This window comes from Oncorhynchus kisutch, linkage group LG17 (assembly GCF_002021735.2).
Source record: "Oncorhynchus kisutch isolate 150728-3 linkage group LG17, Okis_V2, whole genome shotgun sequence".
In the NCBI taxonomy this organism is placed as follows: Eukaryota; Metazoa; Chordata; class Actinopteri; order Salmoniformes; family Salmonidae; genus Oncorhynchus; species Oncorhynchus kisutch.
In genome coordinates this window covers 11,965,424-12,098,429 of record NC_034190.2, presented here as the reverse complement: position 1 = coordinate 12,098,429, position 133,006 = coordinate 11,965,424, and the positions used below count along the sequence as shown (strand labels likewise).

General features: G+C 43.7%; 3 protein-coding genes across 6 annotated transcripts; 1 reads left to right on the top strand and 2 right to left on the bottom strand.

Moving 5' to 3' along the window:
* Positions 1 to 44,966: 44,966 nt before the first annotated feature.
* On the bottom strand, positions 44,967 to 76,590 carry zgc:63863 (TBC domain-containing protein). 3 transcript variants are annotated; one of them, XM_020504988.2, is made up of 9 exons: positions 76,330 to 76,579; positions 75,480 to 75,665; positions 75,009 to 75,089; positions 73,466 to 73,652; positions 72,725 to 72,826; positions 64,979 to 65,120; positions 62,594 to 62,778; positions 49,779 to 50,098; positions 45,168 to 45,261 (listed from the first exon to the last, which is right to left on the bottom strand). In XM_020504988.2, exons 1-8 carry the CDS (start codon positions 76,403 to 76,405, stop codon positions 49,822 to 49,824), a joined length of 1,236 nt encoding a protein of 411 aa, XP_020360577.1. In that variant the 5' UTR covers positions 76,406 to 76,579; the 3' UTR covers positions 45,168 to 45,261; positions 49,779 to 49,821. The 3 variants fall into 3 exon arrangements, with proteins under 3 accessions (XP_020360578.1, XP_020360577.1, XP_031650980.1); XM_020504989.2 differs by lacking the exon at positions 49,779 to 50,098 and having other exon boundaries at positions 44,967 to 45,261; XM_031795120.1 differs by lacking the exon at positions 45,168 to 45,261 and having other exon boundaries at positions 45,938 to 50,098; positions 76,330 to 76,590.
* A 325-nt stretch (positions 76,591 to 76,915) lies between these two features.
* LOC109907174 (diacylglycerol O-acyltransferase 1-like) lies at positions 76,916 to 99,976 on the top strand. The gene is made up of 17 exons (XM_020504985.2): positions 76,916 to 77,385; positions 77,823 to 77,910; positions 89,730 to 89,770; positions 90,004 to 90,089; positions 90,356 to 90,408; positions 90,911 to 91,016; positions 91,194 to 91,322; positions 94,278 to 94,352; positions 94,532 to 94,635; positions 95,088 to 95,126; positions 95,311 to 95,352; positions 95,454 to 95,498; positions 96,717 to 96,829; positions 97,071 to 97,136; positions 97,344 to 97,431; positions 97,547 to 97,609; positions 97,744 to 99,976. The coding sequence occupies exons 1-17, from the start codon at positions 77,132 to 77,134 to the stop codon at positions 97,888 to 97,890; spliced, it is 1,539 nt and encodes a 512-aa protein (XP_020360574.1). The 5' UTR covers positions 76,916 to 77,131; the 3' UTR covers positions 97,891 to 99,976.
* On the bottom strand, positions 98,416 to 105,201 carry cfap20 (cilia and flagella associated protein 20). Of its 2 annotated transcripts, none has more exons than XM_020504987.2 (6): positions 104,723 to 105,201; positions 104,163 to 104,242; positions 103,971 to 104,082; positions 103,470 to 103,658; positions 101,137 to 101,247; positions 98,416 to 100,218 (listed from the first exon to the last, which is right to left on the bottom strand). In XM_020504987.2, exons 1-6 carry the CDS (start codon positions 104,804 to 104,806, stop codon positions 100,216 to 100,218), a joined length of 579 nt encoding a protein of 192 aa, XP_020360576.1. In that variant the 5' UTR covers positions 104,807 to 105,201; the 3' UTR covers positions 98,416 to 100,215. The 2 variants fall into 2 exon arrangements, with proteins under 2 accessions (XP_020360576.1, XP_020360575.1); XM_020504986.2 differs by having other exon boundaries at positions 100,072 to 100,221; positions 104,723 to 105,199.
* Between the last annotated feature and the right edge of the window lie 27,805 nt (positions 105,202 to 133,006).

The following is a 133,006-nucleotide window of genomic DNA, read 5'->3' as shown; positions in this document are numbered from 1 at the left end:
TGGTACTATAGTTATTGTGAGTAACCTCATTTATGTTCCTTTAACTCTTCTAGTGAGTTTATACAAACTGTCATCTCCTACCATTCTGATAGATTGGGGACTGTCAGAAAATGTGGTTGTCACAATCATTTGATTGTTATTGCATTGGTTACCACGAGCGGCCCACACTCATTGAATATGGCACTTTTAAATGTTAATGCAGTCAGTTGTAAAACCTTTCTCGTTAATGACCTCATTACTGAGTGCAGTTGATTGCATGTTACTCAATGAAACATGGCTGTCTTCAGACTGTAGTGCCGCTCTTAGTCTTTCAAACGACTTTGGGTCTTTTGAGCATCATGCTATATACTGTGTAAATGTCAGCCACCAGTGTTGGCTATAACCCTGTATAGACCAGTAAAGCACTGCCTCACTTTCTTTACTGATTGATCTGAGCTATCGTCTATTGTCCTTGAGAACTATGATACAATCATTGTGTTGTGAAGTTTTAATATTCATGTTGACATCAAGGCAAAGGGTGGCTACTTTGAAGAATCTCAAATATAAAATATATTTTGATTTGTACAACTCTTTTTTTTTGGTTACTACATGATTCCATATGTGTTAGTTTTGATGTCTTCACTACTAGTTTTGATGTCTTCACTACTAGTTTTCAATATTATTCTACAATATAGAAAATATTTCAAAAATAAAGAAAAACCCTTGAATGAGTAGGTGTGTCCAAACGTTTGACTGGTACTGTGTAACAAGCCAGACAGGCTCATTTTTCTAACTTAATCACTAATAATCAGAATAAGTTGAGAGTGCTCATCTCGGCCATTGATGGCCTGATAAATCCTATCCCCGCAAAACCTACGAGAACGTTCGTGCACATCTAAATGTGATGAGTTTACGGCATATTTCAGAGATAAGATAAACAGGTTAACATCCCTAACACCCAGACAGATGTCAAGAAGTTGGGAACCTCCCAGCCACCAGGAATATCATCTTGTTCTTGGAGTTTATTCACAAGGTCAGATAGAGATAGATCCACACATGTTATTCTATATCATGCAGAATCGTAGCTAAGCTTATAACTTGGGAAGCTCATTCAATAATACAGACATGGGTGATTTCTGTCCCAGGGGATTAATTAAAACCGTGCAAGTTTTTTGCTCAATGTAGACCACAATTAGTTGAAACCTGTACACTCATTGTGTAAAGAAGCTATGGCTGTCATGACTTCAATTGACTAAATACAGTTACCATTTTCTTTTGTTAATCTATGCAGGTTTGTCATGTGATTTCCAGGCACTTGGTGGAGATGAATACAACGATGATCCAAGGCAGGACATTTCCCTGCATTCAGGTGGAGCCCTGCTTCCATAAAGGAACATGGAGCACTCCGTGTCAGTAAGTCATGCCTTTTTCACAAAAGTATGTATAGCTAATGCGCCACTCATATGAGGAGTGGAGAAGCCCTGTGCACCATAAACCTGTCTACTCCTGGAGTAACTCCCTGTCAGAGATACTGGGATTAGAGGGTTTTGCAGGAGGCCCTGGGCCAATCGGTGGTCAGGGGTGAAGATACAACTTGAACCTCAGAGTAAGGCTACCTCCAAACCAAAATGCATGAAATGCATGTCCACCAAGGCTGTTTGGTGGGGGGATAAACACTGTTTTACATGTTTTAATTGGTTGATGGATAGTCTTTGCAACTTTTCTGTCGGACAGCACAACACAAGCCTAGACCACCTTCCCTCCACTGAAAACCATTGAGTTGCTGCGTCTTTTACACATCCATTTGTCTAATTGGACCCTTATAGTCCTCCATCAACAATGTAAATGTTAACTCTTGCTTTCTCTTTCAAGATCATTTAGTACCTTTATCCATCTCTCTACAGGTGCTACAGAGACAGAATATTCAAATGACCTCCAGAGCCCTCAGACGAACTACCTGAGATCTCTTCAGGGCACAGAGAAGTAAGCTATGTACAGAGAAGTACACTATGTAAACCTCCTTCACTATGGCGGTCTGTGTGATGACATATAGCACATTATAAACTGGGTGGTTCAAGCACTGAATACCGATTGGCTGACACCCGTGGTATATCAGACCATATACCACGGATATGACAAAACACTTATTTTTACTGCTCTAATTACGTTGGTAACCAGTTTATTATAGCAATACGGTACTTCGGGTTTGTGGTATACGGCTAGTATGCCACGGCTGAGGGCTGTTCTTACGCAAGACACAACACGTAGTGCCTGGATATATACCACACCCCCTTGGGACTTATTGCTTAATTATCCAGGGCCACTGGTTGGATTGGATTTACTGTACTCACTGAAACTCAGGCACTCTCCTCCCTAAATCACTCAGACTTTTATAAAAATGGACGTGTCCATCCTTCTATTCCCAGGTGAGTCTGCTGAGTCATGGAACTCTAGAGCAGCTCATCAAAACACCTGCCACCCTGTTGTCAGCTATCAGCAGACAGTTGACAACAGGGTGGATGGATGCAACTATCAAGGCTTTAAAATGGTGAAATGTGGGGGATGACCATCAAATGCAATAACGTTTGGTAGAACCTACTCATGTTCATTGTTTTGTAGGTTACAACACAAAACTTTATTAGTCTGTTCTTATTTCTTAGTTCTTATTTTTAATAACTACTCTGGTAACTTATACATCTGACAACATGCAGACTTTTTCCATCATGACAACACTTGTGATTTCTTTTGTAATTAATCGATGAAAGTATCATATCCAGGGTGAATACTGTACTTTTGTATTCAGGTATATAAGATATCACACAGCCAACTAAAATATATATCCCAGACAAGACTGAAGAATAGGACAAATAGGTTGCATTTGGACAAGCAGCCCAAGTCTGATCTTTTTTTTCCCTAATTGGTCTTTTGACCAATCAGATCAGCTCTGAAAAACCAATGTGATTGGTCTAAAGACCAATTAGTGGAAAAAATATCAGAATGGTGCTGCGAGTCTAAACATAGCCAGAGATAAGTGAATATGAGTCAGGTGTTGTGTTCATAGCAGTTTCTATGAATGTGAGTTATTACATGCACTACATGTTAAATGGCTATGAGACAGAGATAAGGAGACTCTTGCTGTAATCAAAGGGAAGGTACCATTGAAGGCCCCAGTATTCAGGCAGGCAGCTTGAAGCAGATGTGTCACCATCCAGGCCCTTGTCACAGAACGCAGTGGCCTGATAGAGAGATGACACATTTATTATGTACCTTTCATCACTAAAGCCCTGTTAACATTTACAGCACACATTTCTGAACAATCCAACCATTTTGTTGGTATTATTGATCTAAAATGGGCAATTCAATATCCAATTCATAAGCATTGACTAATACCTCTAGGGTCCTGTGGTGGTCTGGTAGCATGCTGCTTTCTAGTGATCTTACTTCCTCTCTACCATAACAAAAACATGAATAACAATACGCCTAGTCAGTCAGTAACTTGGCTAACTAGGCTAATTAAACACAACAAATAAATGTGTACATGAACCAAATTATAACCAACCAGTACAGCCTAGTTTTATTTGCAGTGAAATTGAGGAGGGCATTTTTCTTGCAAAATTCTTCAGCCACCAAGTAATACACAAGTAATTTGACCTCAAAAAATCAAGTCATTAACAAGTTTTTTAAATATATCTAGTAAATATAGCTATAGGTTTAATAGTTTTTACTTTCTATAAACCAAGCTAAAATGAGCTACACTGCAGTGATGATGGTGGGAGTTAGCTAACTACCTTTCCCCCAGCAGTTTCAATTAGCTATTTTGCTAGCTAATTACATTTATATCAACTTTATCAATCAGATGTTAACTAGCAAATATATGTGTTTTCTCCTCGCATCTAAAGTTAGCTACCATTATATTTCACATGATAATGACATACAACCCCCCATAGACTGTTCATAGACTGTTCTTTCTGCTATCTCACGGCAAGTCTAGGTTCAAACTACTTCCAAGCAAACCCAAGACCAGAAGGAGAGCACACATTACACCGGTTTTAAGGTATCTGCACTGGCTGCCTGTGAGTTTTAGAATGAATTATAAGATTCTTCTGTTGGTTTTTAAATCCATCCACGATTGTACACCCCAATACATTTCAGAGTTGCTTTTAAGTTCTTTACCCAGTAGGTCCCTCAGGTCCTCTGGCACTGGCCTTTAACTATCCCAAAGCCTTGGACCAAGAGGCATGGAGAGGCAGCCTTTTAACTATCCCAAAGCATAGGACCAAGAGGCATGGAGAGGCAGCCTTTTAACTATCCCAAAGCCTTGGACCAAGAGGCATGGAGAGGCAGCCTTTTAACTATCCCAAAGCCTTGGACCAAGAGGCATGGAGAGGCAGCCTTTTAACTATCCCAAAGCCTTGGACCAAGAGGCATGGAGAGGCAGCCTTTTAACTATCCCAAAGCCTAGGACCAAGAGGCATGGAGAGACAGCCTTTTAACTATCCCAAAGCCTAGGACCAAGAGGCATGGAGAGACAGCCTTTTAACTATCCCAAAGCCTTGGACCAAGAGGCATGGAGAGGCAGCCTTTTAACTATCCCAAAGCCTTGGACCAAGAGGCATGGAGAGGCAGCCTTTTAACTATCCCAAAGCCTTGGACCAAGAGGCATGGAGAGGCAGCCTTTTAACTATCCCAAAGCCTTGGACGAAGAGGCATGGAGAGGCAGCCTTTAGTTACTATGCCCCCAGCCTCTGGAATAGCCTGCCAGAGAACCTGAGGGGGGCCGAAACAGAACATATTTTAAAAAGATCTTAAAACACACCTTTTTAACATTGCTTTTCCTTAGGGTGCTTTTTAATCATTCAGTTTGTATTATTATTATTATTTAGTTTTTTATCCTCTTATGTTTGTGTAGTAAATATTTCCGTTTTTATGTTCATTATTTGTATTGGTTTTATTCCTGTGAAGCACATTGCGTTGCACTCCATGTCTGAAATGGGCTGTACAAATAAAGCTTGATTTCATATAGATATACTGTATCATTCACATAAGATATGTGGAAATGGGTAAATGTAAATAGATATATCCTCTTTAATAAATTTAATCTCAAACAAGGACATTTTCCCTCTGCCTAACAACATTCTCACCTACACTAAGCTCATTTAACAGTATTTTCTCAGCTAGGCTATATAACAGTCTACAGTAAAACATTTTTTTTTAAATGTATCCCAATAAACCCCCCCCCCCCCCCCCTACAAATGTGTGTCTAAAATAGCATCCTATTACCTATGTAATGGTTAAAAGTAGTGCACTACATAGGGAATAGGGTTCCATTTGGGATGCGAACAAAGAGAAAATGAAAGAGAACTCCCAGCCGTGCTCTGCTGTAGAGATGAGTAAAATGCCAGGATGTTGAGCATAGAAGGGACAATGGCATAACCGAGCAACGCAATGCCACCTGAATAACAGGGATTACTGGCTAATATGCCTGTTTGTTTAGCAACTTCTAATACAGACGACTGTATAGCAGCAGTTCAGCTGCTCTTCCCCTGAATCACGGTAAACTGTGTGGTACACTGAACAGTCTTTAACAACAGTACCATAAATAGACCAGAAGGGCTGTATTTATGGTTTATTTATTTTATTGAAAAGCCCAATGACACCCGGAGTCTCTTTTTCAAGGGAGACCTGGCCAAGAAGGCAGCAACAATCAATGCATTACATAATTAAAACATACAACACTACAATTCAATTCAACAACATGATCCAGCCTAAAAAAAAGCATTTACACTCCTCTGATCGGGTGCTAAATGTACTGTATTCTACTAAATCTTACTACAGTACAGTTTACTCATCATACTTACACTGCAGACTTCCCTCAGTCATACACAATTAATGGCGCTGAGTAGGTTTGTGTTAATGATGACCAGCGATTATGACACAGCCAGTATAGCATCCAAATGTTTAATAGCTAATAAAGACTTCTAACACAGATCTGCTAGTTTGACTCATCCAGGAATAAACAGTAGGAACAACACCGTGTATGGTGTCCATATTAAGACAGCCTCAATCTCGGCAGGACTTTGGCTCTCCTAATATGGACACCGTAACCATGAACTGAGCCCATGTAAAATAGACATCAACAGTATAAATAAAAAAAAGTACACATGTATTTTTTTCCGGTTTAAGATAATTGATTTACATATGTAACATGTTTGTATTGTGTGTTAATGAAACAGACAGTATGCAGGCTCCCATCACATTCCTGAAGCTGCTTGGCATTTTGTAGAAGAGGAACATAACAAAACACACCACATCACAGAGCAGAGGCTTACAGCCTGTCTAGCAATCTGTTGAAATGATTATTCAATTTATGTCCTTGGAGAATCATTTAGCTCATCCTCTATTCGTACAGTGATATTTTGGGAGTCAAAGGCCCTCATTCTGACAACATGCTATTTGCCCAAAAGAACGAGTGAACTCTCACCATCCATTACCACCCATCCCTTTCTCCTCCCTTTCTCCTCCCTTTCTCCTCCCTCTCTCCTCCCTTCCACCCTGGCTACGTCTGAGATCATCACAGGGCTGTCATATCAGACAGCCCCAGTCAACAGATGCATATCGTACTGAATAGAACTCATTAACACTTACAACCACACCAGATGTCACACAAAACCTATTTTTATATAAATGCCAGCTAATTAATTCGCAAAACCCTGCTATTTCTTAAAGGGATGGAAAGAAAGAAAAATCACATCATGATTTGTACTTCAAATTAAAACCCCATCGCTTCTTAAAGACGAGCGGGAGCATTGATAATCTGGTTGGTTGGGTTTAGTAAATCTCCATCACAATGAGGTGTTGGTGAGGACTTTTTTTCCAGAGACTTGTGAAATATTAAACAAAGCATGGAGAATAAGGACGGGGAGCTTCGACTTGAAAGACAACAGACATAGAGGACGTATTTCATCTGAAAATAAATAGTTTCTCATTATTGTTTTTGAGGCCGGTGGGTATGTTGTGTTAAGGCATAAGTGTAGATTGAGGTGCATGTGGTGTAAGTGATATCACTAGCAGTGGGGGAGATCTCCATGGAAATGTGGGTGGGTGTGAGCTTCAGATGATCATTTTATTGCAGGGCAGTTCTAACTAAATGTACGGTTACTGGTATGCAGGGGAATCATCCTGGGAACATGCAGAGACCGTGTTAAATCGGAGAAAATGCTGAATAGATTTACCAATATCAAATTAAATGCAATGTTCAACAACAATTAATTGACTTTTTCTTCACGTTCAGAGAAACAGAGTACATGGGGAATATCAATCCAACCGTGCTTGTTCTGCTGAATGTATTATTGAAAGACATTTTCAAATCTTTTAGGTTTTTGTTTGCATTAAAGGACTCACTAGTTAGTTGACTCAGTAGTTGGAAAGGAAACAGCAGCATCCCTGTAGTCATTGGTTCTCAATCTTGGTCCTGGGGACCAAAAATCAAATCAAATCGAATTTTAAATCAAATCAAATCAAATGTTATTAGTCAGATGCGTCAAATATAACAGGTGTAGACCTTATCGGGAAATGCTTACTTACGAGCCCTTTTATTTTTTTACATTTATTCATTTCACCTTTATGTAACCAGGTAGGCTAGTTGAGAACAAGTTCTCATTTGCAACTGCGACCTGGCCAATATAAAGCGTAGCAATTCGACACATACAACAACACAGAGTTACACATGGAATAAACAAAACATACAGTCAATAATACAGTAGAAGAAAGAAAACAAAAGGTCTATATACAGTGAGTGCAAATGAGGTAAGTTAAGGAAATAAATAGGCCATGGTGGCGAAGTAATTACAATATAGCAATTAAACACCGGAAATGTAGATCGGCAGAAGATGAATATGCAGGTAGAGATACTGGGGTGCAAAGGAGAAAAATAAATAAATACCAGTATGGGGATGAGGTAGGTAGATGGGCTGTTTACAGATGGGCTATGTACAGGTGCAGTGATTTGTAAGCTGCTCTGACAGCTGGTGCTTAAAGCTAGTGAGGGAGATGTGAGTCTCCAGCTTCAGAGATTTTTGCAATTCGTTCCAGTCATGGGCAGCAGAGAACTGGAAGGAAAGACGACCAAAGGAGGAATTGGCTTTGGGGGTGACCAGAGAGATATACCCGCTGGAGCGCGTGCTACGAGTGGGTGCTGCTATGGTGACCAGTGAGCTGAGATAAGGCGGGGCTTTACCTAGCAGAGACTTGAGGATAACCTGTAGCCAGTGGGTTTGGCAACGAGTATGAAGCGAGGGCCAGCCAACGAGAGCGTACAGGTCGCAATGGTGGGTAGTGTATGGGGCTTTGGTGACAAAACGGATGGCACTGTGATAGACTGCATCCAGTTTGTTGAGTAGAGTGTTGGAGGCTATTTTATAGATGACATCACCGAAGTCGAGGATCGGTAGGATGGTCAGTTTTACGAGGGTATGTTTGGCAGCATGAGTGAAGGATGCTTTGTTGCGATATAGGAAGCCGATTCTAGATAACATTTTTGATTGGAGATGCTTAATGTGAGTCTGGAAGGAGAGTTTACAGTCTAACCAGACACCCAGGTATTTGTAGCTGTCCACGTATTCTAAGTCAGAGCCGTCCAGAGTAGTGATGCTGGACGGGCTAGCAGGAGCGGGCAGTGATCGAGCCATGACCAGCCTTTCAAAGCACTTCATGGCTACAGACGTGGGTCGGTAGTCATTTAGGCAGGTTACCTTAGTGTTCTTGGGCACAGACACTATGGTGGTCTGCTTAAAACATTTTGGTATTACAGACTCGGACAGAGAGAGGTTAAAAATGTCAGTAAAGACACTTGCCATTTTGTCAGCGCAAGCTCGCAGTACAAATCCTGGTAATCCATCTGGCGCTGCGGCCTTGCTAAATGTTGACCTGTTTAAAGTTCTTACTCACAACGGCTGCGGAGAGCGTGATCACACAGTCTTCCAGAACAGCTGGTGTTCTCATGCATGTTTCAGTGTTATTTGCCTCGAAGCGAGCATAGAAGTAGTTTAGCTCATCTGGTAGGCTCGTGTCACTGGGATGCTCTCGGCTGTGCTTCCCTTTATAGTCTGTAATGGTTTGCAGGCCCTGCCACATCCGACAAGTGTCAGAGCTGGTGTAGTACGACTCGATCTTCATCCTGTATTGACGCTTTGTCCTTTTGATGGTTCGTCGGAGGGCATAAGCTTCCAGGTTAGAGTCCCGCTCCTTGAGCTGTAGCGTTTAGTTCAGTGCGGATGTTGCCTGTAATCCATGGTTTATGTGGGAATGACGTCATCGATGCACTTATTGATGAAGCCAATGACTGATGTGGTGTACTCCTCAATGCCATCAGAGGAATCCCTGGAAATATCCCAGTCTGTGCTAGCAAAACAGTCCTGTAGTTTAGCATCTGCTTCATCTGACCACTTTTTTATTGATCTCGTCACTGGAGGATAGAATTATGGTCAGATTTGCCAAATGGAGGGCGAGGGAGAGCTTTGTATGCGTATCTGTGTGTGGAGTATAGGTGGTCCAGAGTTTTTTAACACGTTGATAGAAATTTGGTAGAACGGATTTAAGTTTCCCTACAGCAAAGTCCCCGGCTACTAGGAGTGCTGCCTCTGGGTGAATGATTTATTGTTTTCTTATAGCAGAATACAGCTCATTCAATGCTGTGTTGTGCCAGCCTCAGTCTGTGGGGGTATGTAAACAGCTACGAAAAAATACAGATGAAAACTATCTAGGTAGGTAGTGTGGTCTACAGCTTATTATGAGATACTCTACCTCAAGCAAGCAATAGCTCGAGAATTCCTTAGATATTGTGCACCAGCTGTTATTTATAAAGACACAAGTGTCTTACCAGACACATGTGTTCTATCCTGCTGGTGCAGCATATCACCAGGCAGCTGTATGTTGATTCTGTCGTCGTTCAGCCATGTCTCCGAGAAGCATAAGATGTTACAGTTTTGAATATCCCGTTGGTAGTTTAATCTTCCGTGTAGGTCATCTATTTTATTGTCCAAAGATTGCACATTTGCTAGCAGAATGGAAGTAATTGGAGGTTTATTCGATCGCCTGCGAATTCTCAGAAGGCTATCCGCCCTCCGGATCCTTTTTCTCCGCCTCCTCTTCACGGAAATCATGTGGATCTGGGCTTGTTCCCGAGAAAGCAGTATATCGTTCACGTCGGCCTCGTCAGACTCGTTTAAGGAAAAAAAGGATTCTGCCAGTCCGTGGTGAGTAATCGCAGTCCTGATGTTCAGAAGTTATTTTTGTTCATAAGAGACGGTAGCGGCAACATTATGTACAAAATAAGTTTTAAAAAATGAAGTTACAAACAACGCAAATAAACAAATAAACAAATCTGTTGGGGGATAAAATGTCTGCTTTCTTCTCCAATGTCATCTTATAGAAAAAACTATGCACATTTTGGTTTTTGACTACACAGCTTCTTAAAATGATCAAGTCTTCATCAAGCTTTGATGATTTAAATAAAATAAAATCCCATTTTATTGGTCACATACACATATTTAGCAGAAGTTATTGCGGGTGTAGCGAAATGTGTAAAAATGCTAAGATGTGTGGTGCTAAGGCTAAAACTAAAATGTGAACAACTTTGGCACTCATAGCCTACAGAAGACTAGCCTGACTACCCTTCCACAGTGCTCCGGCCAAACGCCACGCCCACTAGCATTTCTTCTCCACCATGTGTCTGGATTTGCTTTCGTCTAACGACCTCTTCTAGTATCCAAACACATTCTGACCATTCTGATTAATCCCAGAAAACCGATGGGTTGGGCCAGAGCCGGCCTACACAAATCATGAATCACATTATTGGCTTTGATACTCTGATTGGTTAGATACTATCCAATCGCTGATTCATTTGTTCTGTTAAATGCCCCTCACCTTTACATCAGCACAAACTACTTCTAGGATGGCAGTTTCAGACTGAATGTCTGGCGCGCACATAGAGCAGCGGGATTTTCAGGATAAGTCGCCAGGCAAACAGTAAACAGCTATAATGAATATTCAGCTCGTTGTCTGTCAAAATTATGTTTCAAATATTGATACGTAATCATTGATGACCTGAAGGAGTTACTCATATCTCTGTAGCTGAACCATGATGTCACAGAAACTGTATTTAACCCAGCATGAGCCACATATGACCCAGCATGAGTACATATGACCCAGTATGAGTACATATGACCCAGTATGAGCACATATGCTCAACCATCTTTGTTCTTGTTTGCAGTACACTAGATCTGTTTGTCTCAGCCTCAGTCCTGCTGAATCCCCAATACGCCAGTGCTAGAGGCAAAATGGGGGCGAATCGATTTAGAAAATAATGAACTACACACTGAGCAATATCAGGAGGCCTTGGCCTCGGTTATATCTGCTTATTTTTCAAATATTATCTGCAGCAGTATGGTGGACAGCCTGAAGAGAGAGAACCTGTTTCACACCTGCCCCTTCTCACCTCGAGGTGATGAAAACACATCATCACCTTTTATTTTCTAGAGCAGTCGATTAAAAACACAGCAATGTATGCATCTGATCACACAATATTTTCCAAAATGAAGAGAATAGACACCAACACAGAGGCTTCAGAGGTTTTTAAGGATGTGTTGCGCAAACACTCACAATGGTGTTTTCGCTTAAAACCAGGAGCCAAGTCCATTTCTATCCGATTAGATTCACAATGGTAAATAACTAGAAATGCAGGTAGCCTAGCTGTTAAGAGAGTTTGGCCAGTAACCGAGTGTGCTGGTTCAAATATCCAAGCTGAATATCTTCCTGGGTGAAACATCTGTTGATGTGTCCTTGAGCAAGGCTCTTAACCCTAGTTGCTTGGGACAAGAGCATCTGCTAAATGACAATATATATACTGTATATGACTGTAGTAATTCAATCTAGAAAATCTTTTTAAGGTCCACTGGAACTCCTAATAATTTTCCAACGAAAATGTAATGAGAAAAAAATCAATGGCCATTGGTGCAGAGGTCATTTTTCTTTATGGTGAATGTAGTGGAAACAGCCATGAGGGTCTCTTGACCATTCGATCTTGTGTCATCTGACACAGCCTGGTTCCAAAGAGCCTTCGCCACATCTGTCATGGACTCTCCCAGAATTCCTGTCGATGAACACACACACACACACACACACACACACACACACACACACACACACACACACACACACACACACACACACACACACACACACACACACACACACACACACACACACACACACACACACACACACACACACACACCTCCCTACTCAACCAACCACAGAGTAGGATTAGACATTAATTTCCATGTTTTATGATTTCTCATTATGTTTCATGATCCCGTAAGCCACTAGATACTGTATGTTACAAGCACAAAGAAACCATAAATTATTAAAGAAATGACAGTTTCACAAGTGGAGATGTCAACAACGTTTCTGCTAGATTTTTTCATGTGGAGATGATCCAGCTTCGAACTACAATCCCATGTGTTATCCACATACCAGCCCCAAAATATGCCATGTTTCTACATATGTACATGTATATGGATATTCCCTCCCATATCCTATATTTTTATTTTATTGTAGAAATCATAGGTCAGATAAGGGTAATAATAAAAACACAGATATTTGTAGTTATCAAGGCACAAGGAGAAACCCAGATGCAGACCCAGGAGGCAGATGGTTGGAGTCTTACAATGTTTATTAATCCATAGGGGTAAGAGAAAGGTCGTGGACAGGCAAAAAGGTCAAAACCAGATCAGAGTCCAATAGGTACCGAAGGACAGGCAGAGTCAAGGTCAGGGAAGGCAGGATGATCAGGCAGGCAGGAAAGTAGTCCAGAGTCAGGCAGGAGTCAGAACCGGGAGGACTATCAAAAATAATAGAAAAGGAGTATGGGGAAAAACACGCTGGTTGACTTGACTAAACATACAAGACGACCTGGCACAGAGAGACAGGAAACACAGGGATAAATACACTGGGGAAAATAAGAGACACCTGGAGGGGGTGGAGACAATCACAGGAACAGGTGAAACAGATCAGGGTGTGACAGTAGTAGAATGTCAATGTACATTGTAAATTAAGAGCTCCATTGCAAAATGCAATATACTGTGCATTCGAAAAGTATTCAGACCACTTGACCTTTCCACATTTTGTTGCTTTTCGGCCTTATTCTAAAATGTCTTAAATAGTTTTTTCCCCCCTCATCAATCTACACATAATACTGCATAATGACAAAGCAAAAACTGTTTTTTAGAAACTGAAATATCCCATTTACATAAATATTCAGACCCTTTACTCAGTACTTTGTTGAAGCACATTTCGCAGCGTTTACAGCATCGAGTCTTCTTGGGTATGACGCTACAAGCTTGGCACACATGTATTTGGAGAGTTTCTCCTATTCTTCTCTCCAGATCCTCTCAAGCTCTATCAGGTTGGGTGGGGAGCGTCGCTGCACAGCTATTTTCAGGTCTCTCCAGAGATGTTTGATCGGGTTCAAGTATGGGCTCTTGCTGGGCCACTCAAGGACATTTAGAGACTTGGCTGTGTGCTTAGGGTCATTGTCCTGTTGGAAGGTGAACCTTTGCCCCAGTCTGAGGTCATGAGCTCTGGAGCAGGATTAAGTCATGGGTCTCTCTGTACTTTGCTCCGTTCATATTTCCCTCGATCCTGACTAGTCTCCCAGTCCCTACCGCTGAAAAACTTCCCCACAGCATGATGCTGCCACCACCATGCTTTACCAAAGAGTTCAATCTTGGTTTCATCAGGCCAGAGAACCTTTTACTGAGATGTGGCTTCCGTCTGGCCACTCTACCATTGAGGCCTTACTGGTGGAGTTCTGCAGAGATGGTTGTCCTTCAGGAAGGTTCTCCCATCTCCACAGATGAACTCTGGAGCTCTGTCAGAGTGACCATCAAGTTCTTGGTCACCTCCCTGACTAAGGCCCCTCGCCCCCGATTGCTCAGTTAGGCCGGGCAGCCAGCTCTAGGAAGAGTCTTGGTGGTTCCAAACTTCTTCCATTAAAGAATGGTGGAGGCCACTTTGTGCTTTTGGGACCTTCAGTGCCGGAGACATTTTTTGGTAACCTTCCCCAGATCTGTGCCTCGACACAATTCTGTCACTGAGCTCTACTGACAATTCTTTCGACCTCATAGCTTGGTTTTTGCTCTGACATGCACTGTCAACTGTGGGACCTTATATAGACAGGTGTGTGCCTTTTGAGGAGCGAAGAAAAATAATTAATCAATTTTAGAATAAGGCTGTACCCTAACAAAATATGGAAAAAGTCAAGGGGTCTGAATACTTTCCAAATGCACTGTATCCATTTTCAGAAATGTTAGCTTTTATTGTTGGGAAAGAGATTGTTTTGTTTTCACTAACTAATTATGGTATGGGGTTGTTCAATGAAAGACGTGTATTTGTATAAAATCGATCATTTGATGGTTTCATTTCAGAGAAACAAAAAATCACGTTAAATATCTGCCACACTCTCAGAGAATTAAGTAGTAATGCTAAATTCTACACAGTCAAATATGAAAAATAACGACTTTTTTTTAATGAAGAACTTTACAAATGATTTTACATGAATGACATCAATACTTTAAAAATTTTTTTAAACTTTTTTCAATACAGTAATATGAGATTGTTATTTGACATTTTAGTCATTTATCAGATGCTCTTATCCAGAGTGACTTACAGTAAGTACCTTCATCTTAAGATCGCTAGGTGAGACAATCACAAATCACAGTCAAATATACACCATATGAATATCTCTTTCCAGTTAACAAAAGATATATAGCTTTTAGCAAAAAAAAACATTTTCATACACATCTAAAATCTATGAATTAAAAGTCTGAAAACACACATATTTTTCAGACACATGAACGTACCCATAAGGAATCATTTCTGATGAAAAAACTGGGTGGATATAGCGTTTTGGAAATAAACTATTAAAATGGTCCATTACATTAGACCTTCCCACCACTCTCTCTCTCTCTCTCTCTCTCTCTCTCTCTCTCTCTCTCTCTCTCTGCAGGTAGAAACATGCAGACGCACCTGCAGCTCATAAAGGCTAAAGGCAAACAGAGAGGATAAGGATAAGCATAAGGATTATATGAGCAGGCTCTCATACGGAATACAGAGAGATATCCATCACTATCTATCGTTTCTCCAGATGCCATTAGCTCTCATAGCTGTAGGCAAACACAGTGTAGCACTGCTTAACACTCATTACCAATCTCACCAGGCAGATAGATACCTAGTGCTGTACTATACTGCAGCCGGGACTGCCTGCAGCCTGGCTGGCTCTGGCTACACAACGCTGGACAACACTGTGTGTGTGTGGGTGTGTGTGTACATGTTTGTGTGTGTGTCTCATTCGGTCTGGCTCACTAAACTTCCAATACCCCCATAGCATAGCGGCCAAGCCAGCATTTAACATCGACACCAACCTTAATGTGCTCTAAGAATGTGCTTAATGTGCTCTAAGAATGCCTTCCTGCCTCCCTTAGCTCCATCACTGCTGCCTTCCTGCATTCCTTAGCTCCATCACTGCTGCCTTCCTGCCTCCCTTAGCTCCATCACTGCTGCCTTCCTGCATTCCTTAGCTCCATCACTGATGCCTTCCTGCATTCCTTAGCTCCATCACTGCTGCCTTCCTGCATTCCTTAGCTCCATCACTGCTGCCTTCCTGCATTCCTTAGCTCCATCACTGATGCCTTCCTGCATTCCTTAGCTCCATCACTGATGCCTTCCTGCATTCCTTAGCTCCATCACTGCTGCCTTCCTGCCTCCCTTAGCTCCATCACTGCTGCCTTCCTGCCTCCCTTAGCTCCATCACTGCTGCCTTCCTGCATTCCTTAGCTCCATCACTGATGCCTTCCTGCATTCCTTAGCTCCATCACTGCTGCCTTCCTGCATTCCTTAGCTCCATCACTGCTGCCTTCCTGCCTTCCTTAGCACCATCACTGATGCCTTCATGCATTCCTTAGCTCCATCACTGCTGCCTTCCTGCCTCCCTTAGCTCCATCACTGCTGCCTTCCTGCCTTCCTTAGCTCCATCACTGTTGCCTTCCTGCCTTCCTTAGCTTTAACACTGCTACCTTCCTGTCTTCCTTAGCTCCATCAATGCTGCCTTCCTTAGCTCCATCACTTCTGTCTTCCTGCCTTCCTTAGCTTTAACACTGCTACCTTCCTGTCTTCCTTAGCTCCATCAATGCTGCCTTCCTTAGCTCCATCACTGCTGCCTTCCTGCCTTCCTTAGCTTTAACACTGCTACCTTCCTGTCTTCCTTAGCTCCATCACTGCTGCCTTCCTTAGCTCCCTCATCGCTGTCTTCCTGCATTCCTTAGCTCCATCACTGCTGCCTTCCTGCCTTCCTTAGCTCCATCATCGCTGTCTTCCTGCCTTCCTTAGCTCCATCACTGCTGCCTTCCTGCCTTCCTTTAGCTCCATCACGGCTGTAGCAGCTAAAGTGAATGGAGATGGAGAAGAGGAATGGAAAAACACATTAAAACTCACCTCTGGCTAATTTGTGTAATTTCTAGCAAATGAGCTCCTTTGCCTCTGGAGCGTCTTTAAGGTGGGATGGATTGTGTTATTATTTAACGCCGCATCTCCCAGCCTCCGGCAGCACCTCGTGGTGTGAGGTAGAGGAAGAACTGTACAAAACAATAAGTTAGCAAGCTGGATCATTAGGCCCATATGGTTTATCTGTATCGGGGCCTAAAGAATGGCAGTGCCGTTAAAACCCAGGCTGGTTGAGTTAGTTAGTAAGCTGGATCAGTGTGGTTTCTGTATTAGGGCCCACAGTATGAATGAGTGGGCTGTCTATTGCTGTGCCTCTCCTCTCCTCTCCGCTGTGCCATGGGGTAATGGTGCTGGACAGGTGGTGGTGGTGGTGGTGAGGCATCTCATGCTGATGAAGTGAAACATTCTCCACCATGGATCTATCTTGCTCTCAGTCTCTCTACCCCCTCCCTCTCTCTCTCTACCACTCCCTCGTTCCATCTCTCTGTTTCTCTCTCTCTCCCCCTCTCTTGCTCCCTCTCCCTCCCTCTCTATCTCGCTCCCCCTCTCTCTCTCCCTTCCCTCTCTCTCTCTTGCTCCATCTCTCCCACCCGCTCTCCTTCTCTCTCTATCTCCCTCCCCCTCCCTCCCTCTCTCCCTCTTTCTTGCTCACTGTCTCTCTCTCCCTCTCTCCTTTGCCCTCTCACTCTCTCTTGCTCCCTCTTTCTCTCTCTCCCTCTTTCATCTGTCACTCTTTGATCTTCTGGGCCCATCTGTCAGTCAGCCTGTATCTGTCAGTTAGACTGAGTACAGTACAGTCCTGTGCTACAACAGCAGCAGCTGACTCTGACCTGGCCTGATAGCTGACCTGGCCTGGCCTGGCCTGATAGTTGACCTGGCTCTGGCCTGGCCTGATAGTTGACCTGGCTCTGACCTTGCCTGATAGCTGATCTGGCCTGATAGTTGACCTGGCTCTGACCTGGCCTGGTAGTTGACCTGGCTCTGACCTTGCCTGATAGTTGACCTTGCTCTGACCTGGCCTGATAGCTGACCTGGCTCTGTCCTGGCTCTGACCTGGCTTGATCGATGACCTGGCCTGATAGCTGACCTGGCTCTGATAGCTGACTTGGCCTGATAGCTGACCTGGCTCTGACCTGGCCTGATAGCTGACCTGGCTCTGACCTGGCCTGATAGTTGACCTGGCTCTGGCCTTGCCTGCTAGCTGACCTGGCCTGATTGTTGACCTGACTCTGACCTGGCCTGATAGCTGACCTGGCTCTGACCTGGCCTGATAGTTGACCTGGCCTGATAACTGTCCTGGCTCTGACCTGGCTTGATAGCTGACCTGGCTCTGACCTGGCTCTGATAGCTGACCTGGCCTGATAGTTGACCTGGCTCTGACCTGGCCTGATAGTTGACCTGGCCCTGACCTGGCCTGATAGTTGACCTGGCTCTGACCTGGCCTGATAGCTGACCTGGCCTGATGGTTGACTTGGCTCTGACCTGGCTTGATAGCTGACCTGGCCTGATAGTTGACCTGGCTCTGACCTGGCCTGATAGTTGACCTGGCTCTGACCTGGCCTGATACCTGACCTGGCCTGATAGCTGACCTGGCCTGATAGCTGACCTAGTTCTGACCTGGTCTGATAGCTGACCTGGTTCTGACCTGGCCTGATAGTTGACCTGGCTGTGACCTGGCCTGATAGCTGACCTAGTTCTGACCTGGCCTGATAGCTGACCTGGTTCTGACCTGGCCTGATAGCTGACCTGGCTCTGATAGCTGACCTGGCTCTGATAGCTGACCTGGCCTGATAGCTGACCTGGCTCTGATAGCTGACCTGGCCTGATAGCTGACCTAGTTCTGACCTGGCCTGATAGCTGACCTGGTTCTGACCTGGCCTGATAGTTGACCTGGCTCTGATAGCTGACCTGGCCTGATAGCTGACCTGGCTCTGATAGCTGACCTGGCCAGATAGTTGACCTGGCCTGATAGCTGACCTGGTTCTGACCTGGCCTGATAGCTGACCTGGCTCTGATAGCTGACCTGGCCTGATAGCTGACCTAGTTCTGACCTGGCCTGATAGCTGACCTGGTTCTGACCTGGCCTGATAGTTGACCTGGCTCTGATAGCTGACCTGGTTCTGACCTGGCCTGATAGCTGACCTGGCTCTGATAGCTGACCTGGCCTGATAGCTGAACTGGCCCTGATAGCTGACCTGGCCTGATAGTTGACCTGGCTGTGACCTGGCCTGATAGCTGACCTGGTTCTGACCTGGCCTGATAGCTGACCTGGTTCTGACCTGGCCTGATAGCTGACCTGGTTCTGACCTGGCCTGATAGCTGACCTGGTTCTGACCTGGCCTGATAGCTGACCTGGCTCTGATAGTTAACCTGGCTCTGACCTGGCCTGTCATTGAAAACCTGACATCCGTTTGTCAATGACAGTATTTTCTTAAATAAATAAAATACCTGACCATACTATGGCCTGACCTCTACTACCATGGCTATGTCTCCCTTTCCACAGGTTAGGATCCATATCGGTAGTCAGTCAAATGTAAAACAAGAACAATATTGATATCAGTTATTACATCATTAATGATTATTTCTCTATTCATTGCATGGTACTGGCACACATAAAAAAACATTGGTAATGCTTTACTTGACGCCAAGTGTCTTAACACGTTATGACATGGTCATAACCATGACATAATATGTCATAACAGCTGACATAACTTGTCATAACCTGCCATAATATGGCCATAACACTGTCATGACGCAAATATTTACACCTATTGTAAAATGTATTGCGTTAATTTATGGCTGGTTATGATACATAAGAGTGTCAAAACATACCACACAAGGCAAAACATTCCATTACACCATAACCTACTTGTCAACAGTATTTGTATATTATATAACGTTTTCTGAAATTGACCATATTAAATGATAATTGTAGTTGCGTACACATTGATGTCAGACATGTACCTACCTCAATGCTCTGTTGCTGATGACTGGGATGAATACAGGAGCATATTTCAGGATCAGGACAAGACACCCTCTTTTTGACTGATGACGATATAAGGGCATGTACATGATAGGTTTATCTGGCTTTTATGATTAGGATGGTCATAATAATTCCTGACAAGTGCCATAAAGTGTATTTTCTTAGTTCAAGTAAAGTGACACAGGATGGTCATAATGCTTCATGAAGTGTCTTTTCTTAGTTCAAGTAAAGTCACACAGGATGGTCATAATGTGTCACGACATGTCAGCTGTTATTAAGACATACTATGATACGGTTATAACCATGTCATAATGTGTTATGACGCTAGGTGTCAAGTAAAGTGTTACCAAAATGGTATGACGCACAGTCATATGCACAGTATACTCCATATCTCTCTCTCTCTCTCTCTCTCTCGTCAAACGGCTATCACCTCCTATCTGGGTTCTGGGTGAAAAACTTTAGAGATTTAACATGACACAAGGTGCCACACTGTCTCTCTACATGACCTTATAAGGAGCTGAGGCAGCACTACTCTGCCCAGTGGAGGTGGACACCCTCTAATAGATCTGACCCGTTCACTGTCATGTAGTGCGACAGATACACAAGAGTTGTGATGTGATATAGGCCATAAAGAGGATCCGGTGTCATTCCTGCTGTCTCTTTAAGCCACTAAGAGACATGTGATGTCCAGGCCTATTAAAGTCCTGAACCATGGACGATGTTATAGCTTTATACGTTAGCCTGGTTAGATGCCCTTAGAGAGGTGATTAATACAAATGACTGCATTGTCTCTATACCATTATTATGTATGATATTTATATTAAAAGGTTAAAATCCGATAAAACTTTGTAAGTATCGGGAAAATCAGTCCCAGGAAATGGATGTTGGATTAATTCCTGTCCGATGACATATGGTATCGTAATAAATGTTTTAAAAAATATATATATGTAATTTAACGCTGCGCTGATAGGACATTCTCTATTACTGGCCCAGAGTGTGAGATTGAATGTGGCGCAATGTGACTTCATAAGGCTTGACGATCAAGGTGCTGATCCTTGGCAAGATAGGGTGCATCAGAAATGGCACCCTATTCCCTATAGATAGTGCACTACATTTACACCAAGATCCATAGCGGTCTGGTCAAAAGTAGTGCACTATATAGGGAATAGGGTGCCATTTCTGAGACGCAGCCTAATGTTGCCCCTCTAGCCATTTCCTAAGGCACGGTGGCAGTATAAGACATCCATTACCTCATTCACCTTCAGTCACACTACATTTACATTTGAGTCCTTTAGAAGACACTCTTATCCACAGGGACTAACAGTTAGTTAGTTCATTCATCTTTAAATAGCTAGGAGGGACAACCACACATCACGGTCATAGTAAATATCAGCAAAGTCAGGAAAAGAGTCAAGTGCCATTGTTAGTTCACAAATGGCTCATTTGTTGTCCTAGCTTCAGGGGAAGCTGGTTCCATTACTGGGGTGCCAGGAAAGAGAAGAGCTTGGAATGGGCTGACCTCCCGTAGGACTACTCGGTTTGGGGTGTAGGGTTTGAGCAGAGCCTGAAGGTGGGGAGGGGCAGTTCCTCTTGTTGCTCCGTTGCAAGCATCATGATCTCGTAGTGGATGTGAGCTTCAACTGGAAGCCAGTGGAGTGTGTGGATGAGCGGTGTGATATGGGAGAATTTGGGAAAGTGAAACACCAGGCAGGATGCAGTGTTCTGGATAAGTAGCAGGGGTTTGATGGCACAAGCGTGGAGCCCATCCAACAGAGAGTTGCAGTAGTGCAGACAGGAGATAACACGGGCCTGGATTAGGAGTTGTCAACCGTAATGGAGAGGTCTTGAAGCGGACAGGCCTAAGACAGAAAGAAGAGCAGCTCCGTTTTGTAGAGGTGGAGGTTGAGGTGGTGGGACGACATCCAAAGTAAAATATCTGCCAGACACGAAAAGATGCACGTCGCCACCTGGGTGTCAGAAGGAGGGAAGGAGAAAAGTAGTTGAGTGTCATCCACATAGCAATGTTAGGAGACACCATGCCAGGATATCATGGAGCCGAGTGACTGGGTGTATAGAGAGAAGAGGGCCTATAACTAAGCCCTGAGGGACACCTTTAGTGAGAGTATGTGGTGCAGACACAGATCCTCTCCAAGTCACCTGGTAGGAACGACTGGTCAGGTAGGATGCATTCCAAGAGCAGAGCCTGAGATGCCCAGCCCTGAGACTACAGTATGTGAAGCTGGACTGTGTCTGGTCAGAGTAGTGAGCATCTCTCTGCTACCTCACTCCCTTTATGCAAGAGCATAAACAAGTATGCACGTGCACACGTCATAACGACTGTTGATGATTAACGACTGTGTTGATGTTGAACGACTGCATTGATGTTTATGAACTGTGCTGATGTTGCACGACTGTGTTGATGATTATCGAATGTGATGTTTATCGACTGTGTTGATGTTTATTGACTGTGTTGATGTTTATTGACTGTGTTGATGTTTAAGGACTGTGTTGATGTTTAAGGACTGTGTTGATGTTTAATGACTGTGTTGATGATTAACCACTGTGTTGATGTTTAATGACTGTGTTGATGTTTAAGGACTGTGTTGATGTTTATTGACTGTGTTGATGTTTAAGGACTGTGTTGATGTTTAAGGACTGTGTTGATGTTTATCGACTGTGTTGATGTTTATCGACTGTGTTGATGATTAACCACTGTGTTGATGTTTATTGACTGTGTTGATGTTTATCGACTGTGTTGATGTTTAAGGACTGTGTTGATGTTTAATGACTGGATTGATGTTTATCGACTGTGTTGATGATTAACCACTGTGTTGATGATTAACCACTGTGTTGATGTTTATTGACTGTGTTGATGTTTATCGACTGTGTTGATGTTTAAGGACTGTGTTGATGTTTAAGGACTGTGTTGATGATTAACCACTGTGTTGATGTTTATTGACTGTGTTGATGTTTATCGACTGTGTTGATGTTTAAGGACTGTGTTGATGTTTAAGGACTGTGTTGATGTTGAACGGCTGTGTTGATGTTTATCGACTGTGTTGATGTTTATCGACTGTGTTGATGTTTATCCACTGTGTTGATGTTTAATGACTGTGTTGATGTTTATTGACTCTGTTGATGTTTAAGGACTGTGTTGATGTTGAACGGCTGTGTTGATGATTAACCACTGTGTTGATGTTTATCGACTGTGTTGATGTTTATCCACTGTGTTGATGTTTAATGACTGTGTTGATGTTTATTGACTCTGTTGATGTTGAACGGCTGTGTTGATGTTTATCGACTGTGTTGATGTTTATCGACTGTGTTGATGTTTATCCACTGTGTTGATGTTTAATGACTGTGTTGATGTTTATTGACTCTGTTGATGTTTAAGGACTGTGTTGATGTTGAACGGCTGTGTTGATGATTAACCACTGTGTTGATGTTTATCGACTGTGTTGATGTTTATCCACTGTGTTGATGTTTAATGACTGTGTTGATGTTTATTGACTCTGTTGATGTTTAAGGACTGTGTTGATGTTTATCCACTGTGTTGATGTTGAACGACTGTGTGATGTTTTAACGTCTGGATTGATATTTAACGACTTTATGGATGTCTATCGACTGCATTGATGTTTAGCGATGGTATTGATGTGTATCGACTGTATTGACATCTTACCATTCACAAAGATGTGTGATTCTTACTGTAGTTCCAAATGTCTGGAGAATAGAACAAACAGAGTGGGCTTCAGAAACATATCCAGTTGAATCTCTCTCCTCAGGAACATTCCATCATCTCAACACCACGTGCCCAGATTGTCAACACTTCCTTCAAACCTTATTGAGCTGTGATGGAATTTATAGTACTCTGCATTATAGCTAAGCTGTCATGATTAAAACATGCAATTCCAGTCCTCTCTACAGTCTACCACTTCCAAAACTTAAATTTTATACGAGAGTGGTGGTCTAAAGCTCTAAAACGCTATGTTTGACTTATGAAGGGCATTAGTAGTAATGCTCTTGGCTTGTTCCTCCACCCTCTTCCTAGAGAGAGCAGCAATGAGCTGTTTTATTGGATTGGTGGAATTCTATGCAGCCAGTGTGCTATCTAGAACCTAAAAGGGTTCTTCGGCTGTCCTCATAGAACCTTTTGAAGAATCCTTTTTGGTTCAAGGTAGAACCCTTTTTGGTTCCAGGTGGAACCAGAATGTAAAACCCTTTCCACAAATCAAATCAAATCAAATGTATTTATATAGCCCTTCGTACATCAGCTGATATCTCAAAGTGCTGTACAGAAACCCAGCCTAAAACCCCAAACAGCAAGCAATGCAGGTGTAGAAGCACGGTGGCTAGGAAAAACTCCCTAGAAAGGCCAATACCTAGGAAGAAACCTAGAGAGGAACCAGGCTATGTGGGGTGGCCAGTCCTCTTCTGGCTGTGCCGGGTGGAGATTATAACAGAACATGGCCAAGATGTTCAAATTCCACAGAGGGTTCTACATTGAACCCAGAAGGGTTGTACCTGGAATCAAAAAGGGTTCTACCTTGAACCAAAAAGGGTTATCCTACGGGGACAGCCGAATAACCCTTATTTAAGAGGGTATAGTGTTATAGCAGCTGCAGGTAGCCTAGTGGTCAGAGTGCTGGGCCAGTAACTGAAAGATTGCTGGTTTGAATACTCGAGCTGACAAGGCTAATTTGATGTGCCCTTGAGCAAGGCACTTAACGTGTAAATTGCTCTGGATAAGAATGTCTGCTAAATGATGTAAAAAAATGTTTTGTTACAGTACGTGTTATGATCCCCATCCCTTTCACGAGTAACCAATCACAAATCTCCTTATTGCAGATATATCTCTACAATGTCCATAAAGGACGTGTTTCAGTCTCATATCAGTCAAAGCTTCAAACATAAATCTAGGGGGATGTAATCTGAGTCAGATTGGATTGTACCCTGTAGAACCCTCCGGCATGCAGGGCAGGTTCAGAGGGTTGAGGTGATGGAGATGATCGCATGGTGGGGTTTGTTCTTACCGTCCTTTTGTTGCAGTGTCGCTTAGCTTATTGACTGACTGGCCTCAGGCTGAACACACACTGGTTACCATGAAGGTGACTTCTCATGTGACATATCATTATAATGTAATGAAACCTTTGGTAGGCTGTCTAATGTAGCGGTTATTGATTTTTGTTGAATGAGCAAGTAGGAGTGTCTGGTGAATATGTGTCGAAATTGTCATGTCTATTTTTACTGATGTTAAATTAAAAAGCATCCCATAATTACCTCTCATGAGACACTCCACCAGTTCTGACAGATCAATCAAAAGTTAAATGAAATAAACAGTCAGCTACATGATCTATGTTATTGGTCGCATACACATATTTTACAGATGTTGTCACAGGTGCAGGGAAATGCTTGTGTTTCTAGCTTCAACGGTGCAGTAATACCTAGCTAAATGCTAGTGTTTCTATCTTCAACAGTGCAGTAATACCTAGCTAAATGCTTGTGTTTCTAGCTTCAACGGTGCAGTAATACCTAGCTAAATGCTTGTGTTTCTAGCTTCCACAGTGCAGTAATACCTTGCTAAATACTTGTGTTTCTAGCTTCAACGGTGCAGTAATACCTAACAATACACACAAATCTCCTCAGAACGAACCACATCAGAGTCCAGAATATAAATATATATGTATATGATGGTGTGTAGACAGTATTGGCAGTATATAAGAATAGAAAAGGTGTGTACAGCAGTAGTTATATAGGATGGGCCTTGACTAGAATACTGTATATACATATGAAGACGATAAAACTGTACATAAACATTATTAAAGTGACCCGTGTTCAATGACAGTCCGTAGGGTGCAGGATAGAGTGCCAGGTGGTAGCTGGCTAGTAACAGTGACTGGGCGGAGGTCGACTTTGCGTCCATGCTTTCTTGATACCTCTGCATCTGCATAGTTAGTCTGGAATGTCACACATGCTGTGAATTAAATTATTTGGATAATTCTGATATTTACCTTTATTTAACTAGGCAAGTCAGTTAAGAACAAATTCTTATTTTCAATGACGGCCTAGGAACAATGGGTTAACTGCCTGTTCAGGGGCAGAACGACAGATTTATACCTTGTCAGCTCAGGGATTTGAACTTGCAACCTTTTCGGTTACTAGTCCAACACTCTAACCACTAGGCTACCCTGCCGCCCCCAAGTAACTACGCTACACCCCTTATTAAAAATCAATCCCAAATGGCACCCTGCTCCATATAGAGTGCACTACGTTTTACCAGATTCCTATGGACCCTAGTCAGAAGTAGTGCACTAGAGGATAGGGTGCCATTTCAGATGCAGCCCTAGTCAGTGATCTTCAGAAAACCGCTGTTCTTTTAGTTCTGATCTGGGAACAGGAAAACCATCGGTATTCCTGCTGCAGACGGATTGTTCACCTCTGGGAGTTACTGACTTCAGATTGCCTTTTCCTCTGCCCCCCAGCCCATTCCTCCCTCCCTCCCTCCATCCGTCTGTCACTATCAGTAAGTCTCTGAGAGTTCCGCTTGATCCTGGTCTCTGTCTCTGCTGCTGTCACTCCATGGACACACACACACACACACACACACACACACACACACACACACACACACACACACACACACACACACACAAATACCCACAGACTCATGCACGCACACACACAAACACACACGTTGCGGTTGGCCACCGATTCCCCTGCTTTGGGCTCCTTGCTCCTTGCTCTGCCTCTGACGCATATGGAAAGCTAGCTGTATGCATCATGATGTTGGAGCATCGTTCTTTCCGCTCCTCTGATCTTTCTTTGCATGACTCCTTTTTTGGGAATCCTGAGGAGAAGACTTCTGCAACAGTTGACATATAGGTTTGAATTCCATAATAGAACCTGACATACAGGTACATAATCAGAGAGCTCATCTAGCTAGCTCACAAACACAACATCTAGTCAATTTTGAGAATAGAATGATCACGTGGACCAAACTGGTTGATATGATGTCAATATGATGTTATCTGAACTAGTTTTGCCTGCTAAGGTAAATTAAGTGAAGTATTGTCCATAACCTTTGTGTAAAAGGTCATCCTGGTTTTGGTTAGAGGGCTTTGAGAGAATTATCTGAATTCAGGACCCCCATATATATATAGCACACAGCCATGCAATCTCCATGGACAAACATTGGCAGTGGAATGGCCTTACTGAAGAGCTCAATGACTTTCAACGTGGCACCGTTGTAGGATGCCACCTTTACAATAAGTCAGTGGTCAAATTTCTGCCCTGTTAGAGCTGCCCCGTTCAACTGTAAGTGTTATTATTATGAAGTGGAAACATCTAAGAGCAACAATGGCTCAGCCACAATTGGTAAGCCACACAAGCTCACAGAACGGGACCGCCGAGTGCTGAACCGCGTAGCACCAAAAAATTATCTGTCCTCGGTTGCAACACTCACTAACCTGCAGGTTCCAACCTGCAGAACCTTTTCTGTTTCAGCATGACAATGCTCCCATGCACAAAGCGAGGTCCATACAGAAATGGTTTGTCAAGATCGGTGTGGAAGTACTTGACATGCCTGCACAGAGCCCTGACCTCAACCCCATTGAACACCTTTGGGATGGTGGTAAAATGAAAAATGAACATTTTTGTTTTATTCTATAAACTAGTGACAACATTTCTCCCAAATTACACATTTATTTGCAGAAAATGACAGATGGTCAAAATAACAAAAAGATGCAGTGTTGTCAGACCTCAAATAATAATAAGAAAATAAGTTCATATTCACAATACTACTTTTTTAACTTAGGAAGAGTTCAGAAATCAATATTTGGTGCAATAACCCTGATTTTCAATCACATCTTTCATGCATCTTGGCCTGCTCTCCACCAGTCTTTCACATTGATGTTGGGTGACTTTATGCCACTCCTGGCACAAACATTCAAGCAGCTATGCTTTGTTTGATGGCTTGTGACTATCCATCTTCCTCTTGATCACATTCCAGAGATTTTCAATGGGGTTCAGGTCTGGAGATTGGGCTGGCTATGACAGAGTCTTGATCTGGTGGTCCTCCATCCACACCTTGATTGACCTGGCTGTGTGGCATGGAGCATTGTCCTGCTGGAAAAACCAATCCTCAGAGTTGGGGAACATTGTCAGAGCAGAAGGAAGCAAGTTATCTTCCAGGACAACCTTGTAAGTGGCTTGATTCATGCGTCCTTCACAAAGACAAATCTGCCCGATTCCAGCCTTGCTGAAGCACCCACAGATCATCACCGATCCCTCTCCAAATTTCACAGTGGGTGCGAGACCTGGAGAGGCCTACAAGCCACAGTGTATCACACCCACTAGCTATACTAGAATAAAAACAACAATTTACATTTTACTCAAACACAGTACAACCAGAGAAACTGATCATTTTGCAGTGGTCTCTTCATTTTTTCCAGAGCTGTGTGTGTGTGTGTGTGTATGTGTGTGTATATATATATATGTATGTATGTCTGTGTGTACGTGTCCATACCTGTGTGTGAAGCCGGAAGACATGGCGTTGTGCCAGAACCTGTGCTAGGCTGGTATTGTGGAAGGTTGCTGTGCTGGGCGAGTGAAATCAAAACGTTGCTTTACCTCCAACCCCAGGAGATAAAGTACGTGTGTGTGTGGCTATGTCCAACAAGCTCTCACAGTCTCACTGCAAAATTTGATGTTTATCCACATTTCTCGAATGGTCAAATTTCAATGTTGTTCCAAACGACACATTTTAAAGGTTCAGATTTTGGATAGGGTTAAAAACATTATGTTTAGGGACTCATTCTGAATGGTTCAGGTTTTGGATAGGGTTAAAAACATTATGTTTAGGGACTCATTCTGAATGGTTCAGGTTTTGGATAGGGTTAAAAACATTATGTTTAGGGACTCATTCTGAATGGTTCAGGTTTTGGATAGGGTTAAAAACATTATGTTTAGGGACTCATTCTGAATGGTTCAGGTTTTGGATAGGGTTAAAAACATTATGTTTAGGGACTCATTCTGAATGGTTCAGGTTTTGGATAGGGTTAAAAACATTATGTTTAGGGACTCATTCTGAATGGTTCAGGTTTTGGATAGGGTTAAAAACATTATGTTTAGGGACTCATTCTGAATGGTTCAGGTTTTGGATAGGGTTAAAAACATTATGTTTAGGGACTCATTCTGAATGGTTCAGGTTTTGGATAGGGTTAAAAACATTATGTTTAGGGACTCATTCTGAATGGTTAAGGTTTTGGATAGGGTTAAAAACATTATGTTTAGGGACTCATTCTGAATGGTTAAGGTTTTGGATAGGGTTAAAACGTAAAAATAAAAACAAAATGTCCACCACTGGGATCAGACACACAACCTTATGATCCATTGTCATGGGATTACACCCCTCCACCACCTCCGGCCTCAACAAAACCCAAGACTACTTGATGGTAATAGCATTCAAATCAAATCAAATTTTATTTGTCACATACACATGGTTAGCAGATGTTAATGCGAGTGTAGCGAAATGCTTGTGCTTCTAGTTCCGACAATGCAGTAATAACCAACGAGTAATCTAACCTAACAATTCCAATCTAACCTAACAATTCCAAAACTACTACATTATACACACAAGTGTAAAGGTACATAAATATGTACATAAAGATATATGAATGAGTGATGTTGCCCCTAGTGGCTGGTTTTTCAGGCATTTCCTGACATCCTCAGGACATGGATAGATGTCCAATTTCGAAATCACTCTTGAGCGATCTGCCTGGCTATGTCAGTGTGCAAGTTCTTATGTGCTGTATATGTGTGAGAGAAGAACCTAACATCAGTAACAGGCAGACCTCTCCTCTCCTCTTAGGGGTTAGCCTACCCCGTGAGTGTCATTAAGTGTCTGGTGGGAGAGCAGAGCTGCTCCATGTTTAAAACAGCAGCCAGGCAGGTGTCTGACTGAGCCAGTCTGTGGTATGTCATTACAGAAACAGCAGTACTCTGAAAGGGCCAGATTTATCAAAGGTCCCCCTCACAGGGGAGCACTTCCACTACAGTCACCCTGCTACGTTAGCCAGTTCAACTTTTTTTGTATTTTACACACCACTGTGTTTTCAGGGAGATATGCCACAGAGAGAAACCAGAAGGACAAGCATGCACGCACATAAACACACACACACACAGATGACATGTTATGGCTCGTTGTATACCAGTGTGGTCCTCGATCCTCATTGTTGCTGATCAGAAGAGTTTAATGATATACTTTTTATAAACTGAAATCGATGTTGATTAAAAAGTGGAAGATGGGATATTGATATTGGAAAATGTTCTGAGGAGTGGTATTACATTTCTATTTGTTGTGGTTTTCAATTGGTGTGAGAGTCGATGACCACGTCGGTGCTAAACTGTAGTGCTTATCTGGTCACAGGTCACAGGGTCGCATTTTCAATTTGTGTTCGTGTTTGATCCAGAAGTTTGTTTGATTTGTGAGTGACTTCTAACTCTTTGAAACAGAGTCTGTAAATGTTATTCGATACAATCTATTTGATCATTACAATTATCTTAGATGCCCGACATAAAATGTTTAACTATCATATCAGACCAATCTTTTATAGGCTACTTTCTTGAAAAACAAACCCCCAGATCCTAAGATCTGCAGAAATGTGGCGGGTGAGTAATTTGTTATATTCTGACATGGCTTGTATCCCAAATGGCACCCTATTCCCTATATATATAAGTATACATATAATAAGAACATAATACACTGCTTTGACCAGAGCCCAATGAGCCTTCTTAATGATATCTGTTTAAGTTACTCTGTGAAGGGAGCCTGAAATCTGAAGGGGGGGGGGGGGGGGGCGACAACATACAGAGTAAAATAAAAATGCCTTAAAATGAACACCCTACAAGTACTTTTGAAGATCATAGACTCTATATATACACACACACACAAGTATGTGGACACCCCTTCAAATGAGTGGATTTGGCTATTTCAGCCACAACGTTGCTGACAAGTGTATAAAATCCGAGTGCACAGCCATGCAATCTCCATAGACAAACATTCACAGTAGAATGGCCTTACTGAAGAGCTCTGCGACTTTTGAAGATCATATTTTAGCCCTTGATGTACAGTACCAGTCAAAAGTTTGGACACAACTACTCAGTCAAGGGTTTTTCTTTATTTTTACTATTTTCAACATTGTAGAATAATAGTGAAGAAATCAAGACTATGAAATAACACAGATGGAATCATGTAGTAACCAAAAAAGTGTTATAAATATCAAAATATATTTTATATTCTTCAAAGTAGCCACCCTTCGCCTTGAAAACAGCTTTGCACATTCTTGGCATTCTTTCAACCAGCTTCATGAGACAGTCACCTGGAATGCATTTCAATTAACAGGTGTGCCTTGTTAGAAGTTATTTTGTGGAATTTATTTCCTTCTTAATGCATTTGAGCCAATCAGTTGTGTTGTGACAAGGTAGGGGGGTATACAGAAGATATCCTATTTGGTAAAAGACCAAGTCCATATTATGGCAACACCAGCTCAAATAAGCAAAGAAAAACGACAGTCCATCATTACTTTAAGACATGAAGGTCAGTCAATCTGGAAAATTCCCAGAATTTTGAAAGTTTCTTTAAGTGCAGGTCGCAAAAACCATCAAGCGCTACGATGAAACTGGCTGTAATGAGGACTGCCACAGGAAAGGAAGACCCAGAGTTACCTCTGCTGCAGAGGATAAGTTCATTAGAGTTACCAGCCTCAGAAATTGCAGACCAAATAAATGCTTCACAGAGTTCAAGTAAAAGACAACTGTTCAGAGATTACATGAATCAGGCCTCCATTGTCGAATTGCTGCAAAGAAACCACAACGAAAGGACACCAATAAGAAGAAGAAACTTGTGTGGGCTAAGAAACACGAGCAATAGACATTAGACTGATGGAAATCTGTCCTTAGGTCTGATGAGTCCATATTTGAGATTTTTGGTTCCACCCGCCGTGTCTTTGAGAGACACAGAGCAGTATGATCGCCGCATGAGTGGTTCCCACCGTGAAGCATGGAGGAGGAGGTGTGATGGTGTGGGGGAGCTTTGATGGTGACATTGTCTGTCATTTATTTAGAATTCAAGGCACACTTAACCAGCATGGCTACAACAACATTCTGCAGCGATATGCCATCCCATCTGGTTCACGCTTAGTGGCACTATCATTTGTTTTTCAACAGGACAATGACCAAACACACCTCCAGGCTGTGTAAGGGCTATTTGACCAAGAAGGAGTGCTGTATCAGATGACCTGGCTTCCACAATCACCCAACCTCAACCTAATTGAGATGGTTTGGGATTAGTCGGACCGCAGAGTGAAGGAAAAGCAGCCAACAAGTGCTCAGCATATGTGGGAACACCTTCAAGAAGGTTGGAAAATAGAATGACGGTCAAAGATAAAGTATAACAAATAAAGTCCAAATAAAACATAATAAAAAGTAAGTTTGAATGACACTGAGGGGCAGTGTTTTTACAACTAATGCCAGTTTGCCTGAGGCTGATGCCGTGCAGGTGTTTGTACACATATGTATATACACACACTCTCATTCAAATACACACACACACACACACACACAAACATATACAGTTGGTCTTGCTGTTATGATTTTAGTTGTCCTTAGTTTTTTTTGCTTTCTGTTTTCTTTTTTCTCATGAGTTCATTTTCTTGGTTGTTGGTGCATGGGGGGGGGGGGTCTTGGGGGTGGGGAATGGTAGGGTCTCGGGTGGTTGAAGGACAGCTATGATGGTAGGGTCTCGGATGGTTGAGGGACAGCTATGGGAAACTGTGGGGAGGATCTTGGAGGGTTTGCGTCGCTGTTTTTTTGGGAGATCCGTCGACGTGCCGTTGACCCTTCGATGCTTCTGTGTGTCGCTCTGAATGGGAGTCTGTTGGATGACCGGTGTGGTGTAGTTGTTGAGCAGCATCACTGCAAGTATATTGTATGATTGGGATATAACAAAAATATATATAATAATAAAAAATAAAAGACTGTTGGAAAAGCATTTCAGGTGAAGCTGGTTGAGAGAATGCCAAGAGTGTGCAAAGCTGTCATCAAGGCAAAGGATGGCTATTTTGATATTTATAACACTTTTGTGGTTACTACATGATTCCGTGTGTTATTTCGTAGGTTTGATGTCTTCCCTATTACTCTACAATGTAGAAAATAGTAAAAATAAAGAAAATCCTTAAATGAGTAGGTGTCCAAACTTTTGACTGGTCCTGTACAGTATATAATGTAATGTAATCAATGGAAAAAGTCATAAAACCATAACTTGATACAAAACCTGCTTGGCTTACAACATGTTTCTCTCTGTACTGTTTCCAAGCCTGCTTCCCTGGAGCCTGCTTCCCCATGCCAAGAATACTTGGCTCATCCTAGCACTAGCTGCCTTCCCAGCAGCCGAGGCCAAGGCTCCACTCGGGAGGTCCGCCCAGAGGAAAGGTGTGATGAATGGACTACAGCTGGACCTGGCCAGGCTGGCCTACATGAAAAAGCAGAGGTCCACATGTGTGTATGTGTGTGTGAGTGATGCATAACACATTGTAAACTCACCAGATAGGACCTATTAGAGGTGAATCTAATGGAACTGTGCTGATTAACAATCTCAGGGAGCAGCTCCACCATATGCCAATCTCCTCTCATACCCGCCACAGAGAGAACACACCAGGAAGAGAGAGCTAGGGCATCCTGGCATCGCGCCCACAGACCGGGAACAAGTATAATCACTACTTCAATGGACAGACGACTCGCTTAGGCAAATACTTATTTTCCACCATCATTTGCAAATAAATTCATAAAAAATCCTACAATGTGATTTTCAGGATTTTTTTTTCTCATTTTGTCTGTCATAGTTGAAGTGTACCTATGATGAAAATTACAGGCCTCTCATCTTTTTAAGTGGGAGAACTTGCACAATTGGTGGCTGACTAAATACTTTTTTGCCCCACTGTAGGACTCGTTTTACTGTGGATATAGTTACTTTTCCTCCAGCATCTTCACAGGGTCCTTTTCTGTTGTTCTGGGATTGATTTGCACTTTTTGCACCAAAGTACGTTCATCTCTAGGAGACAGAACGCATCTCCTTCCTGAGCGGTATGACGGCTGCATGGTCCCATGGTGTTTATACTTGCATACTATTGTTTGTACAGATGAACGTGGTACCTTCTGGTGTTAAGAAATTGAACCAGACTCATGGAGGTCTACAATTTGTTTTCTGAGGTCTTGGCTGATTTCTTTAGATTTTCCCATGATGTCAAGCAGAGACGAAGTTTGAAGGTAGACCTTAAAATACATCCACAGGTACACCTCAAAGTGAAGCAATCTGTCTGTAAACAATTGTTGGAAAAATTACTTGTGTCATGCACAAAGTAGATGTCCGAACCGACTTGCCAAAACTATAGTGTGTTAACAAGAAATTTGTGGAGTGGTTGAAAAACAAGTTTTAATGACTCCAACCTAAGTGCATGTAAACTTCCGACTTAAATTGTACTAAAGGTGCACGTAAAGTCTTACAGTATAACCCTTCTGGAAAACATGCATTTTACCTGATCACATGTGAAGTGTTCCACAAAGTTAATGCGATAACATGTGACACCATGTAAAGCAACATGTGTAAAGCAACATGGGTTTGGCCGGTGTAGGCCATCCATGTAAATCAAATAAAAAGTCTTGCCAAGTTCAATAAAAGGTTCAATAAAAGGTTCAATAAAAAAATGAAATAACAAAACCACACGTGTGAATATGTGATCACATGAAGTGTTCCAAAAACACATGTTTGCTACATGTAAAATCATGTAGATACATATTGTAAGGGAATGTACATACATGTTGAATGTTTCTGAAACATGAAAACAGTCCTATCCACTTTGGCTATAACAGTAAAGTGAAGTGGAATCCTTGCTAGATTGACTCTATCATATTATGCACGCATGCTTACACTCACACACCATCAAAACGCACACGCCATCAAACACACAGCTCACCTAGCCTGAAGTACCCTAGAACCCCCACCCCCTCCACCCCCTCCACCCAGAGAACCCCTGATCCTCCAATCAGATATGGGCCAGATGGCCACACATGTTGGGCCTCACCCCTATCACCCCCACGGTCATGTTGCTGGATCGACCCTGGTTAGAGCAGCACTGGCCTGGCAAAGACACTCTGCTACTGAGCCTGCTGGCTGGCTTCTGTGGCCTGCCTGTCTGGCCTGCCTACGGTCGGCCTAAGGCCCACCCAGGCCTGGCCTGAATGCCAATGAACTGGAAGTAGTGTCGCTGCTGGGCTGAGTGTTCGTGTGGTCTCTCTCCTCTGTATGGAGTAGCTGGAGGAGTGTGTGTGGTCTCTCTCTCTCCTCTGTATGGAGTAGCTGGAGGAGTGTGTGTGGTCTCGCTCTCTCCTTTGTATGGAGTAGCTGGAGGCGTGTGTGTGGTCTCTCTCCACCGTATGGAGTAGCTGGAGGAGTGCGTGGTTTCTCTCTCTCTCCTCTGTATGGAGTAGCTGGAGGAGTGTGTGTGGTCTTTCTCTCCTCTGTACGGAATAGCTGGAGGAGTGTGTGTGTGGTCTCTCCTCTGTATGGAGTAGTTGGAGGAGTGTGTGTGGTCTTTCTCTCTCTCCTCTGTACGGAGTAGCTGGAGAAGTGTGTGGTCTCTCTCTCCTCTGTACGGAGTAGCTGGAGGAGTGTGTGGTCTCTCTCTCCTCTGTACAGAGTAGCTGGAGGAGTGTGTGCGGTCTCTCTCTCTTTCCTCTGTATGGAGTAGCTGGAGGAGTGTGTGGTCTCTCTCCTCTGTACGGAGTAGCTGGAGGAGTGTGTGTGGTCTCTCTCTCTCTCTCTCTTTCCTCTGTAAGGAGTAGCTGGAGGAGTGTGTGGTCTCTCTCCTCTGTAAGGAGTAGCTGGAGGAGTGTGTGGTCTCTCTCTGTATGGAGTAGCTGGAGGAGTGTGTGGTCTTTCCTCTGTATGGAGTAGCTGGAGGAGTGTGTGGTCTTTCTCTCCTCTGTACGGAGTAGCTGGAGGAGTGTGTGGTCTCTCTCTGTACGGAGTAGCTGGAGGAGTGTGTGGTCTCTCTCTGTACGGAGTAGCTGGAGGAGTAGTGAAGGGGAAATATTTTGCTGGGAGCAATAACAATGAGGACTGATTATTAATCAATTACGGCCACTTTGCCCGGGGCTTGGCGTTGGAGAAGTGGGGAAGAGTAATTCTATTATCAGTGATGTCTCGATAATGGATTTGATGTGTGTGTGTGTGTGCATATTATCAGTGATGTCTCGATAATGGATTTGATGTGTGTGTGTGTGCATATTATCAGTGATGTCTCGATAATGGATTTGATGTGTGTGTATGTGTGCATATTATCAGTGATGTCTCGATAATGGATTTGATGTGTGTGTGTGTGCATATTATCAGTGATGTCTCGATAATGGATTTGATGTGTGTGTGTGCATATTATCAGTGATGTCTCGATAATGGATTTGATGTGTGTGTGTGCATATTATCAGTTTTCTTCCCCCTCTCCCTCTGGTTCCTACGACTCTCTCCCTCTGGTTCCTACGACTCTCTCCCTCTGGTTCCTACGACTCTCTCCCTCTGGTTCCTACGACTCTCTCCCTCTGGTTCCTACGACTCTCTCCCTCTGGTTCCTACGACTCTCTCCCTCTGGTTCCTACGACTCTCTCCCTCTGGTTCCTACGACTCTCTCCCTCTGGTTCCTACGACTCTCTCCCTCTGGTTCCTACGACTCTCTCCCTCTGGTTCCTACGACTCTCTCCCTCTGGTTCCTACGACTCTCTCCCTCTGGTTCCTACGACTCTCTCCCTCTGGTTCCTACGACTCTCTCCCTCTGGTTCCTACGACTCTCTCCCTCTGGTTCCTACGACTCTCTCTCTATGGTTCCCACGACTCTCTCTCTCTGGTTCCTACGACTCTCTCTCTCTGGTTCCTACGACTCTCTCTCTGGTTCCTACGACTCTCTCTCTGGTTCCTACGACTCTCTCTCTCTGGTTCCTACGACTCTCTCTCTCTGGTTCCTACGACTCTCTCTCTCTGGTTCCTACGACTCTCTCTCTCTCTGGTTATTGAAAGCTGGGAATATCATCTTCATCAGCCCTGTAGTGTCATTTGGGCAAGGCGGAGAAGGAGGGATGGAGAGGGGGAGAAGAATGCATGGAGGGGGAGGGATGGATGAGAGGGGGATGAGGGATGGAGAGGGCGTTGAGGGATGGAGAGGGGGAGAAGAATGCATGGAGGGGGGAGGGATAGATGAGAGGGGGTGGAGGGATGGAGAGGGGGAGGAGGAGGGATGGAGAGGGGGAGGAGGGAGGGAACATGGGATCAGCCTAAATTTTGCAGTGGTCAGTCTCACTCTCTCTCACACTTCAGGCAGAACATGCAAAATGACTGTGCATGTTCTGTGTCCCATGTCAGGGAGAGAGAGCATGTTCTGTGTCCCATGTCAGGGAGAGAGCATGTTCTGTGTCCCATGTCAGGGAGAGAGCATGTTCTGTGTCCCATGTCAGGGAGAGAGCACATTCTGTGTCCTATGTCAGGGAGAGAGCATGTTCTGTGTTCCATGTCAGGGAGAGAGCATGTTCTGTGTCCCATGTCAGGGAGAGAGCATGTTCTGTGTCCCATGTCAGGGAGAGAGCATGTTTATGACCTTCTGTTTAATTTCCACTCATACATAAATGCATGCGGCGAGATATGGGACACGTGTAAAATGGCACGAGGTGTCTAAGGTTTTTGATTAGATTCATTAGGATCCCCATGACGACAACATGTCTTCATAACGTCCCACATGGCACCCTATTACCTATGCAGTGTGTTACTTTTGCCCAGGGCCTCATAGTTATGCACTATATGTAGGGGACAGGGCGCCATTTGGGACGCAGACAATGAGTGTGTGGTTGGCTGCACTTTTAAAGACATTTATAACGACGTTAAACATGTGCCTAACGCATGCATGCGTCTCTCTCTCTCGACATCACAATGCATCATTCCCTGTGCTGTGCCACATCTACCCAACACTGACAACACAATGCATGGCATGTCGCATCGATCATGTTGCTCACATAAAAAAGGGAAAAGACCTGTTCTCACAATATAACAACAAGCGTTAACACTTAACTTGAACATAAAGACTCCATAACACATTCCATAACACATTCCTAACGATACAAACTGCCTTCCTAAACCAAACATAACACATTCATACTGCCTCCCTAAACCAAACACATACATAACACATACATACTGCCTTCCTAAACCATACATAACACATTCATACTGCCTTCCTAAACCATACATAACACATTCATACTGCCTTCCTAAACCATACATAACACATTCATACTGCCTTCCTAAACCATACATAACACATTCATACTGCCTTCCTAAACCATACATAACACATTCATAACACATACATACTGCCTTCCTAAACCATACATAACACATACATACTGCCTTCCTAAACCATACATACTGCCTTCCTAAACCATACATAACACATACATACTGCCTTCCTAAACCATACATAACACATTCATACTGCCTTCCTAAACCATACATAACACATTCATAACACATACATACTGCCTTCCTAAACCATACATAACACATACATACTGCCTTCCTAAACCATACATAACACATTCATAACACATACATAATGCCTTCCTAAACCATACATAACACATACATACTGCCTTCCTAAACCATACATACTGCCTTCCTAAACCATACATAACACATTCATAACACATACATACTGCCTTCCTAAACCATACATAACACATACATACTGCCTTCCTAAACCATACATAACACATTCATACTGCCTTCCTAAACCATACATAACACATTCATAACACATACATAATGCCTTCCTAAACCATACATAACACATACATACTGCCTTCCTAAACCATTCATACTGCCTTCCTAAACCATACATAACACATTCATAACACATACATACTGCCTTCCTAAACCATACATAACACATACATACTGCCTTCCTAAACCATACATAACACATTCATACTGCCTTCCTAAACCATACATAACACATTCATAACACATACATACTGCCTTCCTAAACCATACATAACACATACATACTGCCTTCCTAAACCATACATAACACATTCATACTGCCTTCCTAAACCATACATAACACATTCATAACACATACATACTGCCTTCCTAAACCATACATAACACATACATACTGCCTTCCTAAACCATACATACTGCCTTCCTAAACCATACATAACACATACATACTGCCTTCCTAAACCATACATAACACATTCATACTGCCTTCCTAAACCATACATAACACATTCATACTGCCTTCCTAAACCATACATAACACATACATACTGCCTTCCTAAACCATACATAACACATTCATAACACATACATACTGCCTTCCTAAACCATACATAACACATACATAATGCCTTCCTAAACCATACATAACACATTCATACTGCCTTCCTAAACCATACATACTGCCTTCCTAAACCATACATAACACATTCATACTGCCTTCCTAAACCATACATAACACATTCATAACACATACATACTGCCTTCCTAAACCATACATAACACATACATACTGCCTTCCTAAACCATACATAACACATTCATACTGCCTTCCTAAACCATACATAACACATTCATAACACATACATACTGCCTTCCTAAACCATACATAACACATACATACTGCCTTCCTAAACCATACATAACACATTCATAACACATACATACTGCCTTCCTAAACCATACATAACACATACATAATGCCTTCCTAAACCATACATAACACATTCATACTGCCTTCCTAAACCATACATACTGCCTTCCTAAACCATACATAACACATACATACTGCCTTCCTAAACCATACATAACACATTCATAACACATACATACTGCCTTCCTAAAGCATACATAACACATACATACTGCCTTCCTAAACCATACATAACACATTCATACTGCCTTCCTAAACCATACATAACACATACATAATGCCTTCCTAAACCATACATAACACATTCATACTGCCTTCCTAAACCATACATAACACATTCATAATGCCTTCCTAAACCATACATACTGCCTTCCTAAACCATACATAACACATTCATAAACAAACATACTGCCTTCCTAAACCATACATAACACATTCATACTGCCTTCCTAAACCATACATAACACATTCATACTGCCTTCCTAAACCATACATAACACATACATAACACATACATACTGCCTTCCTAAACCATACATAACACATACAGTACATAAGCATTTCAGTGCAGTGTTTTAACCTCAAAATCAAAATCAAACGGAATACTTGTTTTCACTCTGGCTTTTCACCGGTTCATTTTCCCAGTTATCATCATTACCATAACTGAGAAACTGTCATCCATCCATGGTCCACTCTGGTGGTGTAGTGAGGGACTGGCTCTGGCCCTGTGACAGTCAGCCAGTCAGCACACACAGAGAAGACCGGGAAAATAAGAAGTTCATTACACAGGTTAAAGATCTCTGGGGCCTAATTAAGAGCAGCTCATTTCCTACCTGCACAAGGAAACACTGGCCCAGTCATTTTCCCTTATTAATACTTTAAACACTGGCTGACCGACAGCCAGCCTTGACGGACGGAATCTCAGGCCCATCAATTAACCCCCGTCCTGGGTTGCTGCTGTGGCAAGATGGTCCACCGGGGGGAGGCTATGGGGGAGGGGTGGGGTGTAGCTCGGACAAATGAATATTAATATCTTCGCCTTTATAATTTTGGGACTGAGGGGGGGGACTGAGAAGGGAATGAAGGGGGAAACGGGACAGAAGGGCCGGTGGCTCTAAGGACAAGCGATGCCCTCTCTTCGTGGTGACCTTTACCATCTCTCTGTGTGTCTCACACTCACTCAACCTCTCTCTCCACATCTCCTTTGGAACCCTGGGAGGAATATGAGGATCTCTGGGATTTTAAACTGTGTTTAGGTCTTTAGGATCTGTGTGTAGTGGAATCATCCATCAAGTCTGTCTTGGAGTGGTTACAGTGTAATGGTTTAACTGGCAAACAGATGAGGAGAGAGCAAGGAGAAAGGTGTAATTGTGAGCTATATCCTTTATCTGCTTTAATATCATCCAATTCTTAAACTGTACTGGGGCCATGCCCGTATCAAGCCTTTTAGAGTAGAAGTGCTGATTTAGGATGAGTTTTTCCTTTTAAATCACAATGAATAAGATTACATGAACAGGAGGGACTGATCCTAGATCAGTACTTCTACTCGGAGACACTTTATACATAAGCTGCAGCTCTGAACATTCTAAGAGATAGATATATATATATATATCCTATAGCCTAAGATCACCATGCGCAATGCCAAGCGTTGCCTGGAGTGGTGCAAAGCTCGCCGCCATTGGACTCTGGAACAGTGGAAACGTGTTCTCTGGCGTGATGAATCATGCTTCACCATCTCGTAGTCCGACGGATGAAACTGAGTTTGGTGGATGCCAGGAGAATGCTACCTGCCTGAATGAATAATGCCAACTGTAAATTTTGTTGGAGCATGACAATGCCCCCTTGCACAAAGCGAGGTGCATACAGAAATGGCTTGTCGAGATCGGTGTGGAAGAACTTCACATGCCTGCACAGAGCCCTGACCAACCCCAGCGAACACCTTTGGGATGAATTGGAACACCGACTGCAAGCCAGGCCTAATTGCCCAACATCAGTGTCCGACCTCACTAATGATCGTGGCTGAATGGAAGCAAGTCCCCGTAGCAGTGTTCTAACATCTAGTGGAAAACCTTCCCAGAAGTGTGGATGGAGGCTGTTATAGCAGCAAAGGGGGGACCAACTCCATATTAATGCCCATGATTTTGGAATGAGACGTTCGACGGGTGTCCACATTCACTACATGATAAAAAGTAACATTGCATTCTGGACATGGAGATATTGATTAATACAGCAAATATTATTTCAGCAAAAGTTGAAGAGTTTCTCATCTAAAAACCGATTTGAGGGAACACAGAAAGCACACTTTAAGTCATGGCACTATGCATAAAACATGACATCAACAGAAAGTATGGAATATTTTTCCTCCATGACTGCTCCTCCTCCTGTAGTGTCCATTTCCTCCTGTCCCTGGGAGTCAGGATGCAGCAACAGAAACTCCGGCTAATCCCAAATGGCTCCCTATTCCCTCTATAGTGCACTACTTTTGACCATGGCCCTGGTCAAGAATGAACTGTAAAGGGAATAGGGTGCCATTTGGGATGCAAAAACAGTGGTCGGACTACCGCTCTCCCTGACTCACCCCCCCTACCGCTTCCACTGAATGATTCCCCTAGTGCCCAATGGGTCCAGTATCTCTGTAATGTATATGAAATAAAACATGGGCAACCATGTTGTGATCTGCACCCTCTGAGGCACCTGCGGTCCAACAGTGACCAATGTACCATGGCGCCGGAGCAGAGGGCAGACATTTTACGTGCCACCAACCGATAGTTTTTTTGTTTGTGTGTTTATCTGCGTTGTTTGGAACTTATTTTTTAACTCTTTTTGAAGATAATGTTGCCGCTACCATATCTTATGACCAAAAATAGACATCAGAACTGCGATTACTCACCACGGACTAGCAGAAACCTTTTTCTTCTTTCGAAACTCTAACGAGCCCGAGGCGGAGGATATATGGCTCCCTCGGGAACAGGCCCCGAGCCCCATGATCTGCGTGAAGAGGAGGCGGAGAAAGAGGGGCCGGAGAGCGGGCTGCCTGCTGAGAAGTCGGAGGCAATCGAATAAACCCCCACTTCTCTCAATTCTGCTAGCAAACATGCAATCTTTGGACAACAAATGGACGAGTTATTGGGAAGACTAAACTGCCAACAGGACATTAAAAACTGGAACATCTTATGCATCACGGAGTCGTGGCTGAAAGACGACAATACCAACATACAGCTGGCTGGTTATATGATGTAGCGGCAGGATAGAACAGTGGCGTCTGGTAAGACAAGGGGCGGAGGTCTATGTATTTTTGTAAACAACAGCTGGTGCACAATATCTAAGGAAGGTAGAGTTTCTCATGATAAGCTGTAGACCACACTACCTACTGAGAGAGTTTTCATCTATATTCGTTGTAGCTGTTTACATACCACCATAGTCAGAGACTGGCACTAAGATAGCATTGAATGAGCTGTATTTGGCCATAAGCAAACAAGAAAACGCTCACCCAGAGGCGGTGCTCATAGTAGCCAGGGACTTTAATGCAGAGTAACTTAAAACAGTTTTACCAAATTTCTATCAGCATGTTAAATGTGCAACCACAGGGAAAATAACTCTGGACCACCTATACTCCACACACAGAGACGCGTACAAAGCTCTCCTTACCCTCCATTTGGCAAACCTGGCCATAATTCCATCCTCCTGATTCCTGTTTACAAGCAAAAATTTAAGCAGGAAGCATCAGTGACTAGATCAATAAGAAAGTGGTCAGATGAAGCAGATTCTAAGCTACAGGACTGTTTTGCTAGCACAGACTGGAATATGTTCCGGGATTCCTCCGATGGCATTGAGGAGTACACCACATCAGTCATTGGCTTCATCAATAAGTGCATCGATGACGTCATCCCCATAGTGACCGAACGTACATACCCCAACCAGAAGCCATGGATTACAGGTAACATCCACACTGAGCTAAAGGCTAGAACTGCCACTTTCAAGGAGCGGGACTCCCGCTATGCCATCCGACGAACCATCAAACAGGCAAAGCGTCAATACAGGACTAAGATCAAGTCATACTACACCGGCTCTGACGCTTGTCGGATGTGGCAGGGCCTGCAAACCATTACAGACTACAAATGGAGGCACAGACGAGAGCTGCCCAGTGACACAAGCCTACCGGACAAGCTAAACTACTTCTATGCTCGAGTGGAGGCAAATAACACTGAAACATGCATGAGAGCACCAACTTTACCGGAAGACTGTGTGATCACCCTCTCCGCATTCGATGTGATTAAGACCTTAGACAGGTCAACATTCACAAGGCCACAGGGCCAGATGGATTACCAGGACGTGTACAGCGAGCATGCGCTGACCAACTAGCAAGTGTCTTCACTGACATTTTCAACCTCTCCCTCCCTCTTCAACCTCTCCCTCTCTGTAATACCAACATGTTTTAAGCAGACCACCATAGTACCTGTGCCCAAGAACACTATGGTAACCTGCCTAAATGACTACCAACCCGTAGCACTCCCGTCTGTAGCCATGAAATGCTTTGAAAGGCTGGTAATGGCGCACGTCAACACCATTATCCCAGAAACCCTACACCCACTCCAATTTGCATACTGCTCCAACAGATCCACAGATGACGCAGTCTCTATTGCACTCCACACTTCCCTTTCCCACCTGGACAAAAGAAACACCTCCACAGCGTTCAACACCATAGTGCCCTCAAAGCTCAACAATAAGCTAAGGACTAAACACCTCCCTCTGCAACTGGATCCTGGACTTCCTGACGGGCCGCCCCCAAGTGGTAAGGGTAGGTAACAACACATCCGCCACGCTGATCCTTAACACAGGACTGTACGGCCAAGGAACGACTCCGACACCATGATTAAATTTGCCGATGACAACAGTGGTAGGCCTGATCACCGACAACAACGAGACAGCCTATAGGGAGGAGGTCAGAGACCTGGCCGTGTGGTGCCAGGACAACAACCTCTCACTCAATGTGATCAAGACAAAGGAGATTGTGGACTATAGGAAAAGAGTACCGAGCACGCCCACATTCTCATCGACGGGGCTGCAGTGGAGCAGGTTGAGAGCTTCAAGTTCCTTGATGTCCACATCACCAACAAACTAACATGGTCCAAACACACCAAGACAGTCATAAAGAGGGCACGGGAAAAACCTGTTCCCCCTCAGGAGACTGAAAAGATTTGGCATGGGTCCTCAGATCCTCAAAAGGTTCTACAGTTGCATCATCCGAGAGCATCCTGACTGATTGCATCACTGCCTGGTACGGCAACTGCTCGGCCTCCAACCTCAAGGCACTGCAGAGGGTAATGCAAACGGCTCAGTACATCACTGGGGCCAAGCTTCCTGCCATCCAGGACCTCTATACCAGGCGGTGTCAGAGGAAGCCCCTACAAATTATCAGACTCCAGCCACCCTAGTCATAGACTCTCTGCAACCACACGGCAAGCAGTCCTGGAGCGCCAAGTCTAGGTCCAAGAGGCTTCCAAACAGCTTCTACCCCCAAGCCATAAGACTCCTGAACATCTAGTCAAATGGTTACCCAGACTATTTGCATTGCCCCCCCCCCCCCCCTCTACCCACTGCCACTCTATCTATGCATAGTCACTTTAATTAACTCTACCTACATGTACATACTACCTCGACTAACCGATGCCCCCGCACATTGACTCCGTACCGGCACCTCACTGTATATGCTATTCTTTTAGTGCTGTATCTCATATAACATATACATTAGAAAAACATTGTTCTTTCCTTGGCGCTCTGTCTGGGGTACCAAGGTAGGTGATGTCTGTGTCCTCTGGGCTACCAAGGTAGATGGGTTGGTGATGTCTGTGTCCTCCTGGTATCTGTGGACTCACGGTCCTCCTGGTCTCTGTGGACTCACGGTAGTGTAGGTTGTGTGGTTCATATCCAGAGAGCGATCTAGACCACCCCCATGAGTCAAAAGGTACAGATGTCATGATGAATCCCTGGGTGTCCCAAATCAAAAAAAATATATAGGACAAAAACACACATCACGACAATAGAGATACCACAACACTACTTTAAGAGAGACCTAAGACAACACAGCATGGCAGCAACACAGCATGGCAGCAACACAGCATGGCAGCAACACATGACAACACAGCATGGCAGCAACACATGACAACACAGCATGGCAGCAACACAGCAACACATGACAACACAGCATGGCAGCAACACATGACAACACAGCATGGCAGCAACACATGACAACACAGCATGGCAGCAACACATGACAACACAGCATGGCAGCAACACATGACAACACAGCATGGCAGCAACACATGACAACACAGCATGGCAGCAACACATGACAACACAGCATGGCAGCAACACATGACAACACAGCATGGCAGCAACACATGACAACACAGCATGGTAGCAACACATGACAACACAGCATGGCAGCAACACATGACAACACAGCATGGCAGCAACACATGACAACACAGCATGGCAGCAAAACAACATGGTTGCAGCACAAAATATGGTCCAAACATTATTGGGCCCAGACAACAGCACAAAGGGCAAGAAGGTAGAGACAACAATACATCACACAAAGCAATGAAAACTAGAATGTTTTTTCCCCCATGTCTTTATTGATGTGGTTTTCCCTACCGAAAGACAAACATTGTTCTCTAACCAAGAATATAATAACAGAATAACAGAATATAATAACACCAGACCTGAATGAAAGAACACGATCAATATTGCCATAGTCATAACAGCATGTGCAAAGACTCTGTAATATGTAGAAATGTCACCTTTAAACTGCATCCTACTATACCGCTAATTAATGTAAACCATTTCACGCGTGTGCACTGTGCATCAAATTCAAACTAAAGAAAATATAAAACATTGGGGTAATCTAGTTGGGCGTTTCCCAACTGGCACCCTTATTCCCTAGATAGTACACTACTTTTGAGTAGGAATAGGGCACCGTTTGAGAAGCATTCCTGTACCATGGCTACTGCCGGATACCCATTCAGAATGGGCTTTCTCTGTGAAGTATAGTCTAATGTACCAAGTTTGGTAAAGTTATTCAGACAATTGCCCATAGTCTCTGGGGGTAAACATGAGTTCAGTGGAAAACTCCAGGATCAAGACAGACAGGGTAAACCAAAAGACCAGTATTCACGCTAACCTGTTTCAACTGGACAGGATTTAGAAGAGCGGGTGCCAACTAGACCGCAGTTAGACACACACACGCACACACAGAGAGACCGAGAGAGAGCGGGAGAGAGACTGAGCCAATAAACTAACTGTCTAGTGTCTCCCATCAAACTAGATAATCTTCCAGAAAGGCCAGTAGCCGGAATCAGAGGTTTTGTTGAACTTCTATCTGTGCCAAGTTCATTTTAAGTAAATATTTATAATGTTACTTTCCTTGTAAAGGATGCAAAAAACACATCTTAAAATCTAGCAAAAGAATAATTAACAAATCAATTAATAAATCATAAGAAATGACTGATAATCATTTCAAAACTATTCATAAGCAGCTTTTTAAAAGGATACTTCAAGATACTTCAAGATACTTCAAGATTTACTTCCTCAGCATCAGATGAACTGGTGGACCCCATGTTTTATGTCTCTGTGTCCAGTATGACTCTGGTTAAATAGATAAAAGGGCCTCATTGCCAAAGTCCAGAAGCATCCCTTTAAAAACAACCTATGACAATTTAAAATATACAAGTGTCATACATGTCAAACATGTTGTCAAATTTGGGCAATTAAAAATGAGGCCAGACCTTGCTTTGTAATTTTCATTAGTTAAATGGATTCCAGTGATACACCAGTGTGAGTGATTGGGCCAAAGCCATGCCAAAAGCCAGGGGCTGAAATTAAACTCACATTAAATACAAAATACGGCCTGTTTCTTTCTGGCTTGGTTAGTAGGGTCTTACTGGGCTCCATGGCACACAAACATACGTTTTTACAGAACCAAACATGTTAACTTCCTGGCAGTCATTAATGTCGTAATGATTGAAAAGCAACAGCTGTCCATTGGTTGCCACATCCATGGTGCACAGATCACCAAAGACAAATTAAAACAATTCAGGGGGTGCACACAGACAGCATTCAATTCAGGGGGTGCACACAGACAGCATTCAATTCAGGGGGTGCACACAGACAGCATTAAATTCAGGGGGTGAACACAGACAGCATTAAATTCAGGGGGTGCACACAGACAGCATTCAATTCAGGGGGTGCACACAGACAGCATTCAATTCAGGGGGTGCACACAGACAGCATCCAATTCAGGGGGTGAACACAAAACATTCATTGTAACATTATCAGCTTTAAGTATGTTTAGTGTTTCAGAGGGTCTCCTTCCATAAATAGTGAGAACGTTGAACTAATAGAATGCAATACCTGCAAACTTGGACGGATACACATTGCCTTCGAGACAGATTCTTGAAAAAAAAAGTAATTTAATATACTTTATAAAAAAGGCAGCACGGCGACTCAGCAGGGTGACACAGCAAGGTGACACAGCAGGGCGACACAGCAAGGTGACACAGCAAGGTGACACAGCAAGGTGACACAGCAAGGTGACACAGCAAGGTGACACAGCAGGGCGACACAGCAAGGCGACACAGCAAGGTGACACAGCAAGGCGACACAGCAAGGCGACACAGCAAGGCGACACAGCAAGGTGACACAGCAAGGTGACACAGCAAGGTGACACAGCAAGGCGACACAGCAGGGCGACACAGCAAGGTGACACAGCAAGGCGACACAGCAAGGCGACACAGCAAGGCGACACAGCAAGGTGACACAGCAAGGCGACACAGCAAGGCGACACAGCAGGGCGACACAGCAAGGTGACACAGCAAGGCGACACAGCAGGGCGACACAGCAAGGTGACACAGCAAGGTGACACAGCAGAGCGACCCAGCAAGGCGACACAGCAAGGTGACACAGCAAGGTGACACAGCAGGGCGACCCAGCAGGGCTACCCAGCAGGGCGACACAGCAGGGCGACACAGCAAGGCGACACAGCAGGGCGACACAGCAGGGCGACACAGCAAGGCGACACAGCAGGGCGACACAGCAAGGCGACACAGCAGGGCGACTCAGCAGGGCGACTCAGCAGGGTGACACAGCAAGGCGACACAGCAGGGCGACACAGCAGGGCGACCCAGCAGGGCGACACAGCAGGGCGACACAGCAGGGCGACCCAGCAGGGCGACACAGCAGGGCGACCCAGCAGGGCTACTCAGCAGGGCGACCCAGCAGGGCGACCCAGCAGGGCGACACAGCTAGTACAGTTGACCGAATAGGTCTTTGGATACTGACAGCAGTACTCTGACAGCAGTACTCTGTGATATATATATATATATATATATATATATATATATATATATATATATATATATATATATATATATATATATATATATATATATATATATATATGTGATATATATATATATATATATATATATAGAGAGAGAGATTATGTATGTAGATTATATATATACACACACACACATATATATACATATATCACACATATATATCTATACACATATGTGTGTGTATAGATATATATATACACACACATATATATGTATACACACACACACACACACACACACACACACACACACACACACACACACACACACATACACATACACATACACATACACATACACATACACATACACATACACATACATACAACTATGTTTTACCAGAGCCCAGCCCTGGTCAAAAGTAGTGCACTAGAAAAGGGAATAGGGAGCCATTTGGGATGCAGCCTCCCTTTTAAAGTGCAGTATCCAACTCCGGGTAGGGTTTGAGTGTTATATGTACTGCATACATCCTCATTCACCATGGACTAAGTGAACCCAGTTACTTTAAAGTGGCATTTTAAAGCTGAAATGTAGTTCTCTGTCTCTCTCTGTAGAGTCGACCTCTCTAAATAACCCCCTAATGAACTGCTCCCGTCGCTCACAACCCAAGGCATTCAGCAGGGAAAAAACGTATTTTTAATAATTTGTGTGCCTGCTGCTGTGAATTAGCTACTGGTGCGTTTTTCTCTCCAGACATACTTGCTGACGGCACACAGGCTGGCACTCAAAAATGCTTATCATTACAAAAACTCATCTACTGGCTACCTTCCATTCCCCAATATTAGCACAAAATACATAAATAAAAACACTACTGAATAAATAAATACTTTTTTTCTCCCCTTTGTTTTAAATGGAACTAATTTTGGCACAAAAGGTTTTTTGAGGTGCCAACCCCTCCTCCGCCCCCCTCGCCCCCTCTCCTCAGCTGGTGGTCTACATATGTGTGTGACACAACCTGTTCGGCACTAGCTCCTCCCTCCCTTCTTTCCCTAGCATAACATTCCCCCTACTCATTAAGCGGAGGAGTTTCGAGTTTCCCCTCTCCCTCCCGCCTACCTCCCTCCCCTCTGCTCCTTAACAGCAGGCTGCAGTACATCCATCAGAAGAGCTGCATGAAGAAATCAGGAGCCCAGTCCAGGGCGGTCTGGGCCACAGCCAGAGCGGCCGCCCCCAAGGTGGCTGAGATGCCCCACACGGCCATCTTGACGAGCTGGTTGGCAGCCTGGTTGGGCTGCGTGTCCCTGGACAGGACCAGCTGGGAGTCTGGGCCTCCGAGGCCTCGGGCCCGGCCCTGGAGGAGCTGCCGACGTAGGACCGAGTCTGGCCGCTGCTGCTGAGTGGCCGCCTGGAAAGCCTTGAAACAGTTGATGGTGATGCTGGAGACAGACAGAAGTAGATACTGTCTGAGAGAAACACTTTCTCATAACAGTTATTCATCTCTGCCGAGTTAGTTATGGCTTACGAGTTAGTTATGGCTTACGAGTTAGTTATGGCTTACGAGTTAGTTATGGCTTACAAGAATAGTGAAAAGGTAGACAAATATACGTCAATAAGAAAGACCAAAGGGAGAGAGACAGATGAAAAAAAGTAAACACCATATGGGAGGGAGGGGGGGGGGGGGGAGAGAAGGGAGGGAGGGAGGGAGGGAGGGGGGGGGGGGGGGGGGGGGGAGGGAACAGTGCCCTATGGCCTTAACAAAGACACTTCATATGGCTACAGCTTTTTCTCAATTACATTAGCAACACAACACCAGAAGCACCAGCTAGTGCTGATGGGTAAGATCACAGCAACACACATTTTCCTCAACAGTTCGAAGAAAAACATCATTAAAAAATCATAAAATATTCACTTCCATTTCATTATCATCCCTCTGGAAGTAATAGTAAACATGGCGCTGCAATACCAAATGCAAATGCCTTTTTTCCTGATTATGAACCTGGCAAAAAAACACAAAAAAACGTGGCGGTTAATGGCAGAAAAGCGCCTCTGGGAAAATGGTACCCTGAGCGTTCACGCCTGGGCTGAGGGGCTCAATGTCTAAGTCTTTCATTCTCCTCTTTTAAAGAGGGCTTTTAGAGTGTCCCTTTCTCCAATCTCTCTCTCTCATTAGTATAATTTGCTACTGCTCCCAGGATGAAAATAGCTGACAGGTAACAGCAGAGCAATTAACTTTTAAACTTTCACTTTAAACAGCTTAACACCCCAGAGGGCCAGGTTGTTCTGATGAACCTCCTGTAGTGTACATACTGTAGTGGTACACCGGTGACTCCTATCACTTACTCCTCTCCTACGGCGTTCCAAATGACACCCTATTCCCTATATAGTGCACCCCTATTGACCAGAGCTCTATGTGCCATGGTCAAAAGTAGTGCACTAAATAGGGAATAGGGTGTCATTTGGAATACACACTCTGTGTGACAGTGACAGTGTACTGTGCAGTCAGTGGCTGGCTTAGCCCATGTTCTCTCCTCTCATTTCTCCTCCTGTTGAAAGGGACTAGGACCTCGTCAATGACCGTGACACTGAGTCTTTGAATACAGCTGACAGGATAGTGAGCTGATGACTGTGATGAAAGCAGCTCATTCTAAACCTTGAGGGAGTTGGGGGAAATATTTTGTCAGGTAGAGGTGGCTTTGCTGGTGTCTTAACTTAGAAATGAAGTATGTTGTCATTTCAGGGATAGAGGGCCATTTCAAAATGAATTTGGCTATTGGCCTTGTGAGCCTTCCATCCTGTGCCCATCTGTCATTCTCTGTGACCGTGGCACACTGTAGCCAGTGTTCCTGTGCCACAATAGTTGTGTATTCATGTTTTAATTCATGTTTAGCTTTACTACACCAGCGATGCGTCCCAAATGGCACCCTATTCCCTAGGCCGAAGTAAAGTAGGGACAGAAGAGAGGTCAGACGGGTGAGTCGGCATGCAGCTGTCCTCGTGACCCAGAAGAAGCAGAGGGTGATCAGTGTGGTTGAGTCGTCACCGACAGGCCCTGTTCTGTTTGTCGTGGTGCCACCGGGAGCTGCTCTTTCAGCCGTGCAGTGTGACGCAACACAATCCCCCTGCTCGCGCTCTCCCTCTTTACTTTTGAGTCCCTCTCTACCGCTTTCCTTTGCCCTCCCCCTATACACATAATAAGTGGGTCAATAGTTCTAACACTTGACCTCACACGTCATGTCATTCACCACTCTACTACTGAGCAAGGGGAGGGGACACAAGGTCATATGTTACTCTACATTGGGTCAAAGTTAAACAAACACAGACATGACCTTCCTTAACGGAGCTAATGCCAATTCTCGAATTGGAGACCCCCACAGCACACTCTCAGTCTGCCGAGCTCTGCTAGGTCAAATTCATTAGACTCTAAAACGGAAGGAAACAGACTGAAACAGGGAGAATTCTACCTGAAATGTCCAATAAGTAATGCTCATTTTCCTTTTCCATTGCAAAACATTGTTTGAATTAATGATTGTGACCCTGTCTTCTAGATGTCGCCTCCTCTCTCTACCCGATGTTACCTGTTGCCTGCCTGCCTGACTGACTGCCTGACCTTACTACAGGAAGGAAGCAACCAGAAACCAGCCATCCAGAGAGCGTGGCACAGGCAGTGTCACTACATTGCTTGTCAGGCAGACATTTGTATCCGGCTGTCACTCAAGGCCTCTTGTCAGCAATGTCATTTACACCCTGAGAGGAATGACTGCAGCGCTGGTGGAAGGATACGGACCGAGGGATGACTGCAGCACTGGTGGAAGGATACGGACCGAGGGATGACTGCAGCACTGGTGGAAGGATACGGAGCGAGGGATGACTGCAGCGCTGGTGGAAGGATACAGACCGAGGGATGACTGCAGCGCTGGTGGAAGGATACAGACCGAGGGATGACTGCAGCGCTGGTGGAAGGATACGGGCCGAGGGTTGACTGCAGCGCTGGTGGAAGGATACAGACCGAGGGATGACTGCAGCGCTGGTGGAAGGATACGGACTGAGGGATGACTGCAGCGCTGGTGGAAGGATACGGACCGAGGGTTGACTGCAGTGCTGGTGGAAGGATATGGAGCGAGGGATGACTGCAGCGCTGGTGGAAGGATACGGACCGAGGGATGACTGCAGCGCTGGTGGAAGGATACGGACCGAGGGATGACTGCAGCGTTGGTGGAAGGATACGGACCGAGGGATGACTGCAGCGCTGGTGGAAGGATACGGACCGAGGGTTGACTGCAGCGTTGGTGGAAGGATACGGACCGAGGGTTGACTGCAGCGCTGGTGGAAGGACATGGACCGAGGGATGACTGCAGCACTGGTGGAAGGATACGGACCGAGGGATGACTGCAGCGTTGGTGGAAGGATACGGACCGAGGGTTGACTGCAGCGCTGGTGGAAGGACATGGACCGAGGGATGACTGCAGCACTGGTGGAAGGATACGGACCGAGGGTTGACTGCAGCGTTGGTGGAAGGATACGGACCGAGGGATAACTGCAGCGCTGGTGGAAGGATACGGACCGAGGGTTGACTGCAGCGCTGGTGGAAGGACATGGACAGAGGGATGACTGCAGCGCTGGTGGAAGGATACGGACCGAGGGTTGACTGCAGCGCTGGTGGAAGGATACGGGCTACGGAGAGGGAAAGTGAGGGAGGGAGGTAGGGGGTATGTAGATGTCACGGTCACCTGTGAATTGGTATGGTAAACACTCACAACCAAACACACAAAAAAAATCAGCACCAAGCATCATATCACACAATGTCATGACCTTCAAGATGTTAACACACAGACTTGTTTACAATCATACGTTGCCTTTGCGTATGAAACCCACATTTTTAGACTGAGTATGAGAGAGAGGAAGGAAAAATGAATGCAGCGGCAACCGTTCGCTTTTCGTTGGAGGGAGCTCTGTCAGAGGTGATTGTGCACAAGGTCTAACTGGCTAATCCGTTTCCAACGCCTCTGTGCTTCCCAGCATGCTCGCTGTCGCTGCGCAGGAACCACTGCCGTGCCAGCCCCCACTCCATCCCCCCCTCAACCCCCCACCGCCTGGCTCAGAGATGTGCCGGAGGTGATATCACTGTCCCCCAGTGCAGCCTCAGTGGAGGCCAAGCCGGCTACATCACAGTCCTGCTGGGCCAGCCGCTTCTCACAGTAAATCCAGAAGGCTGGGAGGGGAGGCCCCTCAACCAAACAGCCAACCAACCAACTGCTGCTGGAGGAGCTGATGCACTGGGTGGGGTACAGCTGGCAGCTTCTGCAGGAAAGAAGTGGTAGGCTAAATTCTGTTGATTTGATTGTGATAAATCACAATGTTTCTTAATCATCAGAAAATTGTCACTGAAAAGGCCTGAAAAAAGCTATTGAGGGAGAACTCTACATCACCACATCCTCCCCATTGCAGCCCATTTTAACCACATCCTCCCCATAGCAGCCACATCCTCCCAATTTCAGCACATTCTAACCACATCCTCCCCCCTTGCAGACCATTCTAACCACATCCTCCCCATCGCAACCACATCCTCCCCATTGCAGCCCATTCTAATTACATCCTCCCCATTGCAACCACATCCTCCCCATTGCAGCCCATTCTAACCACCTCCTCCCCATTGTAGCCCATTCTAATTATATCCTCCCCATTGCAGCCCATTCTAACCACATCCTCCCCATTGCAGCCCAAACTAATCACATCCTCCACATTGCAGCCCATTCTAACCACATCATCCCCCTTGCAGCCCATTCTAAATCACATCCTCCCCATTGCAACCACATCCTCCCCATTGCAGCCAATTCTAACCACCTCCTCCCCATTGTAGCCCATTCTAATTATATCCTCCCCATTGCAGCCCATTCTAACCACATCCTCCCCATTGCAGCCCAATCTAATCACATCCTCCACATTGCAGCCCATTCTAACCACATCATCCCCCTTGCACCCCATTCTAAATCACATCCTCCTCATTCTAACCACATCATCCCGATTGCAACCACATCCTCCCCATTGCAGCCCATTCTAATGTCATCCTCCCCATCGCAGCCCATTCTAACCACATCCTCCCCATCGCAGCCCATTCTAACCACATCCTCCCCATTGCAGCCCATTTTAACCACATCCTCCCCATAGCAGCCACATCCTCCCAATTTCAGCACATTCTAACCACATCCTCCCCCCTTGCAGACCATTCTAACCACATCCTCCCCATCGCAACCACATCCTCCCCATTGCAGCCCATTCTAATTACATCCTCCCCATTGCAACCACATCCTCCCCATTGCAGCCCATTCTAACCACCTCCTCCCCATTGCAGCCCATTCTAACCACATCCTCCCCATTGCAGCCCAATCTAATCACATCCTCCACATTGCAGCCCATTCTAACCACATCCCCATTGCAGCCCATTCTAACCACATCATCCCCCTTGCAGCCCATTCTAAATCACATCCTCCCCATTCTAACCACATCATCCCGATTGCAACCACATCCTCCCCATTGCAGCCCATTCTAACCACATCCTCCCCATCGCAGCCCATTCTAACCACATCCTCCCCATCGCAGCCCATTCTAACCACATCCTCCCCATCGCAGCCCATTCTAACCACATCCTCCCCATTGCAGCCCATTCTAACCACATCCTCCCCATTGCAGCCCATTCTAACCACATCCTCCCCATTGCAGCCCATTCTAACCACATCCTCCCCCTTGCAGCCCATTCTAACCACATCCTCCCCATTGCAGCCCATTCTAACCACATCCTCCCCCTTGCAGCCCATTCTAACCACATCCTCCCCATTGCAGCCCATTCTAACCACATCCTCCCCCTTGCAGCCCATTCTAACCACATCCTCCCCATTGCAGCCCAATCTAATCACATCCTCCACATTGCAGCCCATTCTAACCACATCATCCCCCTTGCAGCCCATTCTAAATCACATCCTCCCCATTGCAACCACATCCTCCCCATTGCAGCCCATTCTAACCACCTCCTCCCCATTGTAGCCCATTCTAATTATATCCTCCCCATTGCAGCCCATTCTAACCACATCCTCCCCATTGCAGCCCAATCTAATCACATCCTCCACATTGCAGCCCATTCTAACCACATCATCCCCCTTGCAGCCCATTCTAAATCACATCCTCCCCATTCTAACCACATCATCCCGATTGCAACCACATCCTCCCCATTGCAGCCCATTCTAACCACATCCTCCCCATCGCAGCCCATTCTAACCACATCCTCCCCATCGCAGCCCATTCTAACCACATCCTCCCCATCGCAGCCCATTCTAACCACATCCTCCCCATTGCAGCCCATTCTAACCACATCCTCCCCATTGCAGCCCATTCTAACCACATCCTCCCCATTGCAGCCCATTCTAACCACATCCTCCCCCTTGCAGCCCATTCTAACCACATCCTCCCCATCGCAACCACATCCTCCCCATTGCAGCCCATTCTAATTACATCCTCCCCATTGCAACCACATCCTCCCCATTGCAGCCCATTCTAACCACCTCCTCCCCATTGCAGCCCATTCTAACCACATCCTCCCCATTGCAGCCCAATCTAATCACATCCTCCACATTGCAGCCCATTCTAACCACATCCCCATTGCAGCCCATTCTAACCACATCATCCCCCTTGCAGCCCATTCTAAATCACATCCTCCCCATTCTAACCACATCATCCCGATTGCAACCACATCCTCCCCATTGCAGCCCATTCTAACCACATCCTCCCCATCGCAGCCCATTCTAACCACATCCTCCCCATCGCAGCCCATTCTAACCACATCCTCCCCATCGCAGCCCATTCTAACCACATCCTCCCCATTGCAGCCCATTCTAACCACATCCTCCCCATTGCAGCCCATTCTAACCACATCCTCCCCATTGCAGCCCATTCTAACCACATCCTCCCCCTTGCAGCCCATTCTAACCACATCCTCCCCATTGCAGCCCATTCTAACCACATCCTCCCCCTTGCAGCCCATTCTAACCACATCCTCCCCATTGCAGCCCATTCTAACCACATCCTCCCCCTTGCAGCCCATTCTAACCACATCCTCCCCATTGCAGCCCAATCTAATCACATCCTCCACATTGCAGCCCATTCTAACCACATCATCCCCCTTGCAGCCCATTCTAAATCACATCCTCCCCATTGCAACCACATCCTCCCCATTGCAGCCCATTCTAACCACCTCCTCCCCATTGTAGCCCATTCTAATTATATCCTCCCCATTGCAGCCCATTCTAACCACATCCTCCCCATTGCAGCCCAATCTAATCACATCCTCCACATTGCAGCCCATTCTAACCACATCATCCCCCTTGCAGCCCATTCTAAATCACATCCTCCCCATTCTAACCACATCATCCCGATTGCAACCACATCCTCCCCATTGCAGCCCATTCTAACCACATCCTCCCCATCGCAGCCCATTCTAACCACATCCTCCCCATCGCAGCCCATTCTAACCACATCCTCCCCATCGCAGCCCATTCTAACCACATCCTCCCCATTGCAGCCCATTCTAACCACATCCTCCCCATTGCAGCCCATTCTAACCACATCCTCCCCATTGCAGCCCATTCTAACCACATCCTCCCCCTTGCAGCCCATTCTAACCACATCCTCCCCATTGCAGCCCATTCTAACCACATCCTCCCCCTTGCAGCCCATTCTAACCACATCCTCCCCATTGCAGCCCAATCTAATCACATCCTCCACATTGCAGCCCATTCTAACCACATCCTCCCCATTGCAGCCCATTCTAACCACATCCTCCCCATTGCAGCCCATTCTAACCACATCCTCCCCATTGCAGCCCATTCTAACCACATCCTCCCCCTTGCAGCCCATCCTAACCACATCCTCCCCATTGCAGCCCATTCTAACCACATCCTCCCCCTTGCAACCACATCCTCCCCATTGTAGCCCATTCTAACCACATCCTCCCCATTGCAGCCCATTCTAACCACATCCTCCCCATTCTAACCACATCCCACTGCAGCCCATTCTAACCACATCCTCCCCATTCTAACCACATCCTCCCCATCGCAGCCCATTCTAACCACATCCTCCCCATCGCAGCCCATTCGAATTACATCCTCCCCATTGCAGCCCATTCTAACCACATCCTCCCCATTGCAGCCCAATCTAATCACATCCTCCACATTGCAGCCCATTCTAACCACATCCTCCCCATTGCAGCCCATTCTAACCACATCCTCCCCATTGCAGCCCATTCTAACCACATCCTCCCCATTGCAGCCCATTCTAACCACATCCTCCCCCTTGCAGCCCATCCTAACCACATCCTCCCCATTGCAGCCCATTCTAATTACATCCTCCCCATTGCAACCACATCCTCCCCATTGCAGCCCATTCTAACCACCTCCTCCCCATTGCAGCCCATTCTAACCACATCCTCCCCATTGCAGCCCAATCTAATCACATCCTCCACATTGCAGCCCATTCTAACCACATCCCCATTGCAGCCCATTCTAACCACATCATCCCCCTTGCAGCCCATTCTAAATCACATCCTCCCCATTCTAACCACATCATCCCGATTGCAACCACATCCTCCCCATTGCAGCCCATTCTAACCACATCCTCCCCATCGCAGCCCATTCTAACCACATCCTCCCCATCGCAGCCCATTCTAACCACATCCTCCCCATCGCAGCCCATTCTAACCACATCCTCCCCATTGCAGCCCATTCTAACCACATCCTCCCCATTGCAGCCCATTCTAACCACATCCTCCCCATTGCAGCCCATTCTAACCACATCCTCCCCCTTGCAGCCCATTCTAACCACATCCTCCCCATTGCAGCCCATTCTAACCACATCCTCCCCCTTGCAGCCCATTCTAACCACATCCTCCCCATTGCAGCCCATTCTAACCACATCCTCCCCCTTGCAGCCCATTCTAACCACATCCTCCCCATTGCAGCCCAATCTAATCACATCCTCCACATTGCAGCCCATTCTAACCACATCATCCCCCTTGCAGCCCATTCTAAATCACATCCTCCCCATTGCAACCACATCCTCCCCATTGCAGCCCATTCTAACCACCTCCTCCCCATTGTAGCCCATTCTAATTATATCCTCCCCATTGCAGCCCATTCTAACCACATCCTCCCCATTGCAGCCCAATCTAATCACATCCTCCACATTGCAGCCCATTCTAACCACATCATCCCCCTTGCAGCCCATTCTAAATCACATCCTCCCCATTCTAACCACATCATCCCGATTGCAACCACATCCTCCCCATTGCAGCCCATTCTAACCACATCCTCCCCATCGCAGCCCATTCTAACCACATCCTCCCCATCGCAGCCCATTCTAACCACATCCTCCCCATCGCAGCCCATTCTAACCACATCCTCCCCATTGCAGCCCATTCTAACCACATCCTCCCCATTGCAGCCCATTCTAACCACATCCTCCCCATTGCAGCCCATTCTAACCACATCCTCCCCCTTGCAGCCCATTCTAACCACATCCTCCCCATTGCAGCCCATTCTAACCACATCCTCCCCCTTGCAGCCCATTCTAACCACATCCTCCCCATTGCAGCCCAATCTAATCACATCCTCCACATTGCAGCCCATTCTAACCACATCCTCCCCATTGCAGCCCATTCTAACCACATCCTCCCCATTGCAGCCCATTCTAACCACATCCTCCCCATTGCAGCCCATTCTAACCACATCCTCCCCCTTGCAGCCCATCCTAACCACATCCTCCCCATTGCAGCCCATTCTAACCACATCCTCCCCCTTGCAACCACATCCTCCCCATTGTAGCCCATTCTAACCACATCCTCCCCATTGCAGCCCATTCTAACCACATCCTCCCCATTCTAACCACATCCCACTGCAGCCCATTCTAACCACATCCTCCCCATTCTAACCACATCCTCCCCATCGCAGCCCATTCTAACCACATCCTCCCCATCGCAGCCCATTCGAATTACATCCTCCCCATTGCAGCCCATTCTAACCACATCCTCCCCATTGCAGCCCAATCTAATCACATCCTCCACATTGCAGCCCATTCTAACCACATCCTCCCCATTGCAGCCCATTCTAACCACATCCTCCCCATTGCAGCCCATTCTAACCACATCCTCCCCATTGCAGCCCATTCTAACCACATCCTCCCCCTTGCAGCCCATCCTAACCACATCCTCCCCATTGCAGCCCATTCTAACCACATCCTCCCCCTTGCAACCACATCCTCCCCATTGTAGCCCATTCTAACCACATCCTCCCCATTGCAGCCCATTCTAACCACATCCTCCCCATTCTAACCACATCCCACTGCAGCCCATTCTAACCACATCCTCCCCATTCTAACCACATCCTCCCCATCGCAGCCCATTCTAACCACATCCTCCCCATCGCAGCCCATTCGAATTACATCCTCCCCATTGCAGCCCATTGCAACCACATCATCCCCACTGCAGCCCATTCTAACCACATCCCATTGTAGCCCATTCTAACCACATCCACCCCATTGCAGCCCATTCTAACCACATCCACCCCATTGCAGCCTATTCTAACCACATCCTCCCCATTGCAGCCCATTCTAACCACATCATCCCAATTGTAGCCCATTCTAACCACATCCTCCCCACTGCAGCCCATTCTAACCACATCATCCCCATTCTAACCACATCATCCCCATTCTAACCACATCCTCCCCATTGAAACCACATCCTCCCCATTGCAGCCTATTCTAACCACATCCTCCCCATTGCAGCCTATTCTAACCACATCCTCCCCATTGCAGCCCATTCTAACCACATCCTCCCCATTGCAGCCCATTCTAACCACATCATCCCAATTGTAGCCCATTCTAACCACATCCTCCCCACTGCAGCCCATTCTAACCACATCATCCCCATTCTAACCACAGCCTCCCCATTGCAACCACAGCCTCCCCATTGCAACCACAGCCTCCCCATTGCAACCACAGCCTCCCCATTGCAACCACAGCCTCCCCATTGCAACCACAGCCTCCCCATTGCAACCACAGCCTCCCCATTGCAACCACAGCCTCCCCATTGCAACCACAGCCTCCCCATTGCAACCACAGCCTCCCCATTGCAACCACAGCCTCCCCATTGCAACCACAGCCTCCCCATTGCAACCACAGCCTCCCCATTGCAACCACAGCCTCCCCATTGCAACCACAGCCTCCCCATTGCAACCACAGCCTCCCCATTGCAACCACAGCCTCCCCATTGCAACCACAGCCTCCCCATTGCAACCACAGCCTCCCCATTGCAGCCCATTCTAACCACAGCCTCCCCATTGCAGCCCATTCTAAAGTCAGTCAGACAAATAGAGCCAGAAACCAGGGGTTGGAGTGCGGTGAAAGCTACTAATTTCATCTCCGCCCCAAGAACAATATTGGGGCATGTACCACACAACGCAGCCTTCCCAAATTACCCACTCCCCCCCCGCCCCTGATGGAGATGGGGGTTTTCATGCTAAATAAGACAGCCCCATAATTACCTAGGGACTAGGCTTATTTATTGGATAGCTGGCATCTGCACAAGCCCCCCCCCCCCCCTTCTCTCTCTGTGGTGTGACGAGTGTGACGTTGAAAAGAGAAGAGAATACATCCCAAACCCAGACAACTAACCCTCCCATCCTTCTCCACAACCTTTTCTGACAAGAGGCAGGTTTTCTCTCTCGCTGCCTGTCAGATCTAAAGTCAACCACATTGCTGTCACTGGATCCAAAACACTGTTTAGAAGACATTTCTGTCCACCAGGGACACATGAATAGAGGGAGAACAACATTGCTCTTGCGGGCATGCTAAAGGTATTCATTAGCTCCCGCTGGTGTTGATACCATCATAAAAGTGAGACTAGCAACCTACCTGTGGGGGGAAAAGGAGAAACGTGCAGGGATCTACAGGCTCAATCTCACAGACTGACACATAGCGTTAGCATACAAAGGACTGGGATGCAGACAGGCAGGACTGAACATCAGCCACATCACAAAAGACACTAAGGAGGAAGAGGATTAGCTCCAGCATCATGAGGAGAATAGTCTGTGGTGTGGGCTGTGCTCAACAACACCACCTGCTGGACATGTGGAAAAACCACAGAGAGCTCTACTCTACTCGCAGTCAAAGTTAGATCTACTGCGAATACTACACAGGGGACTATCTCCCCGCACGTTCCCCATGTTTCAGGCCAGTTCAGACTAAAACCTGATTGTTGGATATGTGAATATTGTAAGTCTAGAGTGTGGTACGTTCAGCCCAACACACTATTGGGAGCACACTGCCTGCCCTTCAGGCCACCTACAACACCAAGTGTCAAAGGAAGGCCAAGAAGATCATCAAGGACCTCAGCCACGGCCTGTTCTCCCATCCCTCAGACGCGGCAGTATAGGAGCATCATGGCTAAAACTGAGACTGGCCAATAGCTTCTACCCCCAGACAACGGAACAGCCACCACTAGTCAGCTTTGAGGTCCAGATCTGAATTTGAGGGGTCTGGAGGATCCACGCCAGGCCTGAACAGTAAAACCCCATCGGTTGCAGCAGACAGACATCCACGAGTCTGCAGGTTGGATGGAATCCCCTGCTGGGTCTACACTGCAGTTCATTTTCCACTGTCTACAAGCTCAATCTGACTGTGCTACATTTGGTTCCAAGTAATGTCTCCTCCGTTACCAAGTGACTGGCAGGATCCACATCTCCATTAATTCCTAAGCCAGATGTAGCAGGAGCCTCTGCTCTGTTCTTTAGATCATAGATCCTGACAACAGTAGTCATAACACTGGACTAGTTGGTTGAAGCAGTCTCATCCCCTGTACTGTAAGTTATAGAGAGAGACCCTGATACACCCACCTATTGCGGGACTGCAGAGCAGCACGCTTGGCCAGCAGGGAGGGCGGGTAGCGGGTAAAGAGGCAGTGGGCCTGGGTGATGAGCTCCTCGTAGGGCAGGTCCTGGGGGATCTTAGACAGGAGTTGGTGCACCATGGCCATGTCACACTCGGTTTGCTTCACCTCCTTCTCCCTGTGCAGGACGATCTACAAAGGAGACAGAATATTAGCATGCTCTGTCCGATTCAACCAATCAGTAGAGAGTGGTGACAATTTGTCTAGCTACATTCTGTTAAAACCCAATTAATAAGTTTCAAATCGACATTCATAGTAGATCAACGTCTACCATGTACATCAGACATATACACCAGACTGTGTTCTGATCCGGAAGATGTGCGGTGAGTAACGATTTTGGGTTTTGGCCGGGCACAGAGTCAAAGGGTTAAGCCCCCCCCCCCGTGCCTAGTAACCTGAGGAGTCAGGACGAACTACTGCGCCTAGTAACCTGAGGAGTCAGGACGAACTACTGCGCCTAGTAACCTGAGGAGTCAGGACGAACTACTGCGCCTAGTAACCTGAGGAGTCAGGACGAACTACTGCGCCTAGTAACCTGAGGAGTCAGGACGAACTACTGCGCCTAGTAACCTGAGGAGTCAGGACGAACTACTGTGCCTAGTAACCTGAGGAGTCAGGACGAACTACTGTGCCTAGTAACCTGAGGAGGCAGGACGAACTACTGTGCCTAGTAACCTGAGGAGGCAGGACGAACTACTGTGCCTAGTAACCTGAGGAGGCAGGACGAACTACTGTGCCTAGTAACATGAGGAGGCAGGACGAACTACTGTGCCTAGTAACCTGAGGAGGCAGGACGAACTACTGTGCCTAGTAACCTGAGGAGGCAGGACGAACTACTGTGCCTAGTAACATGAGGAGGCAGGACGAACAACATTTCCTGACTGCTTTGTATCCCGACTTCAAAAGGCCTCAGGCCCCCTTTGGTTTTCATGCAGCTCCAATATCTAGCAGGGGATAGGCTTATGGAAGGAGAAGAAAGGGGCCATTTAAAGCAATCTAGCACAAACACAGCTAGTCCTCCACACTCCACATTACAGTTGTTTAATTAACTGGTCTAGCTACAACAAAGTGCCCTGGATTCCTGTGCTTGCTTGTGTGAGTGTGTGAGTGTGTGTGTGAGTGTGAGTGTGAGTGTGAGTGTGTGAGTGTGAGTGAGTGAGTGAGTGTGAGTGTGAGTGAGTGTGAGTGAGTGTGAGTGAGTGTGAGTGAGTGTGTGTGAGTGTGTGTGTGTGTGTGTGAGTGTGTGTGAGTGTGTGTGTGTGAGTGTGTGTGTGTGAGTGTGTGTGTGTGAGTGTGTGTGTGTGAGTGTGTGTGTGTGAGTGTGAGTGTGTGAGTGTGAGTGTGTGTGTGTGTGTGTGTGTAAAAAGATAAATCCTTGCCTTTTCTTTTTGAAAAACTTGTTTGCTTTTGCTGCTGACATGTAGTCAAAAAACAACTCCATTTACAAAGCGCAGAGCGAGAAAGACACATTTGAAGTTTGGCGAGATATCACTTCCCCAATACCATCTAATGAGAGCTTAGTGGAATGTGTGGACAATTTTTTGTTTTTTTGTCCTTTAGTGACCACTGTCCTATACACTGACAGGACAAAACATTAAGAACACCTGCACTTTCCATGACAGACTCACCAGGTGAATCCATGTGAAAGAGAGTATCCCTTACTGATGTCACTTGTTAAATCCACTTCAAATCAGTGTAGATGAAGGGGAGGAGACAGGTTAAAGAAGGATTTTTAAGCATTGAGATAATTGAGACATGGATTGTGTATGTGTGCCATTCGGAGGGTGAATGGGCAAGACAAATGACATGCCTTTGAATGGGGTATGGTAGTAGGTTCCAGGCACACCGGTTGGAGTGTGTCAAGAACTGCAAAGCTGTTGGGTTTTTCACACACAACAGTTTCCCATGTGTATCAAAAATGGTCCACCATCCAAACGACATCCAGCCAACTTGACAACTGTGGGAAGCATTGGAGTCAACATGGGCCAGCATCCCTGTGAAACGCTTTCGACACCTAGAGCCCATGCCCTGACGAATTGAGGCTGTTGAGGACAAAAGGGGGTGCAACTCAATGTTTTGTACACTCAGTGGAAATAAGAGTGCATCCCTGAATTCACCTCGGATAGTATTTTGGGCATGGTACAGTCACTTACAGAAAATACATACGGCCCCAAAAATATGTTCAGCAGACAACTTGGAAGCACACAGGTGCAGGTACAGAGTAAGGTAGAAGAAACATGTCCATTCCTCACACAAATGCACAACAACATATCCATTCTATAGTATTCTATTACTATAAAACAGAGGTCACAGTTAAAATGGTGGTTCTTACAACGGCAGCGAAGTAGATGGCCATCAGGGGGTGTGAAGCCAGGAAGAAGTCATAGAGCCTGAGAACGTGACGGAACTCAGACAGGACGTGGCCGTACCATGTGATGAGCCAGCTCAGAGCAAAGATGGTGCCCACCTCGGCCCTGAAAGCAAAACACGAGGCAGTTATACAGTTATACATTTTTTGATAATGTGACAGGCCAGAGGTATGCTATACATACACACAAACATACGTGGACACCCCTACAAATGAGTGGATTTGGCTATTTCAGCCGCACCCATTGCTGACCGGTGTATAAAATCGAGCACCCAGTCATGCAATCTCCATAGACAAACATTGGCAGTAGAATGGCCTTACTGAAGAACTTTCAACGTGGCACCGTCATAGGGTGCCACCTTTCCAACAAGTCAGTTCATCAAATTTCTGCCCTGCTAGAGCTACCCCGGTCAATTGTAAGGGCTGTCATTGTAAAGTGGAACCGTCTAACCGAGTGCTGAAGCGCGTAGCACGTAAAAACCGTCTGTCCTTGGTTGCAACACTCACTACCAAGTTCCAAACTGCCTCTGGAAGCAACGTCAGCACAAGAACTGTTCGTCGGGAGCTTCCTGAAATGGGTTTCCATGGCCGAGCAGCCGCACACAAGCCTAAGATCACCATGCGCAATGCCAAGCGTCGGCTGGAGTGATGTAAAACTCGCCGCCATTGGACTCTGGAGCAGTGGAAACGCGTTCTCTGGAGTGATGAATCATACTTCACCATCTGGCAGTCCGACGGACAAATCTGTGTTTGGCGGATACCAGGAGAACACCATCTGCCCCAATGCATAATGCCAACTGTAAAGTTTGGTGGAGGATGATTATTGGTCTGGGGCTGTTTTTCATGGTTCGGGCTAGGGCCCTTAGTTCTAGTGAAGGGAAATCTTAACACTACAGCATACAATGACATTCTAGACGATTCTGTGCTTCCAGCATTGTGCCAACAGTTTGGGGAAGACCCTTTCCTGTTTCAGCATGACATTGCCCCCTGGAGGCTGTTATAGCAGCAAAAGGAGGGTCCAACTCCACATTAATGCCCATGACTTGGAATTAGATGTTTGACGAGCAGGTGTCCACATAATTTTTTGGTCATGTAGTGTAGTCAAAGGTAGAGGAAAGATGGAGGAGAGAGTGTGCTGAAATAGCAGTGGGCCAGATTCCAACCCATGCTGCAGGGATATTTTCCGGAGGCAGCAGCTTCGAACGCCAGACCAGCCTAGGCCATGTGAACAAGTCAAGCGAATTCAAAGTACATCGTCACAGAGTCTCAATACACTTTACAAGAGGGAATAAACAGCAACAACATCGCTCAACCTCTCATTATGAAAAGCAACATCGGCAGCTAATTTGTACACTGGCTAATTAAAAAACACCAGTTGAAGTCTCACTAGCTGATGTCACAGGAGGTTGGGGATGATGGGTTCGTGGTAAAATGGCTGGAGAGGAATTACTGGAATGGTATTGAATACTTTCCATGTGTTTGATGCCGTCACATATGTTCTGTTCCAGCCATTATTATGAGTTGTCCTCCCCTCAGCAGCCCCCACTGGTTGATGCACAGAAAAATCTAATCTCCTTCTCCTGCTGGGAGGGGGGAAGCCCAGCACTTATCCTGTATTTGCCTCCAAAGTGGGGATGGATGTCTTAGTGAAATGTGTAAATAAAGCAAAGGCTCTGGTCAAAAGTAGCACTATATAGGAAATGGTTTCCATGGAAATAGGGTGCCATTTGAGACGCACTGATGCCAGCTTCTGTGAGTAAGGACGGTCACACACTGATGATGTAATTATAGACTACAGAGAGCCCAGTCCTAAAGGCAAGGCATTAGGCATGGTTCACGACAGAGAGCCCAGTCCTAAAGGCAAGGCATTAGGCATGGTTCACGACAGAGAGCCCAGTCCTAAAGGCAAGGCATTAGGCATGGTTCACGACAGAGAGCCCAGTCCTAAAGGCAAGGCATTAGGCATGGTTCACTACAGAGAGCCCAGTCCTAAAGGCAAGGCATTAGGCATGGTTCACGACAGAGAGCCCAGTCCTAAAGGCAAGGCATTAGGCATGGTTCACGACAGAGAGCCCAGTCCTAAAGGCAAGGCATTAGGCATGGTTCACTACAGAGAGCCCAGTCCTAAAGGCAAGGCATTAGGCATGGTTCACTACAGAGAGCCCAGTCCTAAAGGCAAGGCATTAGGCATGGTTCACTACAGAGAGCCCAGTCCTAAAGGCAAGGCATTAGGCATGGTTCACTACAGAGAGCCCAGTCCTAAAGGCAAGGCATTAGGCATGGTTCACTACAGAGAGCCCAGTCCTAAAGGCAAGGCATTAGGCATGGTTCACTACAGAGAGCCCAGTCCTAAAGGCAAGGCATTAGGCATGGTTCACTACAGAGAGCCCAGTCCTAAAGGCAAGGCATTAGGCATGGTTCACTACAGAGAGCCCAGTCCTAAAGGCAAGGCATTAGGCATGGTTCACTACAGAGAGCCCAGTCCTAAAGGCAAGGCATTAGGCATGGTTCACGACAGAGAGCCCAGTCCTAAAGGCAAGGCATTAGGCATGGTTCACGACAGAGAGCCCAGTCCTAAAGGCAAGGCATTAGGCATGGTTCACGACAGAGAGCCCAGTCCTAAAGGCAAGGCATTAGGCATGGTTCACGACAGAGAGCCCAGTCCTAAAGGCAAGGCATTAGGCATGGTTCACGACAGAGAGCCCAGTCCTAAAGGCAAGGCATTAGGCATGGTTCACGACAGAGAGCCCAGTCCTAAAGGCAAGGCATTAGGCATGGTTCACGACAGAGAGCCCAGTCCTAAAGGCAAGGCATTAGGCATGGTTCACTACAGAGAGCCCAGTCCTAAAGGCAAGGCATTAGGCATGGTTCACTACAGAGAGCCCAGTCCTAAAGGCAAGGCATTAGGCATGGTTCACTACAGAGAGCCCAGTCCTAAAGGCAAGGCATTAGGCATGGTTCACTACAGAGAGCCCAGTCCTAAAGGCAAGGCATTAGGCATGGTTCACTACAGAGAGCCCAGTCCTAAAGGCAAGGCATTAGGCATGGTTCACTACAGAGAGCCCAGTCCTAAAGGCAAGGCATTAGGCATGGTTCACTACAGAGAGCCCAGTCCTAAAGGCAAGGCATTAGGCATGGTTCACGACAGAGAGCCCAGTCCTAAAGGCAAGGCATTAGGCATGGTTCACGACAGAGAGCCCAGTCCTAAAGGCAAGGCATTAGGCATGGTTCACGACAGAGAGCCCAGTCCTAAAGGCAAGGCATTAGGCATGGTTCACTACAGAGAGCCCAGTCCTAAAGGCAAGGCATTAGGCATGGTTCACGACAGAGAGCCCAGTCCTAAAGGCAAGGCATTAGGCATGGTTCACTACAGAGAGCCCAGTCCTAAAGGCAAGGCATTAGGCATGGTTCACGACAGAGAGCCCAGTCCTAAAGGCAAGGCATTAGGCATGGTTCACGACAGAGAGCCCAGTCCTAAAGGCAAGGCATTAGGCATGGTTCACTACAGAGAGCCCAGTCCTAAAGGCAAGGCATTAGGCATGGTTCACTACAGAGAGCCCAGTCCTAAAGGCAAGGCATTAGGCATGGTTCACTACAGAGAGCCCAGTCCTAAAGGCAAGGCATTAGGCATGGTTCACTACAGAGAGCCCAGTCCTAAAGGCAAGGCATTAGGCATGGTTCACTACAGAGAGCCCAGTCCTAAAGGCAAGGCATTAGGCATGGTTCACTACAGAGAGCCCAGTCCTAAAGGCAAGGCATTAGGCATGGTTCACTACAGAGAGCCCAGTCCTAAAGGCAAGGCATTAGGCATGGTTCACTACAGAGAGCCCAGTCCTAAAGGCAAGGCATTAGGCATGGTTCACTACAGAGAGCCCAGTCCTAAAGGCAAGGCATTAGGCATGGTTCACTACAGAGAGCCCAGTCCTAAAGGCAAGGCATTAGGCATGGTTCACTACAGAGAGCCCAGTCCTAAAGGCAAGGCATTAGGCATGGTTCACTACAGAGAGCCCAGTCCTAAAGGCAAGGCATTAGGCATGGTTCACTACAGAGAGCCCAGTCCTAAAGGCAAGGCATTAGACATGGTTCACTACAGAGAGCCCAGTCCTAAAGGCAAGGCATTAGGCATGGTTCACTACAGAGAGCCCAGTCCTAAAGGCAAGGCATTAGGCATGGTTCACTACAGAGAGCCCAGTCCTAAAGGCAAGGCATTAGGCATGGTTCACTACAGAGAGCCCAGTCCTAAAGGCAAGGCATTAGGCATGGTTCACTACAGAGAGCCCAGTCCTAAAGGCAAGGCATTAGGCATGGTTCACTACAGAGAGCCCAGTCCTAAAGGCAAGGCATTAGACATGGTTCACTACAGAGAGCCCAGTCCTAAAGGCAAGGCATTAGACATGGTTCACTACAGAAGCCCTTTGGACTGCACTTCTTAATGCAGCTCTATTTTAGGAGCCAAAAATGGCTCTGGGGTGACTGCACGCCAGCGGGAGCTGAAAAATATTTTGGTATCTCAGATTGTTCTGGCAATTCGCAAATAGGAACTTCATGCTTTTTACTTTTTAATGTCTTAAAATGAACGAATTCACACAAAAAAAGGGTAGATATATTTGTAATGTTGAATAAATGTGTGATATGTTTTATTTCCGAATCTAGACATACTCCATATTGTATGGCACACTATAAGGAGGATAATGACAGCAAGATGTACGGTTCATCATGTACGGTTCACAGATCATAGGGTCTTACATAACACATCTAAAAAAAGGCTTAAAATGTCTGCTTTCATCAGATTTCTCTCAGAAATGGTTGGTGACACAAAATGGAAAAAGCATTTCAAAACATCCTTCCTCTCAATGAAGTTTATTATGTGAAAACTGCCAGAACAAATCGGAGATACCCCCCAAAAACATTCTGCTGGCGCGGAACGATCCTTTTCCAAGTTGTTATTTCTGGGCTTGGCAGGAGAGCAACTCATTGTTGAGTGCGGCTCATTTAAATCCCCTGTGTCTAACATCCATATGCAGCCCTATAGCCAACTTAACATTTAGGATGGAAACCACAACAGCAACAATCATTACGTTGTCAAATGTCTTGCCTCTATAAACCTTTCATTTAGTTAAAATTAAGTAATGCCTACTTATAAAAACTAGGCTAAAGAACTGTTCTAGCATCAAATACTTATTTGGGTAGCCTAAAAGCAGTGGCAGCAGGGCCAGACAGAGCACACCAAACCTAGTGCTAGGGCACTAGCCTACCATACTTTTGACCAGGACCCATAGAGCTCTGGTCAAAAGTAGTACACTATATAGGGAGATAGGGTGCAATCTAGGGTGCAATCTGGGATGCAGCCTTCTGCTCGTGGCCCTACGCTAGGCTACAGTGACCAGAACAGAGACGGTAGGCTAGAAACCTCCCTCCCGCCAGCCCGTGTCCCAAGATGCACCCATATTCAATATTTATCACTAGATCCTCCTATTCTCTACATTTTACAAGGGGCCACTATCAAAAATAACTTTATTTTCTATCAGGGCCTGGGGACGCTCTGCACGCAACAGAGAAAGAGGGAGGGGGGGGAGTGAGTGAGTGAGTGAGTGAGTGAATAACTCAACACTAGAGGTTTATGTGATACAGGTTACCCCATACACACACTGGGGTTTTAAGAGGGTTACAGGCACACTTTGACCAGCATTCAAAAAAAACACAGCTTCAGGTTTTGAGTCAAAACATTGATCCTTGTCTGCCGCCTTTACATTTCCTCTGAGCTGGATGAAAAACATGTCTAGCGTGCGAAAACAGAAGTCCTCAACCATAGCTCATTGCGACTTGCCAGCACAACAATCGTATTGATGCTGAAAAAACCTTAAGATGGTTGACAATCAAAGACGTGACATTGACAGAACACAGTGACAGCACAGTGGAAGGCGGTGGAATCCTTTGACTGGCTGACAGCTAGCTGTGGAGACAGGAAACCAGGGCCCGTTCTTAACTCAGTCTTCCAAATTAAATCCCACCGTGCTACACGTGCTTGTCAGACCATCAATTATACAAACACATCAAATAAATAAGAAATCCAGTCTTTTCTCATTCTCTAGCCCTCTGTTCTGTTCTGTCTCATAATAACTACACACACTGATGGCAAGGCAGGTAGAGACGGATTGATTTTACTCTATCCTATTGATTACTTCTATCTCTCTCAGTTTGACTCGATTGTAATTAATATCCTGGCTGCGACAACCTGCCTTTCCAAGACAAAAATGTACACTCTACTGCCCCCTTCAGGATAGAAGAGTGGGAAGCATGGCCGGTATTCATAAAGCATCTCAGAGTATGAGTGCTGATCTAGGATCGGTTTTGTTTTTTGGATAATAATGAATACAATTACATGTACTTGGAACTGATCCTAGATCAGTATTCTACTTTGAGAGCCTTCATGAATATGGGCGCCGATCATTAGGTCGCAACTGCAAATATAAAAACAAATTTTGATGATAGAAAATATATTTTCACAAGGCAATAAGGTAAAACATCTGAGAGATTGTTCTTTAACACATAATAAAGCAAAATACATTCCACTTGTAGCAACTGAAAAAAAACATCAAAACTTTAGCTCATGAATCCAAGTTTAAAGTTGGGGAAAACTGGTAGAATTACTTCAAAGTGAAGGTGTATTCCTTGCAGCCTTGCCTTGCTTGTCATATTCCATTCAAACCTGCTATCTGATCTTTTCTCAAAAAATCTGGATTTCCAATTTCCCTAAAGGACACAAGTAAACACATACACACATTTTTTAAATAAATAAATAAAAATATATATCCAAAGCTGTCATCCAGGCAAAGGGTGGCTATTTGGGTGGCTATTTGGCAAAGGGTGGCTATTTGGCAAAGTGTGGCTATTTGGCAAAGGGTGGCTATTTGGGTGGCTATTTGGGTGGCTATTTGGCAACGGGTGGCTATTTGGCAAAGGGTGGCTATTTGGGTGGCTATTTGGCAAAGGGTGGCTATTTGGGTGGCTATTTGGCAAAGGGTGGCTATTTGGCAAAGGGTGGCTATTTGGGTGGCTATTTGGCAAAGGGTGGCTATTTGGCAAAGGGTGGCTATTTGAAGAATCTCAAATATAAAATATATTTTGATATGTTTAACACTTTTTTGGTTACTATATGATTCCTTATGTGTTATTTCATAGTTTTGATGTCTTCACCATTATTCTACAATGCAGAAAATAGTAAAAATAAAGAAAAACCCTTGAATGAGTAGGTGTTCTAAAACTTGTGACCGGTATATATATATATATTTTACTGTCACATACACCAGATAGGTTTCACCCAACCTCTGATGTGTGGATATTTATTTATTTGTATTTATTTATTCTTTATTTAACTAGGCAAGTCAGTTATGAACAAATTCTTATTAACAATGACGGCCTACCAACAGGCAAAAGGCCTTCTGCGGGGACGGGAGGTGGGATTAAAAATACAATTCAAAAATGAATTAAATATAAATACAGGACAAAACACACATCACGACAAGAGAGACAACACTACATAAAGAGATACCTAAGACAACAACAAAGCAAGGCAGTAACTCATGACCTGAACCACCTACTGAGATGTGCCTTTTGTTTAGTAAATCAGATGATACTATGAGGTTCTAGGGAGGCTGGATTGGGTCTTTAACTCTGTAACAAATCCACACAAAAAAAACTAAGAATTACCTCAGCATGAATTCATGTAGCTGTGGATCAACTTGCTCCAGTATTGGCATTAGGTAGTTCAGTATGTGCTTGGTGCTGTCCATGGTAGGATCCATGAAATCCCTGCAGGAGCATGTGGCCATGATGGACACAGAGAAGGGAAGCCATCTTTGTTGTGTTAAAATGTTAAAACAAGGGGTATAATACGAGAACAGGGTCGCAATATTATTTTGAAATCTTTCAAATACTTGTCAAATAAAAATAAAATAATGTTGCATGCGTCGTAAAACAACAGACTAACAGTAAAAATCTGTGTTTGATTGAGCTTGCCTGGCGCAATGAAACCAATGGAATAGTCAGAAAATTGCCACGCCCACCCATCTGGCACTACAGTCAGGCTCAAGCAAAATCTCACAGTAGTTGAAAGATTTCAAATACTATTTCAACTCAGGCGTGGGCTGTTATTTATTTATAAAGAGTCTCATAGTAAGTGTCCTAATATAGGATCAGATTTACCTTTAATAATGAATAACATTATACTGTATATGGGCAGGGGAGGGACCTGATCCTAGATCAGTAACAACAGCAATAACCCTCATAATGAATAACAGTATACTGCATTATTGGCAGGGGGGGCCAGATCCGATCCTAGATCAGTAACAGCAATAACCCTCATAATGTATAAGATTATATACAGTATGGGCAGGGGAGGACCAGATCTGAACCTAGATCAGTAACAACAGCAATAATCCTCATATCTACCTGAGGTGGTGATTGGAAAGGGTCTCCACCATGGCAATGGCCATGCGCTCTCCAACCACCAGTAGGAAGGTGACCACGATATCATGGTAACCCTGGTAGTAGTGTAACGCAGGGTTCTTCTGTAGGACAACCAGGATGATGTCGATCAGCTGTTCCTGTAGTACCTGCCTCTCGTCCACACGCATGCCTGGGGAGAGGGGAAGAAAACATGTCTGTATCTCAATACCGCCTGGGGAGAGGGGAAGAGCATCTCAATACCGCCTGGGGAGAGGGGAAGAGCATCTCAATACCGCCTGGGGAGAGGGGAAGAGTATCTCAATACCGCCTGGGGAGAGGGGAAGAGTATCTCAATACCGCCTGGGGAGAGGGGAAGAGTATCTCAATACCGCCTGGGGAGAGGGGAAGAGTATCTCAATACCGCCTGGGGAGAGGGGAAGAGTATCTCAATACCGCCTGGGGAGAGGATCTCAATACCGCCTGGGGAGAGGGGGAGAGGATCTCAATACCGCCTGGGGAGAGGGGAAGAGGATCTCAATACCGCCTGGGGAGAGGGGAAGAGTATCTCAATACCGCCTGGGGAGAGGGGAAGAGTATCTCAATACCGCCTGGGGAGAGGGGAAGAGTATCTCAATACCGCCTGGGGAGAGGGGAAGAGTATCTCAATACCGCCTGGGGAGAGGGGAAGAGTATCTCAATACCGCCTGGGGAGAGGGGAAGAGTATCTCAATACCGCCTGGGGAGAGGGGAAGAGTATCTCAATGCCGCCTGGGGAGAGGGGAAGAGTATCTCAATGCCGCCTGGGGAGAGGGGAAGAAAACATGGCTGTATCTCAATACTGCCTGGGGAGAGGGGAAGAAAACATGGCTGTATCTCAATACTGCCTGGGGAGAGGGGAAGAAAACATGGCTGTATCTCAATACCGCCTGGGGAGAGGGGAAGAAAACATGGCTGTATCTCAATACTGTCCTGGGGAGAGGGGAAGAAAACATGGCTGTATCTCAATACTTCAGAAAAAAAGGGGTAGCCGCAAACTCTATCGCTCTGATTCAATCCATATATTAACAACCAACGTTTAGGCAGCAAACTGCAATCACTAGAGCTTCAGATACTTTTCTCAACCTCAGTGTCTCCATGCCTGTCAACAGTTTGCTTTCATCAGTTAATTAACTTCAAGAACACTAGACACTGATACAAGCAGCCCATCCCTGGGAGACACAAGGACTGGATTGAAATCTGTTTCCATCATATTGGTTTTAGTTTTATTAATCAAGTCTCCTTCAATCAGTGGTCATGATGAAGAAAAGGAAATAAGGAAATGCTTAAGGAAGCCACTGAACAACAGTATTGAGATGTCCCCCAGTAAGGCCCTGAGTTAACTGACAAAGGGAGGAGACCATGAAGTATCAGCTGACCCCTGATCAGATCAAATGCACATACAGTGAGTGAGTAACTTCCATTCTATTTTATTCAATGGCAGCGAGTAAGTTGCCTCTAATCTAATCTAATGTATTGTATTCTATGTCAGGCACAGTGAGTGAGTTACCTCTTGGGAAACGTTTCATGGACCTCCTGACATCAAGGAGCACCTGGTTGAAGTCCTTGTGGTTCTCTCGGATATCCTTGGCTGGAATCAAAACACAACTGCTTGGTGTCCACCCCCCTCCCAACCATTGGTTTCAGTTGAACATACAATATTCATCAGTGCTACTGCCAAAGGCCTTGAATGTTGCCTGTGGGATATTTACGTTGCACAGTTTTGAGGACTAAGGAGGAGTCAACGTTGATAGAAGCCACCTGAAGTTAATGAAGTTAATAGTAGGCTATATTAATTTAACATACATCAACGGACTATAGACAGCTAGATGCATGCTGACACAATGCAATGTACAACTTGGCTCACATGGCGGTAGATTACTAAGGCGTCATAGGGATAGTTTCTACAGCCATGTCTCAGGGCAATGGCCAACTGCAATAATGGGCATCCATATTCCTCACATGTAAACATCTCACTCACTTGGTTTAGCAGGCAAGTTGTACACATTGACGCTGAGCAGCTTGGGCCAGACTTTCCTCCTGATCTCATCTGTAAGAAGGCCTCCCTCGCTGACGGCCGCCCTCCGCAGGGTCTCAATGTCCACAGGGTCACAGTTCAGGGCCTGGTGGATCTCCACCAGCTTCAGCTTTTTCCATGACTCATGCTCTGTTTGACAACAGAAAATATGAATTGAGATCATACATGTCATGCAGTGGTCACGGTTTGCTTGGATGATATCCCCAGTATTTCTTGAGTACCACTGCAAGCAACGGCTCTTTGTCTATGCTGGTATGTTGAAATCACTTTTTGTTAGTCAACTCCTTCAACATAACGCTATTTAATTTCAATATGGAAGTTAAAAGTGCTTGCTTTTCACACTTAATACTGTTACTAATGTAAAATGTAGTGCATATAGTTAGCAATAGTATCCCACCAATCTATTGCAATCTTGCCTTGCTTCAACTGCAACTTTACTGACAGTAACTACTTTGATAGTAACTACTTACTTTTTGCAGGTTGACATGTTTTGATAAAGAATGAGTGATTATGAATTCTAGAATGTGCATTTGTATTGCCATTAAGAATTATGGTTCATATGGATCAATCCCATCCAGGCTCTGCTCTGGGTCAATCGACGGTCACGTTTCTTTGTTGTTCCACGTAGCATGTCTGGCAGCTGGCCAGCCCGAGGGAGGACTCATACAGAGCTAGTTACATGAGAAGCTATGCATCTATTCAATTATCAACTGTACAACTATTCTCACCATCTACTATATGGGTAGATTATCTGCAATTTGGTAATGATTTAGTACTGATTGATTAAGTTTACCTCCATGTTGCTGTGCATTTCCATTCCCATTCACCCGGGCTCCTGTACCTTGCTGGTGTTTCCTTCCCTTTTTCATATCCTGTTAAAATGAATAGAGCATCAACAGTATATATGTTGTGCTATCGGCACTTGCAGAAATAAATCCAGCTTTAAAATAGTTTATCTAACGACAGAAAAATAACAATTAAAACGAATTCAGAGCATGAGCTGTCATTTGTCAAACAGCTGTTCCTGTCCATCGGCACTTGTCCCAGGAAATCAACCGAAGTATTATTTTGAGGCGGGATTTATATTTTTATGTTATCTGATTGGCGAAAAGAGATCTCGTTCTAAAAATCTACGCATCTTAATGGCTCATTCACTGTCAATTGTAAATATATTAAGGCGGGCTCAATGCATTAGCATTTGTAGTTTTATGTTCTCACCGATTTCATCCTCTGTTAAGCAAATTCGTGTCTATGAGTGGACTTTGAGCAAAAACACATGTTTATTAATAATATTTCACATATTTTATAGGGCTTTTTTATAATGACTTAATCCAAAAGTATTAAAACGGTGCGCCACTTAGCAGTACATAAATAACTTCAACTCCCGAAGTCCTCGTCGGTTCACTTCTGGACGACAGAGCGAGCCGCCGTAAAATCTCATACAAACTATCGCTCCTCCTCAATCAACCGAATGTTGACGTTTACAACAGGGACTACAGCCCGCTCCGCTACAGCTTGCTGACAACACGGGCTGGACTTTCCAGCCGAGACTTGAGGGAGAAACGTCTAGTGCAATTCCAGCAAGATAAGGTTGAATGTATCAAATTTCGGAAGTGGTCGACAGTAACGACAGAGTCCCCATGATGACAGGCAGGACAAGGAGATCAACCATCGGCCCCACGCCAGCGGGGGGCATTTCGAAACAAGCCAATGGCAGCAAGCAGAGCAGCGCAGGGGAAAAAACGCCAAGCCATCCGAGCCATAGCAACGGGAAGGTGAAGAAGGAAAAACAGGTGCACGAGCCGGTCAGGACACCACAGGAGAGGAGTACAATCTGCGAAAGACTCAGGTAAAGCATGACACAGAAGCATAACACACGGTAGAGCACAACACACGGCTTTTTGAGCTCACAGACACGTCTTCAATCCCTGATGTCTTCAGTTCTAGCTGCCTGTCACTGATCTTTTGTCACTCAAAATGTTATGCATTGAAGGCCTTTGGTATTAACTATAGGTTCCTCATAATATGAGGCCAAAGACTAATCAGCCAGGTTCACTTACGTATGTTCTCTTTGCTTAGCTACGTGTTTTAGAGAAATCTAGGCCACATGTCTATAGGCTACATTTGCAGATCATGTAGCTATTCTGCAGTGAATTTAAATGTACCATATGCTACACCAGTGGCTGTACACCATTCAGTGATCCTCAATCTTGGTCCTGGCTGGATGATGCACAACAAAGTGTGTTGCTTCAACTAATCATCAACTCCTTATTACTGGCTCCCCAGCTGCCATGTCCTCCAGGAGTCCCTGCTCAGCTCAGCCAGTGGATACAGTAACTATAGAGGCATCCTCAACTGGTGTGTGGTTATGCTGGTAAGTGCTAGCCTGCCTTCTGTGCATAGGAAATTGCACATTAAATTGTCATCCACCTCTATGATTAAGGAAATATGGACATGTACACACCATATAAATATAATTATTAATCATTCTATTTCTATGTTTTTTTTTTGAGTGTGTACCATAGAAATAGAATGATATATATATATAAATTAATTAATGGGGGGGGGGTCTGGTGTGATTAATAAGGAGCATGCTGCAATTGATGCACTTTTTTTCTTCCAATCATTGATAAGCATGCGCCTATTAAGAAACTGACTGCTAGAGCTGTTAAGGCCCTGCAGATTGAGGAATTGAAAAGCTGTATGGTTAGGTGGGACGACACAAAAGGAGTTCATATCTGATTGGCAAACTTACTGTAAAATTGAGAAATTATGTGACTAAACTGAACAAAAAGAAGAAATTGTCTTATGAAACCAAAATAATTGACAAAGTATGATGGGAAAAAAGTGTTGGAATATTTTAAATTAAATGAAGGGCAGAACGCCATTCAACTCCACCATTCATTGAATCACATGGCTTATTCATAAAAAAAACCTTCTGATGTTGCCAATTACTTTAATGACTTTCTTTGGCAAACTTAGGCATGAAATGCCAACAACATATTCATGCATAAAAAAAAACGTATAATGAAAGAAAAGCATTGTAATTTTGAATTCTATAAAGTTAGTGGAAAAGTTGTCCCATCAATAATGAGAAACCACTTAGTATAGACAACTTAGATGAAAAGCTACTGAGAATAGTAGTGAAATATATTGCCTCTCATATATTATTTATTATTAACCATGTTTGTCCTCAGACCTGGAGGGAAGCCAAAGTCATTCCACTACCCAAGAATGGTAAAGTCCACTTTACTGGCTCTAACAGCTGACCAATCAGCTTACAGCAAACTTCTGGGAAAATTGTTATTTACCAGATACAATGCTATTTCTCTGTAAACAAACTAACAGACTCTCAGCCTGCTTATAGAGCAGGGCACTCAACATGTACTGCACTGACAAAAATGACTGATGATTGGTTGAAATAATTTGATAGTAAGAAGATTGTGGAAGCTGTACTGTTAGATTTCATTATAGCCTTTGATATAATTGACCACAACTTGTTTAAAAAAATAACTTGTTATGGCTTTTCAACTTCAGCTCTGAATCCACGATATGGCAATATTTCTAATAGAACACAAGGTTTTCTTTAAAACATTTAATAGTGTGGTGTACCGCAGGGCAGCTCTCTTGGCCCACTACTCTTTTCTATATTTACTAATGACCTGCAACTGGCATTAAGCAAAGCCAGTGTGTCTATTAGGGTTTCCGTTAGCAGGTAATAGCTGGCTTTTGTCTATTTAAAAAAAAAAAAAATCTATAAATAAAATTGCCACCGGAATGTTGTCACCGGGAGAAGTACAAATCCCATTGCTTTTTAACCTTTTCATTGATGGAAATGCATTTGACTGGTCATGCTTATTGGTCTGTCGGTTAATTTGCATAATTTAGTGGAATTAAATTGGCATGTGTGTACAGTATATTTGTTATGTATCTTATTTATCATGTGTACAGATACAGAACATTTGACCTCAAAATCTGTCAGACAGCATGAAAGCTGCTGCTGCATCTTGTGGTGTTTTCAAGACAACTGGGCACTCTGAAAAATACGAGGTTAAATCATGACTTCAGTGATCTTCAGGTCGGAAAGTCGGGGCCCTAGAAAGAGGCCAGAGTTCCCGAGTTGGAATTGCGAGTTGGATGACCGTTAAATGTTTTTTCCCCCAGTCGGAACTCGTGTTCTCTCCCCCCCCCCCCCCCCCCCCCCCCCCCAGTCGTTTTGAACGTCCTGAAGGCAGAGTTCTGAGTTCCCAGTTGTTTTGAACGTGGCAACGGAAGGCAGGCTTCATCAGTGCATCACACACCACTTTGCAATGAGCTGGAGGCAGTATGCATTTTGAAAACATATTTCATTGTTTGAAACCTGAATGTTTTAATACATATGATGAGGCATGTCTTACCTTGCTTCAAAGTAGCCTATGAGATCTCCCATCTTTCTACATTTCTAAATAATATTTTCAACTCTGACACATGAAACTGCTCACATGTTCAGTGCCCTTTTGAACAGTGTTTTCCTGCTAATTGCATTATGGAACTAACATTCACATGTATCCTCCTGCTTTGTGCGCATTGCTGCACTTATAATGTGAAGAAATAATAGTTTATCAACATTTTAAAGTTAAACGTTCTGATCTGTTGCATCAGACTTAGTGCTTTTTAATGTAAAAAAAAATAATAAATGTTTCCTAGGCCTACTGGCTGTATGAATTTGGAATCTATAGTCCCACAACTGTCCCAGGGTCTGTTAGGAATAGGCTATTTCTTTCTCAACAAGCTGACCAATAGAATAGGTATCATAAACTTTTATATGATAGTAGATTGACATAGGCTAGTGATTTTACTGTTAATTACTCAGCTTGTTGGCTGAGGAAATGTACATGTGGACAGTTATTCTGTTCAAAGTACACCAGAATTCGGTAAGAAGGACCGCACATCATTGCATCCTCGACTTGCATGTTCTGTTCATATGAATGACCATATTCTAAATGTGATTTCTGTCATTCTGAACAGCGTGGGTGGACGTCCTAATCAGGTTAAGCACCAAATGCATATGGGTCTGGTAAATTTAAAACGTTGCCGGTCAAATGTCCGGTGCCACATTTTCCGTAACGGAAATCCTGGTGACTATGTATGCTTATGATTCAACTCTGTACCTGTCAGCAACCACTGCAGCCCTAAACAAAGAGTTGCAGTCAGTTTTAGAATGGGTGGCCAGTAATAAACTTGTCCTGAACATCTCTAAAACTAAGCATTGCATATGGTACAAATAATTCCCTAAGTTCTAGACCTCAGCTGAATCTGGTAATGAAAGGTGTGTCTGTTGTGCAAATTGAGGAGACTAAATTACTTGGTGTTAACTAGGATTGTAAATGTTCATGGTCAAACCCTATTGATTCAATGGTTGTAAAGATGGGGAGGGATCTGTCTGTGATAAAGAGATGCACTTCGATCCTCTTCACTGTAATTGGAGTGATCATATCAATACTATGCATGCCCGACTCTCCTGGCTAAAAGGAAAGACTGACTGCATCACTGTTTTTTATAAGCAACATTAATGTGTTAAATTCAAAATTGTTGACATAGTCAACTTACACACAGCAGTGGTCTTTTCACAGTTCCCAAATCCAGGACTCCAAAAATCCAGGACAAATTCAAGAAAACGTGCAGTATTATATAGTCATGATTGCATGGAACTCACTTCCAGCTCAGATTTTGCAGATAAACAACAAACCTGGTTTTTAAAAAACGGATTAAAAACAACACCTCGCGGCTCAACACATCTCCCCTATTTGACATAGATATTTTGTGTGTATGTACTGATATGTAGGCTGTGTGGCATTGTGTTTAAATGTATGGGGTTCTGTCCTTGACCTGCTTTTGTCTACTAATGTTCATTATTATGACATGTTCTGTGTGGACCCCAGGAAGAGTATCGCCTGCTTTCCCAGCAGCCAATGGGATCAAAATAAACTACCAAATCTAGGCCTGGGATTGTGCCCCTGTTTTGCCACTGAAATCGTCTAGACCTATTTATGCTTAAAACGCTTAGATCAGGTGATTTATTCTGTGAAAAAGGTGTTTTGAAGACAGACATTCAGAAGTAGGCCACTGCTACATTTTCATAAAGCAGGCTGTGCAGAAGCCTCTGGTTACTCTGTGAACCACCATCACTCCGTTAGTCTGGTCTTTGATCTATTTCAGCTGGAAGCCAGTTGCGGTAGGAGAGGTGCCCTGAGGTTAGAGCCACAGAGAGAATATAGTGATGCTGCTGGTAACAGAGCAGCTATATTGGGGCTATTCAAATCAATCTGCATGGACCCATATTGTCTTTTTTAGACTCTGGAACTCAGACTGACATTTTTTGAATACCGTGTTGAATACTCTTCTGTCAATCAGGGGATTCATTGGATCTGTGCAGACTGAACTCAACTTTGAGGATGGATGGTTGATTATCTTTCTCAGTAGGCCTACATTTCTTTCCTGCCAATAGCTGCAGTTGTTTTGATACCTAGCTGAGATAGGCAGACCATCTCAGCTTCTCTTGTGCTGTTGTCTACACAGTGAGAATCATGCATACAGTAGTTAACCGTTGTAACTCAACAGTGTGGTCATTTCTTTTCAGTGCTGTCTCTCAATAGCAATAGTAAACATGATTTTTATCCATGCTACGCCTGTGCACGGCAAACATTAAATGATTATCTGTTTGATAAGAGAATAAGGAACTCGTCCCTTCCCGCCTCACATTTTATTATGAGAGAGAAGTGTTGTGTGAGCTATGAAGGGACTTAGGACGAGAGCCGATGCTTCTTGGCCATGTGTTATACAGCTTGCCTTATTCAACTCTCTCGCTCTCACCCACCCACCCACTCACTACTTCATCACTTTCGTGCCCTTATATCAACAAACTAAAACTTTACTTTACATTGTAGCTGTAACAGAAAAGACAGTCACCACTCCTCTCTTGACACTTTGGCAGATAGACTCTGTGGTGGGTATTTAACACTCACATGTTGTTTCTCTCAGCGAGAGGAGTCTGACAGGAGTTCTTACTCTAATCTCTCTACAATGTGTCACTTCACATATTTTGACTTCTTGTACTACTCCACCTGCCTCATGTAGCCTACTGGCAGACAGGTCGAACAACACAGCCAAGCAAGTTTTCTGGCATAGGTCCATTAGACAAACCGGAGGTCCATTTTAGCTAGGTTTAATGCGGTCTCTGTTTTGATCAGTCAAGTTTGCACTGTTTAGATAAGCAAGGTGCAACCTATTTACACAGTACAAACACGGTCTGCCAGGTATGCTAGGCTGCTGGCATTGTTACAGTAATGGAGTGGGCAATGGGCATTAGCTGTCAGTTGACTTTGCTGGGGAGGCCAAAGCACTCATGACTCCCATCAAGCGTTTGATTTGTCAGATGATGTGTTCCAGTTAATTCTGTCCCCAAGGCTAAGGTCAAGTGAGGACACAGTCTGAGGTGAGAATTTATTTCTTCCTTTTGAGGATAACCATTTTCCTGTTCTCCTTCAAAAGCATGACTGGAAGTTCAAGGGTATTTTATCGTTTTTCTGGCAGAACATGGCATTTCTAACTTGCACGGACAGAGGGGAGGAATTCTTAAATGATAATTACTGAAATGAATGCGGACAGAATCCCATGTCTTCTAGCTAAAAATAAACACCCATTTATTGCTGTTTGAAGAGAGACTGCTGGAAAAGCTTCCCGTCGTCTTCAAAGCATCTGAGCGAGAAGTCTAATTTCCAAAGCCGGTATTAATCTGTCTTTGAAACATGATCGCTATGCCATTCCCCAGAAATCATCCCTATATTCTTTGTACCCGGTAATGAATAATTATGAAATTCAAGTGGAAAATTGCTGGCAAGAGGGGATATGTGGGCTAGAAAACAGATCTAACAGCAAGGAATGTCCATAGAAATATAATTAATTTGAATGTATTTCTATGGGCATGACGTCCACTGTCCTTTTTGCAACAATCCTTTACAGATGGCTTGCCACATCGTCTTACGTCAGATTCCGCCTGACAAACGTTGTGTAGGAGTGATGTCATCTGACGTAAGAAAATATTATTCTGTCACAATGATGCCCAGCTAGTTAGAAAGGGCTTGTTCCTTTGCATGTGCTGCTTAATGTAGGCCTAACCAGGTTCCTCTTCCTATTAAAGGGCTCCTGGCCTAGGCTCCATCTATCCACTGTATGTAGGCTGTGTCAATATACCATCAATATTGCAGTTTCCATATCTAATGGGTCATGTACACTATATATACAAAAATATGTGGACACCCCTTCAAATTAGTGGATTTGGCTATTTCAGCCACACCCACTGTTGACAGATGTATAAAACCTAAATTGAGGACACAGCTATGCAATCTTCGTAGACAAACATTGGCAGGAGATTGGCCTTACTGAAGTGCTCTAACTTTCAACGTGGCACCGTCATAGGATGCCACCTTTCCAACAAGTTCCAACAGTTAATCACATTTCTGTCCTGCTAAAGCTGCCCTGGTCAATTAGGAAGTGCTGTTATGGTGAAGTGGAAACGTCTAGGAACATCAATGGCTCTGCCACGAAGTGGTAGGCGCCACAAAGCACACGGAACGGGACCGCAGAATGCTGAAGTGTAGCGCATAAAAGTTGTCTGTCACTCACTACCGAGTTCCAACATGCCTCTGGAAGCAACATCTAAAACCTCTTACCTTGGAATATTGAAGTCTCATGTTAAAATAAACCACCAACTTTCATATGTTCTCATGTTCTGAGCAAGGAACTCAAACGTTAGCTTTTTTTACATGGCACATGTTGCACTTTTACTTCTCCAACACTTTGTTTTTGCATTATTTAAACCAAATTGAACATGTTTCATTATTTATTTGAGGCTAAATTGATTTTTATTTATATATTATATTAACTTAAAATAAGTGTTAATTCAGTATTGTTGTAATTGTCATTATTACAAAAATCGGCTTAAAAAAAAAATGTAATCGGTATTTGCTTGTTTTGGTCCTCCAATAATCTGTATTGGAGTTGAAAAATCATAATCATAGACCTCTAGTGTAAAGCCTTCCCAGAAGAGTGGAGGCTGTTATAGTAGCAAAGGGGGGACCAACCCATGAGATGTTCGACAAGCAGTTGTCCACATACATTTGGTAATGTAGTGTATAATTGATGCTTTAAAAAAAAAATATATATATATATATATATATATATTTTACCTTTTTAACTAGGCAAGTCAGTTAAGAACAAATTCTTATTTTCAATGACGGCCTAGGAACAGTGGGTTAACTGCCTGTCCATTAATATGGAACATTGCTGCGGGGACTTGCTTCCAGAGTATGTGAGCGGAGTTGAGTGTTCGGAAATCCCGCTCATCGCTCATGGAGCGGTCCGCACTCACAGGAAGAAAAAAACTGCCACTCCAAATTGGCTCCATTCATTAAAATCACAATTTAACCAACAACCCATCTATTGTTGTGACTACTTGGACCTTCCATTTCATATTGAAAACAAACCATATGATTTGAATGAAAAGTATTTGAATAAACATGAAACGGTGAATGTAAGAAGCTCACCTTTTTAAATAGGCTACATGTCATATTAAACAGCATATAAACACTAAATAGGTCAGGAGCCTACAAATAAACACATTGTGAGTGTGACACACTAGGCTGGTAGGGAGTCGGGGACATTAGGTCCTCAGCATTTAAACAACATTTCTTTGTATTAAATCATTTTATTGCCTTGACATTCATTGTTGTCTGTGGCTTCAGGCTCATGCGATGGTGCCTGGAGAGCAGGCCTGCAGCGGAGAATATCCTCTCCGTACTTGCAGAGCCGCTGGGGATGCTAAACACCCTTTTGGCCAGAGATTATTTTTTTTACATGTATATTTAATTAATTAGAGATTTTTCTACTCTCTGAGCGGGTCTCTTGGTCTTTTTTTTCACGGGCCTTTTCGGAACGGGTCTCCTTTAAAAAATAATAAGTTATGCATATCAGGTCGTGTGGGAAAGCGGGGTCCATTTGGGAAGGGGTCAAATGTATTAGACCTGTGAAGACCCTATAGCTCAAACATACAGGTAGTATTGAGTATTTTTTTTATGGGGGGGCTGAGAGCAAATTAGCAGTTCAATTATATCAGATGACAGAAAACAGGTACATTGTGAGAAATGAGGAAAGTTAGCCATAAATAAATATATTTATTTCACCCTTGTTGATCCCACATCTCCTGTTTGTTTTTGGAGAAATACAGGAGGAAAAACAAGCCATACTGTATCAAGTTCCTCTGCCTTGTGTGGGTTGGTCCCCAGGGTAATCTTTTGCCAGAATAGATTGTTATCAGCCTTCATAGAATGGAGATGATTAAGTATGGCTCATATCAATATGGGGCAGTTGACTTTGACCTGTCAAAATCAAGATGGGATCCTATCTCTGGTCCAGACTGGTATGCATTCCTCTAACTACTAAACTAACACCCTGGAACAGAAATTACTACTGATCAATGTCTTTTTCCTTCATACGATTTTGTTTGTGAATTTTGTCAATACAATAGAGGAGTTAGACATGCTCCGGAACTTTGGCGACTACTAAGTATTTTTTGAAACCTCCCGCTTTGGGCTGGATGTGTCAACGTATAGTTCATACATGTATAATCAATGAGCAGAATTACTGTCTTACCTTAATTAAACATGAAATCTCTAGTAGAAAGCAACTGTTTTTTTGGAAGCTGTGCTGCACCCCATGTGGGCCAGCACCCTAGAAATTCGAGTTCAACCAATGAGCTTCAGCACCACGCCATATGAGTCAGAGGGAGAGCAATGACGTGGTGCACAAATCTGCACATAATGTGATGTAGTATGCCATTTTTAGGGACCACTTTTGGCTCATGAGTGCTACTTTCATAACTACTGGCTAAAGAGTATACAAAAGTACTGGAGAATCCCTTTAGTAAGAATGGCATAGCCTAAGTTTACTATCACAGTGTACCTTTTGATGTGAACACTCTCATATGATTTCCAATTGATAAAGCACATTAGCGCTGTCTCCAACAACAACAATATTGGTCGACCAAGAGTCGTCTCTTCTTTCAATCGGTCAAAATGTTTAAACACGTGTATTTTTATATAGACACATTCTATGTTTGAATAAAATCAACTATGTAGGCTACTGTGCTTGTCTGATGCTTTAAGCACAGCAATCAAATAAAAATGTAAGACACACAAATTACTAAAGAGGAGCCGAACCAGAAGAACAAATCATGACCCTCCTCCACCTGCTGCTGGCCTTTTGCAGATTCAACCTTTTTAAGCTCCTGACGTTGCCGGGGAATATGCTACACCAATGTAATGTGCAGGGTAATAGGCTACACCAATGTAATGTGCAGGGTCATAGGCTACACCAATGTAATGTACAGGGTCATAGGCTACACCAATGTAATGTACAGGGTCATAGGCTACACCAGCGGTCGGCAACCTTTTCCATTTGGCGTGCCAAGTTATCGTACCATTTATAGGGATCTGCGTGCCAGTTATGATTTTCATTTGCACATTTTTGTGGAACAGTTTCATTTAATTTATAATAAGGTCATCATACAGTGGTTCTTCCTTTAAAAGTTACGAGCTTATGCTGTAACCGTTTGTGGTAGATGGTAGCATTCTGTCATTGCACCACACCATCTCAAAATCATTGTCATGGGTTTAATCAAAACTCTATGTAAATGACAATTATTCAAATCTAAAACTAACTTTTATATTGCCAATATGTAAAAATAGCTTCCATAAAGCCACCAAATACAAACATTGCAGCCCACAGGTAGAAAGTATCCTGATTTAAAAAAATAAATAAAAATGAAATCCTATAAATCACATTGGCTACACATGACCGATCTGCAAGGAACATGAAACATTGTATCAACTATTAACTTGGTCTGCACAAAGCTTGTGCTATCAACATTGGAGAGGGCTGGAAAGATGTTAAATATTGTTTACGTTGAGAACTCTTGTCATTTGCAATTCATGTAAAAACAGACTTTGTTTACTTGCTGTTTGAGGCAAAGAAAAAATGACTTTGAGAAGCTCCACGGTGATGGTGAGTTAAGACAATAGGAAATGGTATCAGATTCCCAAATGGGAACATTTTATAGGCCTATATTTGTGCGCAGGCCAGGTATGTGGCAGGGTCTGCAGACAATCACAGATTACAAAGGGAAAACCAGCCACGTCGCAGACACCGTCATGCTCCCAGACAAGCTAAATACGTTCTCCATGGCCGACATGAAAAAGACATTTAACCGTGTTAACCCTAGCAAGGCTGTCTGCTCAGACGGCATCACTAGCCATGTACTCAGAGCATGCGCAGACCAGCTGGCTGGAGTGTTTACAGACATATTCATTCTCTCCTTATCCCAGTCTGTTGTTCCCACTTGCTTCAAGATGTCCACCATTGTTCCTGTACCCAAGAAAGCAAAGGTCACTGAAATAAATGACTATCGCCCAGTAGCACTCACTTCCGTCATCATGAAGTGCTTTGAGAGGCTAGTTAAGGATCATGTCACCTCTACCTTACTCAACACCCTAGACCCACTTCAATTTCCTTACCGCTCCAATAGATCCACAAACGGTGTATTCGCCATCGCACTGCACACTGCCCTAACCCATCTGGACGAGGAATACCTACATCAGAATACTGTTCATTGACTAGCTCAGCATTCAACACCATAGTACCCTCCAAGCTTATCATTAAGCTTGAGGCCCTGAGTCTGAACCCCGTCCTGTGCAACTGGGTACTGGACTTCCTGACGGGCCGCCCCCCAGGTGGCGAAGGTAGGAAACAACCTCCCCACTTCGCTGATCCTCAAGGGTGTGTTCTCAACCCCCTCCTGTTCACCCAAGACTGCGTGGCCATGCACACCTCCAACTCAATCATCAAGTTTGCAGATGACACAACAGTACTAGGCCTGATTACCAACAATGAGACAGCCTACAGGGAGGAGGTGTGGTGCCAGGAAAATAACCTCTCCCTCAACGTCAACAAAACGAAGGAGCTGATCGTGGACTTCAGGAAACAGCAGAGGGAGCATGCCCCTATCCACATCGACATGACCACAGTGGAGAAGGTGGACATTTTCAAGTTCTCCTGCGTACACATCACTGACCATCTGAAATGGTCCACCAACACAGACCGTGTGGTGGAGGCTGAAGAAATTTGGCTTGGCCCCTAAGACCCTCAATTTTACAGATACACAATTGAGAGCATCCTGTCAGGCTGTATCACCGCCCACATCACCGGGGGCACACTGCCTGCCCTCCAGGACACCTACAGCACCCGATGTCACAGGAAGGCCAAAAAGATCATCAAGAACAGCAACCACCCATGCCACGGCCTGTTCACCCCACTATCATCCAGAAGGCGAGGTCAGTACAGGTGCATCAAAGCTGGGACCAAGAGACTGAAAAACAGCTTCTCTCAAGGCTATCAGACTGTTAAATAGCCGTCACTAGCCGGCTACCACCCGGTTACGTAACCCTGCACCTTAGAGGCTGCTGCCCTATGTACATAGACATGGAATCACTGGTCACTTTAATAATGGAACACATCACTTTTAATAATGTTTACATACCGTTTTACTAATTTCATATGTATATACTGGAAACAAAATGTATATAAAATGACAACTCACAAATGGAATTAAATCAACTTTTTCTCACAAATGTAGCCTAGGTTATGCATTCTGAAAACATGTCCACACTTCAATGACAACGGTAAGAGTGTAATAATAATATATTGAATGCATAAAAATAATTTTCCATAACCAAACAAACATTGTAGATTAGAAATTATGGTAAATATACTACTGGTGTGTCATCCCCGCAGACTGAAATGGATTAGTCCACCCCGGCAGGTGCCAAATATATATATATTTGCCATTGATCGACAAAAAAAATGTTGGTCTACCAACAGCCTATTAACTAAACAATCGACCAGTCGACTAAATGGGGTCAGCCCTAAAGCACATTTTACATGTATATTTTAATCTTTAACAAACGCTCTTATCCAGACAGACTTACAGGAACAATTAGGGTTAAGTGCCTTGCTCAAGGGCACATTTTGATTACTGGCCCAATGCTCTTAAGCGCTAGGCTACCTGCCGCACACTGATTTACAAAATCTCTTCAATTGCAGGTCTTGAGCAATGCACGCCTTTTCCTGGAGAATCTCCTAAAGTAAGTATGTGCAGCTATAGGCACCCCAAATAACTATTAGTCTAGGCTGTTAAACTTCTATATGGTTATTTGTTTATCACTGAGATCCTAACTGTGTCTCCCATCACGACTGCAGATCCATTCATTTTGACCGCAGCTTCTGTAGGAAGCCTCTCATAACTATCTCCTTGTGAACAAAAATATCTATCCATGTGACTTTTTTTTTTCTTCTCTTTCCCTCCTCTCTCTGATAGATATGGGATATTGGTGGACCCCATCCAAGTTGTTTCACTGTTCTTAAAAGACCCATATAGCTGGCCTGCACCATGCCTTGTCATTGGTATATAGCTTAAATCTGTTTCCTCTTTGGCATGCTAACTGTATTATTGTGGTGCTTGTACATCTTCCAAAATCTATTTATTTGAATAGCTCATTGTCTGGCTTTTGTTGCTTAGCAACCTGAGTCTATACCTGTTTAAAATACCATCAAGTGTTTTTCCACCAAGTGTGGGCAAATGTACTCATTTTGGAACAACATTGTAGTAATATTATACGGCTGTCTTTTATTGAGTACCAGAGTCTGTTTTTATTTTTCCTCTCCTGCAGTCTCCAACGTATTCATAATGGCAGCTTTGTACACGGAGCGGAGGCTATCTGTGGTGAGTGTCGTGCCATGATGTCTGGGACTAATGTGAACGATGCACTGTGAACTCTTACTAATCTCTCTGTTGCTGGTGAACACAAGCATTTCAGACATCTGTTAGCTGGAAATGGAGGGGGGCAGCATTTTCCTCTAATCAAAACCAATGTGGCTCCTCTAGCTAGTTGACAACATGGGCTGTTCTTTGTGTCTTTGGAAGGTCACTTGTTGTTTTTTGTTAGATAAGGATTATATTGTATTTCACCCTCCTAATATTTATTAGATAGGTCAGTGAAAGACTGACAGGAAAGGTGGGAGGAGAGGGGAAAGGATGTACTAGAAAGCGTGGGCTGGATCCGAACCCACAGCCTCACTGGTACCCACACTCTTACTGGTACATGTATTCTGGAGGCAGACGTTTTAGACCACCCCAGTCCCACAGAGATCCCAAATAGTTTTAATTGTAATCCTGTGCTCAGGCCACTGTGTTAACAATGGTTTTAATTCCTGTTGCTCTGCAGGGCACCATCTCAGAGACGACTGGAACATTCCTTTACTTGGTCAATCTGACTACCCTCCTCTGTTTCCCATCAGCCACTGTGCTCACGCTGACCTCCATGACCCCAGGTGAGATGGCCTGATCGTGATGCTTACACTGCATGGTCATATACATAGATCTAATGTGTCTAGGCTTCAAATATTTCTTGATCAAAAAGACTAAAGGCTTTTCTCAGAGTGGATGTATTTAAAAGAGACACAAATAGTTTTGTAAAGCTTGATAATAATAATATTCTTCTTGTCCAGCTGGTGGAGTCTTTGCCCTGGGTGTGTACACCATCCTCTTCATGAAGCTGTACTCCTATAAAGACGTTAACATGTGGTGCAGAGAGATTAGACATACCAAAGCCCGCACCCTGACCCGCTCCCATTCATGTGAGTACTACTGACCACTAATGACCAGTAGTAACACTGTGTCTAACTTTACATTTTAGTCATTTAGCAGACGCTCTTATCCAAAGCCACTTACAATTAGTGCATTCGTCTTAACATAGCTTGGTGAGACAACTCATCATATCATGTACATTTTCCCTCAACAAAGTATCTATCAGCAAAGTCAGTGTTAGTAGGAAAAGACAAGTGACCTTTTTTGGGGTGGGGTGTGTCGGGGGCACCGTGGCAGTTATTTAAGATACTCATCAAAGAGGTAGGGTTTCAGACATTTCGGGGAGGGGGGGAAGAGGAGGTTGAACACACATTCTGGATAAGTTGCAGGGGTTTGATTGCACAAGCGGGGAGCCCAACCAACAGCGAGTTATAGTGGTTTAGGTGGGAGATGACAAGGGCCTGGATTAGGACCTGCGCCACTTCCTGTGTGAGGAAAGGTTGTACTCTATACGGATATTGTAGAGCATGAACCTGCAGGAGCGAGTCACTGATGTTTGCAGAGAACGATCGGGTGTTGTCCAGGGTCACGCCAAGGTTCTTTGCACTCTGGGAGGGGGACGCCGTGGAGTTGTCAACCATGATGGAGAGATTGGAGCGGGCAGGTCTTCCCAAGAGGAAGAGCAGTTCCGTTTTGTTGAGCTTGTGGCGGGCTGACATCCAAGCTGAGATGTGTCACCACCCAGGCGTCAGATAAGGGGAAGGAGAAGAGTAGTTAAGTGTCATCCGTATAGCAATGATAGGAGAGACCATGTGAGGATATGACGGAGCCGAGTGACTTGGTGTAAAGAGGAGAACACTTGGGGGACACCAGTAGTGAGAGCACGTGGTGCAGACACAGATCCCCCTCCACGCCAACTGGTGAGCGATCTGCCAGGTAGGATGTAATCCAGGAGTGTGCAGAGCCTGAGATGCCCAAACCTGAGAGGGTGGAAAGGAGGATCTGATGGTTCAAGTTGTCAAAGGCAGCGGATAGATCTAGGAGTATGAGGAGAGAGCGTCAGCATTGGCAGTGGAGAGGCTCTGTGATACAGAAGAGAACAGTCTCGGTTGAGTGAACCGTCTTGAAGCCTGACTGGTTAGGGTCAAGAAGATCATTCTGAGAGAGTTGGTCAGAGACGCTCACGTGTTTTTGAAAGAAAAGAAATTAGGGATACCGCCCTGTAGTTTTTGACGTGAAAAGGGGTCAAGTGTTGGTTTCTTGAGAAGGGAGGGGACTCTCTTCCAGTGGTCAAGGATGGCTTGATAAGGGAAGTGTGCGAGGGGAATGGGGTCAAGTGGGGTAGTTCTGTGTGAGTGGGCTCAGTAGGCTTAGTGAATGAGTAGCGGACTTCGTCCACAGAGGGAGGATTCCGGAGGATGGAGAAGAGTTTCCCAGGGTTGGCAACAGAATATTTAAATGTAGAATGATAGTGGCTTTAGCAGCGGATACTGAGGAAGAGAAGGTAGAGAGGAGGGAGTGGAAGGATGATGGGTCCTCCGGTAGTTTTCCTCCATTTCCACTCAGCTGCCCGCAGTCCTGTTCTGTTAGCACGCAGTGAAGGACTCGGCAATGAAGCGGGAGGGGAAGGTCAAGCCAGCCGGGAGGAAAGGGGACAGTGAGTCATAAGATGCGGTAAGGGAGGAGAGTAGGGTCGAAGAGTCAGGAAACAGGAAGGACGAGGATTTAGCAGAAGGGAGAGAGGATAGAAGAGGAGAAAGTAGTGGAAGAGAGAGAGTGAAGATTGCAGCGACACATGACCATCTGGGTAGGGGCTGAGTAGGTAGGGTTGATGGAGAGAAAAGGAAACCAAGTCGTTTCCAGATACATTAAGGTGAGGTCAAGCATATTGCCTACATTGTGATTGGGGAAAGGGTGAGGTCAAAAGAGGAAAGGAGTGGAAAGGTGTCGGTATGTTGAAGTTGCCCAGTACGATTAGTGGTGAGCCATCGTTGGGAAATTAGCTGATCAAGGTGTCAATGTCATTGTGGGCACCTGGTGGGCGATAGATGACAATAATGTTAAGCTTGAGAGGAGAAGTGACCGTAACTGCATGGAATTCAAATGAGAGCGACAGTTGAGAGAGGGGGGAAAGAGAAAATCGCTATTTAAGAGAAATGAATAGCCCTGTGCCACCACCGCGACGACCAGATGCTCTCGGACTATGAGAGAACATATAGTCAGTTGACGAGAGAGCAGCTGTAGTAGCAGTGTTCTCTGGGGAAATCCATATCTCCGTCAGGGCCAAAACATGAAGGCAATATAGGATGAGATTAACTCAGCATACAGGTTTACCTTCATACTACCTACCTTACTTGATGTGTGTGTGTGCGTAATTAGGACATAAATTCATTTAAGTAAAAGCACAAATAGCCAAAAATGTTAGGTGCTTCAAATTCTATGGCTGCCATCTTTCTACAGGACACCCTCCAGAGGATAATACTCTACCTGGTTGACATTATTGGTATTTGTGATCTTTACTCCAGTGCTGCTAGTGTAATTATATCAACTGGATAGCATCGCCAAATTAGAATGTTGACATACTCACTCTCACACTTACACACAGCTCTGGGTCTTCTCTCAATTTGCACCCTCTAACACTGATGCTGGCTGAGATCTGATTGGCTATCCCAGGATAATTACGCTGACCTCTCCAAAATGCATGTGATGTGAGGAGAAATAGACGGGTATTTAATTAGCTGTATGAGTAACTTCTATGACCTGTTTCTTTGGCTGGGCTGTTGTTTACTGCAAAAAGCTTTCAGCGTTTGTTTAAATATGTATATTTTGCCCCCTGAATAAATACGAACACACACACAGATGATTAGATGCACCCTCATGTATGCAGCAATGTCACACTTTCTGAAAAGTTACTGTTCTGCCATCGCCATCTATTGGTTGTGTAGAAGTACTGCTGTCAGAAAAAAAAAAAAATAAATCCATCCACACTTTCTATGCCCCCATAGGTCCATCTGTGGCCCAGTCAAATGGATCAGCTGTACATTCTCATGTGTCCTACCCTGGGAATCTCACACACAGAGGTCAGAACAGAAAGAGATGCAGAACATAATGACTAGTAGCTAGTTGCAATGTACAGTTGAAAAAAATTATAATATCAATCCATAAAATCCAAATAAAAATTTTTTTACATACAGAATTCTTGAAAAGACAATGTAAGATGAATGAATTTATTGTGTGTTTCGCTGTCCTCCCTCCACAGATATATATTACTTTGTGTTTGCCCCAACACTCTGCTATGAGCTGAACTTCCCCCGGTCACCACGGATACGCAAGAGCTTCCTGTTGAGGAGACTCTTTGAGATGGTGAGGTCAAAGATCATATCAGGAAAACAGAGCTGTGCTATTTACATACATACACCCTAAATAATACACAGTGCGATCATGAAAACATATTTTAAAGGGCCAATTCGCAGTTAGTGTTTTTCCCCACAACTGTTTCAGTAAAAAGCTGAGAGATGGGACTGGAGATATTTAATCACTCTCAAATTCATAGATGGCGCTATGGATGCAAGTTGTTGTTATTATTTTTTTGACCATGTTTTGAGGCTATGCAGTGTTTGTTTGCATTCACTTTGTTTACAAACATTGGACTAAAATAAACTAATCTCACGAGGCATTTATTAAGTTACATTCTTCAAGAATCAATGGGTACATATCATAAATCTAAAAAATTGATGTCGCAACTGCTGATTGCCCCTTTTAATACATTTTAAAGATGCTGTGTCGTCTAAAAACTGATCTAAAATCTTTTCCAGCTTTTCTTCATACAGTTACTGATTGGATTGGTACAACAGGTACGTCCATGATGTGTTATCCATACTGGCATTACCTTTGTTACTATTTGGTGTATTTTCACTCATCAAACCAGATTAAAATTATTTTGAGTAATGGGTGACTTTATTATCCCAAATCACAAGATACACTTTTATGTTAACCATGTCTCAAAGATGCACTAATCTAGATGTTATTCTTTTTCAGTGGATAGTGCCGACGATTCAGAATTCCATGAAACCATTCCAGGTAAATATGAACATCCGTTGTCTGTTGGACTCCTGTCTATTCAACTGCTCCATTCCTTTGTACTTGGGGGGTGACTTAGTTTCATGTACCCTCTATGGCAGGATATGGACTTTTCCAGAATGATGGAGCGCATGTTGAAACTGGCTGTGAGTACAAATACAGACCACATAACCTAAACCAATGTCTCCATTAGGGCTGTCCCCCCCCCCCAAAAAAAAATATCTTAAATTGACAAAGTAGATTCCCCCCATAAATAGACTGTCTTAATAAAATCAACTCCCCCGAACAAAAATATAAACACAAAATGTAAAGTGTTGGTCCCATGTTTCATGAGCTGAAATAAAACATCCCAGAAATGTTCCATACGCACAAAAAGCTTATTTCTGTCAAATTTTGTGCACAAATCTGTTAACATCCCTGTTAGTGAGCATTTCTCCTTTGCCAAGATATATCCATCTGATATATATCAAGAAGCTGATTAAACAGCATGATCACAGGTGCACCTTGTGCTGGGAACAATAAGGCCACTTTAACATGTGCAGTTTTGTCACATAATGCCACAGATGTCTCAAGTTTTGAGGGAGTGTGCAATTGGCATGCTGACTGGAGGAATGTCCACCAGATAAATTCTGAGGAGTATTTCTGTCTGTAGTAATAAAGCCCTTTTGTGGGGGAAAACTCATTCTGATTGTCTGGGTCTGGCTGCCAAGTGGGTGGTCCTATGCACCCCTGCCCAGTCATGTGAAATGCATAGATTAGGGCCGAATTCATTTATTTCAATTGACTCAATTCCTTATATAAACTGTAACTCAGTAAAGTCTTTGAAAATGTTGCATGTTGTGTGTTATATTTTTGTTCAGTATATATGTACTGAGTTTGACTAATGCTTTAAGGACACTGTTTGATGAAATAAGATGCACCAATGTGTTATTTCATCAAATATATACATATACAACACATACATACAGTACCGTTCAAAAGTTTGGACACACCTACTCATTCAAGGGTTTTTATTTTCACTATGTTCTACATTGTAGAATAAAAGTGAAGACATCAAAACTATGAAATAACACATCTGAAATCATGTAGTAACCAAAAAAGAAGTTAAATGCCAAGTGTGCAAAGCTGTCAGGAAAAGGGTGGCTACTCTGAAGAATCTCAAATAAAATATTTGGTTACTACGTAATTCTACGTAATTCCATAGCTTTGATGTCTTTACTATTATTCTACAATATAGTAAAAATAAAGAAAAAACCTTGAATGAGGTGTCCAAACTTCTGACTAGTACTGTATGTACATAATCCTTCATGTCCAGACTGTCTAATGGCACAAGGCTTCCTCTCCTCTCCCCTCTACCCCAACAGGTTCCCAATCATTTAATCTGGCTCATCTTTTTCTATTGGTTTTTCCACTCTTCCATGAACTTCGTAGCTGAGCTGATGCAGTTTGGAGACAGGGAGTTTTACCGGGACTGGTGGTAAGTGGATGTGGATTTCCAGTTAGCTTTGTATTCGTTTTTAGTTTGTGTTATTCGTGCAGTGATACCATGTGAATTGTAGCATGTGTGGGGGTTACATGTAGTGATAGATGTAATACTAAAATAGCTTAGTCAAAAAAAAAGTTTTACTTAGAGCAAAGCTACCCTGCACATCCTTTCCCTCCATGTCATATACAGTTGCAACTTTGTCTCTCTGAGCCAGTCACATGTTGTTTTGTAGGAACTCTGAGACGGTCACTTACTTCTGGTCTAACTGGAACATTCCTGTGCACAAGTGGTGCCTCCGGTGAGTAGGAGTTGAAGAAATAACATTGATTGGAGCAATACCACCACCTACAGCACTGACTTTATGGCAGTGTGTGTGTGTTCACTAAGTGCCGTAACCTTCTGTGACATTATAACGGATGGTTTTAAGATCTACTGTAAAGTACACTCTTGGTTACTGTCTACAGTTCCAAACAAATAATTTATTTTCATCATCCGTTCTCCACAGCCACTTTTACAAGCCCATCATGAGGAGGGGAGTGAATAAGTGGGTCGCCCAGACGGCCGTCTTCCTGGTCTCCGCCTTCTTTCACGAGGTTGGTGTGGGTGGCTGTCATCGAACACTGACTCATGGTTTCACACTTGACTTACCTGATTTTACATTTCAGTGTTAAAGGCTGCACTGTGTAATAGTCCTCCTCCCTCTTTCAGTACTTGGTGAGCGTTCCTCTGAAAATGTTCAGACTGTGGGCGTTTATGGGCATGATGTCTCAGGTCAGACAACCTTTTCATTATCAAACAGTGGATTTGGGTGACATGGTCCTTTGTTAATGATTACACACACAGGTTTTTAAAGGACCTGGCTTTAGAGTTCAAGGACTGTTTCCCCCTAAAACTGACCTTTTCAGATCCCACTCGCCTGGTTTGTTGGCCGCTTCCTGAGAGGTAACCATGGCAACGCTGCGGTCTGGATCTCGCTCATCATTGGCCAGCCCGTCGCCGTGCTGATGTACGTCCACGACTACTATGTAATACATTACATGTCACAATCATGAACGGTTGGTGGCAAGCAGAGGAGCAATATATAATACTAAAGGACAAATTGAATGTCAAATGTTTACTTTGAAAGGGAAATATTATATGAAGCTTGACTGAATAGTAAGAATTTTACACTAAGTAAATAGTTTGAACTCCAGAAACAATTTCTCTAATGCACTTATACATCAGAGACTTGGCTCCCTTCCTATCATTGCTGTGAAACACTGCCCTGACAAAACTAGAGAACATTTTTGTAGGCCTTTTCTCTGTTTCTTACTTAGTCTACAATTATGAAGATCAACGCAGACATTCCTATAGATAAACCTTACTATCGAAGTGCTGCTTTTTCTCATGCGTTTGACATGTCTTTTTTGCCTTTGATTAAATGACCTGAGTAATTTATTTGAAGTTGTGTGAACTCATGTGGCTGCAGTAATAACCAGTCACCTGTATTGTGCATAAGTCAAGCCAAATCTGTTATTACACTTGTGAAACTGTGTTTGCACTACATTGCATGCTGTTTGCTAATAAACTTTTTTTGGTTTTTTTGCTATAATCTTTGTAAATTATATAAATGGAACTGGTGGAGTTGTTGCACATGCAGCTAAGAAAAATATGGAAATGTCTGTTCTACTCCATTACAACCAACTAATTGCAGCATTACCACAAATGGAAGGGGCAAGTAGAAGGGGGAGAAAGTAAGGAACTTGTCTGTCGGCGCTGCGTTAAAGACCAATTGTGGTAAATAGAAAGTACACCAGTTTCATTTTAAGGACCAAGAAAAATGTACAGCTGTGCCATATACTGCAAAATAGCTAGGAAGAGATTATTGTACCGATTCCATGGCACATGTTTATGAACTGATACACAAAACGTTGGATTCAAAACTTTGTTTTTCAATTAAAATGATTATACAAAATTCTTGCAACCCAATAGAATGTTATAGGGGATACAACCATCCCAGCTCTGCATATTGTGCTGCGAAGAGACAATCATTATCATTTGTTTTGGTACTGTCCATATGTAGCTTGTTTTTGGTCACGGGTTCAGGAATGGCTGAGTTAACTCCCCCAGGTAAATGTTGCAATTTAACTGAGCAAATAGCACTGCTGGGTGATTTGAAGTCAGTCATATTGATCAATAATAACACTCTTGGCAATTTTTATTTTATTTACAATCTGTAAACTGAGAATAGAAAAGGTTCAGAACTTTGAAACGGTGCAGTTAATATGGGGGGGGGACTAAAAACAAACGGTGTAGAAGCCTAAACATGGTTGTCCATTAGTTTCCTCCAATTAGGGAAGGGGTGGTAGTTAGGAGGAAAATATATTTACCTAAAGTCACAATCTGCAATAACTGATCTACCCCCTCCCCTGAAAAATGTACTAAATAGATGAGTGCTCTGATGCTCTTTGAATATATCTTAAGTACAATGTATTGTAAAATAAGTTGATGTTTTATATGCCAATATTGCCATCCTATTAAAAAGATGCTGGTGATCCAAACAGTAACAACCATATTGATTGTGTTGTACCAAACACACAGTATGCATGTATCCCTTTACGCCATTCCAGACCTGCACTGCAGTGATCCTTTGTGTTGTCACTAGTATACTGGAACTGTGGTCTAGTTAGCCCTCAACCCTTCATGTTCAGTGGGACCGTCTATACATGCCTTTTTTTTCTTCAGCAAAGGGCCTACTCATTCATGCCCATGTGCCTGACATCTCTACATGAGCCACAAACCACATCCAGCCTGTATTCTCACTTCAGAGAAACTAAAGTGCTTAGTTTCTATTGTCATGTATTGTAGAAAATAAGTATTGGTTGAGTTCGGTTTTAATTCTCTTTACACTTTTCATTCAGGAAGGTTGCTCATTTACAATTTCAAGATTAGTGTGTATTTGATGGGCAGGTAAGAGGTATTTTCAGAATGTGATGTTTATACTGTAGTAACTCAACTAAAGATCTATTTTAAGCCCCCAATCTATTGGGTGATATGTTTCTAGAACCTTGAATACAAGTGTGAAGTCAGATAGGATTGCATATGTAGGTGAGAGTAGATTGTTTTCTATGAAATAAAACCCTGCCTGTGGATCTGTAACCTGACTATTTGCTTTCTTGTACATCATGTAATAACCATGAGTTTACTATGTACATTGTTACACAATAATTGAGGGTTCCACTTTGGAATTTGCAGATTTTTATGCTAAACAATGTTTATTGTGCAGAGAAACAAGAATTTAGGAAACAATCACATGGTTCCAAAATATGAAAGAAACAAACATTACAACAAATTCATCAGACAATCTGCAGATATGGAGGAGAATCGATTCAGCTGCCCTACTGCTATAAAAATACAGAAGACAAACATGTCAATTAGCTACAAGAACTGCAATCCATATTGTACTTTTCTTCAACAGATCATTCTTTGAGATGCATATGGACCCTGCTCAAAAGTAGTGCACTATAAAGGGAATTTGGTGCTATTTGGGGTGCAGACTATAGTCAATGTTCCCTCCCCATGCAGTCCAGAAATACCAGCCCTCGAAGACGCACGAGATTGAACTTCACTGTCAACGTTTCACTCTGTGTTCGAGTCAACATAATATTAGCCCCCTTTCAATGCAACATACGGAAACAAAATGAACTATGCACGACTCAGTCAGATTTAGTTTTAGGCAGGGAGTATTGCATTGACAGGCACGAGCGGTCGTGAATAGATGTGCTTGTTTTGGGATCAAAGCAAGATATTTTTTCCTAGTTATTAGTCCAGTGATATCTAGTCGGCAATGGAGGAGTGATGGCTTCCAACAAAAGCACAACATGTGTACATTTCTAGCCATCTTTTAAAAGCAAGTCAGGTAAAAGCTTTATGTCTTGAAGGGGCAGTGCTGTATAAATAAGATAACCATTAAGCATCACACTGCTACTGTAAGCTGTATCATATAACTATTATTCAGTATTTCAATAGTTAGTTCCATGTTAAAATGTTATAGGATGCATTTTCTCCATTGCTTTTGATGATAGGCCACTCTGGTAGGCCAACATAATCAAATAGCCACAGTAGCAAACTAACTTAAGCAGGCCTCAGTGTTCACAGTAAACGCGCGCCAGAGGTGACACAGAATTTTCGCTCAAGTTGGTGCTCAGCAGACCTAAAATTAGCTCAGTGCCAGAATTTATTTGAGGAAACATTGGCTGTAGGCCTACATTATGACAAAATGTCAAATGTATCTTGAAATTGACATTATTTGTGCTCACCTTTGCTTTGTTCTGTACGGGTAAATACAGTTTGAACTCAGCAGGTAGCTCATCCTCTGAGTACAGTCGGTCAGAGAAGTACACTCTCCGGATGCGGCAGTTTGCATGGATCTGGAACAAAAAATGTATTTTTTAAAATGTATTTCACCTTTATTTAACCTGGTAGGCTAGTTGAGAACAACTAACCTGGTAGGCTAGTTGAGAACAAGTTCTCATTTACAACTGCGACCTGGCCAAGATAAAGCAAAGCAGTGCGACACAAACAACAGAGTTACACATGGAATAAATAAGCGTACAGTCAATAACACAATAGAGAAAAAAGTCAATATAGTGTGTGCAAATGGCGTGAGGTGGTAAGGCAATAAATAGGCCATAGTAGCGAAGTGATTACAGTTTAGCAAATTAACACTGGAGTGATAGATGAGCAGATGATCATGTGCAAGTAGAAATACTGGTGTGCAAAAGAGCAGAAAATTAAATAAAAACAATATGGGGATGAGGTAGGTAGATTTGCTGTAAATATCCATCGGTAAGCTGATGTTTAAAGATAGTGAGGGAAATATAAGTCTCCAGCTTCAGCGATTTTTGCAATCTGTTCCAGTCATTGGCAGAAGAGAACTAGAAGGAAAGGCGGCCAATCGAGGTGTTGGCTTTGGGGACGACCAGTGAGATATACCTTGCTGGAGCGCGTGCCTTGGGTGGGTGTTGTTATCGTGACCAGTGAGCTGAGATAAGGCGGAGCTTTACCTAGCATAGATCTATAGATGACCTGGAGCCAGTGGGTCTGGCGACTAATATGTAGCGAGGGCCAGCCGACGAGAGCATACAGGTCGCAGTGGTGGGTGGTATAAGGGGCTTTGGTGACAAAACAGATGGCACTGTTATCCAATTTGCTGAGTAGAGTATTGGAAGCTATTTTGTAAATGACATCGCCGAAGTCGAGGATCGGTAGGACAGTCAGTTTTACGAGGGTTATGTTTGGCGGAGTGAGTGAAGGAGGCTTTGTTGCGAAATAGGAAGCCGATTTTAGATTTAATTTTGGATTGGAGATGTTTAATATGAGTCTGGAAGGAGAGTTTACAGTCTAGCCAGACACCTAGGTATTTGTAGTTGTCCGCATATTCTAAGTCAGAACCTTCCAGAGGAGTGATGCTAGTCGGGCGGGCAGCGAACGGTTGAAAAGCATGCATTTGGTTTTACTAGCATTTAAGAGCAGTTGGAGGCCATGGAAGGAGTGTTGTATGGCATTGAAGCTCGTTTGGAGGTTAGTTAACACTGTCCAAAGAAAGGCCAGATGTATACAGAATGGTGTCGTCTGCGTAGAGGTGGATCAGGGAATCACTCGCAGCAAGAGCGACTTTGTTGATATATACAGAGAAAAGAGTCGGCCCAAAAATAGAACCCTGTGGTACCCCCAAAGAGACTGCCAGAGGTCCGGACAACAGGCTGTCCGATTTGACACACTGAACTCTATCTGAGAAGTAGTTGGTGAACCAGGCGAGGCAGTCATTTGAGAAACTAAGGCTGTTGAGTCTGCCGATAAAGATACGGTGATTGACAGGGTCGAAAGCCTTGGCCAGGTCGATGAAGATGGCTGCACAGTACTGTCTTTTATCGATGGCGGTTATGATATTGTTTAGTACCTTGAGTGTGGCTGAGGTGCACCCGTGACCAGCTCGGTAACCGGATTGCACAGCGGAGAAGGTACGGTGGGATTCGAAATGGTCAGTGATATGTTTATTAACTTGGCTTTTGAAGACTTTAGATAGTCAGGGCAGGATAGATATAGGTCTATAACAGTTTGGGTCTAGAGTGACACCCCCTTTGAAGAGGGGGATGACCGCGGCAGCTTTCCAATCTTTAGGGATCTTGGATGATACGAAAGAGAGGTTGAACAGACTGGTAATAGGGGTTGCAACAATGGTGGCGTATAATTTTAGAAAGAGGATCCAGCTGATTTGTACGGGTCCAGGTTTTGCAGCTCTTTCAGAACATCTGCTATCTGGATTTGGGTGATAGAGAAGCTGGGAGGCTTGGGCAAGTAGCTGCAGGGGGTGCAGAGCTGTTGGCAGGGGTTGGGGTAGCCAGGAGGAAAGCATGGCCAACCGTAGAGGAATGCTTCTTGAAATTCTCAATTATCGTGGATTTATTGGTGGTGACAGTGTTACCTAGCCTGTGGTCCTGTACAGTCTTGCCAACCCCTATCGTCACCAAACTTGGCATGCCAATGACCACAGGAGTTGGCAAGGCAGCACAAACAGACCAGGCTAGGTAAGAGATCTGTATAGTGTATCTTGGACCATGATCCTGGTCCATGAGCCTTTCTGACTGACCTGCACACGGAGTGTCTCGATGTAGTTGGTGCCGTAGGCCCGCCGTGTGAAGTCAGACAGGTTGAACTGGATCTGGTTCCAGCCATCGTCCAGCCTCATGGGCATGGTACAGATGAAGGGTTTTACCCGCGTGGTGCTCTGGTAGTTACTGGCCCGGAACCGCCTCCTCACATTCTTGTCATCCAACACCTGCGATTGGAAAGGGAGAGCTAAGCTCAGTCAAACTGATCACTTGTACCCTTTTCACACCCCTGAGCCAAACCGAAGCGAGCTGTACTGGACTGGCCTGGCCTGGTTACGCATCCACCATTGTAGCTGGGACCACACTGTAAAGAAGAATATTAATAGAATTTAAACGAGCCAGTGCAGTACGGGTCAGCCCTTATGGTGGCAATCAGGCATTGTTGTATAAGGAATTGCTTGACAGGTTTTACAATATTCTACAGCTTTCTTTGTATACATATGCAATGGATCTGATTGTTGACTTGGATGATAACCTACCTGGACTTCAAAGGTGAAATACTTCTTCAAGTTCTTGATGATCATAACCAAGAAAGGTAGTTTGATGCCAAGTGTCTTCTTTGGGTCTGCCGGACACGTGATGTAAGTTGTGCTGTTGAATTTGAAGAGAAACGGTTAGATGTGGTTGTCCGAGTAAGAGAAAACAGGCTAGTGAACATAGAACAAGCTTACCTGACATTTGTTCCCTCCACTTCAAGCACCAGCGACTGAATGTCATTGTCTGTAATCCGTTTTATGTGGCCGTTCCTGACCTATTGCACAAGCAACATTTTGAAATGGGTAAGCTAGCGTGTACTATTACTTTTAAGAAATGTGTTTTATTGAATGTGAACTCAGGAAGATTAGGCAAACTCTGATTAACTAATGGGTATCTAACCTAGGTAATAAACTGACGTTAGCTAGCTAACTAAAGGCCTGATTATGACAGTGGCATGATAAGCCTTAGAATCTGAGTTAAAACAAAGTTTACAGCATGACATGCCCTAATGCTAGCTAGACACTGGACAGTTTATGAGGACAACAAATCAGCTAGCTACTAACTTTAGTAACGTTAGTTAACTTCTAGATGTATACTGCATTGTCATGCGCAAACTGGTTATCTAGCTAGTTATATGGCTAAAGTTAGATTCTTGCTCTCTGGAGCTCACCACCATACCAAGCCCTGCAATAAAGTTAGTCTTGTCAAATTAGCAAGCAAATTCATGCGTAAGCTTGTGTAAATCGTTGCTTACCTTTTTATCCCATATCTGAAGAGGTTTGCTCCCAATGCTATACAATATAGATAGGAATCCACTTTGAAATGTGTTTTTAAACATTTTCTGTGCGTTTATAACGCCGTTTCATGTGCATGTGTTGTTACTTGTTGCTAACGTTACTTTAGATCAGCTAATTGATTTAGCTTACGCTTCAACTCCAAGTTCCGTGTGGCACACAATAATGGTGCTTCCTTCTGCCTCGCAAAACGCCCCAAAAGATACGCGTCTTCTATGAAAAGTACCTTCAGAAATGTTACTAAAGTAATTGCCGTCCGGCACCACCGTCTGTACCGGCAATATAAACCATGCACTTGCTCGCCTTTTCCCCTTTTGTGTTGTTGAGTTGCTATAAAATGTCAGGCGGCCCCCTTATCACAGCGGATTTCATTGTTGACTCGTATCAGCTACCATGGAAACACGACGCTTTAGCGGGGCCAGAGACACTTTTGAGGAGATGGGAAACTCCATAGAGCCAGCTCGTAGTTAGGTGGGGCCTTATACACCCCTTTCTGTGTTTGCAAAGATTGCCACACGAGGGCGATGCTCGCAAATTGGTGGCAGAATATGGGGGAATTCTTAGAAAGCCAGCAAAAAAAGCCTCTATTTACATGTTGTTTATGAGTGCATTTCACACTACTTTTGGATTATACTTGTACTTTCAGGCTTGTATGAATGTCCTGCTTAATATAATGTTTGTGTCATGGCAAATCAGCTGCATTATACTTCAAAAACCTTTCAATCAGTACAATAGTTCTTTGGCTAGCTTTTGTTACAGCCTATGTCAATGGGCTTTAGCATTCTGTGCCAACAATTCCTGCATCCAAAATAGTTATTTTACAAAGATAACAACTAAATATAATCTTAGTGACTGTTCAAGCAATAATCAAAACATCATTGTAAAGGATATGAGAACCCAAAAATATATATTTTGTTTAGAATTCATAAAAACGTAAATCTTGGCTATGTTGAATGGGCGCAGATGGCGACGGCGTTATTTCTGCAGCCAAGAGTCGTGCGCATCTGTACCTTATGTCAATGTGTCGTGTCCTGGAAAGGGGTCTATAAATTCCTCCATCAATTGCACAATATAATTTTTATCTCCTCCTTTCTGTAATATCTCTGGCATGGCTGTCTGTCATGAGGGGTCTGCAACATTGTAACACAATGGGACTGTCTAAAAACATAACTGCAACAGTGTAGCACCGTTTAACTCTTTTTTTGCAACATCTGAATTACCTCTTCCGAGCTTATTGTGTTTTTGATTAGACATAAAATAAAACGAATTATTTATTCCAATCCCAGATAAAGGTTAAAATTGTTCTAATAACACAAAACAAGATGAGGAGATTGAGTTTTTTTGGCAAATCGACAGAATCCAAGGTAACAAGAGCACAAGGGCAGGGTTAGAAAAGTTGAACTAGTGGTGCGGATTGTGGCGGTGGATATGCATCTTTTTCTACCTTCTACAAAGACTGGTAAACTTGAAGCACAAATTATACAATCAGAATGCTACTTTCGGAATTACAGAGTTTATAGTCACGCGCGAATAATAAATAAATTATTTACAGTACCAGTCAAAAGTTTGGACACACCTATTCATTCAAGGGTTTTTCTTTATTTGACTATTTTCTACATTGTAGAATAATAGTGAAGACATCAAAACTATGAAATAACACATATAGAATAATTTAGTAACCAAAAAAAGTGTTAAACCAATCAAAATATATTTGAGATTTTTAGATTCCTTTGCCTTGATGACAGTTTTGCACACTCTGGTGACGCGTCTCGGCATCTTGTTTTTTATCACACAGCTGGGCACAGCGACTTTACCCTCAATCCAGAATCAAAACAACACCATGATGAGAATGACGGAAGAAAAACAAAATGATGAGAATGAGGAAGAAACACAGCACGATGATGAGAATGAGGAAGAAACACAAAATGATGAGATTGAGGGAACAAACATATGACATATATCCGATGCTAAACCTTTGGATACATTTTTTACAAATGTTATTCTTGTCGTGGAACAGGGACAGTACTAGGAACCTCCAAAATGTGTGATATAATCACTGAAACCTCCCTTATTAAATGGATAACACACTGCCATAAAGTGGTGATAACTAGACAGACTAATCATTTCACTAGGTCTTCTTCTCCCCACATTCACTATAAAAGGCATTGTCATGTGTACAGCTGTTGTGTTCCAGGCAGTTCAAATCTATGAAATCTTGAGCATTGAAGTAGATTGAGCACAAACTCAGTTGAATATCTGAAAATGCTCTAGGCCTATTGACAGTGGGAATTGTTCCTACATTGGGTAAAATTTGAAAGCTTGTTTAGGAAAGTAGTCTGCCCTGCTCAAGGCTTCCACATACAATACTACTGCTTTATATGACTCCCTTTACTATTTTGAATTAGTGTAATGTTTATTTTGTCTTGCCATGTAACTTAAAAAAAAACCATTATATTAACTTTTTCAAACAAGGCAGAATGGGGTTTTGTGCGTTTTACAGCCATTTACCCTTGGGTTCTCAATTAACTTTTTCATTGGTAGCACTGTAGGCTATAGGAACCCCAGAAAAAAGTATCCTACCTGTAAAGCACATCTCCTTGGGAGATTATGAATTGGTTTGGCTCAACTCTTTGGGTCCTCTCCTCCATCCTCACTTCACCTCCTGTACAAAAAGGTGAAAGGTGATCAAGAAGAAGAGGAAGGGAGGAGAGCAAATGTGGAAACAAATACGCTTGTATGAAATGAGACACTCTTTCTTCACTAGCACGTCATCAGGCAAATTAAGTTTACAGGGATGGAATCCCCAGATAAGTGTGTAAAGTAGTAAAAAGGTCAACTAACCTAGTCAATCAACATCTACAGGTGTTTTATTGTGTCCTCTTCATACAGAATAAGGCTTTTAATTGTTGGCCACACATTGTGTTTAGCCTGAGGCCAGACTTAAGGGTTACTCATGTGCTATACCAGGCTTCCAATGGCAGTAGCCATGACTCTTACCAGGCATAAGATATGATCAAAAGGGCCTTTTACAGACCTTTGCTGCTCAGATGGTTGATCAAGCAAGAAATAATTAGCTGTAGCTTTCCATATGAAACAATAGTGAATTCTGAATCATTATTGAGCTATAGTGTATGTATCATAGTCTCCATTGTAAGATCCCGGTCATGTTTCTATTTAGTTTGAGCCCAAGTGTTGTCTTTTCTGATACATTTTCTCCCAGGATCAGTTAATTACATATTTTCATTGGATGTGTTATAGTTTATAATTGTGGGCTATTGTTGCTGTTCTACCCTAATGTTTCCACTTCAGCTCAAACCTACAATCCATGCAAACCCTTGCTGACTTATGACATATGGAAGAACCTAATGGTGTGTAATTGCTCCTCTCCATGCATAAAATCCCCCAGGAGTTTGGATTTAAGCCTGTAGCAATTTATTTGTTTTCAGTGTATCCACATAAATTATTTATCTTTGGTAGATATATTCTGCTATTGGAATGCAGTAAATACTATCATTCTCATTTTGCATGTAGGCCTAGTGCTCAGCGCAGCAACGCTGGGCCAAAACATATATCATATTTCCTTTAGGACTGCAGGATGGCTTTTATGCAACTTACTTTCGTTCATTTTTCCCTTTTAGAAATACGTATCTTGGCATAATATCTTTGGCAATGTGGCCCCAAAAAGTTGATTGTCCAATATTTTGAAATTTGACACATCATTTATTTACCCATCTAGACATTTTGGTTACGTACAAAATGGCACCCTATTCCCTATATAGTGCACTAATGTGGAAATAAGATACTATACATTATTGAGAAAATAAATGTCGTTTCTATGCCTGTGATATGTGGTTGTCCCATCTTGCTATCTTAAGATGAATGCACTAACTAAGTCGCTCTGGATAAGAGCATCTGCTAAATGACTAAAATGTCAATGTCAAGATGTTGAGTTTTAGATAAATAAATAACGAATCAAGTGGACAAATGTTTTAGTCAGACGTATATCGGACATGGACTTATTGGCTACATCACAAAACCCATTCCTGACCTAACCGTATCCCCCGTTCGGTCCTTTTGACTTCGGTATAATAGCCCAAGTACCAGATGAATCTCCACATTGCTGCCTCCCGAGCCACCGCATCCTTCGGTACCATCCACACACTGCTTAAATTATCCAGCAAAGAGGCTCGTACCAAGCAAGGTAGGGTATCTGCCACATGATACCGCAGCGGGACGCACTCTTCTTCTCCCTCTCATCCATCACTTCTCACTTCATCTCATTTGTTAATCAAATGTATTGCTGTGTGGTCTTGAATGACTGGAATAACAGACTGTGCTGTATATGCAATGCACAGGCTATGTAACCATCAATCAATCAATCAAATTTATTTCGTTTGGTGGAGGAGAATAATGGTCTGGGGCTGTTTTTCATGGTTTGAGCTAGGGCCCTTAGGTCTAGTGAAGGGAAATCTTAACACTACTGCATACAATTACATTCTAGATGATTCTGTGCTTCCAACATTGTGGCAAGAGTTTGGGGAAGGCCCTTTCCTGTTTCAGCATGACATTGCCCCTGTGCACAAAGCGAGGATCATACAGAAATGGCTTGTCGAGATCAGTGTGGAAGAACTTCACTGGCCTGCAGAGCCCTGACCTCAACCCCATCCCTGCAGCAATGTTCCAACATCTAGTGGAAAGCCTTCCCAGAAGAGTGGAGGCTGTTATAGCAGCAAAAGGAGGGTCCAATTCCATATTAATGCCCATGACTTTGGAATTAGATGTTTGAGGAGCAGGTGTCCACATACTTTTTTGGTCATGTAGTGTGGTCATGTAGTGTAGTCAAAGGTAGAGGAAAGATGGAGGAGAGAGTGTGCTGAAATAGCAGTGGGCCGGATTCCAACCCATGCTGCAGTGATATTTTCCGGAGGCAGAAGCTTCGAACGCCAGACCAGCCTAGGCCATGTGAATAAGTCAAGCGAATTCAAAAGTACATCGTCACAGAGTCTCAATACACTTTACAAGAGGGAATAAACATCGCTCAGCGTCTCATTATGAAAAGCAACAGCAACATCAACAGCTAATTTGTACACTGGCTAATTAAAAAAACACCAGTTTTCCCTCCCTTCACGTTCTGACCTTAGTTATTTTTGTTATGTCTTTGTTTTAGTATGGTCAGGGCGTGAGTTGGGTGGGTTGTCTATGTTAGTTTTTCTATGATTTGCTATTTCTGTGTTTGGCCTGGTATGGTTCTCAATCAGAGGCAGCTGTCAATCATTGTCCCTGATTGACAACCATATGTAGGTAGCCTGTTTTCTATTGTGTTTGGTGGGTGATTATTTTCTGTTTTCTGTTTTGTGTCTGCACCAGCCAGAACTGTTTTCTGTTGTGTGTCTGCACCAGCCAGGACTGTTTTCTGTTGTGTGTCTGCACCAGCCAGAACTGTTTTCTGTTTTGTGTCTGCACCAGCCAGGACTGTTTTCTGTTGTGTGTCTGCACCAGCCAGAACTGTTTTCTGTTGTGTGTCTGCACCAGCCAGAACTGTTTTCTGTTGTGTGTCTGCACCAGCCAGAACTGTTTTCTGTTGTGTGTCTGCACCAGCCAGAACTGTTTTCTGTTGTGTGTCTGCACCAGCCAGGACTGTTTTCTGTTGTGTGTCTGCACCAGCCAGAACTGTTTTCTGTTGTGTGTCTGCACCAGCCAGAACTGTTTTCTGTTGTGTGTCTGCACCAGCCAGAACTGTTTTCTGTTGTGTCTGCACCAGCCAGAACTGTTTTCTGTTGTGTGTCTGCACCAGCCAGAACTGTTTTCTTTTGTGTGTCTGCACCAGCCAGAACTGTTCTCTGTCGTTTCTCTTTGTTATTTTTGTTATTTCCGTGTTCATTCTAATAAATGTGGACATATACCACGCTGCACCTTGGTCCTCTTCTCCTTCATACGACGACCGTTACAAATTGAAGTCTCACTAGCTGATGTCACAGGAGGTTGGGGATGATGGGTTCGTGGTAAAATGGCTGGAGCGGAATTACTGGAATGGTATTGAATACTTTCCATGTGTTTGATGCCATCACATATGTTCTGTTCCAGCCATTATTATGAGTTGTCCTCCCCTCAGCAGCCTCCACTGGCTGGTGCACAGAAAAATCTAATCTCCTTCTCCTGCTGTATTTAATGTATTTATAAAGCCCTTCTTACATCGGCTGATGTCACAAAGTGCTGTACAGAAACCCAGCCTAAAACCCCAAACAGCAAGCAATGCAGGTGTGGAAGCATGGTGGCTAGGAAAAACTCCCTAGAAAGGCCAGAACCTAGGAAGAAACCTAGAGAGGAACCAGGCTATGAGGGGTGGCCAGTCCTCTTCTGGTTGTGCCGGGTGGAGATTATAACAGAACATGGCCAAGATGTTCAAATGTTCATAGATGAGCAGTAATAACAAATGGCACCCTATTCCCTATAAAGTGCACTACTTTTGACGAGAGCCCTATGGTGCCATTTGGGACAGACACACTGACTTTCACAGTATATTATCTTTACCCTGAAGAGATTCTCTGGCTCTTGGCTGCGCTAGGTTGCAGATCACAGTCATTGTTTCCATCTCTTTGTATCTGTGTCCAGGATGGCTGCATTCCACTGCTCCTAGCTGTCGAAGCCAGGCATGTTGGAATCGTTAAGGAGCTCCTTAGAACTCTAGCCGAGCCTCAGCTTAGGGCTCAGAAAACAGGAAGAGCCAACAAAGGTGTCTGGGGTTGCATGGGCCCAGCAAATGTTTGATTTATGAATAACAGCTATTCTGTAGCATTATTAATAATAATAATATGTTATTGATACATAATAAAGTATGAGTTAGGGTTTTAAAATAACTTAGTAGCTCTGGATAGGAAATCTGTGTAGTTACTAGTTAATTAATGGACAGTTACGTAAATCAAAAATGGTTGACAATTAATTTGATATCAAAGATGCACTCCAGGAACTTAAGCACAACATTAGTAACATATAGTATGAATTGGATTCATAACATATCATACAAATTGTACATTTCCCAAAAAATAAAAACATAGGACGTAACATATCATACGAAATGGATAATGTAGTAGACAATTTCATGACATACTACACAAAAAAACAGAGACCACTTACGGCTCTTCTGCTCAACTTATAGGTGTATGGTGGGTACACCCAATCAACTATAGTACTATGTCACATAACACCAGTCTAGTGTGTATAACATGTCAGATAACACCAGTCTAGTGTGTATAACATGTCAGATAACACCAGTCTAGTGTGTATAACATGTCACATAACACCAGTCTAGTGTGTATAACATGTCACATAACACCAGTCTAGTGTGTATAACATGTCACATAACACCAGTCTAGTGTGTATAACATGTCACATAACACCAGTCTAGTGTGTATAACATGTCACATAACACCAGTCTAGTGTGTATAACATGTCACATAACACCAGTCTAGTGTGTACTGTATAACATTATGTCACATAACACCAGTCTAGTATGTATAACATTATGTCGCATAACACCAGTCTAGTATGTAGTGTATAACATTGTCACATAACACCAGTCTAGTATGTATAACATGTCACATAACACCAGTCTAGTGTGTATAACATGTCACATAACACCAGTTAGTATGTATAAGATGTCACATAACACCAGTCTAATGTGTATAACATTATGGTACATAACACCAGTCTAGTATGTATAAGATGTCACATAACACCAGTCTAGTATGTATAAAATGTCACATAACACCAGTCTAGTATGTAGTGTATAACATGTCACATAACACCAGTCTAGTATGTAGTGTATAACATGTCACATAACACCAGTCTAGTGTGTATAACATTATGTTACATAACACCAGTCTAGTATGTATAAGATGTCACATAACACCAGTCTAGTATGTAGTGTATAACATGTCACATAACACCAGTCTAGTGTGTATAACATGTCACATAACACCAGTCTAGTATGTATAACATGTCACATAACACCAGTCTAGTATGTAGTGTATAACATGTCACATAACACCAGTCTAGTGTGTATAACATTATGTTACATGACACCAGTTAGTATGTATAAGATGTCACATAACACCAGTCTAGTGTGTATAAGATGTCACATAACACCAGTCTAGTATGTAGTGTATAACATTATGTCACATAACACCAGTCTAGTATGTAGTGTATAACATTATGTCACATAACACCAGTCTAGTGTGTATAACATGTCACATAACACCAGTCTAGTGTGTATAACATGTCACATAACACCAGTTAGTATGTATAAGATGTCACATAACACCAGTCTAGTGTGTAGAACATTATGTCACATAACACCAGTCTAGTATGTAGTGTATAACATTATGTCACATAACACCAGTCTAGTGTGTATAACATGTCACATAACACCAGTCTAGTATGTACTGTATAACATTATGTCACATAACACCAGTCTAGTATGTACTGTATAACATTATGTCACATAACACCAGTCTAGTATGTATAACATGTCACATAACACCAGTCTAGTGTGTATAACATGTCACATAACACCAGTCTAGTATGTAGTGTATAACATTATGTCACATAAGGTCATCTGATCCCTTACAGAAAAACTGCCCCATTTTAAAGGAACATCTGTCTATCTCCCCAAACCATTTGTATTTTTAAGGTTTTTAATATCTTTTTAGTGTTTTTCAGTTTTTTAAAAATCAAATCTCGGTGGGGTGATTTCCTGGGCCATATGTCTAAGGGTTGTGTTGTGGGCTCCACCTCCAGGGATTTACAGGCCTTTATATTAACGTGGTTATGACACGACGCACAATGATTGTAATATAATTATGTTCTCTATTCAAATGTATATTTTTTAACGCATTTACATATGGCAGCAACATGCTGGCCTAGAAGGGAGGGAAAGAGTAGATCTGGCTGTCCATCTCTCTTTGCTTTGGAGGAGTATATATTGTTGTGTTGTCCACTGCAAAATCAGATCTAAAAATACTGTATAAATAGCCTGGTAACATGTCTTTGTGCTTTATTGGCAACTCATATATTCTTTGGCATGACAATGACCATAGAAGTTGGCAATACAGCACAACGAAATCTGGGACTAGGCTTCTAAATAGACACTATACAACAAAGTGGGGCTGTGCTTCCTGGGAGTGGAGATGTCGCTCTCCATGTCTGCTGCCGAAGGAAGGACCCGGTCAAAGGCCTTATTGAGAACGAGGCCAACGTAGACATCCAGAATGTGAGTAGGCAGAGTATTATTTTCCCCTTGCAAACAGGAAGACAAGACTATCACAGGCGTGAGTAATCAAACTTGATCTGATTCTGCCTTGACCATAGCATTCTGTTCTGCACTGAATTCTGTTCTCGTAAAACTGTCAAAACACGACACCAGTACAGACTACAAAAACATCTAGAATGATGTAATATATTGGTTGTAATTGGTTATCGTAGAGTTTTTTATCTGTTGGTTTGTGTCTGACACGAGGAAGGGCAGACTCCACTCAACATAGCTGCCTTGGAGGGAGATGTGCTGCTGCTGAAACGGTTCGACCAGAGCAAGGCCAACCCTAATGTCACTGACAAGGTTGGAGAGGAAGTAAGGTAGCCCATTGTAAAACAAAGTACAACTGTAGCTGTATTATACAAAAACTTTTCTGAATCCCTGTTTCAGCCATGTTTTAAGGGTTCTTGGACGCTGAGTAAGCCTAGTCCTAAATGCATGCTCAATGGAGATTCTTCATTGAAAGGGGTTCGTAGTCCAAGATCAGGCGTAATACATTTTGTCTGGGAAACCGGTTCAATGTATTGTATTCCACCTGTGAGTTTTAATTGCTTGTGCCAGCTGGCACTTTCCCATTATCTGACCTCTAAGTCCCCTCTGCACATCACTGCAGAGCGAGGGCACACCAACGTGGTGGAGGTCCTCACAGAGAAGTTCAAGTCCAACGTGCTGGCCAGAACTAAGGTAGGCTACCACCACAACCCTGCTACACCTAGCCAGAACTAAGGTATACTACCACCACTACTACCACACCAAGCCAGAACTAAAGTATACTACCACCACTACTACCACACCTAGCCAGAACTAAGGTAGGCTAGCACCAACACTACTACCACACCTAGCCAGAACTAAGGTATACTACCACCACTACTGCCACACCTAGCCAGAACTAAGGTAGACAACCACCACTGCACCAAGCCAGAACTAAGGTAGGCTACCACCACCACTACACCAAGCCAGAACTAAGGTAGGCTACCACCACCACTACACCAAGCCAGAACTAAGGTAGGCTACCACCACCACTACACCAAGCCAGAACTAAGGTAGGCTACCACCACCACTACACCAAGCCAGAACTAAGGTAGGCTACCACCACCACTACACCAAGCCAGAACTAAGGTAGGCTATCACCACCACTACTACACCTAGCCAGAACTAAGGTAGACTACCACCACCACCACACCAAGCTAGAACTTAGGCTACCACCACCACCACTACACCTAGCCATAACTAAGGTAGGCTACCACCACCACCACTACACCAAGGTAGAACTTAGGCTACCACCACCACCACTACACCTAGCTATAACTAAGGTAGGCTACCACCACACCTAGCCATGACTTAGGCCAGCACCACCGCTACTACTAAACCTAGCCAGAACTAAGGCTAGCACCACCACTACTACACCTAGCAATAACTAAGGTAGGCTACCATCACCACCACTACACCAAGCCAGAACTAAGGTAGGCTACCACCACCACTACACCTAGCCAGAATTTAGGCTAGCACCACCGCTACTACACCTAGCCATAACTAAGGTAGGCTACCAGCACCACTACACCTAGCCAGAACTAAGGTAGACAACCACCACCACCACCACACCTAGCCAGAACTTAGGCTAGCACCACCACTACTACCACACCTAGCCAGAACTAAGGTAGGCTACCACCACCACCACTACACCTAGCCATGACTAAGGTAGGCTACCACCATCACCACTACACCTAGCCAGAACTAAGGGGTAGACAACCCCACTACACCAATCACAAACTAAGGTAGGCTACAACTACACCTAGCCAGAACTAAGGTAGGCTACCACCACCACTACACCTAGCCAGAACTTAGGCTAGCACTACCACTACTACACCTAGCCATAACTAAGGTAGGCCAGGTTGTACATTTGAATCTCATCACAAACAACTTTAGCATTTTAGCTAATTATCAACTTTAACTACTTACTACTTTTTAGCTACTTTGCAACTACTTAACATGTTAGCGAACTCTTCCCCGAACCCTAAACCCTAGCCTAGATAACGTTAGCCACCTAGACAGAACACATCATACGTTTCGAAAATTGAGTGATCGACATCCACAAATGAATACATACCATACGTAACATATCATAACAAAAGTAGTTTACGTACAGAATAATACGAAATGCCCTGAGACCAGGTTGAGTCAGAATTAAGGTAGGCTACCACCACTACACTTTTTCAAGCCATATGTGCATTTATAGGACAATGATCTCACAAGGAGTCATGATTAGGATAATACAGAGTCCCACGGTGGTTGTTATACTGTACCTTAAATCTGTGGCTGGTTTGTATGGTACAGAAGAATATAGTTACTGTGATGGTGTCTGGCAACAGAAGCTGTTGGAGTCATTAGCAGTGGTGGAAAAAGTACTCAATTGTCATACTTGAGTAAAAGTAAAGATACCTTAATAGAAAATGACTCAAGTACAAGTCACCCAGTAAAATACTGCTCGAGTAAAAGTCTAAAAGTATTTGGTTTTACATATATTTAAGTATCAAAAGTAAATGGAATTGCTAAAATGTACTTACGTATCAAAAGTAAATGTAAAAGTATAAATCATTTTAAAAGTTCCTTATATTAAGCAAGCCGGACAGCACAATTTTACTTTTATTTTTTATTGACGGATAGTTAGGGGCACACTCCAACACTCAGACATAATTTACAAACAAAGCATTTGTGTTTAATGAGTCTGCCAGATCAGAGATAGTAGGGATGACCAGGGATGTTCTCTTGATAAGTGTGTGAATTGGACCCTTTTCCTGTCAAAATGTAACGAGTACTTTTGGGTGTCAGGGAAAATGTATGGAGTAAAAAGTACATTATTTTCTTTAGGAATGTAGTGAAGTAAATGTTGCTAAAAATATAATTAGTTAAGTACAGATACCCCCAAAAAAGCAGCAGCTACTTTTCCTGGGGTCCAGCAACATTAAGGCAGTTATATACAATTACAAATATTACATTTCATAGCACTATTCACAACACATTAAGTGTGTGCCCACAGGCCACTACTCTACTATCACATATCTACAATACAAAATCCATGTGTACATGTGTGTAGCGTGCATGTGTCATCATGAGTATGCACGTGTCCCCGCTGTTCCATAAGGTGTATTGTTATCAGTTTTTCAATCTGATTCTACTACTTGCATCAGTTACCTGATGTGGAATAGAGTTCCATGTAGCCATGGCTCTATGTAGTACTGTGCTCCTCCCATAGTCTGTTCTGGACTTCTGTATCGTAGATGCAGGGAGTCAGAATACAAGTGCAGTGTGAGTTTAATGATAATGAACATGGAACGAATACAAAACAAGAGAAGCGTCTGACAAGAAAACATAAACAATACTACCCGATGACTGACAGAACAGAGCGCTAGATAAATGGTAAGTAATCAAGGTAGTAATACAGTCCAGGTGTAACTGATGATGTGGTGCAGGTGTGCGTAATGATGGTTGCCAGGACCGGTGGTTAGTAAACAGGTGAGGTCGAGCGGGAGAACGGGACGAGACATGACAGGTGTCTTGTGGGGCATGCATGGATGTCCGAGCAGTGTGCTAGTAGTTTCAACAGACAGCATGTCAATATTTTTACAAAAACATGTAGTGATGAAGTCAATTTCTCCTCTAATTTGCACAATGAGAGATCGACATGCATATATTAGCTCTCCGTGTACATTTAAGGGCCATATATGCTGCCCTGTTCTGAGCCAATTGTAATTTTCCTAAGTCCCTCTGTGGCACCTGACCACACGACTGGACAGTAGTCCAGGTGCGACAAAACTAGGGCCTGTAGAACCTGTCTTGTTGATAGTGTTGTTAAGAAGGTAGAAACTAGGGCCTGTAGGACCTGTCTTGTTAAGAAGGTAGAAACTAGGGCCTGTAGGACCTGTCTTGTTGATAGTGTTATTAAGAAGGTAGAAACTAGGGTCTGTAGGGCCTGTCTTGTTGATAGTGTTGTTAAGAAGGTAGAAACTAGGGCCTGTAGGACCTGTCTTGTTGATAGTGTTGTTAAGAAGGTAGAAACTAGGGCCTGTAGGACCTGTCTTGTTGATAGTGTTGTTAAGAAGGTAGAAACTAGGGCCTGTAGGACCTGTCTTGTTGATAGTGTTGTTAAGAAGGTAGAAACTAGGGCATGTAGGACCTGTCTTGTTGATAGTGTTGTTAAGAAGGTAGAAACTAGGGCCTGTAGGACCTGCCTTGTTGATAGTGTTGTTATGAAGGCAGAAACTATGGCCTGTAGGACCTGCCTTGTTGATAGTGTTAGGCAGAGTAGCGCTTTATTATGGACAGACCTCCCCATTTTAGGTACTGTTGCATCAACATGTTTTTACCATGACAGTTTTACAATCCAGGGTTACTCCTAGAAGTTTAGTCACCTCAACTTGCTCAATTTCCATATTATTAATTTCAAGATTTAATTGAGGTTTAGGGTTTAGTGTATGATTTGTCCCAAATACAATGGTTTTATTTTTTAAATTGTTATATTTAGGACTAACTTATTTCTTGCCACCCGATCTGAAACTGACTGCAGCTCTTTAAGTGTTAAATTAATTTCACTCGCTGCAGTAGCTGACGTGTATAGTGTTCAGTCATCTGCATACATAGACACAATGTCATGTCATTAGTAAAGATTTTTAAAAGTAAGGGGCCTAGACAGCTGCTTATGTTGGAGAGGCTTCCATTAAAGAACCCCCTCTGTGTTCTGTTAGACAGGTAAGTCTTTATCCACAATGTAGCAGGGGGTGTAAAGCCATAACACACACGATTTTCCAGCAACAGACTATGATAGATAATGTCCAAAGCAGCACTGAAGTCTAACAAAATAGCCTCCACTATCTTTTTATCATCAATTTCTCTAAGCAAATCATCACTTACTGTATTTGTGTAAATGCATGTTGAATGTTCTTCCTTATAAGCGGGCTGAGAGTCTGTTTGTTTACTGTAAAATAGCATTGTATCTGGTCAATCACCATTTTTACCAAAAGTCTAAGGGTTGGTAACAGGCTGATTGGTCGGCTTTTTGAGCCAGTAAAGGGTGTTTTACTATTCTTGGTAGAGGAATGACTTTAGCTTCCCTCCTGGCCTGAGGACACACACTTTCTAGTAGGTTTAGATTGAAGACATGGCAAATATCACCACTTTAAAATCCACTGTATTGTACTGAAAAACATAATGAGTATACTCCTTAGATGTGTGCATATGATCCTTACTTTTAATTGAATGTATCCCCACCTATAATTGTTGTGTATATGGAGGCAAGGTGTTGTGTCATATGGAGGCAAGGTGAGACATGATGGTATAGTGGTATATTTGACATGATGGTAAGTAACATACCTTTTGTAACACAGCAGTTAATGTAGGCCCAGGAGACCCCGCTGCACATCGCTGCCAGGGGGAAGGAGGGGGAAAGGTGGCTGAGATGCTGCCGAAGAGCGGGGCTGATGTCAACGCAGAGCACGAGGTTAGAGCTCTCCCTTCACTGTGGCCAAAGATGAGTGGGCATATCAGAATTTGAAAGCAAGGCTGTTTGATTGTGTTCCACATTAACTTTCAGCTTCTCTGTCTGTGTTTCTGCCTCTCTTTCTCTCTCTTCTCTCTCTCTTTCTCTCTCTTTCTCTCAGATTGAGGAGACAGCGATGCATGTTGCTGGCTCACCATGGAGGACTGCAGATGATAAGAGCCCTGATAGAGGAGGGAAGTGACCTCACCAGGAGATATTAGGTAGAACACTGCTTTTCTGTGTCATTTATTTATTTATTTATTTTGTACCTTTATTTAACCAGGCAGTTAAGAACACATTCTTATTTTCAATGACGGCCTGGGAACAGTGGGTTAACTGCCTGTTCAGGGGCAGAACGACAGATTTGTACCTTGTCAGCTGGGGGGTTTGATCTCACAACCTTCCGGTTACTAGTCCAACGCTCTAACCACTAGGCTACCCTGCCGCCCCGGCTACCCTGCCGTCATACCAGTGTAACATTGACATATAATACACCACGTTTGTGTGTGTGTGTGATAGGCTGGAGAGGACACTGTCACGCCCATGTGGTGGAGGAGATCCTCACCTATGTGTCCGAATGAGAGAAGCTGTGAGGAGGCCCAGTGCTGTGTGAGCCATGGCAACAAGGTGAGAACATAAAGATGAACAGAAATCTCATCTTTGTGTCTGTGCCATTAGGTTGTCTGTGACAGCACAGGCAGCACCATTGAGGCTATCTCCATTTTAAAGTAGTAGTCAAGTATTTTCTTATTTTGTATGTGAAAAAACATGAAGCTAATATTGGTGATTTACCACCACCTGCAGTGCTGGAGTCCTGAACCAAATCTTGTGGTATTCATGTATTGTGGCCACTAGATGGCGGCTATATACCCTAAAGCTATTTGCAACCATAGGCAACCCAATTTGAAGAAGAACGCAATGCTCTGATGTATTGGCTGATCACTCCCAATCCATAGGAATCCCCACTTAGTTTACTACTTTAAAATGGTGGAAGCTCACAATGGCAATGTCCATGCCAAAACGTGTTATATCCATCTAGAGATCTCTATCCATCTCTATGGATGACAATGACAGACACATGATGATGATGATAATAATAATAATTTCGCAGAGTCTTTTATCCAAGCGACTCACAGTCATGCGTGCCTACATTTTCATATTGGTGGTCCCGGCGGGAATCAAACCTACAATTCTGGCGTTGCAAGCGTTGTGCTGACTGAGCCACACTGGACCAAATCAAATCAAATCAAATCCAATTTTATTTGTCACATACACATGGTTAGCAGATGTTAATGCGAGTGTAGTGAAATGCTTGTGCTTCTAGTTCCGACAATGCAGTAATAACCAACAAGTAATCTATCTAACAATTCCAAAACTACTACCTTATAGACACAAGTGTAAGGGGATAAAGAATATGTACATAAAGATATATGAATGAGTGATGGTACAGAGCGGCATAGGCAAGATACAGTAGATGGTATCGAGTACAGTATATACATATGAGATGAGTATGTAAACAAAGTGGCATAGTTAAAGTGGCTAGTGATACATGTATTACATAAGGATGCAATATATGATATAGAGTACAGTATATACGTATACATATGAGATTAATAATGTAGGGTATGTAAACATTATATTAGGTAGCATTGTTTAAAGTGGCTAGTGATATATTTTACATAATTTCCCATCAATTCCCATTATTAAAGTGGCTGGAGTTGAGTCAGTGTGTTGGCAGCAGCCACTCAATGTTAGTGGTGGCTGTTTAACAGCCTGATGGCCTTGAGATAGAAGCTGTTTTCAGTCTCTCGGTCCCAGCTTTGATGCACCTGTACTGACCTCGCCTTCTGGATGATAGCGGGGTGAACAGGCAGTGGCTCGGGTGGTTGTTGTCCTTGATGATCTTTATGGCCTTCCTGTGACATCGGGTGGTGTAGGTGTCCTGGAGGGCAGGTAGTTTGCCCCCGGTGATGCGTTGTGCAGACCTCACTACCCTCTGGAGAGCCTTACGGTTGTGGGCGGAGCAGTTGCCGTACCAGGCGGTGATACAGCCCGCCAGGATGCTCTCGATTGTGCATCTGTAGAAGTTTGTGAGTGCTTTTGGTGACAAGGCGAATTTCTTCAGCCTCCTGAGGTTGAAGAGGCGCTGCTGCGCCTTCTTTACGATGCTGTCTGTGTGGGTGGACCAATTCAGTTTGTCTGTGATGTGTATGCCGAGGAACTTAAAACTTACTACCCTCTCCACTACTGTTCCATCGATGTGGATAGGGGGGTGTTCCCTCTGCTGTTTCCTGAAGTCCACAATCATCTCCTTAGTTTTGTTGACGTTGAGTGTGAGGTTATTTTCCTGACACCACACTCCGAGGGCCCTCACCTCCTCCCTGTAGGCCGTCTCGTCGTTGTTGGTAATCAAGCCTACCACTGTTGTGTCGTCCGCAAACTTGATGATTGAGTTGGAGGCGTGCGTGGCCACGCAGTCGTGGGTGAACAGGGAGTACAGGGGAGGGCTCAGAACGCACCCTTGTGGGGCCCCAGTGTTGAGGATCATCGGGGTGGAGATGTTGTTGCCTACCCTCACCACCTGGGATGAGGGTAGGATAGCGTTTCTATTATAGAAATAGTACTCTGATCGTTGTTCTATTATAGAAATGTTTTACCGACAAGGATTCCCTACCAACTATTTTGTCATAGATCTTATGCCCCCATGGGATCCTTTTGTGACACTCTACCTATCCTTTCCCTATTATAGAAATGCCAGCATAAACTCAGAAAAAAAAAATATTAGTGTATTTCACATTCTATTTCCAGTTTGCATTTTACCTTTCTGTTTTCACATGCATGTCACTTTATTTCTTGGTTTTGGAGTATCACGTCATCAAGACTGATCGAGTATGACACAGAAATCACTGCAGTACAAGGAACAGTCTGATATCTTGCGGGGGACAATGCTCATGATTTGTGTCATTGTATTTGTCCGTCAACAATACGTTTTAATTAAAGGGATAGTTCCCTCAAATTCTTAAAGGGATAGTTCCCTCAAATTCTTAAAGGGATAGTTCCCTCAAATTCTTAAAGGGATAGTTCCCTCAAATTCTTAAAGGGATAGTTCCCTCAAATTCTTAAAGGGATAGTTCCCTCAAATTCTTAAAGGGATAGTTCCCTCAAATTCTTAAAGGGATAGTTCCCTCAAATTCTTAAAGGGATAGTTCCCTCAAATTCTTAAAGGGATTACCTCGTTCAAAAAATGATATTATACTATGAACTTTGTTTGTTAGTCCAATGTTAATAAGATGCGTGTCAGCAGTCTAATTTTCAAGATAGAGCACTTTAAGTACAGAGCAAAAACTGTTCTGGGGTATGTTATTGGCCTGTCCAAGTACATGTATGTTATTGGGCTGTCCAAGTACATGTATGTTATTGGCCTGTCCAAGTACATGTATGTTATTGGCCTGTCCAAGTACATGTATGTTATTGGCCTGTCCAAGTACATGTATGTTATTGGGCTGTCCAAGTACATGTATGTTATTTGGCTGGGATCACTTAGAAATGTCCTTGTTTTTGAAAGAAAAGCAATTTATTTGTCCGTTAAAATAACATCAAATTGATCGTGTAGACTCTTAATGTTGTAAATGGCTGAAATCAGTGGACAGCTGGACGTGTGTAGCTGCCTGCTCCACCTCAGAACATACATCATAGTGAGTCTGTTTCTCTGGCTGTGCCTATTTCAACTATGTCTGTGCTAAATAAACAAATGAAAATTGAGATCTTTCCTGAAGGGAAATGTATTAATTCATTCATCCATCCATTCATTGATTCATTGCCATTCATCAATTCATCAATTCATCCATCCATCCATCCATTCACAAAGAGAAGGTGAAACTAGCCTGGAGATGGGAACGTTATGAGAAGAGGGGATGTTAATGAGGCGGCAGGTAGCCTGGCGGGTAGGAGCTTTGGGCCAGTAACCGAAAGGTTGCTGGATCGAATCCCCAAGCTGACCATGTAAAAATCTGTCTGTCTGCCCCTGAGCAAGGCAGTTAACCCACTGTTCCCCGGGCGCCAAAGGCATGGATGTCGATTAAGGCAGCCCCCCCCCCCCCCCCGCACCTCTCTGATTCAGAGGGGTTGGTTTAAATGCGGAAAACACATTTCAGTTGAATGCATTCAGTTGTACAACTGACTAGGAATCCCCCTTTCCCTTTTGGGGACATACAGCAAAAGGACTAGCCTGGGGACATAATGGGGAGAGTTGGGGACATAATGGGGAGAGTTGGGGAATGTCATGGGAGAGTTGGGGACATAATGGGGAGAGTTTTGGGAATGTCATGGGGAGAGTTTGGGAATGTCATGGGAGAGTTTGGGAATGTCATGGGAGAGTTGGGGAATGTCATGGGAGAGTTGGGGAATGTCATGGGAGAGTTGGGGAATGTCATGGGAGAGTTGGGGAATGTCATGGGGAGAGTTTGGGGATGTCATGGGGAGAGTTTGGGGATGTCATGGGAGAGTTGGGGAATGTCATGGGAGAGTTGGGGAATGTCATGGGAGAGTTGGGGAATGTCATGGGAGAGTTTGGGAATGTCATGGGAGAGTTTGGGAAAGCCATGGGAGAGTTGGGGAATGTCATGGGAGAGTTGGGGAATGTCATGGGGAGAGTTTGGGGACATAATGGGGAGAGTTTGGGGATGTCATGGGGAGAGTTTGGGGATGTCATGGGAGAGTTTGGGGATGTCATGGGGAGAGTTTGGGGACATAATGGGGAGAGTTTGGGGATGTCATGGGGAGAGTTTGGGGATGTCATGGGACAGTTGGGGAATGTCATGGGAGAGTTGGGGAATGTCATGGGAGAGTTTGGGAATGTCATGGGAGAGTTTGGGAAAGCCATGGGAGAGTTAGGGAATGTCATGGGAGAGTTTGGGAATGTCATGGGAGAGTTGGGGAATGTCATGGGAGAGTTGGGGACATAATGGGGAGAGTTTTGGGAATGTCATGGGAGAGTTGGGGAATGTCATGGGAGAGTTTGGGAATGTCATGGGAGAGTTTGGGAATGTCATGGGAGAGTTTGGGAAAGCCATGGGAGAGTTTGGGAATGTCATGGGAGAGTTTGGGGATGTCACGGGGAGAGTTTGGGGATATCAGGGGAGAGTTTGGGGATGTTATGGGGAGAGTATGGGAACATAATGGGAATGTTATGGGGACAATAGAGAGAATACAGTATTCGGCACGGGTCAAAAAGTGATTGATGAGGTATTTTATTGGTCACGTGGTTATGCCCATATATGTACATCCTGTCCGAAAGTTCTCACGCTATCGAGTGAGTGTTTATGTAACCTGATAGTGGATATGTTTATGTTAAAGCCTGTGTTTACATTAAAGCTGTCAAGGTGATTGATGTGTAGTGACATCGTTGAACTGTGGAATGGGTTTGAACATTTGAAATGTATGGCCAGTGTTGTAGTGAACTTATGGCCTGGCTGTTGTATATGAAACAGGGGGTAAGGTATTCGTCAGTATAAGTAATGAGGTGTGAACACTATGAGCGACAAGAAACCTTGAGAGATAAACCCCAGAAAACGAAAGAAGAAAGAAATAAAACCTGGCTCCTATACCAATTGTGGGTATATTGTGTCCTTCCTGTCAAGAACACAATAACAAAACCATCGAAGCCATTCTTTGTGACGGCCCTGATTGTTTTAATGGAGTGCTGGATATGAGTAATGGCCATATGAGTTACATTTTCCAACCGGATGATTCAACTGTGAAGATTTTCACAAACAGCTGCCTCAGCACCCTTTATCAATCAAAAACAGAGAGTTTTTCTCTTGCGTTGCTTAAGATACGCCTTGCTCTATGTCAGATCGAACAGGCCCTCAGTGGGACAACCCTCCTGGGGTACGCATTGGAAGAGGAAGTCTGCGGGCGAGATGATTTGAAAGCCATAAGAATCTTTTCAGTGGCATATAGTCCAGAATCCAAAGTGACAATTTTAGGTTGTGCCCGAATTCAATAGTTCAAATCCAACCAAATCAGTTAGTTCGTATGTATTTTCAAAAGCCTGCACGGAGGTCAACTATTTTGTGCCTGTCTTTAGCTTCTTTAGCTTCAGGTGGGGAGATTATCATAAAGTCCTTGACATGATGAAACAAGTGGAAAATCTTTTCCAACATCGTGAACATTGACGTTGATGGGCCATTCTATCCTTGAGACCGAACCTGGGCCTAAAGGCAAGAAGGTTGATCTATCCAGGAAAAGAAAACATACGGAACCTGGGCCTAAAGGCAAGAAGGTTGATCTATCCAGGAAAAGAAAACATACGGAACCTGGGCCTAAAGGCAAGAAGGTTGATATATCCAGGAAAAGAAAACATACTGAACCTGGGCCTAAAGGCAAGAAGGTTGATCTATCCAGGAAAAGAAAACATACGGAACCTGGGCCTAAAGGCAAGAAGGTTGATCTATCCAGGAAAAGAAAACATACGGAACCTGGATGGAGCGGGATATCGTGCAGGGAAGAGACGATGTCTGAATCGGTCACATCTTGAAGATGGTGATTTAGAGACCGATGGGAGTGTTGTTTGACCATAGAGCCTCCCCCCCGCACTTTTTCTCTAAAAAAGGAATAGTTCAATAAAATAGTTCAATAAAAACGTGTTACACGTATGCATTTTGGTACTAAAGATTTAAAAAAAATGTAATTTACATTGAAATAAATATCCAGTCAATGGATATTGTGATTGACTGTCACATTCAATCACAACATCCAACAAAGAAGATACCTATCCACCCCAGACCTAAAAGTTCCATTCCATACAATATCTCAGTCCGGACACAGAGGCTGCTCTGAAAAGACATAGAAGGTAAAGAGACTCCTGCAATCCTTTACACATAGAGAATTCAGAAGGTGCGTTGCGATTACAATCTAAAGAATGCTTTTTTAATATCTAACTATGCATGTTAATGTGTATATATTTGGAATGTTTTTTAATAAGGTTTTATATAAAAACATATACACCGTATATATATTGAATGAGAGAAGGGGTTATTGTTAAATGCTTTAAAAAAAATGTATTTACATGTTAAACGAGAATGGACTAGGGACCTATATAATAACCCCAAAATGTTGTGGATAAAATCATATATATTATATAAGATTTTGTGTGTGTTATGTAGTTTGTGGGGAATTGTTAGATATTACATGTTAGATATTCGTGCACTGGAACTCTCTCTCTCTCTCTCTCTCTCTCTCTCTCTCTCTCTCTCTCAATGTATAACATTTCACACAAATATTTAGCAACGTTTCAATGTTTTGTATTTCAACAGTTATGAAAGACAAGGACATCCAATTTTTAGAGAATTATTAATATAATGTGTTACATAGTGTGCATCTGTGATAACTTTATGTAATAGAGCATCTCTCTCTCTCTCTCTCTCTCTCTCTCTCTCTCTCTCTCTCTCTCTCTCTCTCTCTCTCTCTCTCTCTCTCTCTCTCTCTCTCTCTCACTCTCACTCTCTCTGGCTATGAAAAAATACAAAAGACATGACATTGACTCCTGAGTATTAAACTTTTGCCCCTTCTATAGCCACCCTGGTTATTATATTATATTATGTATATGCCACATTTGAACAACAATTTCGACCCCCCTCGGGTTATGATGTATATATGATGTATATAACATGATATATAGAATATAACATTGGCTATTTTAGTATTCCTTTTTAATTTTTCATTTGCATGTTTATAATCTGAAAGTATATTTTTAGAGAGGAGGGAAATATTGTTTATATTAAACTGTAAAGAACATTGATGTTTTATATATAGTACCACACATATACAGAAGGCTCGTTCTGACAATAAACAAGAAGCTTTCAAACGAGGATGTCAAGACAGATCCGTACTGTAGTACTACACTATTACACTGTTATGTACTACTGATGTACTAGTATCTAGGATGTTAAGGAATATCTATAGGGGGGAACGTGTACATGATATAACACATTCCCCACAGCATCTAAGGCTGCATACACTGACACTGACATTGTATTATGTTATGTGACAATAGCATAAGTATGTGTAAACTATACAAATACACATTGTTTACCCTAAACAGATGCATCCTATGTTCAAAGCCATTCCACAGTTCAACAAGGTCACAACACATCAATCACCTTGACAGCTTTAATGTAAACACAGGCTTTAACATAAACAGATCGGGTTACATAAACACTCACTCGAGAGCTTGAGAACTTCCGGACAGGATGTATATATATGGGCATAACCACGTGACCCATAAAATACCTCATCAATTACTTTTTGACCCGTGCCGAATACTGTATTCTCTCTGACAATAATAAAAACTATGCCAGATCACACACTAATTACACTGACACACGACAAACCTAACGCCCCAATTCCATTGGGGCTGGACCCCAGCCCACTATGCCGCCAAAGCAGGCTGTCTGGGCATGGTGTAACGGTGGGTGAGTGATGGGTGTGGAGTCAGACGCAGAGAGCAAAAGTAAACGGGGAAAACGCTTTAATGTCCTCTACAAAGTAACAGGTCCAAACATGGGTGAAGCCCTAAACACAGGTGCAAACAAACCCAAAACCTTAGTTACAAAACCTGGACAGCGAAAACCCAAAAGACAACGATACACCACAAACGTAACAATAACAACAAGCCCCCACAAACACCAGCGGGCTAAACAAACTTAAATAACACCCATCCCAAAACCCCAACAAGGAACATGTGAAAACAATTAGACAAAAACAAACGAAAAGGAAAAAGGGATCGGTGGCAGCTAGTAGACCGGCGACGACGACCGCCGAGCGACACCCGAACAGGAAGGGGAGCCACCTTCGGTGGTATTCGTGACACATGGTGCGATTCCTTGTGGATTGGGGCCAGTGTAGAGTGCCGGAGGGGGGGGGGGGGACGACGCCTCTCAGATTTGTGAAATGTAGGGTGAGGGAGAGCTTAGTATGCTTCTCTGTGTGTGGAGTAAAGGTGGTGTAGAGTTTTTTCCCCCTATGGTTGCACGTGACATGCTGGTAGAAATGAGTTAAAACAGATTTAAATTTGCCTGCATTAAAGTCCCTGGCCACTAGGAGCGCCGCTTCTGGATGAGCATTTTGTTGTTTGCTTATGGCCTTATACAGCTCATCGGTCTTAGTGCCAGCATCGGTTTGTGGTGGTAAATAGACGGCTACGAATAATATAGATGAAAACCCTCTTGGGAGATAATGTGGTCTACAGCTTATCATGAGGTGCTCTAGCTCAGGCGAGCAATACCTCGTGACTTCTTTAATATTAGACATTGTGCACCAGCTGTTATTGACAAATAGACAAACACACCCACCCCTCGTCTTACCAGGCATAGCTGTTCTGTCCTGCCGATGCACGGAAACCCCAGCCAACTCTATATTATCTATGTCGTCGTTCAGCCATGACTCTGTGAAACATAAGATATTACAGTTTTTCATGTCCTGTTGATAGGATAGAACGGAGATGATTCAGTTTATTTCTAGTGATTGCACGTTGGCCAATAGAACGGATGTTAGAGGCGGGTTACCCTCTCGTCGACGAATTCTCACAATGCACCCCGATCTCCGCACCCTGTATTTCCATCTTCATGCGAGTGACGGGGTTTGGGCCTGTTCTCTGGGATGCAGTATATCCTTCTCGTTGGACAAATTCAAGAGAAATTCGGAGTAATCGCTGTTCTGATATCCAGAAGCTCTTTTCAGTCATAAGAGACGGTAGCAGCAACGTTATGTACAAATGTGGGATAAAAATGACAAAATAGAACAGTTGGTTAGGAACCGGTAAAACAACAGCCATCCCCTCCGGCGCCATTATCCAATGGGTCGCGAATGAAACAACCTGGTTCAATTTGGGTCCCGAGGCTAAATCAGTTGAGAACTAGTGTATAAACCAGTTGAGAACCACTCTACTCGTGTTTAAACCAGTTGAGATTTCATGACGGCGCCAGAGGTGATGGCTGCCATCTTATCGGCTCTTAACCAACCAAGCAATAATTTTTTTTTGCCTTGGTCGTAACTTGTTTTGTACATAATGTTGCTGCTACCGTCTCTTATGACCGAAAAGAGCTTCCTGGCATCAGAACTGCGATTTACTCACCTCAGATTAGACAAAGAGTTTTTCTTCAATGAGTCGGACAGGAGGAATATACTACAGACACCCGACCAGGCCCAGATCCCCGTCATTCACTGGAGAAGGAAATTGAGATTTTGAGAAAAGAAATCAGGGTGCCTTGTGAGGATCAGGAGATGAGTGGCTAATCTGCCTTTGCCTTCTGTCCTGCTAGCTAACGTTCAATCTTTGGAAAATAAATGGGACGAACTGAAAGCACGTATATCCCACCAACAGGACATTAAAAACTGTAATATCCTGTGTTTCACTGAGTCGTGGCTGAACGACAACATTAAGAACACACAGCTGGCAGATTATACACCTTATTGGCATGATAAAGTGTATTACCAGCAGCTTCTGGTAAGACACGAGGAGGGGGGCCTATGCATATATGTAAACAACAGCTGGTGCATGATATCTCATCTCATGATAAGCATGATACCTAGAGAGTTTTCATCTGTATTTTTCCTAGCTGTCTACATATCCCACAGACCGATGCTGGCACTAAGACTGCACTCAATGAGATGTATACCGCCATAAGCAAACAGGAAAATGCTCATCCAGAGGCGGCGCTCCTAGTGGCTGGGGACGTTAATGCAAGGAAACTTAAATCTTTACTCCACACACAGAGATGGTACAAAGCTCTCCCTCAACCTCCATTTGGCAAATCTGACCATAATTCTATCCTCCTGATTCCTGCTTACAAGCACAAATTAAAGCAGAAAGCACCAGTGACTCGGTCAATAAAAAAGTGGTCAGATGAAGCAGATGTTAAGCTACAGGACTGTTTTGCTAGCACAGACTGGAATATGTTCCGGGATTCTTCCGATGGCATTGAGGAGTACACCACATCAGTCACTGGCTTCCTCAATAAGTGCATCGCGGACGTCATCCCCACAGTGACCGTACATATATACCCCAACCAGAAGCCATGGATGCCACAGGCAACATCCGCACTGAGCTAAAGGATAGAGCTTCCGCATTCAAGGAGCGGGACTCTAACCCGGAAGCTTATAAGAAATCCCGCTATGCCCTCTGACTAACCATCAAACAAGCAATGCGTCAATACAGGAATAAAATTGAGCTACCAGCTCTGACGCTCGTAGGATGTGGCAGGGCCTGCAAACTATTACAGACTACAAAGGGAAGCACAGCCGAGAGCTGCCCAGTGACATGAGCCTACCAGACGAGCTAAATTACTTCTATGCCCGCTTTGAGGCAAGAAACACTGAAACATGCATGAGAGCATCAGCTGTTCTGGACGACTGTGTGATCATGCTCTCCGCAGCCGATGTGAGTAAGACCTTTCAACAGGTCATCATTCACAAGGCGGCAGGGCCAGATGGATTACCAGGACATGTACTCCGAGCATGCGCTGACCAACTGGCAAGTGTCTTCACTGACATTTTCAACCTCTCCCTGTCTGAGTCTGTAATACCAACATGTTTCAAGCAGTCTACCATTGTCCCTGCGCCCAAGAATACTAAGGTAACCTGCCTAAATGACTACCGACCTGTAGCACTCACGTCGGTAGCCATGAAGTGTTTTGAAAAGCTGGTCATGGCCCACATTAACACCGTTATCCCAGAAAACCTAGACCCACTCCAATTTGCATACCGCACCAGTTGAGAACCTCTGGTCTAGTTTATAAACCATTTGAGAACCACTGGTCTAGTGTATAAACCAGTTGAGAACTACTTGTCTAGTGTATAAACCAGTTGAGAACCACTGGTCTAGTGTATAAACCAGTTGAGAACTACTGGTCTAGTTTATAAACCAGTTGAGAACTACTTGTCTAGTGTATAAACCAGTTGAGAATTACTTGTCTAGTGTTTAAACAGTTGAGAACTACTTGTCTAGTGTATAAACCAGTTGAGAACTACTTGTCTAGTGTATAAACCAGTTGAGAACTACTTGTCTAGTGTATAAACCAGTTGAGAACTACTGGTCTAGTTTATAAACCAAGGCACTGTCGTAGGACAGTAAACATTATGGCTATGAAACAGGACTGTAAACATTATGGCTATGAAACAGGACAGTAAACATTATGGCTATGAAACAGGACTGTAAACCTTATGGCTATGAAACAGGACTGTAAACATTATGGCTATGAAACAGGACTGTAAACATTATGGCTATGAAACAGGACTGTAAACATTATGGCTATGAAACAGGACTGTAAACATTATGGCTATGAAACAGGACAGTAAACATTATGGCTATGAAACAGGACTGTAAACACTATGGCTATGAAACAGGACAGTAAACATTATGGCTATGAAACAGGACAGTAAACATTATGGCTATGAAACAGTACTGTAAACATTATGGCTATGAAACAGGACTGTAAACATTATGGCTATGAAACAGGACTGTAAACATTATGGCTATGAAACAGGACAGTAAACATTATGGCTATGAAACAGGACTGTAAACATTATGGCTATGAAACAGGACAGTAAACATTATGGCTATGAAACAGGACAGTAAACATTATGGCTATGAAACAGGACTGTAAACATTATGGCCATGAAACAGGACTGTAAACATTATGGCTATGAAACAGGACTGTAAACATTATGGCTATGAAACAGGACTGTAAACATTATGGCTATGAAACAGGACAGTAAACATTATGGCTATGAAACAGGACTGTAAACATTATGGCTATGAAACAGGACTGTAAACATTATGGCTATGAAACAGGACTGTAAACATTATGGCTATGAAACAGGACAGTAAACATTATGGCTATGAAACAGGACTGTAAACATTATGGCTATGAAACAGGACTGTAAACATTATGGCTATGAAACAGGACAGTAAACATTATGGCTATGAAACAGGACTGTAAACATTATGGCTATGAAACAGGACAGTAAACATTATGGCTATGAAACAGGACAGTAAACATTATGGCCATGAAACAGGACTGTAAACATTATGGCTATGAAACAGGACTGTAAACATTATGGCTATGAAACAGGACTGTAAACATTATGGCTATGAAACAGGACAGTAAACATTATGGCTATGAAACAGGACTGTAAACATTATGGCTATGAAACAGGACAGTAAACATTATGGCTATGAAACAGGACAGTAAACATTATGGCTATGAAACAGGACTGTAAACATTATGGCCATGAAACAGGACTGTAAACACTATGGCTATGAAACAGGACTGTAAACATTATGGCTATGAAACAGGACTGTAAACATTATGGCTATGAAACAGGACAGTAAACATTATG

Excerpts from the sequence above, each read along its gene's own strand:
- zgc:63863 (XM_031795120.1), bottom strand. The coding sequence starts at position 76,405 with ATGAAAAAGGGAAGGAAACACCAGCAAGGTACAGGAGCCCGGGTGAAT. Across the intron at positions 75,090-75,479 it reads CAACTTGCCTGCTAAACCAA|CCAAGGATATCCGAGAGAAC; the intron begins GTGAGTGAGATG and ends TTTTGATTCCAG. Across the intron at positions 62,779-64,978 it reads CCATCTACTTCGCTGCCGTT|ATCGTCCTGCACAGGGAGAA; the intron begins GTAAGAACCACC and ends TCTCCTTTGTAG.
- LOC109907174 (XM_020504985.2), top strand. The coding sequence starts at position 77,132 with ATGTATCAAATTTCGGAAGTGGTCGACAGTAACGACAGAGTCCCCATG. Across the intron at positions 95,127-95,310 it reads TGATTGGATTGGTACAACAG|TGGATAGTGCCGACGATTCA; the intron begins GTACGTCCATGA and ends ATTCTTTTTCAG. Across the intron at positions 97,137-97,343 it reads GTGCACAAGTGGTGCCTCCG|CCACTTTTACAAGCCCATCA; the intron begins GTGAGTAGGAGT and ends CGTTCTCCACAG.
- cfap20 (XM_020504986.2), bottom strand. The coding sequence starts at position 104,806 with ATGTTTAAAAACACATTTCAAAGTGGATTCCTATCTATATTGTATAGC. Across the intron at positions 104,083-104,162 it reads GTGGAGGGAACAAATGTCAG|CACAACTTACATCACGTGTC; the intron begins GTAAGCTTGTTC and ends CAAATTCAACAG. Across the intron at positions 101,248-103,469 it reads TCGAGACACTCCGTGTGCAG|ATCCATGCAAACTGCCGCAT; the intron begins GTCAGTCAGAAA and ends TTTTTGTTCCAG.